This window comes from Platalea leucorodia (assembly GCF_965183815.1).
Source record: "Platalea leucorodia genome assembly, chromosome: 6".
In the NCBI taxonomy this organism is placed as follows: domain Eukaryota; kingdom Metazoa; phylum Chordata; class Aves; order Pelecaniformes; family Threskiornithidae; genus Platalea; species Platalea leucorodia.
This window is the reverse complement of record NC_138828.1, coordinates 28,288,006-28,431,298: the sequence shown is the minus strand read 5'-3', so window position 1 is coordinate 28,431,298 and position 143,293 is coordinate 28,288,006. Positions and strand designations below refer to the sequence as shown.

Below are 143,293 nucleotides of genomic sequence, written 5' to 3'. Positions count from 1 at the left end.
CTCAAAAGCCATCTAGTTGAATTATAGTGTTTTGGACTCGTTGTGGTACTTATTTTAAACAAGCAATGCCATTACCATTCCCTGCTTTCATGCTAAAAGACTTTTAGGGTTCCAACCCATGCATGGAATCTCAGGTAATTCAGAGACATTTCAATTCTATGACAGAAAACAAATTGCACCAAATTTAGAGGAACCACAAGTTCTTCAAACACGGTTTTGTAAAACTCTACAGTAATACCTCTTGCAGTGCTACGTCATATCCACAAATACGTAAAGAAACTAGGAAGAATGGCCAAAGAACTTTAGCAGGAACTTTATTCTATGAGGCACTTAAATTCAGTGTCATGTACAGTAAGCTCTAGTGAAAAACAAAACAAAAATACCACAAACAACTGGTAAAGAAAAAACATATAAAAGTACTTCCAGAGGAGAAATCACATTATAGTCCACAAGCATGGTAAATTTTAGGCTTTTAGCATGGTTTCCACTCCCTGTTCACAGATGCAATACTTTAATTTCCAGTCCTCTCCTCCTGTGGATTTCTGAGGCAGAATCAGGGCACCAGGAGAGCAAATCAAAATCTTTGACAGAGGACCTAATGCAAAAGTTAACCAAGGTCTGACAACTGGAGATAAGCAATGGAAGATGAGTACAGAGAACAAACCCCAAATAATTCAGACATCAGGTGATTTCAGCTTGTCGTGGTTTAACCTGCAGGCAGCTTAACACCACACAGCTGTTCGTTCACCCCCCCCCCCCCCAAGTGGGATGGGGGAGAGAATCGAAAAAAAGGTCAAACTTGTGGGCTGAGATAAAGACAATTTAATAGGGCAGAAAAGGAAGGGAAAATAATAATAATGATAAAAGAACATACAAAACAAGTGACGCACAATGCAATTGCTCACCGCCCACTGACCGATGCCCAGCCATTTCCTGAGCAGTGGCTGCACCCTGCCCTCTCCCCCCCAGCCAACTCCCCTGTTTTTTTTTTTTGTTCAGGATGACATCACATGGTATGGAATATCCCTTTGGCCAGTTTGGGTCAGCTGTCAGGGCAGTATGAGAAGCTGAAAACTCCTTGACTTAGTGTAAGCACTGCTCAGCAACAACTAAAACATCAGTGTGTTATCAACATCACTCTCATCCTAAATCCAAAACATAGCACTATACCAGCTACTAGGAAGAAAATGAACTCTATCCCAGCCGAAACCATGACAATATTACACAACACGAATGTTTTATTTGGAAAATAAACATTTGATTAATTTTTAAAATAACATAGCAACTACATTCCACCATTTTCTCAAATCAAAAGTATATCCTTAGGTTGCAAACTGTTCATTTTAGTGGTCAAGCCTTAAAAGGATCAACATATGTGATCTGAAAAGTGCTGCAGAAATAACATTGATAAAGAATCAGGTAGAAATATGTATTGCAGATGTATACCCTTGCTAAGGGTTTGGGGTTTTTTGTTTGGCTTTGTTTTTTTAAAAACAAGCCCATGGGACAGCATACATCCGAGAGAACTGAAGGCAACTGTACCAAAAGCATGAAAGTACAGGCTATTTAAGATGCCATATTAACACGCACAAAACGCTCTTTCCTGTTGGATCTATCAGATGCATCGACTGCTAGTAAACCTAAAATTTGACCTATATTCAAAATAATCCAAGAATTCAATACACCTCTTCTGTGCCTCTAATTGCCCCATTACGGAGTTTTCTTAAAAACTTTAAAATGGCACCAGTGTTTTACGATAGCATACCCTGAGCGGACATACACCAAAGGAAACTAATTTCAGTTTCCAAGCTTCTGGCGTAAAAGGGAAGAGAAGGAAGACTCGTTTCTTTTTCTACATTAGGAAGAATATCATAGCGCCTTTCAAACCAGTATATTCCTGTCAGTGTTTAATATATTACTGTCTGAAAAGCGTAAAGCTTTGTAACCAAACACTTGCTTCATTCCAGCTGAGTCTTTGACTTTATTCTACACCGTGAGATCTCAGTATCTTCTTTCAGAGATCTGTCTTATCCTCGTAACGACACATACACGCAGCTCTCTGGCTATCCAGGTATGGTTTACATCCTAAATGTATAACCGCATCAAACAACAGCTGAACAGTCGATTCACAAGCTGCAAGCAAAGAGGAATTCAGTTAAAATTACTCTTTGAATGGAAGATGAAAGTAACAGAAATTACTCTGGCAAACTGAGAATGATTTTAAGAAAGAAGCAATCTTCTCTGGGCACAGCAAATAGATTGTCAAATGAGAGACCGAACAAATACAGAATCATTTAAGTTGCGACTAAAGACTTTTCATATGCCAACCAAAAGGAACAAGAAAATTCATTGCACGTGCAATGTTATCAGTGTTAGAAACATCACTTAAGTCTTGGAAAGATGAAAGAGCTCTTCTACCCCCTCACTTCTTGCATCCCAATTTATGCAGAGGTTGCTGTCTTTAACAGCAGCTCAACAGAACTGAGCAAATACTCACCAGTTCTAACGCTAAACACTAACATGATGACTTCTTTGCAGCTACATGAATTTGAGAAGTTCAAACGTGGGCTTGTTCTAAAAACTGTCTGCTCTCAGTGGGACTACATACTGTAAAAGTGACATTGTCTAAGTTGAAAAGTGTGGTTATGTCATGTATTGATCACGTGCAGGCCAACAACCAGAAGGAGTATCGTATGTGCTGTTACTGAAAACCCTAAAATTTATTCACTAAGGGATAGCATTAACTAATTCCACTATAACAATGTATTATTCTAATATCTTACTTCATAAAAGGAAACAATTCAGTATTTTCCCACAGCTTACTAGCAATCGCACGTAGTAGACATTTAGAACTCACTGAGCAGAGCAGTGAATATTCAGCTATACTACAGTAAATGCAAGAATTATACGTGCATTTTGATCAAGTTGTCTTCCCATATTCATACTCCTAAACGGGAAGCATTAATTTTTCCCCTCAATGTTAGTTTTAACCCTGATCATTTTCTTACGCTGTGTCATTGCTCTGCTGTACTGGGCTGCACGACAGCAGGACAGAACAAGGCATCTTTCAGCAACAGCATCACCTTATGAAAATGTGGCATTACTGCACTGCACAAAGATTCTTTGCCCAATAAGCTCGGTTAGACTCAAAGAAAGGCTTTTTCACACTTACCCTGGACACTCTCTGAGATTCCAAGTGTTTTCTGCACATCTCTGCAAATTTTGGAGAGGCAGGACTGAAACTGCTCATCACAATCATTTTTTTTATTGCCGCAAGTATCATAGCATCTGTCGTGGTGATTGCAGCACTTTGTCATCGAAGGGATACCGATGTCAAACTGTAAAGAAAAAAAGCCCCCCCCACTCCATTGGTATTCCAGTTAAGAAAGATATAGCCTATGAATAGACTATAACAGTTAGTTAGAAATTAAAAAATAATGCAATCTATCCAGCTGTCATTCACTTATCTCTGTATTTTGCTGTTCACCCCTAGTAAGCTGTGGCGGTTGGACCCCAGCCAGCAGCCAAGCACCCACAGAGCTGCTTGCTCACCCCCTGCCCCGCTCCACAGAATGGAGGAGAGAACAGGAAGAGCAACAGCAAGAAAAAATTATGTCAACGATGAAAATGTTTATGCTATGTTCGCTTATAATACTAACATTTTCCATGTGTTTTTACCAAAGCCTGTGCCGGAGCTGATAAAAGTAGGGATGTTGTACATGGATGCTGTCTCATCCTTAGCATGGGAGAGGGAAAAAACTGCCCACATCGAGGAAAGTCGGTGTATGAAAGGCACACAAAGCAGCCCCAAAATGGAAATATTTACCTGAACTCCAAATAAAGGTGATCCACAACCATTTGGTGGTGAAGGTTTATATCCGTAGCGAGGAAGGGGCTTTGATCCTGAAAAAGGTAATTTATCATGCCTCAAATAGATTTTTTGCACAGAATTTTAGTACTGTCAAAACTCACCACAGGCATTTGTTGGGCTTAAGACATTACAATTTATATTCTTAACTGAAACATATGTTCAGGCACCTGAATTCAACAATTATTACCAAATTACAACTTAGGGGTACTAAGTATTTTCTTAAAAAGGGGGGACAAGACCCCTGAGCAAGCGTTAATGTTAGCTTCCCAAGTTAAAGGAAAAAAGAGCTTGAGTTGCAAAACTTGATGTGTCAGTTCGGTGTGCCATATGTAGGATGACATTAAAGAACACAGTATTTCAGAGTACTCTTCATTAATACTGCTATGCTTTACACACAAGCAACCGTAGTGCTCTAATTTTTTTAGCTTAACCTTTAAAATTAACTGGAATGAAACATCTTTTTTATTTCTACAACTGTAACATTAATAAAATTTAAATTATCGGGGATTGTTAAAGTCACGTCTCCCTGAACACTGACTAGTGCAGCAAGACAGGGAACTCTGCATCCCAAGCTAAGGAAGGTTGTGGAGCTAATTTGAAGCATGACCCTTCACCTTGTTTTGGTATTGGAAACAAACCGAGGCCACACGTGAAAGTAATGGAGAAGAAAAAACGCGTGTGGAAAGCGGCCGTTCTAGCACGGAGGGGGAGTGCCCCGGTGCCCCCGCGGGGACACGCAGGGTGCCGCCACCGCACTCCTTTCCAAATAAGCCAGCGCGGCGAGCTGGGGGTAAGGCGATTCAGCCCAGGGAGACCGGGGGACCTACGCCGGCCTCCCGTTTTGGGGCGCTCCCGACGCGCCGCTGAAAAGCCGGGCAAGGAACCCCTCTCCTGGGGCTGCCGCGGCTTCCCCTGCGGCTGCGCCCCGTTTCCCTGGGAGCGGCTGCGGGGACCGGCGGGAGCGCCGCCGCCGGCCGCCCGCCCTCGCAGCCCGGCCGGTCTGGCCTGAAGCGAGCCGCCCGGCGGCAGGGCAAGGATCGCCGCGGGCCCCGCCGCCCGCCCGCCTGCCTCACCGCCTCACCGTCGCTGCACTTGTACTGGCAGAGGCCGTCCTCGCCGCCCAGCAGGTCGAGCGCCGCGTTGAGGTACACGTCGATCTTGTGCACGCCGTTGCGGATGGTCTTCAGCGTCATCCGCCAGTCGGGGGTCTGCGGCGCCTCCTGGCACCGCGCCGGCCGCGGGCCCAGCCAGGCGCAGGCCAGCAGCAGCCGCAGCAGCAGCCGCAGCAGGGCGCGGGCCATGCCGAGCGGCGCCCCGCCGGGCGCCCGCTAAGCCCCCGCCGCCGGCCCGCTCCCGCAGCGCCCCGCCGCCGCCATCGCCCCGCGGCACCGCCCCCGCCCGCCCGGCGGGGAGGGGCCTGCTGCCGCCGCGCTGCCCCTCAGCAGCGGCCCTGCGGGACGGGGGGTCTCCACCGCCCGCGGGGGCCGCCGCCGGAGGGGAAGGGGGTCGTGAGCGAAAGTATGGCTGGAACGGGGCTGCGAGGCACTTCCTCGCGGCCAGAGCGCCTTTGCCCGGGCTCCCGCCGGCAGTCACCTGTCGGAGAGGGACTGCGGCGGCGTGGAGAGGGGAAGGCGGGGGGTGGCGCGGGGGGAGCCGGGCCGGGCCTTGGAGCCGGGCCGGGCCTTGGCCCCGGCCTGCGGGCGGGGGGCGCAGGGCAAAGCGCGGCCCAGCGGCCGCCCCCTCACAGCGCGGGCCGTTCCGGCGGGAGCAGCGCCGCCGCCCCGGCCGGCCCCGGTGCCCCTCCTTCCCGGGGGCCTCGTCCAAACCCGCCCCGACACACAGCGGGAGCGCAGCCGGCTGCCGGTTTGTGTGGCCCGGTGGCGCTGGCTGAGCAGGGCACGGGGAGGCACCGGCGCCATCGGATCATACGAAACCCCAGGACTCTTTTATTTGGAAAACCTTCATTTGATGACTCTGTTAGAAGTGGTGAACTTGGCGTTGCTAAATATGAAAGAGGCAGCAACGGCGTTTTGGAGGGAAGACACAAGGGCCGATTTTCTGGCCAGCCGTTGGGATTTGGGGGCTGAAGGGAAGGAAGGCGGGGCTCAGTGCCGCCGCGCCGGGGCTTGCTTAGTCTGGGGGCTCAGAGCAAACGGGAGGAGCGAGCCCGAACCCCGTCCTGCTCTCCTTCGCTGCAGGCTGGGCGAGAACTTGGGTTACACAGCTAGAAAAACGTGACCTTTTGGAAAGCACGCTCTTTTAGAAGCCAAAAAAAAAAAAAAAATATGCAGCAGGGAATATGTACTTCAGGTGTTAAAATTTGAACCTAATTTTCTGGTGATGTTCAATGTGAAGGAAACTGATCTAGTGACCTTTACACATGTGAGTGATTCAGTTTCAGGTAACATCATCAAATGCGCAAGACGGGGTTGTAAAAGAGGGCAAAATGAAAGTATATCTATTAAACATTAAAAGCCCCGTCTTGATTTGCTGAAAAGAAAAATCAGACAAAAATGAACTCGCTTGCTAAAACATCCTGTTTGTTTGTTTGTTTGTTTTAAATTATAAAATTTTAATTAATTTTCTATTTAAATTCTAGATGCTTCGCAGATGAGCTAAAGTGGAACCATGTGGAAATCGTTTTAATTTTTGTAATGAAAGCTCTGTTTTAAGACGTGTGGAGTCCCTCGGAACATAATAATATTGGGCTTTAGGACAAAGTTAACTGTAAAGAAGATGAGGAAATGGAAAGAAAACCAAGAGACTTCCAGATCAACAGGCAGAGCAGAAAGATACATGGTAAATATTCTACTGTTTGGGTTTTTTTTTTATTTCTTTTCAGCCTCAGCATTTAATATTGTTTGTAGTTAACTGAAGAAATAGGTGGGAAAAGTTCTTTACAGAAGCTAATTAAGTCAGACAACAGAGGGAGCTCTTTTTACACCTGTCCCTCTTTTCCCTATGATTACTTTACAAAGACCCTGATGCAGCAAAATAATTCCTGTGTAGGAATACACTTAAATGCTTTCCAAAATAGCAAGCCTTGTTGAGGGAGGGAGGTTAGAGAAGCAATTCATACCCTTGCTTTACTTATTGGCGATTGACAGTGTCTTTACACGACACATTCATGCTCATGTGGGTTTTTTACAAGACTGGAAGATGAAGAAAAGTCAATGAAAATGTAAAAATGTTGTCTGAAGCAGACTATGGTGAATTATAGAAAAAAACACCACCACCACAACCGTGTAGTGTGAACATATGCCATTTGTTCAACAGGATAATTAATTGAGAGGAATAAAGTAAAATAGATATTAAAAAAAAAATGTAAATTAGAATACAGTGAAGTATGTTCTAAAACTATCGAGCAGTTTGATAGAACTGACCAAGATGGTCCTGAAGCTATTTGACAGTTTTGTGTCGAGGATACCAATCCACAAACCAAACTCTAGTACTTTTAAAAAATTTTGTGCACAACTCTCACTGAATGTGAGACTTATGTATAGACTGACATTTTTCTTAGAGCAGGCACCATTATTGCTGTCTAAAAATGTGTAGCTTACTCAGTGGTCCTTTGGGCTGTGCTTCCTGATTATCACATGGGCAGCACTTCCTCACAAGGACTGGTGAAAGCAGAAGGATTTTCTGCTTAATCGTTCCAGTTTTGCTGATGGCCCCTTGTCTTCATCCAGTTCTGGGACAGTTAAGGCAGTAGCAAAACTCCCCCTGCCTGCACATTGCAGGATCAGGCCCTGGATGTTCCTTCTTGGCATTACTATTTCACGCTGCTGTATATTGGTGTAGGAAGCCGGTGCTAGTTTGAGAAGCTGGTGGGGGTTTTTTATGACTGAGAGTATTAATTTTTAACTTTAGATCTGTAACTTGGTTTTGTAGAATTAAGTCTATGTGTATAATATATAGACTTTTAATTGTCATATATTTATATTGTTATATAAATCGTGTGTATATATATGTGTGTGTGTGTATAAATATACATATACACACACACACACTGAGTAAAACCCTACTTCACGTTAAGAGTTTGTTGGATACCAGAAATATATATATATACATACACAGAGAACTTAAGATAGTAAAGATGCTTTTTATTTAAGTTGAAGATTCAAGTTTTAAAATTCCTTTCTTGTTTGTGACCAGCTGCGGTTAAATTAATAGAACTTAGAGCTACAAAAATTGCCCCAAGCTAGATGATCAGATGAGGTATACTAACTAGATAAAAATTGTCTGAGTTTGTAGCTGAAAAAAACTACCACCAGCATTGTTATTTGGGTAATTGTTGCATTACAGCAAATCTCACGATCATAGTCAATCTGTCAATTAATAGGTGGTCTGAAGTCTACTTTTGCAGTCAGCCTAAAGAATCAACTGCCAAGCAAGGCAGCATCCTGAGGGTTTCTAGTGACCTAGACCTTGAGATGATGGAAGTTCGTTAAAGTAGTCTGGTTGCTGTCCTTTCTGTGAAGTTCACATATTGCCAGTGCAGTCCTTTTCCAACCACTGCTTTCAGTATGGTTGTCCAGTTTAAATAAATAAACAACCGCAATTGAAATGCAATATGAAATGTGGAAAAAACACAAAGTAACAACAAGAAAACAGTATTTTAATTTCCCTGCTTTTATTAGAGACTTTTGCTGCGGAATCATGTGACTAAAATTCTTTTGCCACAGGCTTCTGCAAAATTGTGGTAATCATAGTGTGTTAAGAATTTTCAAAATATATTCTTGAAAGATTTGTACTAATTGTTGCTAAGTGACGGGGCTGCTGATTGTAAAAAAGGACTAGTGTTCATTTCTGCATGGGTGATAAGAAGGAAGTATTTAATTTTTCTGAGCTTCAGATATTATACCGTGAAATGAGACTCCTTGTCACGTGATGGCTAATCCAGTCATAATAGCTGGCGACTTTTGTGTAGACGCCAGGGTGACCAGCCTCCCCGCAGTTCTGACCCCAACTCACGATACCCCAGACATACGCCACATTCTCTGCATCAAAACAGACCAAGGGTCCTCCTGAATCACCTTTGCAACTGTCTATGGAGCCATCATAAGTACCTGAAGCAAAAGAAGAAATAAAAAGCAAAATTAAGTTCGTATACAAGCTAGCACACAAAACAGAGCTCAGGGGGTTTTTCAGGTCCATGTCGCTTCCTGACAGGTGTTTGCCTAATGGTCAAATTACTTCTCATTTCTTTTTAAGTGCAGGGCCTCTCTTTACATTTGTTGCTACCCCAAATTCTCCTCATTTGCTTTGGTGTCAGTGATGTGAGTCTTGTTTTACCCTGTGCAATGGAGAAGAATTCAGCCATTTTGCCTATTATATCATTAGAAGTAGGTCATAAAAAGTGAACAAAAGCGGGAGGAAAAGGTAAAAAGGTTTGTAGGCTGATTCCTATGGAAACGAAGCTATCATAATATGTGTATGCCTACGTGTCTGCCTTTGGTGTCCTCTCTACCCAATAATTCATTGGCCAGTTTCATCCGTACAGAGCTGTACGCAGAGGCAAAGGCCTCAAAATTATTTTCTCTACCAGCTTTATGAAAACGGGTGGGCAGGTACAAGAAGGAGAGCATGTGAATGCTGGGATGGGAGGGAGAGCAACTGTCTGTAAGTGCCTTCACAGCAAGGTCTCGGTCACGGTGTGGACTTTTTGCAACACCAGATAGCGGCCCTGAGGCACAAGCGTGTAGGATCCAGTGCTCTTTATAAGTTTTGGTGCCCACGGAACTAGTTGTTTGCAATTCAGCAAATATAGTGGTCATGAAAAAATGAATTAAGAGTGAAGGATGTGATATAAACAGAAACACTGCTACAGAGCTAGAATATGATTTGTGCTTTGTCCTGTATACTCAGTAAAAGTTTATTAATTTATAACACCCTTACTACGCTTTTCTGCTCGGTGGATTGACCTAGTACGAAGGAACCCATACTAAGCATGAGTCTCCAAGTTTTTAAAAATGTAACCTCTCTCTTGAATCTTTACGTTACTGAGAAAGAGTTTTGTGAACTTCTCAGAGTTGAAATTACTAATCCTATAAAACAAGATTTTATTGCCTTTACTCAGTTTAATTAATATTTGCTTGTATAACTAACTCCCGTGGATACTAGCCCCTAATTCCAAAGTTTGTATTTGCATTAGGGAGGGGAAGCTAACCCCAGGTACCCCTTTTCTGATGTTGTCCCATGCGATACTGTCTTTGTTCCCTCCTGGTAAAGTCTGATCGCTTGAAATACGTTGAAGATCAAGGAGATAAGTTATGGAACTTGCACAGTAGACAAACGCGGTATCTTATAGATGTCATGCTGAATTTATCACAAATGATCTGGCTTTTATATCTGGTTTTTATTTTTCTTGTTAAGTAGTTTGCTTAAATATTGCCTTTAGTTTTTGATTTAAAGAACAGTTGAAACTGCCCTGTAAGTTGAATACTCATTGCTCTCTTATCCACGTATTTGGTAATACCTTTCGTTACTTGAGAAGCAAAAAATGTGCATTCAAACCCCTTATTTTAGTAACAGGAGTGACAACCAGTTTCCTGGCCAGACTAATCTTAGTTTGAAAAGTTAATTGTATTTTTCCTGGGGTGCAGTGTGGTAGTAGCAAATGTCTAGGCAGATGAATAGTCACATTCTAGTCAACGGGACTACTAATGTGCTCTAAGACAGGCATTTGCTGAAATATGTTGCTGAATCAGAATCAAATATAGTAAAGGTAGGAGGTTCAGTGGCTTGTAAAGTGCTTGTGTATTTAGAAAACATAACTCAAATTGCATGCTGAAATTTGCCTACATAATCATAGAAACTTGTCATACTGTCATCTTAACTCTGTTTATAAACAGATATATAACGGTGGATGCATCTAGGCTCCAATGGCTAGCATTTTGCTAATGGTGATACTGTGGCAATCGGTTTATTGTCTTTCCCAAGGCTAAAAGATTCCCAGCCAGTATATCTGACCTTATAAACAGTGGGTTTGATGGTAGAGAAATTATAATAAGAAAATCGATGCTTGCCTGCACATGCCATTTTTTTAAAAAATCGTCCTGGATACAATTCAGAACAATTCTGAAATAAATTAACGTTGCCCCACTTGAGGATATATTGTTTGGTATAATCTAGAAAAGAAAAGAATAAACTTTTCTAAATTAAAAATGGTAAGTACATATTAGACACTTTTAATATCATAAATTGAAAGTTATATGTTTGCTTATCTCTACAATATAATCTTCAATATTATAAACCAGATACCTTAAACTGCCACTAACACCCCACACGAATTGCAGTACATTGGCCATATATTTCAAAATAAAAGCAGAGTGGTTTAATTGCAGTGTTAAATACAGTACTTTCATTTTGCAACATTTTCACCCTTTCCCTTTCCTTGTCTTCCTCAGTTTTTTCTTGTGTTTTCTATATCAAGGTTTTCAGACACTGAGAAACTTGTATATTGTTTTCTGTGAAATGGAGATGTGGCTCTGACCATCCTTGTTACCTTTTTTCCCCAATTCTACTCTGTCTTTTTGGGATGAGTGGACCAGATCTTGAAGATACAGGTTAACTATGTATTTACAAGGTTAAGGAGATTCTCTCTTTTGTTCTTTGTCCATTTGCTAGTAATTCCCAACTTTGCTCTTGCTTTATGGACTGCTACTGAGTACGGACAGGAGAAGCCTCACAACCAGTATGCTGTAGCTCCAGTGCCAGGCTGTAATCACAGTGATACGAAACAAATGCTTCCCAAATCTTTGAAAGCGTCATTACATTTGGCTTATCTGTCTCTGTGCAACATTCTCTGGGCTACATTCAAACACGGCTGAGACAAGATGTGCCGAGTTTCATAACTGTTGGCTGCAGCTCAGATCCCCTTGGGCAGGGGACAGAGGATGGGCTGTGACTATGGGCCACTCTGAGCTACTAGCCGCCACTTGTTCAATATTGTTACCAGGTCTCCACAGCTAATATAAATCTTAGATTGGCAAAAGGAACATTGCTTACTGTCAGGGTAGTTTTCAACCAGGGGTGTCCTCCAGGTCAATTTACTAAGTGGCTGAAACAGCAGAGGAAGCGGTACAGAAAAGAGAACCAACAGTGACAGCCGAATGCCGAACCACAGCCTACGTTTTCTGTACTCAGCCTCTTCCAAGTGCTTTGTGCGCAACTATTCTTTAGCCTTTTCAAAAGGAAAGCTCACCGCAATTAGAAAATGAGCGATACAAAGAAGCCGTTCTTGTCGTAAGCACTGAAGCAAATACCTTTCTCTAGTCCCCATCCAGAAACCTTGCATCTGTCACCAGCATGGAACATATGCTCTGACCAGGGGATACAGGCAGGTGTGCTGTACTTCAGGAAGCATTCTTCTCTGCCATAATCTTTCATCTCCAGCAGAGCAATGTCATTTTCGTAAGTTGACGCGTTATAATTTTCATGGATTATCACTTTTTTTACTTTGAAAGTATCTATCTCTCTGTCGTACAGTATTCTATCCAACAGTCCAACCCAGATACGGTACAGATTAACTCGACTTGCCCTGGAAAGAAAGAGTGAAATAAAATATGTTTTGGTACTTAACACAAGCACTGTACATTTCAACTAGCTGTAAACTTTTGCATTTTATCAAAGTTTTTCTAGAATAAAAATTCATATTATATACATATAGTTTCTTTCTGGACTTGATGTCCAGGTTTTTCTGAAGTATAGCAAATGCGAGGCAGGTGACACTTACTGCTGAGTACTGCAGCTAATACAGAAAACAATATTAAAGGCCAGCCTCTGCGTTTAGTGCTGTGACAACGAGAAAGCAGGCATTTATGCCTCTCCGATTTCAAGTGAAAGAACAGTGAGCAGATGTGGATGGGATGCTGGGACTGGCAGATATTCCCTGTCTGCTCTTGCTTGTTTTGGGGAATATATGACCCCAGGGACATTTTCAGGGAACAGATCCTGGACTTCCCCAAGGTAGAGACGGGGAAGAGAGGAGGTCCCTTGTATCTCCCTTTCAGGCAAAGTGGTTACAGTGAACCTTTCCTGCCTGCCTACTATCTGACTGAAGAATTCCATGTCTCTTCAAACTCATCATAACTTTTTCATCTTTCTATTCACTGCCAAAATATTCTACTTTCTCTGAATCTTCCCTGTTGTTAATATGGGTGAGTCAGTGTTTTAAATTGTTTTATTCTGTAGGCAAATAGGAATTAGCAAACACGTAGCTAAGAAGGGCAATAATATCCAAATCAATCTTTCTGCCTTGCAAGAAGAAAATAATTTCCCAGTTTGTTGTTTTTACCTGACACAGTGTGCAGCGGTCAGAACCCAACAGCCACCAATATAAACCCCTCCACAGTACACTGTTGCACCTTCACTGCCAGTTTCTGTAATTGCCACTTGCCAAGGGAATTCACCCTATTCAAACAACAAACACCCAAATAATGTGAAATCATAACAATTGTACTACTTCTAGTGCAAAAAGGGAAACACACTTCTTGGTATCACCTCATCTCCTTGACTATATCCAATTTGAAATAAAAAATCTGCTATCCAGAAACTGTGAATTGGGCTCCATCTGATATAAAGGATATATATTCTAAAATGCAGTAATTTCGTTCAGTCTTCTGACTTTGTGCGATGCCTCTTTCCCTCCAGCTTTCTGTCATGAAACCCCTTGTAGCCAGAGAAACAGATGTAGAATCTGACCTGGTATGATCAAGTATAGCATTTTCGACTGTATTCTGTTTTAAAGGTGGAAATTTAAATTCCATTTTGTCAGAATTGTTATTTCTAGCTATAGTATTAAGTATTTTGCTGAATCATTTTCAATGTGTACTTGTACTGTAATGATCGATTTTGCAACTCCATATTTTATTTTTAAATTGTGCTTCTCTTTACTTTTGTGCAGTGCCATACCACTACTGCTGCAAAACATGAAATTCGTGTTGTAGCTGATTTTGTTATTTCCGTACATTCTAATGGAAAGACAATAATGCCCATTTAAATTGATGCTGAATGAACTCCTAACTGGCAAGGTTTGGTTTTTTTTTTTTTTTTTTTTTTTTTTTACCTTTTTTGCAGTCTCTCCACCTACAATTCTTTTCCGTCGAGTTAATGTGTGATTTGTAAGACCGCAGTGTAGTTGGGGAAGACGTGTCTTTATCATTTTTCTCTCTTTAACAAAAAGGAAAAAATGTGTCTCAGAATTCAGGTATCCATTCTCTCTATTTGGAGACAGGTTTATCTTTATCTTGAAACCTTGAGTGCTGTGAATATGCCAGTAGCTGAAGTAGCAGGAAAGCAAAGACCAAAAATTTTGGCATCTGTTTTTGCTTTGAAAATTGCTTATGTCTTAGCATCACATTACTTCTCTTCGTTTTCCACTGCTGCTTGCATTCAGGCAAAGAATTTTAAAGCAGTTCACCTAGATTTGCTGAGAGTTTACCTCTACCAGTTGCCAAAACATGCAGGTGTGTGTCCTCAGCCAGGATGAATTATTATGGCATTCTTGAAATTAGTGGAAAGCGAAACAAGGAGTAAGCACCAGAGTGTCTATTACAACGTCCAAATATCTGAGCGTTCTGGATCTGGCCAGCTGGCTGGTAGCTAGGAAGCCACTAATAAGAGGGTATGCTGTTGTTTTTGGAGGGTTCGTTACACTTACCTTCATCCATACTGTGATTTTCAGCACCTTTGTCTTTGCCTGTAGTAGAATAAGAAAATACTAAAAATATTGGCAAACATTTAAATTTGTTCTATTACATGAATATATGTTTGTGTGCCAAAATTGTGGTACACATTTTAAGTACGTAATGGCACACCATTTCACATGGACAGCAATACTCTTTCAGCCTGGTGCCTGCTGTCTCCTTTCCTGCTAGACACTCTTTGGCTGCCTCAGCCTACAAATGACCTACATCCAGTAGATACTCATTCGTAACTACATGACATCGACTCTGCTTGCCATGCCTAGGGAGCCCTTCTGCAAAGAAACCCTGAAAAATGGCCTTTTTTGGGGTTTTGATCTCTAAAGTGATATCCCATTCTTCTCCACCAGGAAAAAACAGAAATTCCTCCTCCTGCCCCATCAACCTTTTGGAGCTTTCTAAAGCCCAAAGGAGCATTAGGTAACAGGATTTTTTTTATTTTTTTTTTTCAATTTAGATGATGCTGTTGTGTACTGTGTGCCTCCTTTAACAGGATAAGGGAGGGTATTCAACATAAGAGGTAAATTAAATGCTTCCTGAATCTTGTTTTTCAGCTTTTATTCAAACAAAATGCCCATTGAATTCAGTTCCTAAATGGACGTTGAGGATTGGGCCTGTTCTCATGTTACTGACAGTAATGTTTACATTTAGAGTTCAGTTTACCCTTACCAATTACCATTTACCAATAGTGTTTACTTTTGGCTTTAGACTTTGTCTCTTGTCAGAGCAGGGAAAAACATTCTCATTTCAAAACAAAACAAAATCTTTTGAACAGTGAGGGGAACAGCACAGAAGAATTATTGTATTGACAAACTAGTCAAATTCCTCATCTGTGAGGAAAATATTCCTGCCTGCCCTGTCCATGCTTTCCTCACAAGTAGGGGATACCAGTTCGATAGATGGCCACATAAGCAAAAGACATAATCTGCCTTAAGTCTCCTAAAACATCATCTGTTTCTTCCTTCCTCTAGTTTTCTTACTATTCTTTTCTAGAAGGAAAGGGAGGAAAATTATGTAACCTTTTCTTCCTACTATGCATAACATAACATTGGGAAGACTAATTCTTGCATGCATTTTGGGTTTGCTAATCTGCTGAATAATTTAATAATATGCTTTGTGTAGTCTCTAGTTAGTTATAATTGAGCAGAATGAAAGGAAAGAAACAAAAACATCGTTCAGAAGGAGACCTGCACAGAGAACTCGAGCTTCATCCTCTGCTGTGAGGCAGTCCACTTCTTTGTTACAGACATTCTTATTTGGAATACAGATATTTGACCGACAGTGGAAACTGTTGCCTCTGCACTCTGTAACACAGGAGAATGAAAAATGTTAATCACAGGATCATATGATTCAGCAACCTCACATACTTAGAGAGCTTTTTAAAATATAAACACAATATAATATCCATGTTATGGGGGACTTGGCTGTTCATAAAGAGGTCACAAAAGCAGGCTCTGTAAGCGTAAAACAAAATGAATACTTGGCTCTCCTCATTTTACAATCTTGACGTTTTCAGACTTAAAAAATGTGGATCTCTGTTACCAGTTCAGTACTGTACTTCTAGGCTTGGTATCGCTCCTTACCAGTTTCATCCACAACACATGCCCACACTCAACCTCAGCCAAAGGACCTCCAGTTTTGCCAGCGTCACTGATCATCTCGAATGAGGTATTTATGATGCTTGGGTCAAATTTCCCCCCGCAAAATCTGTCCAAGCTGGCTTTTGGTTGAATGAGCTAAATGCCTAAATGCAGGGTTAGGAATCAAGAGTCCTATTTTGAAGATACTGGATTTAATAACTTATTTCTTCTAAAATTCTTGATTATATGAAATGTTATTATAAACTTAAGAATGCCCTTCCTTTTAACTCTTGTGATCGCTTTGTATATTACCAAAAGCAAAGCAGTTCTTGAATTTATGGCAGGGGTTTTTGAGCTACTTTATAATCTCATGTCAGTCTACTATTTAAGGATACATGTCTTTAACAGAAAATAAGAAAGTTCTCTAAAAGTATCCAGATATCCCAATACGATTCAAAGACCACTGAACTCAGTTGAAATACTTCTTTTGATTCCAGGAATCATTGTTTTCAGCCCATACAGCTGAAACAGCACTATGTTGGTCAAGTGGAATCTGAATATATGAAGCCACAGGTATTTATTATTTTTTTCTAAAATGCCTGTGACTGTGTTTCCACAATTATCAGATTAAATTTACTGACAATTGTAAAACTACAAAATTAAGGTTATTTAGGGGTAGTGATGGGATTTGTAACCCACATTACTGTTTGGCACCTGAAACCCAACTTCTGAAAGTATTCTCCTGCATTCAGGTCATGCTAGATCCATTCCTTGTTTCTAATAAAAATTGTTACAGCTGGAATTGCAGATGCTGAAAGAATGACTGCTGATGAAGAAGCAATGTGACAGGAACTGTTCACAGATATTCTATGGATAATTTTGCATTAGTAATAAATTTAAGAGAGATCTTACTTTGGTTTAAAGATAGTTCAGATAGTTCATTGGAAAAACAGTGTCTTTGTTTAATTACTATTGATTTTTCCCAACTAAAAATACATTTTCATTCTAATAGAGCTCTTTTTTTTTGTATCAATGTTTAACAGCCTCCTAAATAATCTCATTGTATTTCCTCATCCTCTGAGGAAATCCACATTCTCAGAGATCACTTGCCTGCTTCAAAAAATTATATTATGCCTACTTTTTTTGCACTTGTGTATGCATAAACTATGGTTTGATTGCTTTAATGTAGTGACTTATTGGAAAAGAGACTTTAGCTGTTACATCAGTGTAAAAATTCTTTGGGGGTGGTTTTCTGCTGAAATGATTTTGAAACAGCTAAGAAAATTGTTACCTCTACAGCACAGTTCATCACTTAGGTCTCCACAGTCATTGATTCCATCACAGGTTTTATTCAGAGAAATGCACTTCTTGTTGACACAATGAAACTCACCATCTGAACAAGCTGTGCAGCACGATGAAAATGGAGTTAGTGTGGAAACGTCTATAGGTTCACAACTGCCCACAGAAATATTCTGCTTGCGCATTTTATTCTATCAGCAGTTTGGCCTATCAACAGTGGGCACTCTGGGGCCCAGGAATGTATATAGGAACCTTTTTTATTGTTTTAATCGCCTTCTCATCAAGTTTTCAATGTGACCACTTATTTTCCTCCTCCAACTTGCAGTAGCCTGGCAAAAGGGAACTTTATTTCTTCTAGACAAGGACAAATCCAGAAATGATGGGTTTGAACCCACTGTAAGTGATTCAAGTGATTAAGATGATGGATGTTCCCCCTCTAGAAGAAAGTCATCAAGAGTCTGTGAACTCCTACTTCTGTGGCATAAGAAAAACCTGAGACGATTCAAAGCTCTCCTTACCAGCAGCATCTCAGGCTGATGCTTATCAGTGCCAAAGAAAGCCCACTACAGAGCACAGAAAGCTGTTAGAAGGCAAAACAAGGACTTGATTCCCTTTATATCAGTGAGAAACTGAGGAGTCCCAAAACTCCCCAGAAGACATGAGCAGTTCCGCTATAGTCATGCTTGTCTGGCTACAGTGCTGCTAGTGTCCTGACTGATCTCCCTCATAGACAAAGCAGTGAGTAGAAGGCTGTCACCTGTCTCCTCACCAGTTAACTCGGGAGAGACAAGACTTGTGGGATCCGGTATACCTTGGGACCCTTGGAAGGGGTGGGGGAACAAACAGAACCATGGGTGATGTATATTTACTTGTGGGAAATATCTGTAAAAATACTTTAGGAGCAACAGTGATTTTCTAAATTCATAAACTCAAGACTGTCTTGACTCAAGACTGCCTCAGTTGTCTTAAAGTCTGCAAAAGGGTTATTTAAAAAAATCGAAAGGTTTCAGTGCAGGTTTGCTGTGGCTGAGAGTTCAGCAAACTAGGTCCTAATTATTTAAAATAAACTTAAAATGTAAGAACCCCAAATAGATAGAAAACTAAAAAACCTACTAACCTCTGAGATTTTCATAGCACTGGAGGATAACAAGTCCCTCATTGCTGTCTCTTGATTTCATCTCTATGTGACATTCAGCAAGACTTGTCTCTAGGCCCCTGCAAGTTATTTGCAGACAGTGCAATGAATTTAAGGCAGATTCTGTGATGCTGGAAGTGGCTTGGTAATATTCAGCACCTCTGTGAAGACACAAATAATAATAACAACAAATTATATCATTTCACAATGGATTGTCCACTGCTTTTATTGTTTAGAATTTATATGATTTTCCTCACTGTTAAAGAATTTTGGTCATGGCTAAGAAAAATGGAATCCTCTAGGGTTAAGTAGGAGATGTTTACTTTGGAAGAAAAAGTAAAATGAAGTGCTAATTTTTGCAGGTTGCTGCATAGAACTGTAACTCTATGACAGTCACTGTGTATCACGATGGATAGAAATGTCTCCGTATGTAGCAAAACTTGTAAGCTCAGATCTCTCTCTCTGTGTGGACACAGGTGAGCCATAATCTGGAAACAGTCCTGCATGGGGTCAAGTATCTTTGATGTCATCAAAACCAATGCACATTGAGGAAGCTCAGGTCACTGCAAGGCTGAGATTAATAAATTTTATCTCCCTTGGTTTTACCTGAGCAGTATCCTCCTAACAGTGTATGTGTCCCCTACCTTAAAGAAATATGGATCGAGTAAATAAATTAGTTATTTAGAGGCTTACAGTGGGACTCCAGGGCTGAATGCTCTGTCCTAGGACAAACCCTTCTCTGCTATCTAAAGAGATACTGATCAGGACTAGGAAATACTTGCTTCTCACCTAGAGGGGACAATTTAGGGCACTGCAATAGCGTTTTTAGTCTTCAGGTAGGGCTGGGGCGGCAGCCCTACCTGACTAAGTTAAATTAGTTGTGTATGTGTAAAATTATTATGTACAGGATATAGAGTTGACTCTTTATGAGGAGCTGAATGTGCAACTCAGGTCATCAGCGTGGTCGCAGGAAAAAGAACAAGCTCTGTGTGGCTTCAGCCATCCCTGGGGCTAAAGCAATCAATGGCTGCGGGGGCAACGGGTGAAGAAAAAAAAACGTGTTCTGGTTCTTGTTAGTCTGGCTGGTGCAAGTGGCGAAACAGAGCTGTTTTGCCCCGTTGTCAGCTAGCATAAGAAACTTTTCTCTGCATACAGGTTATTGCTCAGAGCTGCTTGGGGATGGTCCATCTATGCACTTTCCCTTACACAAACTTGAGAGAATATCCCTGCATTGGTCTCCAGTTTTATTTTAGAAGTAAAACAATTATGTTTTGTATAGTTGTAATCTGTAATAGAACATAGAAATTATGTTTTGGCTTTCACTCTCAGGTGTCAATTTAAGAAGCTTTATAAGAATAGTGTAGCCAATACGTCGTTCATGAGTTTTCTGTCTTAACTGTTGGCTGACTGACTGATGCTTATGGAAGCATCGCTACTTTTTCAGATCCCTTGCAGTTATCCAGAGATATATTCCCCAAACTTACGTACAATTCAAAGCCAAGGTGCTTGCAAGCCACGTTTGCTTCATTCATAGTCCACTCACTATCACATACAAAAATGTCATTGTTCTGATTCACAGGTTTTACTCGAAGCAAACTTGAATCTCCATGGCCCAGAGAGATTGAAAATGTTTCTAAAAAAAAGAGAAATAAAAAAAAAAAAATCCCCAAAGAAAATCATACTATATAGATGTATCTAGGGGAAAGACAGTATGGAAACAAATCAGGACTAATTTTGTATTGACAGCCAAAGTTCATATGGAAAGAACAGTAGATTGGGAATCAGAAGCTTCAGGTATTATTTCTGATTTTTCTGAGGATTGACACTGTGGCTTTGAGCCTGCCAGTTTTTCAAACTATACCAGTTTAAGGACGAATGAGGGTAGTGGTTCCTACTGCGTAAGAGTACCTGGAGGTCTACCGAGGAAAGGTTGCATCTTAGTATAATGACTTTCCTTAGTGGACTTTCAATAACCGCCAGTAACACTTCAGGTAAGATGGCCAGATCCTGCTTCTGTTACCTGCGTAGCAACACTTCTGCTGTTTACAGTGGAGCTAAGGTCCTCAGCTTAACTTGGTGAAGCCGTATAGAGAGCGCACCAGGAACACACGGAGGCTCTCCCATCCTTTTCAGTGGCATAGGCAGAATTGAATTTTGCCACCCTGAGGGTGATGGGCTGAGCTGCTGCTTCTGTGGGGAAAGGGAGGAAGGGTACTGGGACAGAGACTGGGCGGGAGAGCGCTGGGCCGGGCTTGGTGCTCCTGCTGCGTTCGGTGGAGGTGGGGCTGGAGGACAGGTAGGAACAGCAAGTGCTGCTGCTAGAAGAGGCCACCCGCCTGGTTAGCAGGAGCCATTTCTCCCTGCACTCAGATGGAGGTTGAGCTGACAAAGCAGCTGGGCGCAGCCTAAAAAGCAGGCGAGAACAAACGGCTGCTTGTCAGCGCACAAACCGTCACTGGTTTGCAGGGCCTTCTGTTTTGATGAAATCCACGGTGCGAAGATGGGCGAGGTCAACATGGCTTACATTCTCTCCATGCACTCCCAAACACGCCTCAGCATCTCGACTCCGTTCCTTGGACTCTCACTCCTGTGAGGACTGTCCCTCTCCAAAAGATACTCTCTCTGCTGATGCTCTCAGCAGGCCCCCTCCCGCTGTGCCTCCCGCCACAGTCACCACCCTGCTTGGAAACCTTTGAACTCTTTTCTGTGTCTATTTCTTCCCTTTCCACCTGATGATTTGAGCAACCTACCAGCAGCAGGGAGACCTGGGCCTGCCAATCCCTTTATTTTTATGAAAATCAACAGATACTGCCCATTTTCAATGACTTCTCATTTTCTGTTTCTGATGTTCTTACGAGCGCAAGGAAACGAACAGACTTTCTGAGCTGTAAATAGTAAGCATCTCCTTGGCCACAAATGACTGCTAAATTTTGGAAAAGGAGGTGTTAATACCTTCAGACATGCATTTTCCCTTGTGCAGGAACTTTGCTGCGGGATATCGACACTCATAGCTCTTTAGGTGACAGTAAGTATGGAAGAACTTTCCATTGGTAGAACAAACTGAAGAGCCATTCTTCGGGCACTGGTAAGGAAGCTTACAAAGGCATTTTCCCTCCACACATCGTTCCCATGGGTGACAAAAAACTTTCTGACAGGACTTGTGTGTGTACCGGTTGCTTAAGCATTCTCCTATGAGGTACGTGTCTTGCTCAGCTGGCTTGGCAGGCTCAACCAGCTGAAACTGGTTTTCTTCAGCATTAGATGCTGCATTCTGCAAGGCACAAAATAAAAAAAAAAGGAGTAAGACTAGGAACTGCACCAAGAGTTCTGCAGATCCCTTTACTGACCTCAAGAAAGCGTTCATTCATGAGCCTCTTCCTATCTTACAAGTACAAAGGTGCTAAATATAATTTATAGTGTTTATTCCCTTCTCTTTGGCCACCTCATCTTTCTCAGTTTTTCTGATTTTTTTTTTTTCTTTTTGGATCATTCACCTGGTGTGATCTTCACTCTTACCAGTCTCCCACAAACTTTATACTCTTTACTCTTCAAACATCAGCTGAAGTGCACAGCAGATTATAAACATTTTTTAAGCCAATGGTTTATAACACACCACAGCAACGGGACTGTAAGCAAATCAAAACATAAGGGGACTTAAACACCAGAAAAATAAAAAAAAATAGCAACTGTTTTTTTTCTGAGACTTTTTTATTGGCTTGGTTGGCTTTGGGTTTAAGTATCACCTGTAAATATTTATGAACTACTTAGAAGCAAATAAATCTAAAATTAATGATCTGTTTCACCATGCAACTGCTGAAGTAACAAGTATCTTCAAGAAATTTGAAAATTAAGTGCCCTTCCTTATCAACTCTTTTCCTGTATCTTGCACAGCAGTGGATTTGCCGTCTGGTTGCTGGTCATCACTGGACTGCAAGTACAGATTCTGACCCTCCGTCCGACTGCCGCTAGGTGAGTGACTCTGCACCTGCGCTTCTGCAGCGCGCTGGTGACTTTGTTGCTGGCCGAGTGCTTTTGCTTACCAAGATGCATGGGTAGGAAGAATGTTGAAACATGAAAAATATATATGGATGGACTTTGCATAAAAACGGGAGAGAAAAGTTAGTCCTCCAAAGTGATTTATCAGCTTTGACTGTGTCAACTGAATCAAGAGAGCTGAAGTTTAAAGTTCTCGTGAAGAAATCCTGGCCATAGTCGAGTCAGTGGGGATGTTGCTGGGGCAGAATTTAATCCAACAAAACCTCTTTTAACGGTTGTATAATCTTACTAAATTCTTCCTGCTGTTCTCAGGTCAGTAGAATCCAAACTGTGAGCCAGATCCGGCTTGGCCTAACTCCCATATTGTACTAGGCATTTCTCCTGAATGGGAACAAAAGGTGCTGATTTTTATCTAAGGGTTTCTCTAAAAGACTTGGGGCATGCTGAACGCTCAGCCCAGACGGGCTTTCTGGGACACTTCTGCCAGAAGAGATTCCGCAACAAGCCTTCAGGCAGTACGATACATGCCACGGTAGAAGACTATAATATCATTTCTCAAAAAAGGGGGACAGGGAAAATTGCAGCACCTTTCTGTGGTCAACCATGCTTGCAAATTGGGTTTAGGATAGGATCATGATTAAAATATTTTCCAGAAGCCTGTTAGCATAAACCCCAGATAGAATCAGCACATGAAAGAGAAATAGCAAGCTTCAAACATTCGAGCCAAGCTTAAACAAATGTATGAAACACAAATACTATGAAAGGAAACTTAAAAAAAATCAACTGGTTTTGCTTTTATAACAATAAATGGCTTTTAAACTGTTTTTTTTAAAATAAATTACTGCTACCACAATAAAATAAACTCTTACCTTTGATCCACAAAAACAAGGGAGAGACAAGAAAACCAAGAAAACTGGGACCACTCGCATGATGAAATTTTATCTCTCTTTGCTGAAAAATTCCTCTGGCTGGGATTCTTTTGAATGTCAGTTGTTAGATTTGTGTTTAATTTTTAACCGTTAGTAAAATATTTTCAAGTATGTTTAGAAATAAAGTACAGGAGCTTCAACTATTAACTGATAAATCTGATCTCTCCAAAAGGATCCCGCCTCAATTTAACTGGTTTTACTGTAAGTGCAAGATGAGATAACAAAAGTAAAGCCCTTGAAGTAAATGATTAAAAGGAAGCGCTTATTAAGGATACGCACTTCCTTTCTTTTGCCAGAGGAGACCGATCAAATCATCACGCCGGTTCTCCCGATCGTAGGCATTCATCTTTGCCAGATTATTGTAAAAGATAAATGTGTTTTTATGTAAGAGAGAGATGTGTCTTCATATATATGGAGAGAGAAACACCCCTATCTACGTGACGTCCGTTATACGCTCAGCTGGATGACAAGCTCCTATTGCGCGATTTGTGTAGAGAATTGTCAAGTATTCGACAAATGCTTGAAGCACTCTTCCGAAGGCCGGTGCCCAGGGAAGCCTCACCGCCAGCCAGCCGAAGCGGACCGCCGCTGCCCCCGCCGCCGTGCGGCCCCCCGCCGCGGCCAGGGGGTTGCCGGGCGCGGCACTCGCTCTCCCGCCCCGGCTCGGGGGCTGGCAGCACCCAGCGGGCACCGCAGCTGCCACAGCCCGCGCCCCGCGCTGCGGGCCCCGGGCGCCCCGGGCCCTCGGGGCACGGGCTGCGGGCGCAGAGGCGGGACCGGCAGCGCCGGACGCAGGCCGTGCCCCGCTGCCAGGCGGCTCCCTCCGGCAGCCCTCTCATGTACACGGGCAATCCGTACTTGCGAGCGGCGCGGGTCGCTGGCCCGCCGCCGGCCCCCCGAGCCAGCCGCTGCCCCGGCGGCCGCCGCCGCCCGCTTGGCGGGCCCGCAGCTGCGGCGCCCGGGAGGATCCCTTGCTTTGGGCTCCTTTTGCGACGGTGCCGCTCGGAGGTGCCGTTTCATTTACGGCAGGCAGCCTCGTTTCCGGCGGCGTGGGCGGTTGCCCGGTGGCGGAGCGCGCGGCTGACGCAAGCGGCCGGCGGCGGCGGCAGGGTCGGCGCGCACGTGGGGGTACGCCACGTGCGACGAGGTCGGGCTCGAGAGGCGCGTGGGGCACGCGGGAAGGGGGACGGAGCCGTTAGCGGCCGTTGGGCCCTTGGTCGCTCCTCAGCGCCCGGGGCCGCCGGCGGCCCTCCGGCCCCGCAGCCCTAAGGGCCGGCGGCAGCCCCGAGGGAGGGCCGCGCCGGGCGGCGGGCGGGGGCCGGGGGGCGCGGGGGAGGGCGGCCTTCGCGGGGGTCCCCGTAGCCGGGCTGTCGGCGGTGCCCCGTGGGCCCTGTGAGGTGCCTGGGAAAGGCGCCGAGTGTGTCCTCGCGTTGTGCCGCTGCTGCGCGGGGCTGGAGAGGGTGACGTTCAACCCTCATACGTGTGAGTGAAAAACACGCCGGCACTGCTAGTCACTTTTTACAGGCGGGCGTTGCAGTGGTTGGCATCTTAGGTGTAAACTTGATTTCTCATGTGCCTGCATGTTTTTAGTGAGGACCGAAACGCCTAGCCATTAAATTAACAAACAAAGCTGTCAGGAGACTTTAATCTCTACAGCAAATCAAATGTGAAACACCTTTTACATCTTAAACAACTGATTTTTGTCCGTAATTTAGGAGGTAACAGAGAATGTCTTTTCGTGGAAGAGGAGGTGGAGGAGGAAGAGGAGGTGGCTTCAACCGTGGAGGAGGTGGCGGTGACAGAGGTGGCTTTAACCGTGGTGGACGAGGTGGCTTTGGACGGGGAGGTGGACGAGGAGGCTTCAACAGAGGCGGATATGACCAGGGGCCTCCAGAAAGGGTAGTTTGTAAGTTACACGAAGAGATTATATTTGTTTAATTTAGAATGACTGCGCCAGATCTTTAGCTTGTTTGTTCTTTATTTCAGTATTGGGAGAGTTCATGCATCCGTGTGAAGATGACATTGTCTGTAAATGTAAAACAGAAGAAAACAAGGTGCCTTACTTTAACGCCCCGGTGTATTTGGATAATAAGGAACAGATTGGCAAAGTGGATGAAATCTTCGGACAGCTGAGAGATTTTGTATCCTTCAAAAGAATGTGTGACGTACAATATTTGGTTTTTAAAGGTTGATTGATTATTAAGTGGAATTTCTCTAGGATTTTAAAATAGTTCAAGGCTTGGCTACCAGTTAGATGTGAACAGTCACAAGTCTAGCTGCAGCTGTTGGTGTCAGGAGGTCCCTCATTCACATTAAGCACGTATCTTAAAGCTTTTTTAAATATGACAGAGTACCTTACATCAGACGGAGGTTTTCAGTCAGTACCAGTACCAGCAGGTGTCTTTTGGATCCATGGTGGTGTGAGATGTTACTTTTCTAGCTACCTGACCAAATTTTCTGGTATTGGCTACTCACCTATAACAGAGTTGGATCAAGGGTGTGAGGGTTTCTTTGTGCATTAGGGGACCTTGCTCATGCTCCAGCTTATTACTTAATTATAAAGATGAGTTTGTGCTAGAATGTCCTATTGCTCATTGTCCAGCTTATTAAGCTGCTGATAAAAGCGGCTTGTGCTAGGATGTCCTTTTGCAAAGCAAGTTTGTGGAGACAGAGGCGCTGGGTCCATTCTGTTGTCACTGCCAGATTGACAGAATCCGTGACAAAAGCGAGACAACTCAGGGAGTAATCCCATAACATGGCAGTAAGACTTACCCTGTGTTGCTTGGTTGAGCATCAGTAACTAGCTGCATGCATTTTCCTCTCCCACATTAAATGTGAAGTAAAATGTACAGGTTTAAATCACTGTCACACTCTGAATGTATTAACTTGCAGATTTACTTTTTGTATCAGAATTATTTGAATTTCAGAACCTTGTTTTCTTCCTACAATAACACGTTAAGAAAATATATTGCTGGATTTTGCAGGTCCTTGCTTCCCCATTTAATCTTGAGTTTTAATTAACCAGAGCTGGCCAGCAGCTCTTTTTGATCTTAGGAACGGCATACCAAAGTCCTTGCATACTGGAGAGCCAAAGGATTCGTACAAGACTGCACGTGGCGTTACAGAGGGTGTCTGCTGCTGCACTGGAGGATGAGGCTAGGCGTGTGGTTGGTTGGTCCAGCAGTCCCTGCTGGCTCTTACCTTTCCACAGCCGGGCGGTTGTACCACCCAGCAGCAGCAGCACTAGCAGAGCCCCTGCAGCCTGTAAATTGTTCCAGATAAGCCTTGAGGTCACCCTGGGGCTAAAGGGGTCTGCACTTGCTGTATGAATTTGTTTCTTTACAATTATGTTTTATGTACTCTTTCCACTGGTACGTTCTTCTTTATGCCTTGATACATGGAAGGAAAAAATTATTTTACCACAAAATACCATATTTGTAACTATGGAAAAAAAACTGAAAAAAAAAAAGAAATAGTTTCTCCTGATCTTCTAATTGCCATTTTTCATATGCGGTGATGATGTTTAGCTTCATTTATAAAATACTAATTTAGAAAATGTCTGAATGTGCCTTTTATATAATAATAAAAATCACAATTTCTAATGTTCTATTCCTGCTGTGTTCCTTAAAGAAACTAACAGTATTTTTCAGTGAAACTGTCTGAGAACATGAAAGCCTCTTCATTTAAAAAAATGCAAAAGGTTAGCCAATCTCAATAACAAAATTCTACTGTATGTCATCAGATAAATCTACTCTATGTCATCAGATAATAAAAGCTGTATTAAGTTTTTATTAACTTTAAAATCTAGTTGTCCTTTGTAAACATAAATGTTCCTTTCCTCTTTTCGCTTTTGTATCTGCCACTTTCTTCCTTCACCCCACCCCAGAAAAAAAGATGTAAGAAATGAACCTCATGCAAATATCATCTATATTGTAATAACTTCGTAACACTGTGATTTATTTCTTGCATGCTTGCTTTATATGGCTATTTGCAGAGGATAATTTGACATAAAGTGTTAAGACCAAATTGTGGATATTTGTCAAGGGAGATAGTAATGTGCTCTTTAGCCGTGGTATTTTCAAAGCCTAATGGAACTCTCTCCCTACAGTTTTACATTGATCCGGCAAAGCTGCTACCCCTTCAGAGATTTTTGCCAAGGCCACCTGGAGAAAAAGGTGCTCCCAGAGGAGGTGGTAGAGGAGGACGTGGAGGAGGAAGAGGTGGCGGTAGAGGTAAGATCCCAAGAATGGAAGCTGCAGAATGTTGGGGTTTTTTGGTTTGTGGGTTTGTTTTGTTTTGTACCCAAGGCGGCCTTTGGGTACTTGAATATCAACAGTTGTATTGCAAAGAAAAATGTTACGCATATTGCTGTTTGATGACTCAATGGAAGAGGCAGTGATGTCTTTCCAATGGCAAGAGCTAGGCTTCTGTAGGTAGCTAAATAACAGCTCCAAAGCACAGGGAGGAGAGTATGCTGATTTATAACAAAGACAGAAAGTGTGACTACTAAGCAAGCTTGTGGTAAAAGGTTGTAGATAATACACACTCAAAACTGTCAGTGAAAGCTGAATTTTTAGTATATTCTAAAAATCTAGTTTGGACAAAATACTTGAAATGCCGTGTTTGAGAGAGGGGTGAATGACCTGGTAGATCTCATCCTTGCTTGCTTTTTGAACATCGTCTGTGATGCACTCCTCAGTTAAAGCTGAAGTTAATTTTTTCTTACGTTGCAGTTCCTTGCTTCTTCTCCCTACCCTGCCCCTTTGCAGCGAGGCACAAGTGTTTCAAAGGGTTTTGTTTTGTTTGTTTTAATGCTCTGTTGAGTTGTAATTAATTAATAATTAATTAATAATTAATAGTTGTAATTAATTTTTTGCTCTCATGAAAGAAGTTTATCGTGGACTTCTGTTAGTGTCTTTAGTATTTTGGACATTGTATATCAGATCTTAAACAATACCTAAAATGCTGCAGATGGTCCCTAGAAGGGACAAGGTACTAGTAATTGACCGAGGAACATCCAGCAATTGACAGTTTCTGGTTTTTTGTTGTTGTTCTTTTCCGTTCGGAAGCTGTCAATGAAATAAGTTGTTACGCATAGCAAAGAATTTATATGCTCCTCAAAGTGTAATTTCTTTCCTATGTTTAGGAGGATTTGGAGGAGGAAGAGGTGGAGGAAGAGGAGGAGGATTCAGAGGAGGAAGAGGGGGAGGAGGAGGAGGATTCAGGGGAGGAAGAGGTGGTGGAGGAGGCTTTCGGGGTGAGTGTGCCGTTTTTACATTTCAGTAATAAGAATGGCTCCTGATTTCTAAAGCTTTTAAATACTAAGCAGAATGTTGTATGTGTTAATCTCTTATAGATGTTTATAGTTTTATGCAAAAAGTTTCTGTGCATCACGGTAGCTAGTTTAAACCGAAGCACAGTATTCTGCATTTTTTGATGCTTCTATTAGACCACACTAGTTTTTTGCATTCAAAAAGGACTGTGAAAACAGATAATGATGATAAATTATTTTATTCTTTCAACTCATTTAGTGTTATGTATATAATTTACTTGCTTTAAATGCATCTAAGATGTGAATTGTTCGGTGTATTTTTCTTCCCTCTTAAAATAGGAAGAGGATATTAAAAATGGAACCACGAATATCTCCCCACTGTCTTACCACATCATCTGCAGAAGTGAAGAACAAGGAAGAACTTCTGTAAAGGATCCTGAAAAAGTTCTTTTTATGAGGAACTTGAAGCTGTAAAGGGACGATTATTTTTACACTTAATGACTGTTGATCAACACGAGGAGAGCGTAGCCCCAGGCAAAGACTGCTCAGAATATACTTGAACTTTTTTAACTAAGCCAGGATTCAATGTTATTCTTAAACTGTTTTTTTTTATGACAAGTGACGTAGTCAATGCTTGACTTCATGTTGGAGTTTGGAGTAAACAGTCAATTGAAATGTTTTTTCAAGAAACCCTACGGGTTCACTACATGCACACTCGTCAGTATGAACCTGTTACCTATGTGTGACTGATCCCTTCGTTCTCAGCCTCTTTTTATATGGAATCTTCTGGGTTGCTCTAAAGTGGACATGTCGTTTAAACAACCCTTTGTGAACCTACAAACTAAACTTCAAAATTTTGTGTTGATAGAATTTTTTTATACATAATAACGTATAAAAGGAACGAAAGATAGCAAAGGATATTTTGTGGATTTTTCTGTATCAATCTTAATGAAAGGCAAAGGCATTAAGACATCTTCTTCTTAGAAGCTGCTATCTAACGAATAAGACAAGGTTAATACTATTCTTAAGTCACCTAATTGTGTCTAATTACACTGATATTAAAATTGCTAAGGGCTTTTAACTGCCCCCACTTCCCCCTTAGCCTGTTTCTCTTGAAGTTTTGGTGTCCTGGCACCACACCTCTGTGGTGCTCTGAGCTTGCATAGGGCTAAGATTAGATAGCCCATGATAGGGCTCCTCTGCACACAGTGCTTTCAGTTAAGTATCGCTTAAAAAAGGCATGAAAAAATCTGCACGAGTCTTTGGTCTCTTTAATTGGATGTATTATGAGGATGTGTTGAAAAGCTAGTAACTGTCTCTTCTTAAGGATGGAGGAGAACAGGGTGCCTCTCTACTCTTTAACTTTGGAAATAAAATAAGAATGGAAAAGTAGAATCATCCGGAGCCAGGAGTCTGTTCACAGACTCTCCTACCAGAAAGTATTTTGAACATCTTGTTCAATGTGGAAAGAAATACATTTCAGAATTGATCATACTGTTATATTTTTTAATTAAGGAATACAGTAACGGGCAAATGAGTTATACTAGCCTTCTGCTTAACTGAAAGAAACAGCCCATTTGTCAGCACCAGGATTGAACAGTTACTGGTCATTTTAACAAACGTGACTGTTAGTTCGAATAATCTCTGGAACAAAGCTTGAAACAAGGTAGCAAAACAAATGTTCAAGAACTCAAGTCTGAACAGATGCTGCATAGGATAATAGATAAAAATCTTCAGCTCAAAAAAAACACAAAGCATTGGAATTTCTGCTAGATCTGCTTTTGCGAGAAGAAACTGAGTCTGTTCAACCCCAGCACAACCAGGAATTGAGGGATACTGATTATTTTTCTGGTATTGCTGCAGACTTAACTTTAACCAGATCAGTTAAATCCAGACCTCTGAAAATGTTTAGACTTTTGTTGCTGTGTATTGCTAGGCCTAAGTGACTTAGGGCTCTGACTTGAGGCATTGCAGAATTGCCCTTTATCTAGACAAAATCCTATGCAAGTCATTGCATCTCTGGCACACCACATTGCAGTTGAGCAATACCAACCTGCAGTGAAGCTGAAATTGTCATTACTTTTGTCATATTTGTAATTACATCCTCTGCTGTGCTGTATTTCTTCACTGATGCCTCGGTGAAGATGTGGGTAGCTGACTTAGATCTTTCCTTATTCTTCTGTCTTTGGAAGACTAACATAACACTGTCCTCACTCTTGGACCCAAATTCGTGATCTGCTTTGCTATTCTCACTGCATGCTTTCAGGACATACTTTTTCCCAGGATATCAGAAGACTGTACTGCCATCACCTTTCAATTGCATGATGTGATAGCTGATGTTTCGAGTGCATGAAGTACCATCTTGCAGCCTAGGACAAGAAGCGTATGCTTTCAGTCTCACAGCAGATGGAGCAGTGAGTCAGCCTGAAGCCGTTGCAAGGCCAAAACAAAGACTTCTACTTCTGTGTGCAGAGAGGTTAAAGAACAATATCCATTGCAGCGCTAGAGGAAAGATCGGACTCTTGATTACGGGTAACTGGATTGCAGTCCCAGCTGAGAAATGCACGAGGAGCATTATGGCATGCCCTACGCATACAAACAATGTTGGATGGGATTAACACAAATATCCAGAGAAAATTTATAATCTTAGATCTTTGTGGAGGTTGTAGGACGTTCAGGTGCTGATAGAAGAACGTCCTTAGTAATTGGGTGTGAAATCAGCTGCCATATGAGAAGGCAGTGTTCGGGCATGTCTGCCGTGTGGTGATGCCTTTTTTTTTTTTTTTTTTTTTTTTTTTTCCCTTTTCCCTTCCCCATTCTGGGGAAATACTGTGTTTGGTTGTGGCAAGGCCCAGTCAGTCCCTGTTCTGCCTTGTCTTCTCTGTGCCATGGCATGATCCTGCCCTCCTAATGCAAGTAGTTTCTAACTGTAATAGATGAAAATTCAGTGTCTTAATTTTTTTAAGGCAACATGTCTTGTCTGCAGTCTAATGCTGCAGTGAACTAAAATACAGGTTCTCTAATTTTATATGTCACCTTCCTCTCTGTCTTGAACTTTTTATTCAAATCCTATCTGTGATTCTGTCACTGTGCTCCTGATCCTAGTAAGTGAAGTGTTTGAGTTTTATATAAGTGCTTACAGATATCCTAGGCTTGTTCTGGAGAGAATAGGAAAGGTGAGGTCACCAGCACCCTGACAGAAATAGGTATGTTGGCAGAAATGGGAAGTTACAAGTAGCTTTAGTGTCGGGGAAAAAAGTCACAGTGCAGTCTGAAGTGAAGGGGGTGGGGGGAAGTGGCAGTGGCAGTGTAGGCTCTCAAAGACAGTTCAGTGTTCCCTGGATTTCCCCTCACTGGCAGCCTTTGGGGCAAATGGCTGGGCCAGCTGAAGAACTTCTCACCTGCCACCCGCTCCAGCAGCGCAAAGGGGGTTGCTGGCCTGCAGTACTCCTCTGAAGTTCTGGAAGAAGGTAGGCTCCAGTGCACCCCACAGGGCTCAGCTTCTCATCCAGGAGACAGTGGTCGGGGTGTCACCTACCTGTCTCCTTGTCCACTTGTCACTGTCTGCACGTGCTCACTGTTGGCAGAGGCAGAGCATTCAACGACCTTGTCCCGTTTTCAAAATGTGGTGGCAAGTGAGTATGTTAGCCACTGCAATATTTGACCCGGACATAGGGTCTGGCTTTCAGCTGATTTTGAAAATGACAGCTGGTAAATCACTAGGATCAGATTGCTTAAAGGTATTTAGAAGACCTTGAGCCTTTTGTCCTTGCCACGCTAAAATTCTGGTTTTCTGTCTTTTCTGTGTGGGACCTAAATCCTTGCTAAACAGAGGGTAATACATGGAGGTGGATCGTAAAGCTGAAATTGTTATCCGTTGAGAATGGCCCCTGGATTCCTTCTTGGAGGGATGTTTTTTTCTCCCTGTGTTTGCTGTAGTTTCTGGGATAGGATGGTTCAATATAGTTCATAGATTTGCTGTGTTACTTTGACAGAGAGATTTGATGAAGTGCAGGAAATAATTGGGATATTTTAATGTATGTCTGCGGCACTGGCTGTGGTAGCACAGAAAGGATTCTCTCTAGCACTGGTGTGAAGTTACGGACGTTTGCCTGAAGCAATGCTGCTTAGTCACATGCATACTGGTGCAAAGTTATTTGCAGTTGTGCAAAGCATTGTCTTGGAAAGAAACGTTTTTGTCTTTTAAAAAAAGCATAGGTACTGCACGAAGTATGGAAAGTGAAAAGTTTTGTGGAGTTACATTTTTCAGGGCATTTTCTTCAGTCAGCTGAAAATCTCTTTAGTTTAGAGTCAAACTTTTCTAATCAACAGTTTAAATCTAGCAAGAGCCTCTGTGAAGGAGGAAAAAAAGGTAATTTATTAATTTGTTTTCCATTGGGTTTGAATCATTTGCATCTGTTTGTGAAAATAAGATTAAAGGGAAGTTCTGCCTTACAGAGCCCTCTAGTGGTGATGTGCCTAATAAATGGGGAAGGGTTTGGGTTTGGTTTTTTAGTGTGGTTACCACTGAAAATAGGAAAGAGGTTTTGTTTTAGTTTTGGTTTTGAAGTTTTAAATTTTTTTAATGCAAACGGTAAATTTTGCTACTCTCATCACTTGTGGGTTGAAATATCCTTTACATATAACTGAAAGCAACTTGTTAAACCCTGTAATGAGTTTTGCATTGCCCCCTATCTATACAGATACCTACAAATTGAAGAATGGACTTAGACAGAAATTGCGTTTTATTGCTGCTGATCTGGGACAAGTGAGAAGGAAGAGCATCACTTGAGGTTATAAAGTGTCCCTCTGACACTAGTAATATTGTCTGTTATTGGAGGATAAAAACAGCCTGAGGTTTTGGATTTTTTTTTTTTTTCTTATGCCAGTTTTAAAAAGCAATGTGGTAAGCCATATTTTATCTGGCTTAGGAACTGTGATTCCAACTTTCTGGATTATTTGTATACTTTAATATTTAATTCCTTGCTTTATCTTTTTGGCTTTGTTTTATGAACTGCAGTGTTGTAGAAAAAATACTTTTAGGTTAATGATAAGTAATGTCTGCCTTTAATTTTGACTTTTTTGTCTCAGTTCCTGTTGCTGTAAAATTAGCCAAATTTAAGAGAAGAGGAGAGAGAGACAACATGATGGTACATAGGATGGACTGCACATAGTAGAAACTTGCATTTTAACCAACAAGTACGTATAAAATCTGTATGGTCTCATTAACTGCTGCTCTAAGTCTGGAATCCTATCTGAATAAAAATAGTAATGCTTTGCTTTTCTGAGACATTCAGCATTGCAAGCTCTGACTTCTGTGGAAGCTTGCAAGATCTGAGATGCTTTTGAAAATCTTGCCAAAGTTTCAGGGGAGGAAAGCAAAGATATCGAATTATCACTATGCTTTTATCTTTCGAGGCAGGACTATGGGGCACTAGGGAAGTGGCTTCATTGCCAAACAGATCATCTTTCCTTTCAGAACCCTCCCACCCTGTTCCTGCCTAATCCTCTTCTGACAGGAAAAATACCATAATAATATAAGTACCCTGAGAACTGTAAGAGGGAGTGTAGATCTATGGCATTAAAAAAAAATGCTTGCTCCTGGAACTGTGACACATGATTGTCTGTAGTAGTGATGACTAAATGTTGTGACTGCACAAGTTTTATATCAAAATTTTCGCTATGTTTAGATTCAAATGGGTGAAAGATGCAGGATGTCTGTTTTGGAAAGCTGAGGAGCGGGGGGGAACTCTCTATGAGTGTTTAATGGGCTAGGGAAGGGAGAGCTCTTCAGGTATAATTCCTTTTTATGGGATGGCTATGTTCCTCAATACCGCCTGCGTCACTACACCCTTACTGCTGCTCAGAAGACACAGCCCTAGCCTGGGAGCCTGCTTGAGCTGCCTGTGAACCACGTACAACTGAAGAACCACTGGTTGCTCATCCTTGTCACTTTTATACCCAGTATGAATACAAAACTGGAGGAAAAACTGTATGAAGGGGAACTGGTGGAAAACACCTTCTCTGATTGCTTATACTGGTACTGCATATAAGCTCTTTGGGCAAGGGTTTATTGCAGCTAATATTTATGCAGGATTTTGTAAAAGGTCTTTACTTTGGTGTGCTGCTACCTCATCATTGAAGAGAAGAAAACATAGGCTGCTGCTGCTGAAGGCTTTGGAAAATGCCTAATAATTTTCTGCCCAGTAACATGCTTTGGAAAATTTGCCCGAAGTAACTTTACATGTATGTGTTTGTGAGAGAGAGGGTGTTCAGACTTGTAAGGTGTATTCAACAACCATTTTCTGCAGACCAGGCTATTTTAGAAATGTAGCAGTTGAGTTTTCTGAAAGTCGTGCTTCGCTTTAGAAAATACTCGACTGTGTTCTTCTTGTGTCTTGTGTTTGTGTCAGCTTGAGAGGTTAAATCAAACTAAGAATCTTGAAAAAGTAGGTCTTTAAGGATTTGAAGGGATGGACTTTACAGTAAGCGTATCCTGCTTTTTAAAGAAATTGACATTTACGTCTTTATGTTGTGCTGCAGTTTTGTGTGTTTGCTGTGATGAGGGGAATTAATTCCGAGCCAGGCTGATGACCGACTGACCTGAGCCAACTTTTGTTGAGGTTTCCGAAGCATTGCACAAGAGGTTTGAAGGAAAAAGTTTGAGGGCATGTGACAGTTAATCTCTTTAGCAGTAAGAATGAAGTTTAAGCATACTGTTGGAAATGTACTCAGTTCTGTGCTGCTCTTTGTTTTAATTAACAATATCTCCTGCATAGATTGGGAGTGTAAACTTCTTTGCACTTTAGTCCAATTAAATCATGCTTGGAGGCTGTCAATGGTGGGGGTAACTCCTCCCTACCCCCCTTTTTTTAATTGTTCAGTGAGTCTGTTGAATAATGAAAGAATTTGCCTGACAGGGTTTTGTAGTGTTTCGTCGTCTTGATGAATTATTGCAGAGGATAGACGACAGTCTCTTTTGTCCAAAATGCACTGGAATGACTCATCCAATTCCACAGAAAGGGACAACGAAGCTCATTCAGCCTTTACACAGACTGAGCACAACATAGTTGCAGCTTACTTAATAACAGCAGGTATGGGCATTGGCAAATTGTTGCATAACTTTTTAAAACACAACTGTAGATCTGAATGCTCATTTTGTATAGTAACAGCGGTGGTATTTAATTTTGTATTACGCAAATGTCTGATGGCTTTTCTCCAAAGTTTACTGACAAGTTAGCAATCAGCAGGCTGACTGAAGTGCGCAGGAACATCTGAAGCGTGCAGAACCATCTAAGTTTTCTGCTCTATATTTGACGGCAGCGTTGTGTCTCGAAAAATATATTTTGTTGATATGTAATTATAGAAGAGAGTGAGAGTTAATTTCTGCCAGCTTGCAAAAGAGATAAAAATAGGGCATAGCTGTCACATCTTGCATTTTTCTGTGATGTGCTCAAAGCTATCTTGAGATTTCTCCTGGGCCACATGTTCATAGTAATATATGTGTAGTCTGAGCATGTGAGCGGGTGTCTGTTAGGGGGATGTAAGGGGAAGGGTTGGAATGTGACTTGGAGGGAGGGATCTGGTCATTAATCAGAGAAGAGCAGACTCCAGTTGCAGCTGTATTTTTCACCAATGACACATGTTAGAAAAAGCATGCTGGAAGGCTTGACATCGTGTTCGTTCGTTGTGACTGCAATGGCCTTTGGCTAAACTTGAACGATTACGGTATTATTATTTTTTCCCCTTGAAAACTTTCTCATCGTTATAACCACAACTGCTTCAGTAATGTTTTGCTGAAGCATTGAGTGCTATAGTGATGAAATATCAATGTGACCAAAAACTGAAACCTACTGTGTTTAAAAATAGGCCTTCTATACCTGTATCATTGAAAATTATATCAGTTTATAAATACTTTATTCATAGGCTGTACCGTACATTTTCCATCTTATAATTAGCTTTTAAAATACTTTAAAATATTAACGTTCTTTAGGTTTATATGAAATAGTATTGCTGATGGTCACATTTTATTTAGTGTATCTGTTTGAAGTGGTGAGTATCAAATTGCTGGTTTGGTAAAGAGGTTATTTTTGAAAAGGCAATAATTTATTTCAGGTTTTTAGAGAAATTGGTAGAACAGCTACACAGATCAATAGACTTGTTAAGAAGCTGTAGAGAAGGATGATGGTCAAGTATTGGAAGGCTAGATACACTCTGCAGTACTACCACACTATTTGCAGGTAACTGGATCTATTAGGTGCTGCAAATATGTATGATACTTGTTATATTTTAATTAAAATTGATTACATTGTATTTAACAAGGTGGTCTTTTCAGATAGTTTGACCACCTGGTGTTAGGGATCAAAGCTATCATAGGTGATCAATGGGATTAGGCAGAATCAACCCAGGTCTGCTTTCTTAATCTTGCATGGAAATTAAATGTCTTTTTAAAAAAAAAAAAAAAGTTGGATTACTTTGTGGGTTTTTTTCTTCTTTTTTTTTTTTTTTTCTTCTTATAATTGGGGAAGTCTAGTAAATCTTTCACCTGCAGCTTGGACTTTGCTTTCTTAATGAGGAATGTTTTTGACAGTAAGGTCTATAACATCTTTGAAAGTATGATTGATTGCTTTGCAAATGCCTTACCACAGCAAGTCTCACATCTGGAAAATTCAAGCTGTGTTAATATGCAGATGTCTAAGAATAAGAGTGAAGTACAGCTACAATGTTCATCATTATGCTGCTTTTTTAAAGGTTTGAATGCTTCTCTCTTTTGCAAATAATTGCTTTGTTTTCTGAGAAGGAAGCAACTGTGAAGTATTGCACTCGACAGTGGTCAGTGTATTAATTTTAGTGATGACAACAGGGATACTCAGGCTGCAGGAAGCAATACTGTCTCATGGATAATCCTTCACCTTATAATGGTAAAATGTTCTGGTATCATTTTGAAATGCTAACTGGAAAAGTAAATTCCACGTTATACACGGATCTAACCTTCAGTGGTTTGATGCTACTACCCATGTGTCTTGCTTAACTCTGTTAGGGCTTGTGTTTGCATTTGGCCTGCCTTTAATTTTTGTTGCTTCCCTGGGAAGAAAGAAAACAAGAAATTCTTCTCTTGTTCAGGTCATGAGGTTTTTATCTTCATCTTCACAAAACTACAAGGTTTAATTAAAGAAATATGGGAATAGTTGTCTAACCCTAAGATGTTTCACAGGCCAAGTGGCAGCATACATGTGTTTTTTCTGAATCACATGAGTTCATCCCAGCTGATGGTTTCAGGTTACTGAAAGGCTTGGGCTTGGTCTGCACTCCCTGGCCTCTAAGAAATCATGGAATCACTCTAGGTTGGAAAAGACCTTTAAAATCATCGACTCCAACTGTAAACCTAACACTGCCAAGTCCACCACTAAATCATGTCCCTAAGCACCACACCTACCTGTCTTTTAAATACCTCCAGGGATGAGGACTCCACCACTTCCCTGGGCAGCCTGTTCCAGTGCCTGACAAACCTTTTGGTGAAGAAGTTTTTACTAATACCCTATCTAAACCTCCCCTGGCACAACCTGAGACCATTTCTTCTAGTCCTATTGCTTGTTACTTGGGAGAAGAGACTGACCCCTGCCTTGCTACAGCCTCCTTTCAGGTAGTTGTAGAGAGCAATAAGGTCTCCACTCAGCCTCCTTTTCTCCAGGCTAAACAACCCCAGTTCCCTCAGCTGCTCCTCATCAGACTTGTGTCTAGACCCTTCACCAGCTTCGTTGCCCTTCTAATGGGTACTGCTTAACTGCTGCCTGGAGAAACTTTGTTCTTCTACTTGACCTGATTCTCAGAAACAGGGAAGAGAGCATTTCTTGAATCTACATGTTTTTCTCATTTCATTCAAGATGGAATCCATCTTCTTTCTTACGTTTTGCTCCCCAGAACATTTTTTTTGGCTCTATTATTAATTTGTTGTAGTGGTGCTAAAATTTTTAATGACTATAGGCTAAGCAGTTCCCACTTTCTCTTCCCTGGTTTGGTTTGGTTCCCCCCCCCCTTAATTTTAAGATTGGGCTCTGAAGCACTAAATTTAAGTGTGTCTAGCAGGATCCTTCCTTCACCCTGAGGACAGGAGTTTACAGTCCTGTTGTATTTCTGATTTCATTCTTGGTAGCTGTAATATCTGTTAAAGCATGCCTCATAAGAAGCCTGTACTGTTTTATAAACTTGTAATTCTATCTTGCTTCCTCTCTCCCAAGAGATGACACACTACCTGTCAACAGGAGAGCTGACAGAACTGGCTCTGTGAGTGCTTTTGCTATGGTGTTGGTTTCAGATCCCCAGCTCCCTGCTTTTGTTCATTTTAGGGGCTCATAGCATCACAGTGTCATTCCTGAAATGTGGGAATATATGAATATGATAGCTGATGGCATCTATGTGGCTATGCACTTCCAACATCATCTGTAATGTAGTTTTTATGTACTAAGCAGGAGACTTGCACTTGAGAACAGGCATGTTTGGTGGTTTTAAAAAGAGAATGGAAAGAGAGAGAGCCAAGAATTAATTATAATTTTGCCTCATTTGAGTTTAAAATTACTGAGTCTGTTAAGAGAGTTTCTGTAACGTAGGAGATTGGTACTGATGAATAAAATGTTGCAGTGAAACTCCTTATGTGAGTTTCAGATATAATAAACAAGGTACCAATTTACATAATTGAAATGGAGAAACTCCATTTAAAAGCTGAAGAATTGGTGTTGTCCCTAGTGTCCGTTATCCTAAGTATCATCTTTGTTATATTTTTATGTATGTTATTATGATTGCACTGGCTTTCGTTCTGCCCTTTTTCATATCTGTCATGGTATTAGCGTAGCTCTTGCTGAGCATAATGGTTTAGATGGTACTTCTGATGTGTATTTGACTCCAGAAATGTCTGCCTCGGTTTGATGCCCTGAGATGTGTGCTGATATTTATGAATCTATGGATTGTGTTCCTGTGGACCGCCAATGGTGGAGTCCACAGGACTTTCCATGATTTGAAGGAATTTCCGTATCGATACCAGTTGATCTGATCTGATCTGAATTCTCTCAGTGCCAGGAGGCACACAAGGCGCGAACATCGTTCTTCCACTTCGATCGGTCTGCGGCTGCATGCTCTGGAGTCCCGAGGGCCACAGCGCAGTCTTCTGTTGGTTTTTTCCTCAAGACATGACCGATCCAGTTCCATCTCCTCCTCCTCACTTCATTACTGATCTTCTCCATCTCCGAGTTGATGCTTGTCGTTTCTGCAACTTTTTTTTTTTTTTTTTTTTTTTTTTTTTCCTCCGGGAGGAGGTAGTTGGCCTCCTGCCCAACCCCCATGACTTGGAGGGCCAGTGGTTTTTCTGTCAGGGTGGCCTTCCCTTAGGCTGCGTTGGTTCGCGGCACCTTCTTCAATTTTATCCGGTGCACCCTCCAGAGAGGGATCCCCTATCCACCACCCAGGGGACGCGCCTTCTAGCCGTGCAGCCCCAGCCGAAGGGATATACCAGTTGAAGTCTTCAAAATTTAACTGTAGAGCTGAAGTGCTTGAAACTGATTCTTGCTCTCAGGTTCTCTAAACCTGCTGATTTGAGGTTATTGTTTGAACTGCAGCATGTTTGTAGTCTGACTGTAAATCGATGTTAGAAATTTTTAACTCTGTGCTGTGGCATTGACAGTGACGGAGATGGAAGAACATTGTATAATACTTAAAAACTTTATTGCCCTTTCCACAGAGGCATGTCAGCAAAAGCTAAGCTGTGTGTGTCAGGTTTTTCATGGAGCCAATAGAGGAGCAGAAATCCCATCAGCGAAGGTGATGGATTGCCAAGGGACTGGAGCAGGATGGGCAGTGACTGTGAAAGAAGATGGGTCTGCTTTTGGAAGTCCACATTCAGTATGACAGCCATTCACTCAAGCTCCTTACAGAATTATACCTCTGATCTGTGATGATGAAAACTATAGTGCTTTGATAAATACGTGAAACTTTTTTCATTAAAAAAAAAAAAAAAAATTCTGAGGGGCATTTCCATGGATAGTGTGTTGTTAGACTTTTACCAAAATAACATTCTGCTATGCACTTGAAATTTAAGGTGCCCAGGCTATACAAATGTTTCTAAGTTCAGGATTTGGTTCAGTGATACTGTAACAGCTATGCCAGACTAGGGAATCTATGAACAACTTACAAATTCCTGTTATTATTTACAAGTGTTTTTTTTTTTTTTTTTTTTAGTGGCTGTGTTTGCTTGAGCATGTTGGAATTCTCTGTTTTATTCATGAGGGCTGTGAGTCTGCTGAGGTGCAAAGGGGAGTTTTTAACCTTATTAGCTGTTTATTAATAGCTTATGTTAATAGTGGGTTAGGAAAAGTTTAGAGGATGGGAATTTGCTCTGGATATCTCTGCAACAGGCTAGAGTCTGATGAGAATAAAACCACAACAAAAAAGCCCCTGTTTTGTGGGAGTGCCGTGTAAACTCGCTCCCAGAGCGATGCAGTAGGATTTGGCTAGAAAGGAGGAATAGCAGGAGAAAAGGAGGATCTGGAGGTTTTAATATAGGTCACCAGGATTAGAAGAAGCTTGCTGATGCACAGGGTCCTGAAGAGTGTCCTGGGCACCTCGAAGAACTTTAAGTCCAAAGCAAATTTCAGATGGATTGGACATGAAGAGAGTAGAATGCACAGTTTAGCTTTAGTACTGTATTTCTTTATTACAATTCTTTGTCTACTGGCCATTTCTTGTATCGTCTAAAATAGACTTCAGACACATTTTGAGTCAAGCCAGACCAAAGAGGTTTAAAAATACGCAGGTTAGCGAGGCAGGAGCCGGTTCAGTCCAGAGCTGGACTTTTACCATGGCTATGACACAGCCCTAGAGCTTGTCAGGTGGAGGAAATAGCTCTGGCGCAGGCCCAGCCATGCCACTGTGGCAGGCTGCGCAGATTGTCCAGGCTGCTTGACAAGGCTTAGAAAATACAATTTGCAGCAACCTGAGCCAACTCTGATGCTTGCAAAGAATTGGGACCTCATGAACACAGAGGGGAGTTAGTCTGGCTAGGATAGTGGTAGCAAAGTCAAAGCTTCTATATTCCTTTTGCCTAGGATTATTGTCTGAATGCACAATGGAAACTCTCTGCTGAGAAAGGAGGATCTCAGCTGGTGGCAGGGGCTTTCTGCTAGATCAGGTGTATCATAAGCCCTACTTTTTTTTTGCCAGTCACCAACCTGCACTCTTTTTTGCCATGGTAGACAGCACTGTACTCGGTGGCTGGAGTGTTTGAATTGTAATCCTAGATGCTTTTGAATTTCTGCTGTGCTTGTTGTCTTTGCATCAGAAGTCCCAGGTTCAGCAAAACACTCCACTTTTGGCCCTTACTGAATCCAAGTGAAAGTAACCTAATTGGAAAAGCTTTTCTCTCCTTTTCAGGTGTCTATCCTCGTTGCAAAATTGAGCTTGACTGAAAATAAAACTTGCTTAGGGCTTAGGTGTTAACAATAGGCTGCATTTTCTTCTGTATGTGTATTACTGGCTGGTGTGTATCTTTTGTAAATTTTCCCTTTTTCTGTTTTTACAGGAGTGATAAGCATTTTCAGTAACATTGTTGTGTTAGGCATCTTTGTTAAGTACAAAGAGCTTCGGACAGCAACCAATGCAATTATTATCAACTTGGCTTTTACTGACATTGGTGTTAGTGGCATTGGTTACCCCATGTCTGCTGCCTCAGACCTGCATGGAAGCTGGAAATTTGGATATACGGGATGCCAGGTATTGCAATTTGGTCAGAGAGAAAGTTTTGAGCACTTAAAAGCAAACTGAGAAATAAGTAGTAGCTCTACCTGATACTCATTCTTTTATGAGATAAAATGGAGATGCAAAACTTGACTCTAAACCTGAAGCTGATGTTCTGTAGTGTCAACAATTTCTGGATATAGGATTTCATGTGAATTTCATTCTGAACTTATATTTATAATCTGAAAACATTAAAGCATAACTTTATCAACTAGAGATTTTAAAATAGCTTTAAGAAGGCTTAGGAAATGAAATCCCCAAATGAAGAAGGTTATAGTAGCACATGCACATTTGATGACTTATTGGATAGTTAAAAGGCTTTGGATGTGGCTACTGTTTTGATGATGAGCTTGACAGATCTTAATGAGTTCTGCTTGGCAAATAAATGTTCTTTTGGATGAGACTATTAGGATATCCAAAATGAAGGCCCGCAAGGTTATTGGTCTCCATTAAAGATTTAGCCTAGTTTTAATAGCTGTCTATTTTTAAAAATGGACTGACTGTAGAATTATACTTCCATAGCAGAGAGATGGTGCCCTTTGCTCACTGTGTACTGTGATTTAAATCTACTTTTTTAAAAGACTGTTGGGATTAAGTGCCCAGGAAAATGAGTAGTAATGAGAAGGCGTATGCTGAAAATGTGACTCAAGGAAAATATTAGCAACACTATACATTCTGGACCTTTATATAATGGATGTTTATAACAGTCTGACATCACTTGCCTCAGTACACAGTTATTTCAAGCTCAAAATTCAGTCACTGTTTGACAGGAAGCCTCACCTTTGACATCTTTGTATCTAGACTGACTTGTAGTGGATTGAAGTTGATGTGAAATCTCTCTACCAATGCTTCAGGAGTTAAGATCACTTGAAGCACAACTCATGTCAACCTAAACCAAATGAATCCTGTGAACTGAGATGGCTGAATGTCATGTGGTTCTGTTATAACCACTGGTGGCATGCAGTCTGGCACAGGGCTCTGTATTGCTGGGGTGCCAGTAGTAACACAGCCCTCCCAGTCATCCTTCCTGGTCAGGCTGCCCATGGGATGACTGGGCAGATGCATTTGGAGCATGTTGGCATTGCAGCATGTGTCACTCTGTGCAGTAGATCTGACACGTGTAAAAATGGGGGCTGATGGAGAAAATCAGTGTACCAGATCTGTGCAATAAGTGTAGTTATACAACAGAGGAAAGAGAGACAATTCAGTACCTCACATTTGCTAAAGCCATGGTTTTTTTGATGAATCAAATGCGCTTCAGGTTTCTTTAACTTATATTGAAAACATGAATTAACACCCCCCCACCCCCCCCTCCAAACTCTTTATCTCTGAATCTCAAAATTTACTGATTGAAGTATGGTGTTTGTTTGCTTTTTAGACTACTGTCTTTAGGATTTCTGTGTGCACACAAGCTGGTTGCTTTTGCTATGTTTAATTTTAAATGAGCCAGCTCCAAGTTGCCTGCATTGAATTCATTCCTTCAGTACCTTGCTTATGGAAGAGAACACTGGCTGGATGTAGTGTATTGTAGTGCCTTCAATTCAGTCCACAAATTTATGTTTGTACCTTTGAAAGATTTCTCAGAAAATGTTTTGTTTGTTTGTTTGTTTTAATTTCAGATCTATGCTGCCTTAAATATCTTTTTTGGGATGGCAAGTATTGGTTTGCTCACTGTTGTTGCAGTTGACCGTTACCTGACAATCTGCAGGCCTGATATAGGTACTGTACTTATGGTCAAAAATCATTCACTGTTGAATCTATGAAATAAGAGTCTAATTGTATTGTTTTCTTATGAATGATTCCATAATTTCAATGCTGGATATAATTTGAATTTAGGGCATGATCCTACAGTACTTGGTTAAGTTAGTTATCTAGTCGGCATGGATGGTACTGCTTGTGAAAGTGAAAATTTCATGATGAGGCTGTTAGTCTGTTTATAAGTTGTGTTTTCATGGCTGTTTCCAGTCTTTAGACGGCCACATCCTCATACAGATGCACATGAAAAGCCTCTAGTTGTGGGAGGCTTTGACCTCTGTCACGCGCATGTGTGCCTCTAGTGTTGTGTTAACACTGTACTGGATGTTTCTCTCTGCAATCTGTTACAGCTGTATTGTAACAGTTAATTCCTCCCCCTGCAATCACGCAAAGATGTACTTGAATGCACTGTTGCATAATAAACTTTTTGGCATAGAGTTAGGATCAAGTATTGCCTGTGTGCTCGGAGCTGGAATGGGTGATGGTGTTGATGAAGTGGCGTTTACGGCTGGAAAGCTTGAGATGTCGTTCAGCAGTATGAAACAGGTATGCTACAGTGTTCGGGAGTGTAGGCCTTGGAAAGGATTGTTATTAACCTGGTATGTGCTTGCTGGAAGCCACTTGTCATTCAAGTTCAACACTGGAAAGAAGCAAAAGATGACAACAGTTTGTGATTGTATGTGCTTGGCCACAGGAAGAAGAATGACTGCCCGTAGCTATGCCGCTCTAATCCTTGCTGCTTGGATAAATGCAGTCTTTTGGGCTTCCATGCCTACTGTAGGCTGGGCTAGCTACGCTCCGGATCCGACTGGAGCAACATGCACAGTAAATTGGAGGAAAAATGATGTGTAAGATTCCCCTTCACCCTTTCTTTTAAATGTGTTGTCTTATTGAAGGCTAAGATTATTTAATTCACCACTATATGAGCATAATTTCTTCTTTCTGAAGTATGAAGCCTAATTTATAAAAATAATTTTAAAACAATGGAAATAATATAGAGCAAGTGTAGAAAAAACATAGGAATTGAGCCATGCTTGAAAACTGCAAGACTTGTAGTTGCTAATAAAAAAAATAAAGCTAAAGAAAATTTTCCTAATTCTTTCAAAGCTTGTTTTAAAGTTTCATAATCTAATCAAAATATCAAATTCTTTAGTAGCTTTTCCTGGATGGCTATTTGTAAGTTACTGTGTTTTGTTTTTCTGTCTTATCAGGTCCTTTGTTTCCTACACAATGAGTGTAATTGCTGTTAATTTTATTGTACCCTTAACAGTCATGTTTTACTGTTATTACAATGTTTCCCGAACAATGAAACGATACGCCAGCAGTAACTGCCTGGAGAGCATCAACATAGATTGGTCTGACCAAGTAGATGTGACGAAGGTATGGTCAATGAGGGCATGTTTTGTTTTAAGCATGTTCTTTTGAGTTAAAGTCTCGGGGGCAAAGGAACAGTGCAGCCTTTTAAGCATTTCTGTTTTCTACATTCCCCCTTTTCCTTTCGTACTAAATATTAACTGAAATTTAGCCTTGGTGAAAACTCTTGTCTTGACTTAAAGCACTAGGTTCTTTACTTTGAGGCTAATACTCTTTCCACATGAATAGCTACGTTGAAGGCTGGGAGTAACGTGAATTTTCCTTGCCTCTGCCCTCTGTCATTACATAGAAATGTACCTCAGAGGTGTCCTAGGAGGACTTTCACTCTTTGTGTCTGCAGAGTCGTTAGGCTGTCTGCTAGGTTCACAGGTGTATCTGGTCTGAAATGGATTGGTCAACTCTGATTTGAACTCATGGCCTAGAAATGAAAGTGTGTTTCCAAGCTCCCAAGCTGTGGGATTCCGATCCCTTGTTCTTTTCAGTGTGTTGAGCTTATCTCTTTCTTATGTAAACAGTAGCAAATGTGAGTTATGGCATAAAATGATATATTCTGCCTGGAAGGTTGACATTCTTTTAATGTATAAAGGTCCTTGAGAAAGCTTGAAGTTCACTAGCTCCTTTGATTTTGTGTAAAGATATGATTTATGGTTGGGCATGATTAAAAAAGTGAGAGACAATTGGACAGAAGACTATGTACCTATGCTTTTGAATTACTTATCAATGCAAACTTAACATTCCTTGGAAAACTTTTCCATTGCTAAATTCTGAAAAATGGTATTTTTACCTAAAAATAATTTGAGCATTTTGCTCTTCTGAAGAACTTTCAGAATGCTTGAAAATGAGGATTCAGTTATAAATTTAGACTGACATTTGTGAAGAAAATACATTTTTCCTATTTTGCAGTTGAAGACGCTGAGTTCTATTTAAAAAGAAAAAAAGGAAAAAGAAAAAGATTGAAGCTTTGGAGTTAAGCAGTATCCTTTAGAACTGGACTGCTTTCTTTTTCACAAATTAGCATCTTCTAAACTTTCTACGAACCAAACAAACTTGTAAACAAAAGGGTTTGTTCTTTACATTATTCCAAATAGGTACTGTGTTTGTTTTTAAATAGGAATCTTCTGTGGAGAGGGTCACTGCTTGTTTATTGGTTATGCTCTAGAACAGCTCATACAAAGCAGCCGTTTACTTCTTGTTTCTCATTTTGTTCATCACTGAAAGACTGAATAAGGATATAGGTAAACAACACTAGGGAATCCTGTACATACAAAGAGCCCTGCAGTTTTGTTTGGTTTCCTGGTGATTTGTTTTGTCCTCTTGATTAATTTGAGATTTCCATTCCAGTTTCCATTACTGACTCATGTCCTGACAAAAGCCAGAAAAGTATGTCCCGATTGATTCCTCTCCTACCCTCCCACTACCCCCAGTTTGTCGCTGTTCAGTTCCAGCTGTGGTGTGGTGTGTTCTGGGGTGTGAGCCCCAACATGCTCAGGTTGTTCTCTCTGACAGGCAGGCAGAGAAGACATGAATGCTCAGACATCTCCTCGGTATGATGCTTGCACACGGCCATCATGCTCCATGACGGAAGATTATACATAATGAAATAACAGCATGCCAAAACACGTGGCAGTGTGATGTGCTAATAAATCCCCAAAGTGAGATTTCATTATAACCTGTCAAAATTTGTCAGGTGTGCTTGTTTACATGTTGTTATTTGGTCCTGGGTAGCTCTATTTGCACACAGGTGCATGTGATTTTGAAGTTAGGTTGTGAGGTCTTCATTTTCAGTTAATACTGGTTATGTGTTTCTTCCTCATGTTTTACAGATGTCTGTTGTGATGATTGTAATGTTCTTGGTGGCATGGTCTCCATATTCTATTGTGTGTTTATGGTCTTCCTTTGGAGACCCAAAGAAAATTTCTCCTGCAATGGCCATCATAGCTCCTCTATTCGCAAAATCTTCCACATTCTATAATCCCTGCATTTATGTCATTGCAAACAAAAAGTAAGTGTTCCTAATGTACTACCAGTCTACTTCATGCTTTTCACTATCATCTAACTATAGAAGGATCATCTGTGAAATATGACAAACTGATTAGAAAAGAGATCAAAGGTTAAGCCACTGTTGATGTACCAAAGATGAACTTTTGGACAGGAAAGTCTAAGAGAAATAGTTTTGATCATCATCAGAACATACTGAATTGATAAAGATTTTTGAGAACACATTAACAAAGCTTTTGTAAGACAGTTTTGAAAGTCCCTTTGTGGTTTCTCAAAGGGACTCATGGAATTTGGGTTGAATCATAGAAACATAGAATGCTTTGGGATGGAAGGGACCTTTAAAGGCCATCTAGTCCAACCCCCCTACAACTGGCAGGGACATTTACAACTAGATCAGGTTGCTCAGGGCCCCATCTAGCCTGTCCTTGAATGTTTCCAAGGGTGGGGCATCTACTATCTCTACCCATTGCAGTGTTTCACCACCCTCATCATGAAAAATTTTTTCCTTGTGTTCAGTCTATGTCTATCCTCCTTTAGTTTAAAACCATTACGCCTTGTACTGTCGCAGCAGGCCTTGCTAAAAAGTCTGCCCCCATCTTTCTTGTAGGCCCCCTTTAAGTACTGAAAGGCTGCAATAAGGTCTCCTTGCAGCCTTCTCTTCTCCAGGCTGAGCAACCCCAGCTCTTTCAGCCTTTCCTCACAGCAGAGGTGTCCCATCCCTCTGATCGTTTTTGTGGCCTCCTCTGGACCCGCTCCAACAGGTCCATGTCCTTCCTGTGCTGAGGACCCCAGAGCTGGACGCAGTACTCCAGTTTTATCAGCAGTAGACTGGTTTTAATGACTGTGGCCAAAATGTGTGGTGGCTTAGTGACGTGTAACTTCTGTAGATTTCCTTGCTTGATTTGGGATGTGTCGTATTCTGACGGATTAGGATGGATTGACACTTTTTGTTAAAATAAATAAGCTAAACCTGTTCTTCTCTTTTGAGCGAGCCTATCAAATGCTCTAACCAAGCCAGTGCCTCTGACTGAGAACTGGGTTTTGCAAAGAGACATCCCTCCTTTCTCTACTACCAACCTAGAAGCAGAGCCTGTGATCTCTGTCTAGGTGAACTTATCTGATCCTGCTGAGTCAAGGAAAAACCATCTTGTTTCTCCCCATTCTGTAAGTTCATCTTTGTCATGGCTATACCCTGTCCTGGAATAAGCAAAAGCTGCTGTGACCCCTGTTGTAGAAGAAACACTGAACTTAACTGAGTTATTCCTGTACACAGAAGTGAAAAAGACTTCAGGTCCTTTTGAATTCCAAATACACCATTTGTTATTAATTAAGTTTTACTAACATTGAAAGCCGTTGTCATACTTAAGGCCAGCTTACCTAGGTTTTCTTTGTATCTGGTTCTCCAGCTAACGATCTTTCTGCTTTCCCTTTCTTGTCCTTTGCAGGTTTCGGAGGGCAATCCTGGCAATGGTGCGATGTCAGACAAGACAAGAGATAACTATAAACAATGCCTTGCCCATGAGTGTATCTCAGAGTGCACTGACGTCGTAGAACTCATGTCATCTGCCTGCATAATTTACATGGAAAGGAATGAAATCTGGGTTAATGTTAATTAATCTTTTGGAAGATTAATCTTTTGGAATAATAATCTGCCCCAGCCAGCCAGCTGTTTTCTGTTAATCACAGTAATCTTTTTAGATAGGTTAAGAAGACAAAAAGACAAACCACTAAGACTTTAGTTTTTGAGAGTAAGGTTTATTGGCCCAATATATCTGTCCCAAACAAAAAAGGCTAGTGAATTGGTCACCGTGACACTTACAGGGTTGGACAAGGTGACACAGGGGCAGGGAGAGACTGAAGCAGGAAGTGCTTAGGTTCAGTAACATAGATTTTGCACCTGTAATTCCTTTCATGAATTACTTTCCCTCAACTTCCCTTGCAAGTTTTCCAGGCTTTAAATGTTCTGGATTCTCCCTGTGTGAATATATTTCTATACCAAGTGTCCACGTTGATAAGCTTTACAAAGTTCTGTTTCTGTGAATGTGTTAAGATACCAAAATATCTAGCCAAACCCTATAGAACCTGTTATCAGCTTTTAGGATTTTGAAGGAGTTTCAGGATATTTAATGTATTTTTAATGTTTTGGCTCACACAACCAAATGAATTTGTAGGACAGACATCTTTTGTTTTAGTAGTAGTACATTTCTAGTGCTTGTGACTGCACAGCAAATCCTGAAAATGAGACAAAATGCACCCTAAAGCTTGACACTTGGGAGGCGCATAAAACTGAGTAAATATTTATGGTCATTTCTCATCATTTCTAAGTCAATCTCGTGGTTATATAGGTCTGTTGTGTAATTTTCAAAAAATACCTTTGGTGATGTGAGCAATGGATTTATTCAGGATGGAAAAGATAACTGTGTATAGATATATTTATGAATGGTAGTATATGCACTCTTGATGATTCTCAGATTTTGAGAATAAATATCTTCTATTATTCCGTATGCATGCATCTGAAGTTTGGCTTTGCAGTGTGTAACTTTTTAAAAATATACGTGTTTTTTGAGAAAAACCTGTTTTTACGGGATTTTTTAAAAGCTCTAGAATCTAGGCTTCCTATTAATTTGTAATTTTTAGTATTAAAAGAAAATGCCATGCAATATCCTCATGCTGTGCTAGATTTCCTTCAGGAACCTTGGAACACTTTATGGACAGTAACTAATGCATTGCCTCTTAGAAGGAGCAAGAGATATTTTATTATATACTGACCCTACAAGATAGATATTAAAATAGCCTTGAAACATGCTGGATATGATTTGAAACAAAGTGTGTTCTTCTGACAGAGTAAAGAATGAGCTGGTTTAACTGATCCCTTTCAGGATACATTTGAAGGTTAAGCAACTACAGATCTCAGCTAATCTGATGTAATCTGCTGTTACTAAATGGATGTCTACATTCACATTCGTAGCACACTGCACATGAGTGCCTAGGAATAAAGTTTTCAAATTTTTTCATGTCAGTTCTGCTGGGAGGAGGCCATGTATCTGTTTATTTACTTCTACCTCCTAATGAGATTTTTTGAAGAAGTGCATGGGTTTTGTCCTTCACAATGCACTTGCATTTACCATGGCAGAAGCGATGGCACTGGAACAAGGTATATATTTTATTATTTGTTATACAAGGGAATTTATAAGGAAAAGGGTTGAAGAAATTGGAAATAACATTCTCATACATGGCAAATTAGTTCTAGCATAGTTGAAATAAAGGCGTGTTTTATACTAGTGTTAAATGGCTAGCTGTGTTCCTGAATAGGAGCAGATGGTCATTATGGCTTTGCACTTAGCAAATAGCTACTCTAAATCTTCAGGTTTTGCAGAAGTCAATTTCTTTCCTTTCTGTTTCTACAGACTAGTTGTCTACTGTAAGGTGATTCTGGTTTAAATAAATACAGTAGTTTCTTCTTTTTTAATCTGCAGGAAAATCATATTATTTTTGGTAATAAAGAGGTTAATTTGAAATTTGATGATCTGGGTATTGTCATGTCAATTTTGCAAGATACTGTTTGTCTTTGCTACTTATTGTCACAACATATCTAGTATAAAGCTGCATGAAGAGGAAATAAAATAGAGGAAGAATATAGAGAAAAGGCAGAGAAAATTAAAGATGGGCTTATTGAGGGGAGGGGAATCTTCAAGCTAATATGTGCAAACAATGTACCCCAAAGAAATGGAAACGTACTGATTCTTGAAAATGCTGAGAAATCCCATTTCACTGAAATCAATGGGAGCAGAAAGTTCTTAGCACCTCTAAAAAGCAGGTTGTTTCTGCGTAGACACCAGAAAGAGGGCTAGAAAGCTCTCCTTTAGAGAAATATGCGCACATTTTCAATGTTCAGTCTATTCTGAAGGGTAAATATAGACAAATACTTTGAATCTTCATCATGCAGAAAAATTAGAAATTAATAATGCAGTATTCTGAATTTCCGTAAAACTGATGGCATGCAGTTCCCACTTGACATACATGCATGTATTATTCCTTAGACAATGGCTTCTGTTCTTCAGTTGTCAACAGAATGATGGACAGAAGATGGTGCTTACATGCTTTAGAATAAAGCAAATCTAGATTTCATGCAAAAGTATCGTTGCTATTTTGTATTCTTTTTCTCTTTAGATAATTGACATTTGTCTTCTCAATTTTTAAATACAGGGGACTGTTCTTGATTTCACATTCTTTATTCTGCTAATAGTGTTGCAGAATGTAATAGCATTTGCATTGAAATCTGAAATACAAATTTCTGATAAAGAAATGCCAATATCTCTTTCCTTTTTTGTTTTTTTCTTGGTAGGTCTGTGCTCTGTAATGATCCTGACATGTATGAGATCCCTGTGAATGTTCCTGTGGATACTGTAAAACTTCGTATAGAGAAAACTGTCATACGAAGGATTCCAACTGAAGCCTTTTACTACCTAGTAGATCTCAAATACCTGTGGGTGACTTACAACTGTGTAGCCAACATTGATATTAGCAGTTTCTATAACTTAAAACAACTGCATGAGCTACGGCTGGATGGTAATCTGCTCTCGACTTTCCCTTGGGAATCGCTGGCAGAGATGCCCAACCTACGGACTCTTGATTTACACAACAATAAAGTGACCAGCATTCCCGCTGATGCTGGCCGGTACCTGAGAAACCTCACCTACCTGGACATATCCAGCAACAAGCTAACCACCTTGCCCTCAGACTTAATGGACATTTGGCCCCCCTTCTCAGAAGCTGTCTTGTCCAAGAATACAGACATTCTGGCGACCCAGAGAGTCATTTTGGGTATGTTAAACAGCCGGTTTCATTCCTTATTAAAATGTACCTAAATGTCAAGTTGCAAATGAGAGCAGGCAGGGGACCAGCCTGGGATTCAGGAGAGTGGGTTTTATCCAGGTCAGTCTTCTGGTTTGCTCTGTGATTATTTATTTATTTATTTATTTTGCTAGTGACAGAAAACTATAAAATTAAGATAGTGACCTCCATTTATGTTGTTATCTCAAGGTTATAAAGCTGAAGTAAAATCTACAAGATTCTGGTCTATGGGAATACAGGCCATATGGAGTATTCAGTATCCATATAAATGCAGGACTTCCAAAAACTGTGTTTCTGATGACGTTTCCCTCATCACTGTTTGTGGTTGCAACTGCACGCATGTCCATTTGCAACTGTTTTTTCTGCTGTCTGTTAAGCCAACCAAGTAGCTGGAGTTGATGCTCATATGAAGCCTGTCCTGACACACAGTGCGGCAGATAGCATTGGTGGCTCAAAAGAGAGCAACTCTGCTCTCCCCATGACTCCTGTTGACCTTGTGTTGCTCTAAAGCTGACTGATTATCCTGAAGCTTTTCCCAATTTACATGTCAAATATGAGAGAGAGAATAGGAATCTGATCCCTGCAACTTCACAGTACTTTTTAGAGTATTTAAGGTAAGTATTTAAGAATAGTTTGGCCAGACTGATTTTTCTCATCATTTTATTCCATCTCACTAGTGTACCATCACATCAGTTCTGTTCATGGCTTTTTTCTTTATCTTACACTTTCTCTCCACTTCCTAGTCTTGCAGGTGACCCCTTTCTCTTCAGTAGTCTCAGAACATGGCTGGAACAGCTCTGTCAATAGTGTTCTCTTCTATTGCTGTTTATGTATAAGCACGTTTTGACATTTTTGTAGTGTAGTGTAGCAGGTGGAAGGAAAGAAAACGAGCTGTCTCTCTCTACTGCAGTAGTTCTATACCACTGATAAAGATCTGCCCTGCATGGTACTGCCCGGTATTTCCAATTTCTTGATCTAAATCCCCACTATTCAGTGTTCATTTGTTCAGCTGCTTTGTTTCACAGCAGAAGCTGCAATTTGAAACTCTTATTTAGATGAGATTGTGTGTAAGTAAGTAACTTAATAGATGCAAGTAGGCTGAACGAGTTCCTCACATGCATGGTAACTGTAGGTTTGCAGCGTTAATAGGATCTTCATTTATTCAGGATTAAAAAAAAAAAAAAGAACAAGCTGTAAAAGTCAGTCCAGCTCAGTACCCCTTTCCCTGTCCCCACACTGAAGGCTACAGGAGGCAGTAAAGTAGGAGCTGACTGTGCTAGATCTAATCCTCCTGATGATCTCATGTGGGAATCCCAGAGGTTATTTGGTTTCCTTGTCTTACATAGCCCTCATCACTTAAAAAACAAAGCAAAAGAAACAAACAAACAAAACAACCCAAAAAACAAACACCAAAAAAACCCAAACCCACACACACTCCTCTCCTCCCCTTCCCCCTGGCAACCATCTGCAGGCTTTGTTGGTGCAGGCACTTTGCCAGGCTCCTCTAGTCCTGGCAAACCCTCTGGTGCCAGCATTGAGTTCTCTAGAGATTTGGGATGTGACCTTTGGATCATTTTCATTTATGAACAACTGGGTTTGAACACAGATCTCCAGAGGGGAATGCACACTGGGTTCAGACAGACCTTGCTTCTCTTTTTTTTTTTAACGTTACGTGCTGAGGGAGGCTCTGTGCAGTCATTCTAGATTTGGATCTGAGAATGCAAAATGCCAGGTAGTACTTTCATTGTGTTGTGTTCAGTAAATCTACCTTAGGTAAGCTGTGAATAATTAGCTGAATTTTCTTTCATTGACATCATAGCCTTCCGATGAGTATCTCCCAGTGCAGACAGACAGTGCTTGCTATATAAGAGAGTCTATAGTGAATAAGAAAACGCCCCTTCCTCTGAAGATTATTTAAAAGAAGGTAGACGCAGTGCTCGAGGACATGGTTTAGTGGTGGACTTAGTAGTGATAGGTTAACGGTTGGACTCGATGATCTTAAGGGTCTTTTCCAACCTTAATGAGCCTATGATTCTATTCTATGACTCTATGATTAGAAAGCGCAGTGCTCTTTATGTCACGGGTTGTTTTGACAAGCTTACTTAGTCTCCACTAAGTGTTAGTTTTATTATCTATATTACTGGAGCTGGCAAAGTTGTAGTTATGCCAGTCATGCTCACTGCCAGAGGCTCATCCTTAGGTTGCTGTTCATGGACTGTTACAAAGCAGTTGTTTTTCAGGAATGAATGGTTGATAGAAACTATGAGGCTAAAAAGATGACCCAGGAGTTGAGATGTCTCTATAATGCTCCAACCATAGGAGATGTTGTCTTAGAAGGACAGGAGCAAGATGTGCTCTGTGGGATTGCTTCCTCTCTGACACCACTCCTGTTTCTACTGGAACTGCTGGAGCCTGGGGGAGGAGAAACCTATCTATGGGATCATAGATACTCTCCTCCTCCTCTGAGGTGGTGATAAGGATCACAGAGGTATGTGAACAGGAAGGGTTTCAAAAAGGCCTCTAGCCTGCTGGGATGCAGATCCAGATGAACTGAACCATTCTGGTTAAGTCTGTGCTGTTCTTAAAGCCTGTGGCCAGACCATTCCAGAGCCTTCTATGGTAACCTCTTCCAGTGCTTATCTATCAGGATAGTGAGAAAGTTTCTCTTAATATCTAACCTCAATCTCCCTTACTGCAAACTAAGCTGATTACCTCTTGTCCTACATGAGATGGACATACAGAAAACCTAATTACCGTCTCTAATAGTAACCTCTCATACATTTTCCTTCCCTGTTTGTTGCCTTGACTAATCACACCATTTCTTTCACCAGTTTCTTAAACACTGAGGGTTTTTTTTTTTTTTTTTTTTCATTTTCTACCATAGTTACTGGTTCCATTTGGACTCTTTTGGGTTTTAAAAAAAAGGTTTATCTTAAAATGTGATGCCCACAATTGTACGCTTTAGTGCTCAAGAGTGTCCTATGTGCTCCAGCTGTTCTCTGTGGGAGCATTCAGCCTGACCTATGTGCCTACATGGAATGGTAACTGCAGCCAGAGCTCTGCTAGAAGCTGGAACCCAGAGCAAATAAATGCTGTTTTTGTCTAGTCAGGAAAACAGCAGTCAGATTCTACTTAGTGTAAGCAATTATGGCTTGAGCTGGCTTCTCTCCTAGTTCTGGCAAAACAAGATTGTCACTTGTATTTAATTAACGAGATCAGCAACAGCAAAGCCCCAAACTCAAATGTTTGTGCATATGTATTTTTTAACATCAGGAGGCAATTTTATCTTCAGTGTCTTGACTGAGCATCAAGGAAGCTGCATGTAAGAGAAAGTTCAGGTTCCCCATGTTTACTTCAAGAACTCTTGGAGGAGCCATGGACTACTTTTGCCAGGGGACTGGCAGGTTAGCATCTCCTTATTCCAATTCATAATCTCTGTACTTAGGGGTTTGGGTTTTTTTACTACCTCCCACCGTATGATGTTCCTCTATGTGGACACTATGCTAAATGAAAGAGGGTCAGGGAATGATTCCTGGCCCTCTGGCCAAGTGGCTCACTCTGGCTCTTACCCACACAGTTTAGGGCCAGTTCTCTTTAAAGCTGACTGGCTGTTCCACACGTCATAAGATTTAGCCCTTGGTCTTCTGTGGACTCTACAGGATGCTGCAGTGACTCTAAAATGTAACTGTGTGGGTGGGGGTGTTTTTTCTTCAGTTCAAACTGCCTGAAGTAATGTGAGCATTGTATTGCAACCCATAGAATTGTGCTTTTGTAATACAAAATAGCAAGGGTATGTTGTATGCCTGATGGGCTTATAGGCATGCAGGATACTTTGGAGGTGCAAAGCCTGCTGCACTTACGTTGGGGGCAGGAACAGGATAGAGAGCACCGTCCTTGTTGTGGTCTCATCAATAAGCCTTTCAGGGAGTAATCCCTGGAGTGCGAACTATCCCTGGAGTCACGTCTGGCTTTGTCTTGGAGAGTGCCCTTTGGAACAGTTCAAAGCAAAGCTGTGGAGTGAGCTGACAATTAAGCAGTGGAAATAATCGAGGGACCAGTGTGTGAGGTCATCTGGCCCTCTCTTGGTTACCTCTGGAGCTATAGCCAAATACTTTGATCCAAATCACAGCTAAGTTTCAGCATTGGCTACAGAGATTGAAATTTCTGGTGTGACCGATGGCAGTAGCATTTTCCGTATGGAAAAATCACATCTAGTGAGTCACTGGGAGGAACAGAGGAATCCAGGATTTGATAGAGTGGCAGTTAGATGAGGTCTTGCCTCTGCTGCATGTAGAGGTGCCAAAAACTTGAAAAGCTGCAGGTCCATCAGGGTCCCAGCTGTTAGGCCGGGCCATTGAGTAGATGCTGCTTTTCCTGAAACTACTCCTCAGCAATTAGTGTGTGAATATTTCCATCGGCCCCAAACTTGAATATTTCACATACTGCCATTTTACAGCAACTGAAAAGCAGTGTATTGTACAAGTTATGGTCTGAGACTGGTTACTGATTTACAAAGGAAATTTTGCTCATAGCTATTTCGAATGCTAAAGTCCATATTGACACAGCATGGGGAAACCCTGCTTACTGACAAGACTGCAAAAATGTGCACGCACAGACACATGTATACGTATATTTGCCATTGTACACGCAAGCATACATATAAATGTGTGAGAGTAAATTTAAAATATGATAAATCTAGAATAAAGAAAGAAAGGTTTTTAGAGCAATTTATAATCCATATTTAATGTTAAAATATACTGCGTTGGTATATTGCAATGCATAAATATTTATCAACGTTTTTTTTGCCTTGGTTAGTATTTCTTTCTCAGGTCAACAAGCTGCCTTAATATTTCTACAAAAGAATCCACAGTTTATAAAGACTTGGTGTTCCATCAGATACACATGCCATTGGAGACTTATCATTATTTTTATTTTCTCTTCTTAGGAAATTATTTTCCTGAGGGGATTCCATCTCATTCCTTTATTAAAGCTCCCCATTTTTTCCAATTTCTTAATTTTTTTTCCTTTTTTTTAACATTTTCTTTATTCTTTCATGTGTTTGTTCTTGCTTTTACCATCTTGTAAACACAAGCTTTTAAATTTCAGAATACCCTTTGTAGTTTGGAAACTAGGTTTACGTTCCCATTTCTGTTCTCTTCAATAGCTAACTGAAGTATAATCAAATTCAGTGTTTTATCCTTCCTTCCAACTCAATAGTGCTTTCATCTTTTAATTTTGGGAATTCACATGACTTGATGACTTACAATGGCTGTGTAAGTTTACTAAAAATAATGTGAATACTGTCAGATATTGGCAAGACACAGACAAATAGAAGGGATGAGCCGTGGAGGCAAGGAGAGAAATCCTGTAGCTGTATATATTATATGTATTTATGTAAGTCCTGCTTCTTTAGCCAGTTCCACTGGGAAGCATGATGGATGGGGGAGATGAAGCAACTAACTGAAATAACTCTTTCTTTGCAGTAAAGCACAGAAGTACAGAGTCTTCTTGGACTACAGCTTTCTTCTGAAGCTGAAAGCAGGCCTTCAGAATGATCTGAGATGGTCAAACCTGTGTCCCAGACTGGACTAAACAACCATCCAGTCTAAGGACTATCCATCTTTGCTTCATCATCCCTTCTATTTTGTCAATTTCTGATACTTATTGTAACACATTTGGGTCTTCTTTGGGACACTGGGAAAATATGAAAGCCATGTATTTGTATATATTAGGAAAAATTTCTTCACCAAAAGGGTTACCAAGCACTGGAACAGGCTGCCCAGGGAAGTGGTTGAGTCCCCATCCCTGGAGGTGTTTAAAAGACGGGTAGATGTGCCGCTTAGGGACATGGTTTAGTGGTGGACTTGGCAGTGTTAGGTTTACGGTTGGACTTGATGATCTTAAAGGTCTTTTGCAGCCTAAATGATCCTATGATTCTATTTGAAAGGCCTTTGAGCGCTGCTAGTAATATTAGAAACAATAATAAAACCCATCCTTTCCTGCAGTAAAGCTTGTAGGATGCAGAAAGGTCGCAGAAGAAATATTTTCAGTAGTGTTCAATGTAAGGGAGAATCTGCTGCCTGTTGTATGGAATGGGAGCCCTACTGATGCTGCAAATCTGTCCTGATTAACGCTGTGGACCCAGAGTTCCTGCCCCGCCACCTGCTTGTAGCACGGCTGCCTCATGCTTCTCTCCTCTAGATAGCACAGAGGCCATGCTGGGAGTTCACATGCATTTTAGCAGCATTTGTTATGGAGGAACTCTGGCAGTTGAGGCCTTGTTTCAAGGGGATCCTGTCTCCCCTCTTATAGCTTAGGGGAATTTAATTTTCAAATGCTCATATAGTTTCCTTCCTGACATAGTGAGGAAAAGTGACCCCTTATAAAAAAGTGAGAATGAAAAAAAAACCCAAATCAGGAATATTGTCTCTAACTCTGTAACTACAAACTAAAGCTTGCCTAATTTAAAAGATGAGCACAAATAGTTACACACATGTGCTTGATTGGGCAGAATTTTTATGAGCACAGTTGTTGTGCCCAGACATATGGAAAACATTTGGGTGGTATCTCTTTTGCTTGTGAATATATGTGTGAAGTTCACAGGAAAAATTTTTATATTTTGGAGATTATTTTTTCTTTTTTTGTTTAAAGAAAAGCAATTGCTGATACACTTTCCTTGATTTCTCCTTTTCCGTCCCAGCTGGCAATAAGTAGTGAATAGATGTAAAATCTCTTATGTCTGGAAGGGGTGAAATTGGATTGTGATGTCAAAGTCATGGAATCTCTTCAGGTCAAGTCATGTTTTAAAGAGCGGGGATTAATTGGGGTTTACCACAGTTTGAACCAATCGCTGCCGTTGTGCTTAAAATAACCTAATCTTGGTTGGATGATAAAAGAAAGCAGTAGTTAATTATTCATGTATTCTTTCATCTATAGGTTTGTTCCAGAACAAAATTCAGAATTTTTCCATTAGGTATTTTGATAATCCCTAAAAATACACACTGAACAATATAAGCAGGTGTTTCAGGTTTCTTTTAATTTTGCTTTAATTAACATGACTTGTCTGTTGCACTAATCAGTAAATTCAATAGTGAGGGGTTCTTGAATACCATCCCTCATTTCAGACTGTAAGTTCTGTTTATTGTTAATACTCAAAATAAATTGAAAAGGTATGCCCAAAAGTATAAGTCAAATGAGAAGATATTTGCACTTATGAGTGATATGCTGTGTGGTGTTTTACCTGGTGAAGCCACTGTTGCTCTATGAAGGTCAACGTAGCAGAGTAATCAATACCAGCTGAGGATTTAGACTCTCATTCCTCAGAAATGGCTGCTCTCTTTCACCATAAGTTCACCAAGAGGGAGAAGCCTCTCATTCAAAGACTTTGGAATTAAGAAGCAAATGTTATAGCCTCTAACAGAAGAGGAAAGATAGCATTCTTGTGTGCCATCATAAAAATATTGTAGCCATCAGCTTTTTTCAGGGTCCTTCCCATTTTCTACTCTTCTGCTATACTTTTTGAATGTGTTTCAGACGTTGTCCTAAATTGAAGCCAGATTTCAAAGAATATTTGTGTAGTTCAGAGCCAGATAAGAATTTTATTGGCCTAAAGCTTTGTCTCCTTAGCCTTTATCCTTTTTTCAAGGGGCAGAGATGTTGTAAGCTCTAAACCCTTAAATCATCATGTTCTCTGCAAGCATTGAAAACAGGGTCTGAGAAGATCGAACTGTAAGAGCCCAAAGAAGTACTAAGAGCAGAAGAGAGTGACAGGATGCAATAGCCCTGAGAAGCTATCTTTCCAGAAGGCACAGGCAGGTGAAAATCTATCATCAGTCTTAAGACATCTTTTCAAAGTGTTTTCTCCTAGATAAATAGCAAAGTTAAGCAAAGGTAGCGCCAGTACATTACTATGCTCCTGTAAACTTTTGTGAAGAAAAAGTTTAGCTTAATAAACATTTATACTGTTCTTCCTCACTGCAAAAACTCCCCCACCAATCAGCCAAACAAAAACGACAAATTAAAAGAGAAAAGATTAACTCAGAATGAGTCCATGGTTCTCCTTGATTGTACTTAGTGGTAGTCATGTGTCATACTGTAATCACAATATCCATATATTGTATTGCCTGAGAACATTTTTTTTTTTTTTTTTTCTTTCCCCTCTTCCCTCTCTGCTTCAGGTTTGCAGGACAACCCATGGTTTTGTGACTGTCGCATTTCAAAGCTAATTGAATTTTCCAAAATTGTGGACAACTCAGTTGTACTTCTTGATCCATTGGTTTCATGTAGTGGACCTGAGAGCCTGGCAGGAATCTTGTTCCAGAGGGCTGAGTTAGAGCAGTGTCTTAAACCATCCGTGATGACGTCGGCGACAAAAATCACTTCCCCGCTGGGAAGCAACGTTCTGCTACGCTGCGATGCGACTGGGTACCCAACACCACAGCTTACTTGGACGAGGTCAGACAATATACCAGTGAACTATACAGGTATAATTGCTCTTTTATAGGAAATGCAAGAACCTGAAATTGTTGGGTTGCTTGTGCTTTGAGATCATTATAATGAGTAACAATGGAGTGGGTATTGCACCAAGCTGGCAATTGTATCTATCTGTGCAACAGCTTTTAGGAAATTCTTTGTCTAGGTCTTGGTCTGAACAGGTCCAAGAGACTGTTCTGATTCTGGATGTGGTCTGTAATAAGAACAATGTGTGTGGAGGGGGGAAATGGATAAAACAGGGGAAGGATAATGGAAAATGGAGGCTGGGATAGTTGGGCCCTAACTCAGAAGCTGAAAAGTAGAAAGGAGAATTCGTTACTGGAATCTCTGTTTCTGTTCAAAATGTTCATGTTAAAAAAGCTAGTGAGGCCATAACTGAGCCACTTAAATCTCAGCGTTGTAAACACAGGATTTTCCAAAATCATGTTTTCTATGTTTTTTGCAAATGTTTATTGTTTATTTGCAACACCCATCTTGAACACTGAAGAGGCTGTGATTGTCTGATTTCATTCTAGCTGCTATGATAGATATTTATGCAGTAACTTAAATATAAAAAATGTTTCTTACTAATGCCAAGTAGTTCCAGTTATCTTAAATTGCAGGTCTGAAGAAGGTAAGATATTTCAGTACTTTGGACTATTAAGACAAAAGTAATTTCCAAAAATGTTTTAAATGACTAGTGTGTTCAGTGTCACTTGAAGTCAGTGAGACTTGTATTTCCTAGTCACTTAGCAGCTTTAAGACATTTGATTTCTCTTTATATGGTTTTGTTTTACTTAGTGAAACTGCAAATTATATTGTAATTCCTCCAGACATTCAATTCCATTTTGACCCAAGCTGAGCACTTTTCTGCAATAATATAATATGGCAGGGAGTTCCGTAGTTTGTGTGGGGCTTGATTTGGGTTTGGGGGTTTTGTTTGTTTGGTTGTTTGTTTGTTTTTAAAGTTTAATACACGTGATTCCTCCTGGCAGAAATAACTTAAGGGAAGAAGTAGTCTAACAATGTTTACTTTCTCTTTAGATGCCTTTTATAATGTTTTACTCTTTGCATTTTCCTGTAGTAATTCAAGAAACACCTGGAGAGGGTGTCAGATGGTCCATAATAAGCTTGACAGGGATTTCGTACAAGGACGCAGGAGAATACAGATGTAAAGCCAAGAACTTAGCAGGAATGTCAGAAGCTGCTGTCACTGTCACAGTGGTTGGTGTAGTTACTACAACAGTGTCACCACAGAAGTATGGAAGGAAGCAAGAGGCAGAGAGACAGAATACCACTCAGGAGGAATCCAAGCAGGAACCTGAGAGGACAACCACACCTCTTCCCACCACACCAACTACCACAGCACTGGTTAGCACTGAAAGATCAACAAGCGTCAGGTTTACTGACAAGAAGCAACCCAGGCCTGTGTTCGATGGAAAGAAAAATTCAAAGGCAGTGACAAATGGCAACAAAAAGCAGACTGGGGAGATAAGCAAGAAAGGTGAGGCGACAAAGCAGACTGGGGAGATAAGCAAGAAAGGTGAGGAGACTTCACTGAATACAGCAGGTATGGCTGAGCAAAATGTTACTGTAAAGAACCTAAGAGTGATCAGTGAAACTGATGAAAGAGTGACCTTAACTTGGAAAACTGTCAATGCCACAAGCAACTCTGCAGTGACTGTGTTATACTCAAAGTATGGTGAGAAAGATATGTTGCCTCTGAGCACTGATTCTAGCAAAAACAAAGTCACAATTGATGGTTTGCAACCCAGTACTCAATATATGGCATGTGTCTCACCCAAAGGAGTGCCACCTACAAAAGAGCAGTGCATTATTTTCTCCACTGATAGGTTAAACGATGAAAGCAACTCTCAGTTTTCTATTCTGATATTGGCCAGCAGTGCGGGATGTGTGGTTGTTTTACCTTTGATATTTTTCTTACTCTACAAAGTTTTAAAACTTCGTGTGAAACCGAAAACTGCAAAGGAAGCTGATCTTGCAAAAGAGACCTATGTGAAATTTGAAACACTATCTCTGAAGCCTCGGACAGTGAATGCAGGAGAGCAGCGCTGGGCACGAAGGTACACAGATGAGTCAGAAAGACTTCTCCTTTGTTCTAGGTCAAGCATGGATTCTCAAATGACCTTCAAAAGTGAGGGCTCTAGGTCTGAGTATCTGTGTTGAACGTGGTTGAGGGTGGAGGAGACGGCATGTACAATAGGTAAAATTAATCCAAAATGATCATACTGCATCTAGAAGCAGGTTGGTGCTAGCTGGTGGTCAGAATATATTACCTGATGTAATGCAGTCTACTGGATGGTAGGGTGGTGGGTGGGCGGGAAAATAGAAGAAAAATGTTGCCTGTTTATTTTCTTTTTTATGTTTGTGACTTTGGATGTGAAGGAATGATGTTCTTCAAAAGATAAATACAGCATGAAATGGTTGCCTGGTTAAAGATCTTCTATTTTTTGTTTTCATTAAAGTATCATTCTGTTTTCTCTTCTCTCGTTTTACTGTATGATGTGCTAGTTGCATGTATCAAACATTAATCACAACTTTCATAAAAACTACGTACTTTTTAATAGGAAAACAGTTTAAACTACATCTATTAAGGCCAAGACTTTATTTGAAAATACAAGTTTTCTTTTGACATCAGCTTGTGCTTTGAGATGTCATACAACTCTGTACAGTATCTTAGGCTGGAAGTGATCTCAGGCCAATCAAGACTGAAGCTAGGTGGCCACAGCTTATGGACTCTTGAGAGGTGCAATACACATCATGTTGTCATTTTGCAGAGGCTATGGCAAAGGAGCTTCTTTAGTATTCTGAAGCTCAGGTAAGATATCATTATGAGTAACTCTGTGAGAGATACTAGATATTAATAATGTTAATTTACACCAAATGATCTTATTGTAAAATCTCAGCCTTAGAATTTACTTGGATGCATATGTCTATATACCTCAATTTCAGAAATCTCTGTACAGAAAATTTTGTGGTATGGTGTAATACAACACACATTCTCGTATACCTATATATTACATAGATATTGCACAATATTATGTACTACACTGTAGTAATATAATACATTTTGAGATACAGTAAGAGGAGGTCTTGTCCTCAGGTCATCTTGGATGTGTAATGAAGCTCAATGAGTATAGTGAAAGTTAATTGTGAGCATGCTTCACAGTGTTTAAAAAAAAATCAGGTATTCATATTAATAGTAACGATGAATGCAGAATTGCCTATTAATGATAATAATGAATTGTCTATTCTGAGGCTGCTTTTTTATTGCCTGAAGTAAATAACAGAGCTTTTATTGTTTTAGGTTCAGATATTATGGTTGGGAGTATGTATGAATTGAGAACCACAGTTTTTCCTAAAAATTACAACTACATTGTTTTCTTGGACCTTTCTATGCCTGTTTGTTTTGCTAGGAAACTGGGAATCTTCTCTTTACAGAGGGCAAAATATTACTCAAAGCTACAAACCAAAGCTTAGTTAGTTAACTTTAAAATTGTGGCATTTCTTGGTGTCGCTAGTGTAGGATTAAATTTTGCCTGCTGGAATGGTAGAGAGCTTATCTTGTAAGGCATAGCTTGGCGAGAGGAAAACGCTTTGTCAGAAAACCTCCAACATAAAATCATGGCAGAAAATGAACACATTGAAAAATCTCCATAGCATCTTCATGATGGTGCTCAATGGTCAGGAAATAATAGAATGAGTATTTGAGACCATGGGAGCTGTAGTAAGGAAGCAGGTGAGATGTTCAAAAGTGCAAAATTAGCTTACCTGCATATGCATTTAGAATTAACCTTGATGTTCCTTTCTGTGTTACTAGTATGTGTGCTTATAAAGTGATCTTTTTCCATGGATAATTTTGATTGCAGTGAAAATGTTTTTAGTTTTCTGAGTGGAATATTTTTACTTTGGCAGTTTTTTTGAAATTTGGCATTTTTTAGGGAAAGCAGATCCTTTTTGTGTCAAAACCAAGGTTCATCTGACAAGTAGTTTATGATAAACTAAATTTATCTGAGGTGTTACAATATTTGCCTTCTATTTTCCATATAGATAGCATAGCCAGTAGTCGTTGCTGAAGGTATTTCCAATTAAAAACACCCTGTTTGTCATTAATGAGACCAATTTTTTCAACATCTATTTTTTAATTCGTGGCGAATATTTGATTTTAGGTTTCAAGGTTTTGCAAGAAACTTGAATCTAACTCTGGAGTTCAAAAATGCTGTCACCTGACTTGTAGATGATACATCGATATATTGGACTGAGGTGGTGCAAAACTCATTTGAGAGAGCTCACTTGCAAATGTGAAACCTTTTGGTTTGACTAATCCTTGTGGAATTAGCGTGTCCTACATTTAGAAATTAATCTCTATGACCACGTGTGCTCTCAGTATATCAAAGATGGAATGTATTATAAAGGGCATGTTCTTTCAAGAAAACATGAGATACATTATTTTTCCCACAGTTCTTGAGACAACAGTTATATAACCTGAACACGCTTCTGTACCTCATGTCAAAACAGCAAATTTGCTGGGAAATTTCAATAGGAATTTGATACAAAGGCCAGATCACACTATAAAGACACGTGGCCTGCATCACCCAGGATTGGTTTAATTAAAGAGCTGAAGAAATGCTTCTGGTAATAGATGCAAATTTTTATACTGTAAATTGTTAATGATAGAATCATTATGAGATAGATTTTTGTCACCCATAATCAATTTGTACAATATATTCTGAAATGCAATACTGAAGCAATTGTCACTATGAACAGTGATGACTGTGCTTGCCTGGTAGGAGAATTTGGAGAGGATTTAACCAATGTTTATGCATCGCCTTTCATATATTTTGCACTTTGTTAGCTCAATTCATCCTGCATTTCACCAAAAAGGTTAGACTTCTTTTTATATTACCTACAATGGATGTGTCAAAATTGGATGGTTAATGAAATAACTGAGTAATGCGAGCTGAATTCCAAATAGGTCTCATTTTTACTTAAAGCTTTAGTGGGCCTCAGCACTTGTCATAGTTAACCACAATCCTGGCTTCAATGTGCACTTACTAAGCCAAACTTTAGGCATCCATGCATCTATTTTAGTCCTTGCCATTCCTCACAGTGGACTTTGTATTCCTTGCACTATCATCAGATTCTCCTACTTTTCTCAGGCAGGGGATTAAGAGAGAAAACTCTTTCGTGTGTACCATGAAGACGTCTGTAATAGCAAAAATGTTCAGACTTGGGCTATATTTAAGAGGCTAAACAAAGGAAATTTTAAACTCGTTACCTTTTTAAAGACGTAATTAAAATAGAAGTTGTTTTGATGTGAAAATAAAAGATTGTTTTTATACATGACCGTGTGTTTACCTGACCCTTTCATCTTTGTTTATAGCTTTAGACAATATGTGATGAGTGTAGCTGTGGGGACAAGAGGAAATCTGAGAAGAAATGAGAGAAAATACAAAAAGAAGGCTGAGAAACAATGGAAGGGTAATATCCTAGAGAATGCTGGGACTGCGTGCCACAAAGTCTTTTGCTTGCAATTCTGCTATGTACATGGCAAGGGTGCTGGGGTGTCTGCAGACAAGTAGCTATAAAAGGATGGATGAAGATACTGCCAGCTCATTGCAATGAGTGGAGCTCTATACATGCCCAATTTCAATGAAGTGGGGGCAGCTATAAAATTGGAGAGTGGAACAAAGGCACTAGGGGAATTTGAAGAATGTACTTGAAGCTGGTCTTAAAGCCTGCCTGTGTCCCAGTGGAAGTTGTGAGAGCTTTTTGAAGAACATTGCCTGTAAACTGAAAAGGGGCGAGTGAGTGGCTTATGCATTTATTGCAAGAAAGAGGGGTATGCATCAGTAGCAATTCTGAGTGAATCCGAGACATAATATACCACAATAGTCCATCATGATCTATGATTTTCTTTTAAGAACAACCAATTTGTTAGATTTGTGGCTGGGAGGTAGACCAACTTGAATTTCCTTCATGAGCACAGATGAGAGTTCAAAATGAACCTTTTTTTAATTACCTAACTGGGTGTAGACTGGAAACATGCCTTCTCTCACAGAATTCATTGCATTATTCTAGGTGTTACAGTCAGCCACAGAAGCTCCAGGCTAGCACTGTCACTTTCCTTTGTTGAAAATTAGAAGTTTTCAATAGAATAGGTGCTTTCTGTTTTCTTTTTAAATCACTGAGAAAATTTTCCTCTGAATTTCAGAAGATCAAAATTCACATCAGACTGGAGGCATGATTAATGTGTCATTTTTATAAACTATTTTTTATACATCTGAAAGGCTCCCTTGCTAAACGGTGGCAAAATCAAGCTGAAATATCAGTCTGAAACAGCCTATAGCAAGGAGAGAATTTTTTTACAAAGCTGTGTACATTATTCATCAGTGGTCAGGATGGGAATCTTTTCAATCAGTAAGGCAGAAAGCAACTATGAACAAAATGATACCATCTTTTCCAAGAACTAAGTAAAAAAGATGCACTTCTTTTCGAGTTTCTATTTTTTATGAAATAACATCCTAACCTTGTGTTTAGAAAAGAATGTGAAATCGCTCCAATTATTGCAGCAAGTTCAGTAGCACCTGCCAGGTAAGTATTTTAAATATATTTGGTCTAACTTAAGGTGTGGTATTTTTGAAAGACACTTGATTGGCTTAAGAGTGTTATGAAAGGAGTTGACTGTACAAACAACTATAACTTTGATCTCTCATAATAGTGGAATAATTTACCCACAATGTGTGAATTACTACATTTTGGAGGAGATACTCTGACAAGAAAATACTTTATTCTAAAACATGATGAGTAATCAAATGTTGGGCACATCTTTTTAAGGAGTTGTCGAAGGAATTTGGTAGTGGTGTGGGGTTTTTGTTTTGGTTTGTTTTTTTATGGAACTAAGGTGACTGAGAGAGGACTCGGTGAAATACTTCATGTCCAGAGAAAGCTAAAATGGAATGTGTTTTCTCCTTCTCTTTTAATACAGGAGAAAGGAGCTTTATGTATGTGTGTATTGAGGGCAGGACTAGAGTATTTCAGTGTTGCCTCAGACAGAGTTCAAATAGTTTCTTCTGAGGCCTCTGGTACAGGCTGCTGGTACTTGAGACATGCTTCTGGACTAGATGGCAAGTAAGAACAATCCAAAATGACAATTACTAGTAGATTCGGTGCAACTATAATTTAAATTCAATGGGTTGCTTGTTCAGTCAACTGAACAAGAGCTCTGTTTATATATTTTTAGTCTTTTCATTCGTTTAGACATACCCTTGTAGGAAACCTTTAGAGCCCTCAAACAGCTGTTTCTCTAATCCTTCAAAAAGTAAATTCATAAACAAATCTCCAGATCGTGTTCTTGCTTAACTCTTTCTTACTTATTCTTTCCAGTTTAATATTATTTTGGAAAACAGGAACAAAACAATATGTATAGTCTGCTTTGTAATATTTTCCAGTCTTTAAAACAATTACACCTTTGTCAAAGAAAAAGGAAATTAAGTCCAATACCCATAAGTACCTTTTTTTGTAAGAACCTGATTTGATTAATGACGCTGAAGTCTAATGCCGTGGGCTGATCGGATCGACTTCTGAGTCATGTGTCTTGAATTTTATGCTGCTAAGATTTGGCCAAACGTTTGAGCCTCCAAAAATAACTCATACCAATTATATTTTTTGTTTCATAGCCCAGTGCCTTGTGTTTAAGATCATGTGGAAGTAAATCACAGAGGGAGACAGAGGACAATATAAGAGTATGGTAAGCAGCCAGTTATGGAGCATGGCACATTAAATTCAGAATAATATTACTTTCTCTTCTAATGTTACTTTTCTCTTTTCTTTGTCTTTTGAATTTTATCCTTACTTGATTTGGGATAGAGGCTTCTTCTGTGTTAGACTAATCCTGCAGTGTACTGCTAGCTTCAGATTACACATGAATGACATTACCAGTGGATATTTTTCCAGAGCATGCTCTTGGATCTTGAGCAACTTGTTCTGGTTTCTTACTGATTGGTTTAAAAAGAAAAATACTTGGTATTTCTTATTCTCTAGCATGAAAGTGACATGGTGGAGTGATTTCCTTCCTGCCGAAGCAGGAGTGTGGAAACAGGTATCAGCACTCCTGCTTGTTCTGGGACTCAAAACTTCATAGCTGAGGATCACTTACACCTTGCAATTGTAGTGTTTGCTGTCATGTCTGCATTACATCAATATCCACAAAACACTCAGTTCCTGGAGTTCTGTGCCAATCATTCTGAGTTCAGCCTAAAATCTGTGCATAATATTTTTTTAGTAGAAAATTGCCTCAAATTATTTCTCAATATCAGGAAAGAATCTCTCTAGAGTGGCAGAGGCACATTTTCATGCACAAAAGTGCTGCTTATTTGTTCCTTAGCTTGCTTGAGCATTGTTTACTCTTTGACAGAGGAGCAGACATTCCCTTTGGATAGGGTAATCAGCAGCAGAAACAATGGAAGCCACGTTTTTCACAAGCCAGAAAAATAACGGTCTTTGTTCTGGTCAGGCACAATGATTGAATAGACATTATGTCCAATATCTGTATGAGCTATTTCTTCGAAACTGTAACAGGGACTTTATGAGGAGAGGTAACTAATAAAGTTCCTTGTTTATTGATAGAAAAAAGCGACATTTTCTTGTGTCTTTAACAATGATTTAGCTCTGGCGATTGCCTGAATGTGAATTGGTACAGACAAAAGTTCAGCCTGTCACAAGATGACTAAGTTTTCAGTTTCTTACTACTGAAGATTCACACAGAAATGAAGTCTGAATCAAATGATATGAGAGAAAAAATGGTGATTCTTAAAGCTCATTGACCTTCATAAAGCAATTAGAAGAATGATCATGAAAATTCCTTTAATGGTTGATCAGCCGAAAATTATGCCATAAAAAAGGAATGATGGTTAAACAATTGTTCTTTTTTTAATAAAAGACTGAAAAGGCCCAGAATCAGCAGATGGACATTTGGAAAGGCGCTCAGTACAAGCAGAACACACAAATGGTAGTTTGGTGGCTGGGACATGAAACAAGGGTTTTTAGTATAATTATTTATGTGCAAGTCTGCCTTGGAAGTGAGCATTACATTGGCAGCCTGATCAAACACAGATTCTAAACAAGCAAAAAGGCTGTGGTGAGGGGGAATGCATGAGTAGCAAAGAAGAAATTCCTACAGGAAACACAGAATTAAGATTAAGTAAAGAATAAAAAGACCCTGCTGAAGAGTACTCAGTTCCTTGAGTGGAAAGACCTCATTCACCAATCTTTCGGCTTACAAAGTCACAGGCAAGAACTGCAAGGAGGAAGAATAGTGAGAATTCACCAGTTCCAATAATTGAACCCAGGAAAGATCTTCAGTAGAGTTAAGAGAAGTCTCCTCTGGAGGACAAAAGACTGTATTCTTGTACATGATTTGTTCATTATATTTAATATTAATTCAGCAGTTGAGGTAACTGCTTTGTAACAAGACTTGTGGAAGGGGAAACTCTAGACTTAGGCTGAGGGATAGAAAAAGATTGGCTTTCTGAGTCTCCCGAGGCTACCTAGGCAAGGAGCCATGTGATTGACACCTTTGCCATCAAAGGAGTCTAACTGAACTGCAAAAATGAGATGGACCACATGTTAAGTGGGAAAAGATAGGACAGTATTTGATGGCAACTGCCAGGTACAAAGATAGCTGGAGTGAACTTGGACAGCACTGCCGGAATGATTTTCAGTCTTACTGAGAAGAATACTGAAACAGAAGAGAGAAATAAACTATGAAGATGATGTACTTTTATAGGATCTTTTATAGTCAAAATATATCCTTGCATATCTTTCTGATCCTTCGCAGTTATGGGAAATTCTGGGCAGAATGAACTGACAAAACTTTAACTATAGGAAGCCCATTACAGTACAAATAACCTGTGATTCATCAAAAGGGCAGGGGGACAGGCCTGGAGGAAGTTGAAGTCAAATGTCACCACCTAAAAATATATCTGAAATGATGAGGTTTCTTCCTCTGATGAATATTTGGAGTAAATTCCACAAAAGGTCATGCTCTTTGTGAACTGTGTGATGCCGACCTTGAGTGGTCTGGGGATAAAACATAGGAATGGGTTCTGAAAAGATGCTCTAAATAACTTATTGACCACATCCTGGGAACTGGCATTTGACGATGTTTCTAAGCCCACAGCCATTTCAGCAAATGCCAGTAGCTCAAGGCTTAGTGGAGTGGTACTCCAGTTACGGTGAGATGAATCCTGTCACACGTTGTTTCAGGCAGCTTTGAGACACCAAGAATAAGTATGCACAAATAGCGAGAGTGTCTGGCGAGAGGTTGGGCCATGGGAGAGATTCAGAAGATGTTTCCACATCTTGATAATTTCAGCAATGTGACAGGTAGATCGGAAGCCACTTGCGGAATTGCTAAAATAGTAATAGTAAGACAAAGTGCCCCTTACTAATGTGCCTATCTCAAAAAAATACTATACCAGGAAAGTCTCTAAGGATGACTGACTGTCTGTTAAGGAGACCATAGATGACTGAGATTTTTCAGCATGATAAAAGAGCCTGTGAAGATGCAACTGAATGGCCTCCTTTCATCACTGTACAAACCTGGTGCGTATAAGTAACCACTGACGACCACAGACAAACGAAAGCTATCCGTGTTTTTTTGAGTTGGCCTCACTAGCCATCAGGGACCTGTGTTCTGCCTTGCACTTTTGTGCAAGAGGGGCGAGCTTTTTGTTTATGTGCAGCAGTTTCATAGCAGTTCCACCATCCTTAAAGGTCAGCAGTTTGAGAAACAGCCCTGCCAGCTGCTGTAAAGTTGCCAGTCGCAGAGCTTAACATACCCACTGCCGAAGTAATGAGGCTGCAGAAAGGTAAAGTGACTGCCATTTACAATGTAGCATAGCATTTCCTTCTTTGGTGTTGGCTGATGGCTTTTTCGAGTTCTGTGGAAATGCTGCTTCTCAGTAACTCCAATTCAGCTGGTCACAGAAGAGCAATTGCTTTGGGTTCAGCACTCCAATCTCAAGAGTATTACTTCACGCCCTAACCCCTTTGCCTGAGTGCTGATTGCCAAGAGCTTTGCAGCGTCAAAAAGACTTTGTTTTTTTCTTCTAAGCTGCTGAATATTGACCGCATTACTTCTAGGAATAGTCCAGTTGGTTAGTCAGGAGAAACCCTGACAACTTTGGAGGTAAATTTTCATCACAAATTGATCTGTATTAAACACGTGAAGCTAAGATATCGGACAGTCTTTTCCTGTCTGTGCATTTGTCTGGATTAAACAATATGCTTAATCTGATGGGTCCTGATAAAAACAGTGATGTGAAATATGAATGTTGTCTTATATTCATTGTGGGTGCAGCTGTAGCAAGAGTTCTCAAAAGCCATGCAGCAGTACAGGCAAACCATTCAGCCTTAAATACTTATAATGCTTTCCTCTTTTGAATTGTTCTGCACTTAATAGATTGTTCTTCATCTTATGACAAAAGCATTAGTAGTAGCTGAATACTTGATCCACAGAACACTATGACTTGAAGCATTTTTAATAACTGATAACTTCTGAAGCTATAATTGCTCTGTTGTGTAGGAAACAGGTGGCTGTTATTGGCAGTAGAGGAAAGGAATGTTGATGTCAATTGCTAGTTAACATTTGCTGCTGGAACCTCTAGTAGACTTGAAATTTAGAAAAGAAATGTCCGTTTCATGTGCATACGCAATGGCAACTTGTGTTTGGGACAGGTGTAAAAGTGTGTAGCATGAAAACCATGTCCTGAAGCCTTAATCAGATTGTCTTCTTATTTTGCCTTTTCTAAAATTTTAGAAAATATTAGTAAAAGTAATATTTTTCAATATTTCTCCTATTTCCAAGTATCAGACCTAGGTTAAATTAAGCAGGTTTAAAAAATACTTAAGTAGCTCCTGGAGAGCATATGATAGAGATATTCTCTTACCCAAGGACCTAATCTCTTTTGATTTCTGTGGGAGAAAAAAGAAATGTGCTTATTTAGAGCTGTGTTGACGATTAAGACAAGAATCTCTCCCTCCCATAAGTTAGGCCTAGTCCATTGTTTTTAATGCACTTAATGTGAGTTTGATGTTGACTTCAGTGAGCTCAGGATCAGTTTCTCCTTCATGTCTGAAAGCAAAGAGCTGTGACTCTGGGTATTTAATCCTGGAACGTGAAGATGAGCTTGTGATCCAGCAACATTTGAGCAGAGTCCCCACCCTTGGTCTGCGTGTTTTGCAGCAATGAGCGGCTATGAGCATTGAGAATGTATGCAGGAATGAGCGTCTTTCTTTGACTTCTAAGCCAACATACATAAGGTAGGTCCTTCTACAAGTCTCTCTGGAGATACACAGATGATATTAGAATTTTACTGTTTGGCCCAGATATTTTAGGTATTTTGGTTTCTTCTTATGACACATTCTGCCTTGCCTGTCAGCCCAGTTCTAAATACAGCAGTCAAACGCAAACGTGCAAATAGAGAGGTTTCTTTAGCATTGGGAAACACATGCAAACACTCAGAATAGATTTCCCATGCCACTCTCCCCTTACTCGAGTCTTGTTTCATTTTGGAAAACTGGGCACCTATGGGTAATTTTCAAAGCACTACCCAAGAGGTGAACCAAATCCTCTCCCACGGGCATTGCTGAGAAGGATTTGGGTACTCCCTTTTATAATTTTGTCCTAATGCCCAGTTGACCTTAACTGCAACAGGCTTGCAATATTATACAGAATGGCCCTGAAGTACTCTAGTTTTTAATAAAGATGCTATAATAGTTTGGGTTCGATCTGATAGATGGTGATTTTGGGTTAGCTACTGTGTTTGTTATTATTGTGGTTTTAGTTTGGTAACTTGTGAAGTGGCTTGAGAGTGTGAAGCATTTTTTTATAAGGCAGTGAGTCTCAGAAATGCTCTCATGACTTTAAGCTAGCTGGTGTATTCCTACCGATGTCGTATGTTAGTTCTAGTAAAGTCATGCAAGGCTTCTGTCTATTTTATCTCACAGCACTAATAGGAATTTTATTATAGTAAACTTAGTTTGCACTTAGAGAAATAAAAGTTTCTACAATATAGTGTAATGATTTTTGGTAGAAATGAAGCATAAACATTAACATATCTCCTTTGAAGGAAGTGTATCTTTACTGTGCTTTTCTGTACAGAAGTAAACTTATATTGCATTCTGAGAGTAACAAATGTTATTTAAGTTTTCAGTGCTTTGCAACACCACTTGGCAAGAAGATTGTTTTTTATTTCTGATGCAACTAATGTACAAACCCAAATTAGTTTTCTCTTTTTCCTTCTATTTTGTGGCCTAATTTGTTCTCTTTATGTGATCTTAGCAGTAATAAATTAACAATTAATTTTCAATTTTGAATACTACCTTACATACAGGAATCTCAGTGCACTTTATAGCAGCTATTAAATTAAGTAACCCTCCTTCATGCAAAAAGGGGGAAGTATTGGTCCCTTTTATTATAAAAAGGTGAACAGTGAGGTGCACAGGCCTTGCACAGTACACCAAGATCATGCAGAAAGCCTGTGGCAGGGATGTAGATGGAATGAAGGAATCTTTTAATACACTGTGCATATGGTTATAGCAGCCACAGAATTTGTCTGTGCATCCGTAGACATTTTAATTTGCAAAGTCTAACTGTGCCTGATTTCACTGTTGCTTTTACTGGTTTTTCAGACGACAGCCTAGTGTAAGGCAAAGGCAACACCACCCAATACATACTGGCAACTCTAAAGGAGGCAGCTATATCTTTCAGGAATCTGTTCATTCACTCTTCAGCTAGGCAGACATTGCTCATTGTCGTGCAGCCAAGTAGACATTTTGTAAGAATGTATGTGACTGTTAATGACCACTTTGCTTGCTGTTTGTTTGTTGGTTATGCAATCACTCATATGCTTTTCTGTTACAAAATGATTTTCCCTGGTCCTTAATGTTTAACCCAGTGCTTAGTACTTGCTTGATCAGTACCTGAGACCAAGCCCTTGTTACGTTGTTTCATTTTCTTCAAAAACACCATGGGAATAATACTATTTCTGATTTCTACAGGTAATCTCAGGGGATTCCTGTAGTGCAGTAGTGTTTTACAGGGCTCCAGGGGCAAAGGGACTACTGCAAAGAACTGTTTCTCCCCTTTCTGAAATCACCACTGTCACTTGAGTCTGAACTGGAGCCTCTGTATTCACACTCCCACCAGCAATATAGGATCTGTCTGAAGCTTTGGAGTATGCAGAACCATTATCTAAAAGTTAAATATAATGTGGGCTATTGCTTGTACTTAGTATGCCTGCCTTTCTTCCCACTGCTCTTTTCTCCCTGTCGCTGTCTAGATGGAGAATTGTCAGCTGTGGCCTCAAGCAGGGTGTGTTTGGTAGCTGCAGGATTTGGATGCCAAGTTCTGGGATATCATTCTCCCAGTGGCATTTGGGTCTGCGATAGGCGCTGGCATTGCACTGCCTGCAGCTGTGAGGCTCTCTCTGAGGTGGTGTCGGGTCAAGCTGCCTCCTTCATGGCAGAGCCTCTTGCTAATCACTTGCCACTTTCTGTACCAACGGCTTCCTGATATGGTATAAAAAATCCACATGCAGGACTCTTATGGCCACTGCAGGTAGGGTCTGACAATCATATATTGTTTTTCTTTAGATCTGTACTGCGCCTGTAAAATTATCTCACCCAGTAAATGCCATCTCATCAAAAACTTGTGCTTCCAGCGCAAGCTTACTTTCAGCAGGCTCTAGGCAAATTCTTCAGGAGATTTTCAATGCTCAAATATTTATTAATTAGGACATATTTGCTTCTGGAGATCTCTTGAATCTGTTCTACGAATTGTAGGGAAATGAACATCTGCAGGAGTTAGCAATGTATTTTATTACACCTGCTCTTGATTGCCCACCAATTCACTGACGAAGCCCTCTGGCACCAGCTACATGGCCACATACAGGAAAATGTTAAATTTCCGCGAAGAGAATGTGGCTTGCAGCGTGCTCAGGAAGTTATCGCCTCCTTCAGAGCGTTTGAGTCTGGCAGCACTGGGAGCATCTTGCAGTCTGCTCGCAGTACCAGGCACTGACAACATCTCTGGTAATTCCAGTCTCTTGAGTCATCTCAGGTGCTTTTACTGTGGAAAGCTAACTATAACAATGCCTGTTTCTACTTCTACTCCTATTTATTGTCCATCTTGTTTAATTCTGCCTTTGAGATGCGATACACAGATGTAAGCTTATGCAGGTGTGCATTTGTGTAGGTGTGCCGAACTGGTGTAATAGATGTACCAGGTGAAATGGGGTTAATCTGACAAATTGAATTAGATTGGTAAATGCAGTGATTCTGTTCCACATAGACAGTGAGGCAGCTCTAAAACAAAAACTTAAAGTGTTCCCTGGTGTTTATTTTCTGAAGAGCATCATGGTCACAAGAAGAATGAACCATCTGAAAAGGTCTGTAATGAGGAGACAAAAGTTGACTGGAAAAGTCATTTTAATTATTCATCTTCCCAGCCCAGAACTCATAGGATAAAAAGAGTAAAAGTAGCAATACCTGTGATAGATGGACTCCAAATAAGAACCTACAGACTGATATTTAAAATCCTGATCTGTTACTGGTATCAGTGGAAATGATGAGTGCTCAGCACCTCTGAAAATCAGTGAAATCAGATTTGAGCCAGTGCCTTTGTTCCGAGAGATCTGTTAGGGTGGCTGTTCTAGTACGCGCACTAGAGATCATTTTGCTGTGGGTGAAACAGAGCCATCCCTGGGACAGAAACACAGCAAAAAACCTTGGGGAAGAAACATTTTTTGACCTTAATAGTGAAGTAATGCCATACCTGTTACTAAGATCCTTTCTTAAATGTTCTCACGTAGCAAGCTGCATAGACCTTATTCAAATGACTTGCTTTATCTTCAGCTTTATGTCCACTTCAGAGAGCCAAATGACTGTTTCAGCATGCTATTTTAGCTAGTCCTTTATGCCTGCTAACATAGAGGCCTAATGTAATCATCTAACATTGATAAATGTCATAAGTCAGTAATGTGCTATGTGGCTTCCCCAGAATGTTTTGCTCTTGTTCTGACTGTCTGGATACGAGAGAGAGCATATTTAACTTTCTTTCTCGATCCTCCTGTGGATTCCAGTGTAGTCTAGCTGATTAAATAAGTATTCACTACAACAACTTGTGAAAGGTGCCTGTCAAAATGTTAAATGTAAAACTACTTTAAAAAGATAATATTGGTTATAATTAACAGTATGGTTTTAGCATAGATTTTTTTTTGTCTTTTTCTTTTCCTTAAGATCAGATTGCAGTAGAAGAAATTGTAACCTTAGAAGAAAAGGCATGGGACTCAAACTACTAAAAAAAAATCCAGTGGGTATTTGTCGTAATTGCTGCTGTGAAACAAATTGAGACAACTGGAAAGACATTACCTACAATAGCACTTGGATTTCATAAAGCTTTCATGATTTAAAGTGCCGCTCTTTAATTAACTTTACTAACAAATTAAATTACAACATCCTGCCAGCCAAATATCATCTCCAAATTGTTGAAGGGAACAATGAGTGACAAGCTTGAGGACAAAACCAGAATGGCCGTCATACCTCAGAAGGAGATTTCAGGCATTGCTGGCTTTTAGAGATCACTGGAATATGCCACTCTCTCACACTCTGCCTTCCCCTGCTCTGTCTGACAGGCAATTTAGTATTGCATAATGTCCCTTTTGTCAGAATTATTCATGATGCAGGCTCAACCTGCTGAAATGATGTTAGCAGTACTGAATCAAACACTGTCATGTCAGAGAAAGTATGATCAGAGTCAGCCATTCCCACATTGACCCTGAGATCAGGCTTCAGTAAGTAGGTGTGAGGCATGGCTTACAGAAATGTTGTGTATTTTTCCTGAAGGCTATCAGAAATCCCCAGGATCATCGTAAAAGTTGCTTGTGTCAATCAGCTACTGCTCTGGTAGCAATACCTTTTCTAACAGAATGACATGTACATGAGCATGTTGACCCAGGGGCTGGCAGATTCCCTGAGGCCATCGGGGAGGATCTGGAAGCTGTTTTGTGGGATCTGAGTGTTCCTCACTGCTCTGTGCTATTTGAACTAGAGATAGCCACTCCACATTTCCTATGCTATTTCAGTGAGCTCTTGCATTTAATCATTAACCTGCGTTGGCAGTAATTTGGGTTGCGATGACTATAAAATATCACTTTAACCAGATTAGAATATGCGTAAGGCCAGAAATGAACTTTCAGAGGCTGACAGGGAAAGAAGTCGAAGTGCTGACAAGCTAGTGTAATGTGTAGCAAGCAAGAATAAAAACCGATATATGATTTAAACAATGTGCTAATTAATGCAATATAGATACTGAAAGCCCTGGGAAACTGAGGGAGGGCTCTGTTTCCTTCACAGTTTAGAAACAGCCAGAACATACTGTCCTTGGACTAGATAACAGCAGCTCTTTGCCAAGGTAGAGGAGAAGACCCTCTCCATTTGAATTGCTAGCTGGTCTTTACCATTTGGCAAAGAAAGCCTTCCAAAGCTAGCCGAGATAGCAGGAAGTCCAAAAGAAAGGAATAAAATGTTTATTTGTTGTTAGTTCATCAGTTTCTTGAGTCAGCAGGTCAAATTAAACTAAGTCAGTTCTTTGCATTTGATGTACTGGGACAGGTAATTTTAAGATCACTTGGACTGATTCTGTGGTGAGCCCTACAAATGAGACTACTGTGCTATTTTAGTCTAATTTATTGTATGAGTGCTAGACTAAGATAAATTGCTCTACTTAATACCTGTAGGTGAGCAGAATAGTTTGTTTTGTAGAAACACGTTTGAACAACTTCTTAAATGCTGAACGACTTTCGCTGTGAAGGTATTATTGTGTGCGGTATGCTGAACCACTTGGTGAAAAATGGTATGTTTGAAAAGTTTAGGTGTGGTACAGCCTCATGCATTTCATACTTTATTGAGAACTTTCTGGTTTGGTCTAAGGGGAGGTGATCGGTTTTATTCACTTTCAAGTAACTTATTTACATCCTTAGGCCTAGATCATATTGTATCGTATTGTGGGTCTGGGAGTTAGTTCTGGGCTGAGCTATATCTGGTTTCTGAGGGTAAAAAGAAATTAATTCCACTATTAAGAGATTTTTCTTCCTCTTCTTATACCATTCCTATAGTTCTAGGACGGTAAAATTAATGACTTTGTTAACCACTCTTTACCTGACTGCAGTGAAGGGATCTCTTCTTCCAGAAAAGGTCATTGTGGTATTGGCATGTCAGACAGTTCTGTCTTCACTTTTACTTTAGAGAAAAAAAGAGAACTTCTGGGACATGCCTTTGATGGTGTTTTGAGTAAAGGCAAAAAGAGGAAATGGAGCGGGGAGGAGGGGGACGATTGAAGGAGATGTTCAGAAAAAGCAATGTGTGTAAATGAGAGACTAAAAGAATGTGAGTAAGACAGAAATTGCTTCTGGGTTTTAAGAGGAAAGGGAGAGGTTATTCATTTTGTTTCCTTCAGTGAGTTTGTCTGAGTCTGCCCTGGAAGAGGTCAGGGCTGTGCTGGGACGGCCACCCTCACGGTCTAGCAAACACTCTGCTGGTGGTTGCTCACAACGAAGTGACACATTCCTTTTGAGCTGTTTAGGTTGCATGCTCCCAGCTTGAACACTGAAGAAAATTGTGTCAGGAGGAACCAATGGCTGCAGAATTAGTAGAAGAGGTTCACATGGAACGTACCATAGTTCTGGGCAGGATCCTGTAATCCTAGATGGGGATGGCATTATACTGTGCTTTCACGTTGGTTGCCCTTTTGTATTCCAGGGGACTATTTGGAGAAGCAAATGCTGTTTGGCATGAGTCTGGCCCTGCATAATTTACATTACTGTTACTGTATTTTATAGCATGCAGAATAGAGACTTGGTTCTGAACAGAGTATAGGGAAATGTGGCTGCCATTTGCCAGTCCGGATTTAATCAGTTGCGTTAGCTGTAGCAGTGAAGATTGAGCGAGCAGAATGTGCCTACACACAGGCAGAAACATCACAAAACAGTTGCTTTTAATGGAGAGTGGCCCAATTTATAATCAGGTTTCATGCTGCTTATTTTCTGACAGTGCGAGTCTGGACTCTTATCGATTCAGACAAATATGGGGGGGGGGGGTGAAATTCCCAGAGACAGAACTCATACAGCTGTAGGTTACTGTCTGCTGCTGCTGCTGTATCCAGCTGTTGTATTAGTATTTATTCTAGCACAACACTGCAGAAAGCAAACAAACAAACAAACAAGCAAACAAAAAAAAAAAGGAAAGAAAAAAGCGACAGAACCGGAACACCTTACAGTAGTTAGCTCAACAAAGCCTGGTGCAGGCAACCATTTAAACACCTGTTTAAATCTCAACACATTCAAAATTCAGCAAATCACTTATGCTTGTGCTCTAGAGCTTTGGTGGTCTGGGCCGAAGGACTGGGAAAAAGGACATTTTTTTAATACTGGAAGAATTATGAGCTTGATACACCTGGAATTTCTCTAGTTTATATACCTCAGCAAAACAGGTGTAAAAGAGCACTGCGTCAGAACAGAATGACTGCAACATGTGTGAGAGATGCAGACTCAGAACACATTGCCTCGGTCTCTGACAGCAGGTATTTTCCTGGAAGTGCAGAAGGGCCAAATTCAGACCTGAGAGAGGTGGTTGCACTTCTTTGAAATCAGAATTACAAACACATACCCTAGATCTGAACTTGACCTTAAGCCAATTTGCATTTCCAGTTGAAATATATCAGAGAAGCCAGAGGAATTTTTTTTCCCCCTTTTTGCATGAAACATTTTGATGACAAAGTTTGTTTCTGGCAGTAAAACACATGACAATATTAAAATGAATGCAACTAATCATGATTGCCCAGGCATGGTATAAACCTGCCTACAATCTCTGAGAAACAAAACTTAGCTGGCATGCCGCAGGTACTTCTCAAGCAGGAGGGGCTGCTTTTCTAAATAGACTGTATTTATTACGGTGGCTGGGTATCTGCATTCTGGCTCAGTTCCCTGTAGTAAGGAACTGACCACATTACTATTTGCAAACACAGGGTTCACTCAAGTGGTACTAAAAAGAGAAGAGGTGGGGCAAGCAGAGCTTTAAAAAGAAAAGAGGAGTCCGTCCAAATTTGTATGTAAAAAGCAACTGCGTTTTGGAGAAGGACGGTACCTGGAGATCTCGCTCCCTGTACTCCTCTGAGGGCTGTGCTGAACAGTTCCAAATTTGCTGCTTTTTAAGATTTAAACAGCAGCTTTGCTTGTTGTGAGGAAATTTGCAGTGATCCTTGCGAGCATTGCTTTTAAGCCGGGTTAAATTTGTGGCAAGAGTGTTAGGCATTTCATACTTGGCTTCCAAAAAAGAAAAAAAAAAAAAGAAACGAAAGACAGAGAGAGAAAAACCCCCGACGTGTGTGGGGAAATCTCCCAGGAATTTCTTCAAGGTTGTAGTCAGACACAGTAAGGGCTAAAGTGACAAGAAAAGCAAGGCAAAGATAAAACTTGGTATTGTGATAAGATGTCTGAGTGTAAAGTGGAAGATTGCAGAAACCTTTTGGGATTACACATGCTCATCTTGTCCTGGATATGACTGAATACAAGCTAGTTTTTTTCTAGTGACAGCTCAAAAAACCCTCAAGATTATGTTTCTCTTCTTTGTTGCTTTTTTGCCAGTGGTTTTTAAAATTGGTTTTGTCAGCCTCTCAGCTCTGCAGCACTGGAACTGTCCTAATGGATACAGATTAAAGACTGAAAATTCTGCTTGTATAGGTAAGTTGCTGACCATTCACAGATTAAGAAAATTGCATTTGTATTCTCTTAATCAAGCTTTATAATTTTCAAAGAGTTTTTTTACAGATTGCTTGTGTGTTGTACTGGCAGAATTGATAAATCAGCTTCTCGATATCTTTTGCTTCTCATAATGAACAGAACTCATTTTATTTAGTTTGTTTTTCAGAAATCAGTCGCTTGTCTGTCAGTTTAACTGTCAGAAAGCAGGATAAACTTTGATATGATCATTAAGAGATCTAAACTGTTCCCTAGTTACCAAAATTCCTTGCCATAGCTTTAGTGTCTCTGTATTTTCAGTACATGTGCTTGCACATGTACTGAATGCATACTGAATGCATGTATACTGCATGCATACAGATGCATGCACATATTCATGCTTCTGTATATGTAAAATTTGTGTATAGAGGTATTTTTGTATTTCTATACGCATATGGAAAGATTACTTTAATGATTATATATTAGCATATACTTAGATGTGGGCTAGATAACTTTAAAAACTACTCTTTCTATATTTATTGGTGCATGTGGATACGTGTGCTTATATTTAATAAGACGTCTCATACAATACATGAATTGCAAGTGTGTTTGATACTGTAGTACTAAAGTCTGGGTGAAATGTATGACACTAATATTGGTATAATCACCTCCAGTGGTTTGGAACATGTAAAATGTGGGTTCCTATTTTTTACAAAGTGTAAGACAAAGAATGACACAATCCTTCTCCCTACCCTGCTACCTAAGTCCAATTTTTTTAGAAAGCCAGATCCAATGAAGTCATGGGCTTTGCAGTAAGGACATGAGGAAACGCTCTGTAAGGATTCAAGCACAGACCTAATACTTGGAGTTAATGCTTTTGCTTTAGCTTGCTTGGGCTTCAGAGGCTCTGACTCAGTTCTTGACATGATTCCAGTGATTTAATAACAGGTGCCTCTTCTGTGCATTCTGCCAAGAAATACCATCTTGTAAGCAGAAAATACAAGTATGCATGTTAAATGCTCTTCTATTGAAAGAGAAGGAGCTAGGCATTTTTTGTGTACAAATGATAAACCTGACTGAAGGTTTATCTGAGAGCCAAACACATGTAGGGTGCTTGTGTACTGATGCTTGAATACAAATGAGAAGCATATTTCTGAAATGAATCTCCATACTGCCACCTCTTACTATGCTTCTCTTCACATTGTGGAGCACTCTCAAAGTCCACAAACTGGACTCCCTTTAGGCCAACCTAAACCAGAAGGTGTTCTTGTAAGGAGAGCATCTATCCTCTCCGCTGTTGATAGCCATTCAGTCCATGGGGCCAGGCTAGACCTGGTTCTCCATAGCCTCAACCTGAAATATATGCAGTGTGTATGTCATATCCTCAGCAACTGTTGCAGTTTACACAGCCTCTCCTATAGGTCCACACTATTTCCTAATATGTACATATCTTCTACAAGCTAATTAGGATGTACATTAGTTATGACTTCTACATTACTGGGTTGCCCAATTAAGAGCTCGCATATAACAGGAGAATCCTACTGACATGAAGTCAATTGCTTTGCTATTGTTTAATGAGTCAAAATGCACTCTAAATATTGACATTCAAAAGCCTGCAAAGATGTATCTTTTATTTCAGTTGACATATTTTGCACATTGACGTACATTGCTCTTCCATTAATGGAGACGTAACCTGCCCTGCATTATGTCTTTTCTGTTGAAAATTAGGTATATTCAGCTGCTGTATGAATGGGGGAACTCTAGGTAAAGCATCAAAACAGAATGGCTGGTAGCTGAGCAAACGCTGGAGGAAATAGTAACAGAAGTCTTTTGCGTAAGAGCTAACGTTACTATGACATACTCTGAGCAATTCCACATAACATAGAATAAATGAAACATGAGATGTGCTAGGGTAAATTTTTAATTAGAGACCACTGGATTACAGGGAATTAAGCAAAGGTGAAATTTTGACATGAAATGTAAGACTGAAGGATGCTTTGGTGGAATGAATTTCCCCTGTTCTTTCCTCTGTGTGCTGGATACACAAGTCATGTTCTGACCAGAAGACCGGATGTATGATATTCTAGTTCATTAAGTATGTGAGATAGAGGGTGCAGTGGAAGCAACTGGTAGGAAGCTGGAGGCAGGCTTTGAAGGTAATGGCGGGGATAAAAGTGGTGAGTGGGAGACATGACTCATACCACTGAGCTGTGAACAATGACAGCAAGCTGAACTGTGGCTTGGCGGCCGTTCTTGGTGAGCTGTAATAAATATACCAATTGTAAAATGTTCTTTATCGTCTGTGACCGTGGTGGCATCCTGCCAGCCGTAAGGACTACCCTGAATTGAGAAGGTGTCTGCTCTCTGTTAGTGAACTGTTACAAGCAACACTTACTGGAAAGCGTGTAGGCTTTTCTAGATTTGTTTTCCATACTGCCACTACAGATGAAGGTCTAGGTCGTGCTCTTCTTACATTGCTAAATAGCTCACTTCTTAATTAGTTCCTTTTATTTCTAGGGATATTCAAAGATCAAAGACCTTCTCATCCTGTGGAAGGATAATGAAATCTAACCCTAAATGTCTCACATAATTTTATACAGTTATTTTAAGAGAGATTATTTGAATCCTGACTTGGTATGCCAAGAGAGGAGAGGCCTTTCAGAGGGGCTGTGTGTCCCACAACAGCAAGGTTTATAAGAAGAGCGAAAGTATGGGAGAACAGATCATGAGGTCAGAATGAGGCTGGTCTGGTGAACGAACATATCAATTTATCGGCAAGTTATGGTAGAATTGGAAGCATTTCTGCAATTTTTGGCATTGCCATCTTGATTTAATCATTTATTAATTAAGCTGATGTCAGGTCTGGGGACTCAGTTACCTTTAAATAACTCATCTTTCTTAGACACCAGTGAAAATATAGAACCTTCTACCTCTAAAGAAGAATGGTCTGGGCTACACAGGAGATATTATTCCTACAGGATAAAAACATGTGCATAGTTGGTCCTGGGAGAGCTTTGATTTTAACATACTAAACCATGTAAGCATACATGGTACACCAGGGGATGGGCCTTATGCCTGTTGGAATCAGTTGCCTGTGCCCTCCTGAAGTACTGCTTTAACAAGACTATTTTTTATCCTCTCATGGTATATAGATGCTTTCCCCCCTTGAGACCAAAAAGTTTCCCACATGGCACTGTTTATCTGAAGAAACCCCTAGAGCAGCCCCTTGCATTATCAATTTTAGACTAGATACTAGTGCCTGTTAGTCTTGGGCTATCCTAGGTAAATATATTATGTTGTGGATATTGCAAGACTCGAGGTGTACTTTGGCTTCAGGACTGACTTTGAATACTCACTTTGTAAGTTTTAAAAGTGAAGGAAGATAGTTATTTAAAACAAACAAACAAACAGAATATTGTAAAAAAGGTTTTGAAGAAGGCAAAATGCAACGCATATTATTGAAGTTTTACCTAATTGTAGGCTCTTAAATTCTGCACATCTCTACTAACTTCTGACATTAACTGATCAGACCTTGTCACTTCTTCAGGGCTAACATGCTGCACATTCCTACAGAGCTACAGCCTGCAATTGAAGGTGACAACTGCAGCTATCTAGGTCAGCTCTTTTGGTCAAATGCTTCTTTCTGTGTCTCAAGCTTTCCTCTTTTCTTTTTTACTGTTCACCACTCTCCTGCCATGGAGCACTGGTGATGCAGAATATTAAGTTATTGCTCTTTGTATTACATATTTAAATTCACCTTAATTAGCTAAATCCTGGCTTCACTTTTCTGCATACAGCCTTCTGAAGACACACTGTAAGAACTTCTTACGTTGTATTCTGAGAAATATGAAATGCCAGAACCTTACTAATTCACAGCTATCCTTTCTTTGCAAGCATCGCATAAGGAGCAGTAAGAGCCAATGAAATGGGAAACTGTGTTGTCTACCCCTGTCATGACATAGGGATAAACCTGTTGAGACCCCACTGTATCCCTCTGTATTTCAGAAGAGCTGCAATCAAGGCGTGCTTGTTGCCTTGTTTTCAGTAGCTGTCTTCCAGCTAGCTCACTTCGTATTATACTGCCTTGGGGAAAGATGCTTGAAAACATTGTTACCAAATAGTAGTCAGGAATTCTTGAACATGTGTCTGAACCCACAGACCAATTCACACGAAGATTCCCATTGAATTCTCTGGAAATTGGATCCAGCTGATTGTGGACAAATACTAGCTTTAGCTGTAAAAACTTAGATCAAAATAGGAAGGAGGCGAATACGTTACAAGAAATGACAGAAATGGCGTCACGCATCACATGAAGCTTAATCCTGAAGAGGGCTAAGGGGCAGACTCCAGAACCAATGGCTAATACTGCAAGACTCATCATTGTTTTGCTCGGTGGAAAATAGCAGGTATTAATTTTGTGTTCTGTTTTAAACAAAACCGACTACTTTCTAGTATCTAATTTGAAATCTGATTTTAAAGGGAGCTGGATGACAGTATTTGCTGATGCCTTTCAAAGAGGGCCAGATGATAGCCTCAAGAACTTCATCTTTGAAAGGCAAGCCAATAACAGTATGTTGAAAGTTGCATGATCCGGGAAGTAGAGGTCCATTTTGTGGTTACTAATTTACACATAGAATTTATTTCAAAGACAAAATCAAAATATATTTTTTTTCCATTCTAGTGCCCAAACCCTTGAGATCTGAGTCCAGAAAGGTAGAAAACTAAAGATATTGTAGTCCCTTGAGATCTTTTTTGCTATTTCTCTTCAAGATGTCTACAAGTGGTTTCTGAATTTTATTTCAATTCTAAATTTGATTCTACTTTATATTTGATTAAATCACGATTGCTTTTGCTGTCATATCTCTGATATGATCCCCGCTGTGGCTCTGGACTGGAAGAGTCCAGGAGTTGATAACCACCTTGTTGTATTCACATTGTATTTCTACAATGTGATATTCTATATTCACATAGTATTTGAGCACTTCACAGCCTCTATCCTCTCAAAAATTGTGAGTGATCAGGTTGTACTTTAAACCTCATTTAAAATTAGAGAGAGAAGATACTGAGCTGTGCCTCATCTATTTTATTGTGACCTGCTGATAGATGGAGCATCTTTTTCCATTTCTGGCTATCTTCTGTTCTTTGAGCTGTATGCTGTAAGCTGTATGCTTTTAACAAAATAGGTAAAAGGGATGGGCTGACTTCTTTGTAACCCAGATGAAATTTCATGTTCAACCTTGTTGAAAAGATTATGGTGGTGGCTAGATATAGCGGATTGAATTAATCCCCAGTCCAACTCCACAGGAACCAAATTTGAGTGAGGTTATTTGAGTGTGTGTATCTGCACATGTATATTTTATGTATATAATGTATGTATTTGGGACCATAATAAAACACAAGTTCTGGCTCACTGTGGTTTCTCTGTATCCCTGCCAGGCATACTAATGCTTCACCTTCTGCAATCAGAGCATTTCTCAGGACTCTCAATAAAGTAGCATATTTGTATGCAAAGTCATTGAGAGCTGCCAACATCATGATGACATGATTCATCGTTTTTGCTGATTCTCAAGGCATTTTTTGCATAAAGAAGCCTTTGAGAACTGAGCAGAACCTCATTCTTCCTTTCAGGGCTGGCTGTCAGGGCACTGCAGACAGCTTTTGTGTTCACTAAGCCGATTTCTTTCACAGGGTAAAGTTCCCACTGGGGGATGTGGTTGCCAGGACACGTAAAACAGCTACAGCAGGATGCAACTCTGCACTTTGCTTTGGCACTAAGAGTGCAGGTGAAGGCACTGCTGGTTACGCCTGATGGGTGGTTTTATGATCGAGTTCTCCTAAACATTAAGAAACAGCCTTTTTTGTTGTTGTTTTGTGGTTTTTTTTTCTACTTTAAGCAAAGGAGAGAGCACGTTAAGCATAGGACCCTCTCCCATTGTTAGCGCCGTAAAAGCTGAATGTTCACAGCGCTGCGGCGTGTTTTACAATAGCACTGTGTCTGTTGGCGCTTCCTGTTTACTGCTGGAAGGGGCATTCTCCAGTGGCCGAGCCGCCTGTCGCCGCTGCACCCCTTGTCTTTTATTGCGTGGTTATTCTTCCACTATAGCCTTTCTTCAGCCTTTCTTCTCCTTTAACAACCTATATCTGAGAAATAGAAACAGCATGCCAATATAGTCTGACCACTGCTATATACAGAAGTAAAATTATTTTCCCACTGTCATTCATTTCTCCTGTGTTTATATGTGTTGTGATTTGAATTTTCTTGCCCAGTAACAAGCTAAGAGGTCAACTTTCTGTTCAGTATGAACACAAGTCCTTTTCAGAGTAAGCAGTCTTCTAGATACAATCTGTAGGTCAGGCCTATCTTTCTTATTCTTATTTAATGTGCTCTTTATTGTGACTGAATAATAGTTCTTTCATCAGTGTTTCACATTGCTTAGTCAAATGACCTCTGTCTTTAGCAATCTTACATCTACACTGTTGCCTTTATCACCCATACTTGTGATTTCCTTAGAGAAATAACATCAGGTTTATTTAACAAGCCACTACTGTCATAGAAATATATTGACTAACATGAACTGCGTTATAGCCTTTATCAACAGACTCTTGCACCTGCTTTTGTACTGGTGACTAGATCGGATTAACCATCTGGCTTAGTCAGCCAGTTACTCCATTTGAAAACCAGTGCATCAGGGAGAGATACAAACAGCGTTCGTGCCTGCAGACTCCTTCCCGTCTCTGCTAATACTGACAGCAGCTGTGACAATGAGCTGAGGTCACCAAAGCCCTCCCGTATGGGTTAAGAGCCCTTTAGTTTTAGTGACTCCTGGCAGTGTTAGGCAGGAGTAGCTAGTTTTAAACTGGCAACCTGGAGCTCTTGGTTTCTGTAGCCCATTAACAAACTTCTAAGCCAGTCAAACCTTTCTAGAGGGGATTTGGAGGAGTTACTCCTTTAATGCTGTGGAGAATGGCATGTACATCCCTAGTACGTGTGGGAAAATATGCTCCTGAAAGCTGATTGTTTGAAGAAGATTGTGGGTTAGAATTAGTGTGCTTTGTGGAATTAAGATGCTGAAAATACTTCTGCTTTACCTTCGTAATCTGTTCAACAGAAATCAGTTGCATGTGCTCTGATTACATTTCATACGTTGTCAAATTTATTCATCTGCTGTATGGAACATAACGTTGTGGGAAAACTCTGAAAACAATATGGAAACATTCCCTGATCTGTATAGACATGTTACGTGGCTGTAAAGCATTGACATTCTTTTTGAATAACTTTGATACCTAACACAGAAGAAACCCCTAAACACTTCTGCAGCACATTTTTAAAGCAGTTAAAGGAGACAGTTTCCCAGACCCATGGGATATCGGAGATCTGGTTGCTTAGCTATCCCTAGGTTACTGAGAGAGAGAAATTCTTTCAAAGTGCTGGTGTGAGTTGGTTAAGTTGTAGTTCCTTGTAGTTGTCATGAGGTGCCATTTCTGACCTTCTTTGAACAAGAGGAATCCTCACCTAACACTCACAGACCTCCTGAAGCACTGTGATAATTTGCACTTGATTCCCATGATCATCTAAGATAAGTTATCCAAGGAGAAGCTCTTCTTCCATTGCCCTAAATTCTTGATCGGGAATACAGAAAAAAAAAAATTGTTGTGAGCTATACTTGGAATAACTCAATACATATATGTAGTTTTGTTTATGAATCGATGTTCTTTAGTGACTTAATCAAATGTGTCTCTAAAATAATTTGTGTTGATTCCTTTTTCCCTGCATGTGCAAAGTCAGATGATAAAAGCCAGAACAAAAGCCACTGACATCAAATAGATCTTGGGCAGGGAAAAAGCTGCTTCTTAGAGCAACCCTCACAGTGGTTATACAAGAAATATGCCAGGGTATGGTACTGCCAGATGTCAAGCACCTTGGGAGGTTACTATCAGATGCATTTGCTTTCAGTAGGAACTGAAGTTTACTTGCATTTTCTGAGACAGTCATCCATGGTACTGCCAAAGGGGTTAATTTCTTTCTCCCTTAGTGTAAAACATGCTCCTCAGTGGTGACCTTTTTTTGAAAAGTAAAGTCCTTAATTTAGGACTTAATTAATAGTTACTGCCTCAAGTCATGATAAAACACCACAAATACATGAAATATCTTTTATTTCCTAAAGGCTCTAGCCTAATCTACCAGTTAAAAGCCAAGTTTCTGATTAGTTTGCTTGTTGCCTTGGTTTGGGCTTGTTGCTGTCAGAATATAGTGGGGGTTTTAGTGTTTTGTATGTATTTTTGAGAGTTGACTCAAACTAAAATGAGCTCAATGTGGAACTCAGTGCTGTGGCAGTCTGTTTGTTGCTGTGCTGTTTTGCGAAGTTTGTTAATTTGTTGGCAAAATTATTACTTTGGAAGCAGCTGCAGGCAGCATTTGTATAGCAAATGATAATGCAAATCACAGAAATGGAGTACGAGACAAGTCTGCTCCCTGTGTTTGAGCAATCAGAGACCAGAGTGCTCAGACACTAGGGAGAATGCTAATTTCCCTGGACAGTTTTCTGAAAAAAAAAAAAAAAAAAAAAAAAAAAATCAGTATGCATGTGACAATGGACAAAACAATAATTCTGAAACCAATGCATGAAGCAATACAGCCATCCTCCCCTCCTTTTTTAATGATGGGATATTAAATTTTGTGACCAATTTATTATCAGATAACTATGTTAAGGGTATTCTTTCTCTTTGCTCTTTGCTGCTTTTGCTAGCTGAATTTTCCTGATCTGTTCAAAAACATGTTTCAGATATCGACGAATGCCTTGAAGGTGGTTTGGGAACCTGTGGCCAAACCTGTATCAATGTTCCAGGGTCCTACATCTGCTCCTGTTTGCCCGGCTACACTTTGGATATTGACAAACGATCTTGCTATGTGAATGGTAAGGTCATTTTCTCTTTTAATGACTAAAAAAGAGCTTTAGAGATTTAGTTAGGATTATTTTTTGAAGTGAACCACGCCCGGCTGGTCCCTACTGGACAGCGACTGGGGTGCTCTGGTTCACTGATTGACAAACTGCCCTACTGCATGGGTAAGTGGCAAGGCCAAAAGTGGGTGCCACAGAAGAGTGATGGCGAACAATGGAAAGTGTGGTGGTAGGAAGATGAATGAACATATGAAAATAAACAAATAAAAGTAAACAATGACTTCCTGTTTAGTAGACATACTCTCTCTTTGTGCTCGGAACTGTAAGCTCTCTTATCCTGTCCTTACTACTTCGAGGAAAACATGGCAGTACACAAGATTTTGCTGCCTTTGCCTCTTTCAGCGTGTTGGTGTTGATGTCTTTCCAGTGTGTTTAGATTCTAGGGACAGTGCTGTGAAATCATAAGCAGGAAGCCCTTATTTTTGGTTTGGCCCATTGTTGGTTTCTTAATAAACATGAGTGCTACTGTGAATTCTTTCTCTTCCTTGCTCTGTCCTGAGCGTATAAATTGATTTTTGAATGTGTAAAATGCATTTAAATTTTATAAGTTTGTAGCCCTTCTAAGAGGAAAATATCCACAGTTATGGCCTTTGAATAACCTTCATTTTGTCTTCAACTGATGCTACCCAGGGAAAAAAATCTAGTTGGATTTTATTGGTTGGTTTAACCCTGTATTGCATCTAGAATATGAGGTGGGAGCGCTCTGAAGTTCACCTCTCACCTCTCCACCTTGGTTTCCTGAATGTCTGGTTTTGGTTCCTGTCTGGGATATGCTACAGCCCCCTTCTGACCCAGGAGCTCAGGTTTCCTTTTTCTGACAAATGTTTGCCTGGGACTCTGGCTAATGCAGAGATGGCATGTGACAGGGCATGTTTCTGACCCAAGAAGTAGGAGATGTACTTGAGTCCCTGTGCATGTAGCCTTTGGGACCATGAACATAACCAAAAGTCTTCTGTGCAGCTCCCAAATTGGCACCAACATGATTACTCAGGCAGCTCCTAGAATCATCGTTACTGACAGCAACATGTGACTTACAAAGACCCAGGCTGGATTTTTTTGTAGTCCTGCCTAAACATCTCTAGCCCCGTAAATGGAATTTTTTTTTTTTAATCAAATATTTTGTAAACTCTTCACTTCTGAACTGAAGAGAAGTGAAACCAAACATGTTACCTCATAGTGATTGATATATCCGCACAGGTACCTTTCAAAGAACAATCCTACCTTAATATTGGAGGACTTCAACTTTTTTTAACGTTATTACTAACATTCATAGCACCAGTAGAAAGCAAGTGATGGTTCAGGAGCTACTGTGATGGATAAGGAACCCTTATGCTAGGTATAAACCCTTCTGTAGGGGCTACACCAAGTGAAATGCCCTCATGTTTTAAAGACAGGAAGCTCTTTGATACAGGTGTTGTTTACCTGTTCATTAAACCCCTGATAAAATTAAGTCCCAAATCTGACTGGTGCCTCTGCAATCAAAGTCAGATTTGTTCAATCCCTGTTCCATTTACAGCTCTCATTCATGGGCGCCTGATAGGAAATTCAGAGAGTGGAAAGGACAAAACCAAAGTATATAAATGTTCTTGGTCAACTAATTGGGAAAAATGCAGGCAGTACAGCTGTCAAATTCCTGAGATAAATTAACCTTGCTACACTTCACCGTTCATTTACCATTTACGTAAAGCAAGTCTTCATAGTTTAAATATTCTCACATGGGGTTGCTCAGTGCAAATAGCAGCAGAAAAAGGGAGTCGCTAAAATCCTAGAAGCAGCTGTTATAACTGGGTGATAGCTTGAAAACTTGCGATACAAAAAAGTCTGTTAGTGTAGAAACAGTGTTGATCATCTTCCTTGTGAACAGAAGAAAATTACATCTTGGGTGCTTGTCAGAACTTTCTGCCTAACTTGCTCTTCACTTGCAGAAATCAAAATTGGTCTCGTTCCTTTGCTGTGAAAGGGGTTGAATCAAACAACATTACAACCATGATGAAGGTAGAGCATCTGGCTAAAATTTGCAGAAGTGATGTCTGTTGAGTTTATATCCTCAGGTTTCATGCTAACAGTAAAGATATTTAGATAAAAGGTTGCAAAACTTGTCAATAAAGGCAGTTTAATTTTCAAAAGTACATGTGCAAGAAAAGTGATGATAGTGCTTCTTTGATGACATTCTGCATTGCAGAAGTCACTCTGTCACTCTGCATTGCAGGAAGATCAATTCAACAAGCGATCAGACAGGCTTGAAAGCTGTCATTCTGTTGGATCTATATCAATAATTGCATTTCAAAGTCACTTGGTTAGAGCATTACTTGTTTGCCAGGATCTGTTGTTTCAGGCAACCATGTTATAAATCCCCACCATTACCACCACAACAGGCTTTCTTCTTTGAATGTTGTTTTAGTGGTAAATTAAAGACTAGGCTGTATATCCCCATTTTAATCAGAAAAAAACCCCCAAACAACGTTTCTTTTTAAAATGAAGACTAAAATGTGACTGGTTTCCTCTGCTACACACTTGATAGACAGCCATAATATCCAAATTGCCTAAATGAAAACCATTGTGGTTTGGAAATGCAGTTAAGTTTCCTTGGGCAATCTTAACCCCGCCCTATGGTGATACCCTAAAATAACAAAGAGGACTTGATAAAACTGGGTTAGTGTAATCCGCAGCCCCAACTGTTATGTCCTACTAATTGTACTTCCATACTTATGACCTGGTTTTAAGGCTGCATTAATGCTATTTGGACCAGCCTATTTGCTCATCACTTTCAACCTTAATAGGATTTCTAGAGTTTGGGGCATAACTGTAATGCCTTTCATTTTAACATATTTTATGTTAAGTTACTGATACGCTCTTATCCTTTACTCAGTATGAATACAGTTTTTGTCTGGGAGGACTTGTTGCTGTTGAGCTGTAGGATTTTTAAGTACAGGTCTTTTGGTTTCCTTCAGCCCTCTGCATCACAAGAAACCTCCACATTCTCTAGCTTCTTCCTTTGCCCTGTCTTGGGATCTTCAGTTCCCCTGTTTGGATAGTTAAAGTGAGACTCCAGACCACCTCTCTGTGATAAATTCTTGCTATAGCACAGTAGTTGGAAGCGGTCTTCAACTTGGAGACGCATCCATGGCATAATTCTTCCAACCTCTGTTGGCATGCATGCAATGGTTCTTCTGAACTCTGACTAGGCTGTAGGATTTGGGATTAGTGGTAACAACCACCGCAATCTCAGTTTCATGACTCAGGATTTTGACCTAACTTTCAGCATTAAATGTGAAAGTACCATTACATTTATATCTTACTGGGTTTCTGTGGTATGCCTGGAAAGGTATCATTAAAATATGAGAGAGATGGTTAGGTCCTGAACTGTCTCTTTGGCTAGTATAATACCGATGAGAACTTAACGCAGCAAAAATGCAATGCTTATCTATTAATTGGTCTCTTTTTGTTTTCTCCACACCAGACCCTGCAGCATTCCTACTTTTTAGCCATGGAAATGCCATCTTTAGAATTGACACTGAAGGGACCAATCATGAAAGATTGGTAGCTGATACTGGTCAGTCAACGCTTCTGGATTTTCATTATGCAGAAGAAAAAGTGTATTGGGTAGACTCTGAAAGGCGACTGCTTCAAAGAATTCACCTGAATGGCACAAAACGAGAGGTGAAGCAATCAGTTCTCTGGAATTCTCCAAGTTAACGGGCATAAAACCCTCCATGGAAACCACCTGCTCTTTAGATACAATTCTGCCTTTCCTGTTCATTGATTAGCACTTCAGATTTATTAAATAGTTTTTGCTGTCATAATAGTTATTGTCCTGAGTCTAGGCTATTTTACCGGTGTTCACAGTACGTTTAGTATTTTCTGTAGATCAAATGAAGGGGAGTTAAAAATGAAGGAAAGGATATTCAGACAAACTAAAGCTTTGAAGACAATAATGTTTCTATCAGTTTTAAATTAATCTCTGGCATTATGGAAGTTTGTCTTCCAGATTACTGTAACTCAAAGTGGCACAAATGGTATGAGAAGAATGTGCTTGAATTCCTACTCATTTTTTCTCAAACCTTTTATTGGTTTCTATGGTTGCACAAATGCTTCTTTTAGCACTTCATCCTTTGTTCAGAAAAAGCTGTGCAGTTCATTGCATCTGGCTGATTAAGAAGGGCAGACAGGCTGTTGTGGCTGAACTTTAATGCTGTGAGAGCCTTCTTTTGTTTGAGAGAGATTGCCAGTGTTCCTGTACCCGTGTGGAGTCTTCACTGATGTATTTTACACTGATTTTTAAGGATCAGGGTCCAGCAACATTGTGTTAGGAAGTCTTCCATCTGTAACAGCACAGATTGGGGTGCTTCATAGTGTGCCAAATGCGAGAAGTTGTAGCTAAAAGATTAATCCAGTGTATTTCACATGAAGAACAGTTTCCCCTTTTGCAGGGGATCACTCAGTTCAGAAGGGGTTTGGGTAACTACAAATATCAAATTAAAGTGATTAAAGAATAAGAAAGAGAAATATCTACAGGTCTGAGAGAAAGTGAAGCAGGCAAATAAATGAAATGGGAAACTTTAGTCTGGCACTCTATTCCCTATATTCAAAGTCAAGTTTAGGGTAATCATTAGGATGCTTCTTGTTGTCAACTTTTTTTTTTTGTTTGCAGAGACTATGTTACATAGAAAAAGGCATTTCAGGATTTGCTATTGACTGGATAAATCAAGACATTCTCTGGGCCAATAGACAGAAAGCAACCATAGAAGCAACAGACATGAATGGGAAAAAACGCCGAGTTCTTTTAAGAGATGCTGGTCGTCCCACAAGCATTACCATTGATGCTGAGCAAAGGTAATTTTAACTAGGTTAGTAATTTCATTGAAATGGACTCAAAATATGCAAAGTACTATGATTGTGGTTTATAGGCTGCTGGGCTAGTCTGTGCACAGTGTGTTATCTATAGTTCAATACCTCCTTGAACTTTGACAAAAGAGGATAAAAGATTAATAAGCATATAAGAGATAAATAGAGAAGTGCGTGAGAAAAGCCCACCAAAGGCTAATGCAGAATCTATAACTCTTGGTCATCAGGGAAAATCTTGCTAGTGAGGAAAGCTGAGGGAAAAGAGGCATTGCTGGTCCTTTCTCAAAGACAGCAAAGTTTCAGGGCAGCAGAAAGCAGGATTGGAGCAGCAAGGGGAATGATTCCTGCAAATGCTGGGAGTCTGTTGTTCTCCAAACCTGGCATGCTTAGAATATAAATTGGTATGTTTTCTGAAAAAAGGTCTAAACTTACAGTTTTGCTCCTGTTTCCCTTGTCTCTTTGTCAGTTGCTCTGAATATTGCTTTTTAATCTACTGTTTCTACTTTGTGTCACTAGTAGTTTGGCCTTCATAAAGATGCTTCTTTCAGCTTCAAGCCATTTACACTGACAACCATGCTCACGTAAGAGATTTGGCCTCCTCAAGAGTTATCAATATGAATTGTCACAGTGGTCTTTCCGTGCTAATTTCTCTTTACGCATAAACCTCTTCCATTAAAGTTGCAAAAATAAAAGCTTGAGGAGACTTTGAGATGCTTCTGTTTTGTACAGCAAAAGCATGTTTTTGTTGCCATTTTTGATTTGCAGTAAAGTTGCTCAGCAGTGTGTGAAACTACTCTAATATTACACCTTATATGTCCTTTCCTAGGACATTTATACATAAACCAATCTTCTGATGCTAGTAGCATTGTTAGTATTCTTTGGAGTCTTGTCATTTGGGTAGGATTTAAAGGCCTGAACATCAGCCTATATGTTTTTTTTTTTTTTCTGATTTGCTTTTGAATGCAGTATTTACCAATCTTGGAAATATTCACAAGTCCTCAAACCCACTGTCAAATGCCATCAAAACACATGTTACAAATGGCATTATAGGGATATATTTGCTGAACTTATGTGAAAGTTTGGGGAGACTCAAGTGCGTATATTCACCTAGGTGTGATTTGCCATGCATAAAAGCTGTACTCATGTGCTTACAGGGAAGCCAATAAGCCAGTAAGAAACTGTAAAGAAAGTAGACTCCAAGAAGGCTAGCATCATTTTTATGCCCTATGGCAATTCACTTGTATGAAAACTCTGAGGGGTCTATTTTTAATGGGAAGTGAATTAAAACCCTCAGCATGTTTACGTGTGCAGGCATAAACATGAGCTAAATCTGATATTAACAATGTCTTCCTTCAAATATGTGCAACTGTTAAGTAACGAAGGTCAATGTGATACCCTAATAATAGAGTTTTTCTCAAAAGATATTAGCAGTGGAAGGATTATTTTAGTAGTAATAATATAACTATTGCTGTCAGATTGATTTAATTTTTTTTAAGGTGTTCAGAAATGCTGAAAAATAAAGATTAAGATTAAAGAGAAATAGAGGGCAAATACAGTAAAGGCTGGCAATTACTCAAGCTGGTTTCTAATCTTCATTTTTATTCTGTCTTGCAGTTTGTTCATATCATATCCTGTTCATACACTGATTTGCAAAAGTTGTGCATGGAGACTATAATCACCTTTGTTTCTTAGTTTCCTTATGTGTAAAAAGTGAATCCTAGCATTCGTCCAAACTTCCAGAGTATTGATATTTCTTAAATAACAGGCGCAATAGAAATGCAAGTAGATATTAATAAAGTGTTTAAAAATGGCAGCATAAAATTGGGCTATCCTTCTGGAAACATGTTTTCACCTATACATTAATAACCTATGATAACTGTAGACTATGTAACAGCGAGGAAAATCTGTGAGGCAGGGACTGATTCTTCCTAGTGGTTTAGTATAGTCCCTTGCCAGTGAGATCTAATCCATTTTGGGGGCTTTAACAAATGGTTAACATAAACAGTAAAGCTGGCTTTATGCTACATTGTTTTGAACATATACATTCTGCAATTTTATGAAGACAAGGCAGAATGATGATGCTTCTTGGAATTTTTGTGCATAAGAAACACAAGCAAAGAATCTAAACCCAAACATTAAAAAATAAAATATACATGGATGGGGGATAACTTGCTATTTTGGAAGAACTGTTGTTAATCTTAGTCACATCAGTAAATCTGGGTTCTGATCCATGAATAACTTGACATATAAGTAGCTCCAGTGCATAACTGTTTTGAGTATTGCAGCTGTATTTGACTGTGTCTTAATTTAATGACAGCATAGTCTGGCTGCTATAACCAGCAGGAAGGTAGAAAGAAATGAGAACAATAATAGAAATGGTATTTTTAAATTAAGCACTTAAGTGATCAACTAGAATTTCTGGAGATAGATTCCTCCCCAGAGGCAGAGGGCAATGCGGATCTGCCTCAAAGATGTGCCTTTCCCCAATTTGCGGGAGTTCCCTGTAGATTTGAGAGGTTATTCCAGTTTCCTTCTCTGACTGCATGGCTGAACAAAGGAGACAGACAGACAATAGTGCCTCGTGGTTAAGCTGGGCTGATTCCTGCTTGACCTACATGAGAGAAATTTCTAGTATCTCATTGCTTCCTGAACAGAGTCATACAGTCTCTGATAGAAACATATTTACTAAAATAAGAAAACAACTGTAACAAAACTTTAGTGGTAATATTGTTTCTGTTAAGCAGACAACGCTTTGTTGTCAAAAATTATTTCCATTCTCTATAGAACTAAGTTAAGGTGAGATGTCTGCGGGGCTTTCCTGAAATAGGTGAGTATGTATTAAGGAATTCCCTTGCTTTAGTGTTAGTTTTGGTTCTGAAAGCGCTGTGGTAAGACTGAAAAATTCTGTATACAGGAGCAACTAAACAAGGAGTGTGTAGCAGTGATGCAATCTTGCAAATGTGGGGTTTGTGGGTTTTGGGGTTTTGTTTGTTTGTTTGTTTGTTTTTCCAAAATATGCCTCTCTTGCCTGCAGGCTATTATTTTGGTCTTCAGATGGTACAGTTTCCAGCATACACCGGGTGTCCCTCAGCGGAAGTGATGTGAGAAATGTTTTAAGAACCACAGAAAAAATAAAGGCCATCTCACTAGATTTGGTTGACACAAGGCTCTACTGGATCCAGCATGACCACGGGAAAGAGGTTTCGCATATTGGATCATGCAACTATGATGGCAGAGCTGTTCATTTGCTCAAAAATGCTGTCCGGTGAGTTTTCCTGAGCTTGTCAGAAATAACACACTCATTTCCTGGGGATGCAGTTAAGCGCTCTTCCTCAGTCTCCCTTTTATTCTGTCTGTTCATAACACAATAAGGAGTATAAAGTGTAATGCAAATGGTCTGTAACTAAATTTAAAACTACTGATAGGAAAATGGAAAAAAATCACCATTGTAAGGATAATACTGCCACTCAGTACTCTCCGTCTTCCAAGCTTTTAGCAAATGATAACTACTTAATCCTCAGAAATCCTCTCTGAGTGTTTATGAGTGGCCTTTTTCTGCAGATAGAGAAGTCAAAACCAAAGAGATTAAATTATTTGTCCAAGGTCACAGTGGGTGAGCTCAGGTGTCTGAGCTGTGCTCAAGAGACTGAGCTAGATCAGGTCTTTCCTATCCTCCTCTAAGCCTGTTGTCCTCCTCAGCTGCTGGGTGGGGAGGCGCGTATAACCCCTTGTGGTCAGGCACTCCAGCAAGCATCAGCAGATGTGGTGAAGACTGTCCTACGCAAGAGACTTGTTCCCCTCTGCTCTCCAGTGCCAGGACTAAGCGTGGCTGAGGGGACTGTTGGACTCATGTGCTTCTGGGTGCCTTTAATATCTGGCCTTCATCCTTTGCAGTGGTACACATGCTCCACAGTGGGCATGTTTTCGGTGAGGTACTCAGGAAAAGGTTACCGTATATCACTGCAGTTTCTGCCAGTATGGCTGGATCAGCATATGTGTAATAGGGATTGCCAACTGCAAAATGAGAAAAATACATGGTTTCACTGGCCTGCTGATTTAAATATGCAGCACACCATTTGCATATGATGAACACAAAGCTGGTTTCTCCCTACATTGCCAGCTGTCACATTGGATTTTTCCTTACCTTTTTCCCCTTTCTCCCTCGAGTCAGCTCGTGTTCACTAGGGCATCAACACTTTCTCTTCGAGCCTGGATGATATGGGTTCTACTTTTTCCACCTAGAATTTGTGCTGGAAAGTGGAGGCCAAAAATCTCTCTTTCAGTATTTTTTCTGTTTTCCCTCTTATTTAAAATTGGGCCTTTTTGTTGTTCCTGCTGGCTGCTATAATTGACCAGCAAATGGAAACCAAATTCCTGTGACAGGGGAAGCAACAAGATGGATTTTACAAATACCCTACTCCTACCCCTCCATCTCCACCCTGATTTCCTGGGACAGTCAGAAGCATCAGAGCAGGCACTGGGAAATGGGGGAGCTTATCTGGCCTACATCCTTCAACAAAGCAAGTGTTCCTTTTAATTGCTAGGTTCACCAGAAGCAGGGTGATACCTAGGCTTTCTCTGTCAATTGAGTCAGTCCTGAACAACAGCTCATATAACCTGTGAGAAATGCAGATTATCCATTTTGTATCTATTTCTTGCAAATCTGCAGGATTCTGGGTGCTGGATTTTTTGGTCATGTCTCTGACACCTCATCTGATTCTCATATATATATAAGATTATATAAGATATATATAAGAATACAAAGAAAGGTTATTTACAGTAAATGTGACTGAACTAGATGCTCAGAAAATGTGTAAGTGAGTATATATACAGGGATCAGGTAATGTGCCACTTTGTGTTTTCTTCTCGTTGTGGTAGACATCAATTGCTTGGTATGTCTCTCTTTGCTGAGCACCTGTACTATTCAGAGTTGAAATCTGGTATGATATGGAGAGCCAACAAGTATACTGGAAAAGTTGTAGTCACAATTAGCCTGAAGCCATCATTTTTTCCACCAGTGGAGATAAAAGTGGTGCATCCCTTTAGACAGCCAGGTGCAAGAACAGATTCTCAGGATTTCGGTAAGTAAACTGTAATGATACAGTTGTACGTGTGAGAATAATAATGTCATACACTCTGATTTTTCACAGTAATAATTTTCTTCAGCAAAATTCCAGGCCTCAGTGAAGTCAAGGAAAAAGCTTCCTTTGACTTCAGGGATCCACAATTCCACTTGGTGTGTGTAACTCCAGCTGGAGTATCAGGCTGGAAGTGCGCTGAGCATGAACTGCTCCTTTCATTAATCTGAATACACATACAGATAAATGTGATTTTCTCCTTCTCTTCCCTTTGTCTATACAGAGATGTTTTTATACTTTCCTGCTAAATGCACAAAGCATACAGCTTTTTAATCCTCTGTGTAGATTATCTTCATCAAATGTCTGCTTCCTTCTGGAAGTTTTATTCTAATGTGCATCTAAACACCTCTGATTATTATGGCACTGAAGGATTTTAAGTGCATAGTATGTCCTACAAGTGATACTGTGGATGGATTAAGAGTCAGCCTGTTTTAGACAGACTTGAAGCTGCCATAATAACTATGAAATAAGAGCCTTGGGTCTCTTTAATTTATATCAGTTGCAGTCTACAGTATGAGGTGGTCATGTCACTGCCTTTCACTGTGGATCAGAAAATGAAGGTAGTTGACTATGGATAGCTCACTCTCCTTGAAGATTCCTGCTGAGGCACTAGGAAGCAGGGGGGTGTCCAGGGGAAATAATGTCTTGTTCTCTGATCTCTGGAAAGCAGACATAGAGTATTCTTGCTTTAATGAAATAGCGTTTTTCACCAGTTTTGCTTGGATACAAACAACTGAGCAAACAGCAGAGGCATTTGTGTGTCAAGCAATGGTTGCAGAACTCGCAAGGGAAGATGGCCATGGGTTCCCAGAGGTATAGGTGGTATGAAGTCATGAGGAGAAACTAGTGTTTGTTTGTATAAGCAAAAAATGAAACTGTAAATATCTCTCTTGAACGATTTCTAAATATCTACTATAAAATAGGCTTTGTCTTTCTTCATGCCAACCAACTGCTTTATACGGTACCATGCTGTCTCTCCTTCCTGAAGTGTGGTCTGAGTGGGAAAATCAAAATCTTCCAGGGAACTTTCTCCTTCAAATGCTTTGTTTGCAGTGCAAAGAACTGTTGAGATACAGAAGAGAAAGTGTTCCTGGAAATCAAGCTTATACTTGTAAACACAGGGAGCCTCCATTCAGAGACAATACCTGTTCTGTGCTTCCTTCGAGGAAAACGTTGTCCTGGCAAATGGAAGCACTTTTTTCAACTGGTACGCTTGGTGCTCTCATACAGGGTAACTAGGGAAGGATACGTTTGTGGTGCAGATAGTGGCATGTCCACACATCTCAGGGTTGTTACAATGAGATTTGGAAGGTCTCATGAGGCCTCCTTTGGTGTCTGTCACCATGTCTGCATACACATGAAGATGGAGAAGAAGAAACAATGACCAAGAAAGGTAGTTGGTGATAGTGGTCTCTTGAACCTCAGAGGCCGCTTTCCAGTGTTTCTCTTTCCACTGGAAAGAGGATTTCCTCACCTTTGTTAATAAATAAACTACTAGTGTTTTTAAATGCCTTGCAGTATATACCCCTATATTTCCACCATGTTTAGTAAATTTTTTATATGACAGTAAGTGTTGTCAGAAGTAGGCCTTTTTTTTAATTCCAAATACCTTGCAAAAATGTCTGTGAAGTGATGGAGTAGAAAGAAGCTTAACAGGCTGAATCCAGATGAACCTTTTGGGCTTTGCATGTACGTTGCTTGGCTTATCCAGTGCAAGAACTGGGATGAAAGGAGGACTAATGAGCCTGGAGTACAAATGAGATTTATAGCTGATCTTACAACAGAGAAACCTGGAGATAAAAGCATGCCTAGACTAATTGGATGCTCTGTACAAGCTAAGAAAGCGTATGTTGCAATGTAGTGTCAGCTGTGAATTATCAGGCCTTCTTTAAAGCAGATAGCAAGTGAGTTCCTTCAGATGAAAAGGGAACTGATGAGAAGTGCTCAACTGACATGATTTGATTTTTTACTGGAATTTGGATTATTTACTTCACTACTTAAATTCCTCATGTCCCCTCTTCCCCTTCTCTTTCAAAAGACTTTCCTGGGTTGGTCAGGGCCAATAAGTATAGAGAGGAGCATTAATTCAGCTACAGGTTTGCTATAACCCCCACACAACAACTTTAGTACAGCAGTATCTGGAAGATGGACTCTAATTTACCTCAACTCTCTTTGACAGCTAATCCTAGATTTGATGACAGTATGTGTATTTATATATGCCTGGTGGAATGTTCTTCACACTTCTATTAATGGCTCATAAAATATCTTAATTACCTTAAAGTCTCAAAGACTGCCTCTGGAATTTTTTTAAAGTATTTTCTCTGACAGATTAATGATATTCAGCACACTCGGGATATTTTTTTGGAGGAATTATATTGTGTTTCTTTCCAGTGTAAGATACCAGCATCAGGCTATTATCTGAGAACATCCATTTCCATTTAAGAGAGGTGATGGGAGGGGAAAAAAAACCCCAAACCCTAACAAACTAGAAAGTATGGTTCATAGTGGTTGTTCTTCCAGAAAAGATTACCTTAAAAACTTTGTGATTCATAATTTAGTCACCATTCACTTTAAGTTTTGAAATGTGATTTTTTTTTTTTTTTTACATATTGATTTGGCAATATCGAGTTTGAATAATTACGCAGTTAAAAAAGAGTATCTTCTTGAGATTGCCCAGATGGCAGAATTATTGCTTCTGTTATTTCTTCTGTAATTCCTGAGCATCTTAGGTCTCATTAGACCAATAATGGTACAAGCAAGGGGCAAAATAACAGCAAAAGTGATAATCATAAGACGCTGCCTTGAATGCTGTCTTGTTTCTGTTTTGTATTGTTTTGTGATTGCATGTACTTGCACTTTTGTCATTCTAATGAGTTTTGAAGATTAGACACCCCACTACTGTATGTTCCTGATTCAATTGCAGTAGGGACAAAGATTAAGGGTCCAATTCAAAACTAATTCTACAAAAAGAGAGGCTCAGCTAAAACTGTGTAAAATTCGGGTCTCTGAAAAGCTAACATGCTTAATAACATAGATGATATCCATCTAGTCATCCATTCATCATTTTTCATTTAGTGATACAACTTTTGTTAGAGAAGAATTAATCAGTTTGATGCAAATAAGTGCAATGTTGAAGATTGCAGCCAAGCTGACGTCTCTGTCTGGGAAATTATTTCAGTCTTTTATAGAAGTGATTTGTCATTCCACCAAATGGCCAGCATTTTCTCTGTTGTGGCTAGCAGAAGACTAAATGTCAAACTTAAATATTATGCTGCTTACCATCTCTTGGAATTTAGAAAGTGAATTAGAAATAGCACAAGAAAATTGTTCACATACAAATTTCTTTGCCTGTATGAGCCCATGAATGTTACGCAGACAGCACGGGGCAAAGACAGTGTTGTGTGGGGGTGGCTGCATACCCATATTCAGTAGCAGCGGTTCAGCTATTCTTAGCTTGGGAAAGGGGCAAGCAACCCCAGAAGAAGATTAGGAAGATTAAAACAAAAATAATAGTTTCGGAGACAAAAATAAAACCATGAGTGTTACATACCTGTGAAAGCACCAGCTCTAAAAGATAGCTGAGCACAGACACAAGACTCTGCAAATCTTTCCCATGAAACAAGATACTTGAATACCTGTTTGCCTTTTTTTGTGAAGCCGGAGAAGTAGGAAGACTTCTGAGGATCAGTTGGGTACTTTTTTCTGCTTCCTTTGAAGGAACGTTGAGCATATCTTGTTGGACATCAGAAACATTCCGAGTTTTGAATCTGATTTGCAACACTTGTATTTCTCATACTCAGAAACCAGGATCCACTCCAGTATAAAGATTCTCTAGACTTTTTGTCCAAATGAAACGTATGGTCATTATGATCTGTCCAGCTGTTTTTTTTTTTTTTGTTAAATGATGTGAGACTCGAGCAGTGCTTTGTGCTAATAGTTTCCAGTCTTTGGATGCTCTCTCTCTTTTAAAAATCTATCTTCTCTCTCTTTTTGTGTGTGTGCTCTCTCTCTGTCGCTCTCTTCTTTCTGAGTGTTTTACAGAGCCTGGTATAATACCGTGCAGGACTGGCGGCATATGAAGCCTGCTACACAGGCTTTTCCCTCTCTTAGTCACTATAGGTATGCACCCAAACCAAACCATCCGCTACTTCAGGCTCTCTAGATCTGCTTGTGCTGACACAGAGCTAGAAATGATCGTTTGCACAGATGTACTACTCTTAGTCTCCTGAGTACTTTCATTTTTATAGCGACTCTTTGGCCTGATTTTACCAATAGAAAAATAATAGAAGTTATTTTCTATTAATAAGAAGTTCCTTGGGTTGAGCAAGTAGCTGTTGAGAAGACACATCACTGAGCATCTTTGCTCAAAATAGTTTCTCCTTGAAGGTTGATACGGTAAGAACTCCATTGCATTTACACTATATTTGTTCTTCCAGAAAAAGGAACCTGTGATTTTAACAAAGAAAAGTGCAGAAGAAGAATCTGCAGGCCAGACTCAAGGACTCATCGGTGTAAATGTTCTAGTGGCTTTATTTTAAGTCGAAATAAACAGTTTTGTGAAGGTAATACATGAATCTCCCATCAGCTTTTTTCCATCAGACGAAAAAATTCTTCTGTTCTTTTACTTCACTCATATCTTGACTATGAAAAAACACTCTGAGGTCTTAAAAATTCCAGTTCTGCCATTTCAGTTTTGTCTACTTTCAGGTTCTGAAATAGTCTAAAAGGAGACCTATGAAAATCTCACAAATGTTATTCTTGCAAGAAATCTTGGTCTTAGCCTGAGTAGTTAAAGGAGCTTCAGATAAGTAGACATGATTACGGGTGCTTATTTAATTTTTAAATAAAAATTAAAACAGATATATCACCAAAGGTGAAACATTGAAAAATCCTGCAACAAGATGGCTGTCTTAAGTCCCGCTTTCAAAAGAGACACAAATCATTAACATGCTTCTAAATGTTTTTATCTGGATTGTTTTAATAAAAATCGAGCATTATTATTAATAATACTTAATATATCACTTTTAGAAGCATCTTTTTCACTACATGACCAGATTTGAGAAGACAAAGTCATCAAAATTCCTAGCTTACAGGATTTACAGACCTGCCTGAGCAGCAGCCATCCAGTTCTCAGGAAATTCACCAGGACTGCTTTCTGAATTTCAACTTCTAAACCACCTCTGTGTTTTGAGAATTTTACTTAAGTCGTGTTGGAGCCAGCTTTTTTTAAAGAAGTTTTGTCTGAAGAAAGTGTCTACTGTAAATTTTTTGGGTGCACACAGAATTTAACTGGCTCTGGAATCTGTATGGCAAGGCATACTTTTGAAAGTCCTCTGGGCACCTGTGTTGGACACATGCAGCCTGAGTAGGTTTTGCTAGAAGGTTTTTAAAGCTTGTTTGAATAGGATCTGCAAACTTGCTTTTTTATCATTTATTAGGACCAAGATGTTTTTGTAAAATGAATGGGAAAAAGAGGTACTTCTTGAAGACTGTTAGTTTGTTTCATTAATCTAATTCCCTGACACGGGTTCATGACGTTATTCTGACACAGCAAGTGCTTCTTTTGGCAGATATTAATGAATGTGGCTTTTGGAATCATGGCTGTACTTTGGGCTGTGTGAACATCCCAGGTTCCTATTACTGCACCTGCCCGAGAGGTTTTGGTCTGCTGCCTGATAGGAAAACATGTCATGGTAAGTAGCAGTAATACATAAACACCTCCAGTATGATACTGGAGAGTCCTCATTTAACACAGGAACTGCTGCAAGTTTTGTGTGTTGAATTGCTCGCTTCCAATCCCTTATTATGTAAGTAGGATCAGCTTAAACTGAGTGAACCAAATTCAGATATCATGTTTAAGGAAGTGTAAGTTACACGTCAGTAATCAAGTGTGAGCCTCTTCAGGAGCAAAAAAAAAAAAAAAAGAGTCAGGTCTCTAGAGAGACCTCTTTGCTCAGATTAGGCTCTGTGGCACATTCCAGGTGGATAAGCAGTTATAGCTTTTTAAATGTGGTCTCTGAATTTGGCTCACTCTGCCTAACCTGCATAACAATTTGCACAGTCTCTGAATGAGCAGCTTACAGCATTATCTTTTTTCTTTTCAGATCAGGGTTGATAGCATTGCTAATGTGCATGAAATTAATGAAATTAAATGCATGTACATCTGTTTACAATGAATAAGACACACAGAAGTACTCATAAATTTGTTTATTCTGGGGGACCACTGGACTTCTGTTTATTTTTTTTTTCTTTTATCAATTAAATTGTGTATAAGAAGTATGCCTGAGAGATCTATGTAACTTAGGTACGTAAACCAGGAAGCTCTGTAAAGCTGAATAAATGTGAATAAACTAAATGAAAAAAACACAGACAATTCGAGGGGAAAACCAAAGATCTGTCTGTCAATAAGCTTCAAGGACCATATTTTAGTCATAGTAAGAGTCAGAGGTGAAGGTTTTTGTTGTCCCTTTGTGCAGCATTGTGTATATCAGCCTACAAATGAATTAAGCCTTTCTAAAGTAAGTCTAGAACATAAAATGTGAAATGCATCCAAGTTTTGAGGTCTTGGGATATTCGCAGTCACTTTTCTATTTCATAATGAAGTGAAACTTAGGGATGAGCAAAGGTTCCTTCTCCCTTGTTTCCATGGAAATAAAACATTGGTATATGCCCCAAGTAGAAGTGCCAATGCACACCAATGAGTTCAGTCTGGGTCATAGCAGGATCAGGACCTAGAGTATATTAAATATCACTACTAGAGAGTAACAGAGTCTAACAGACTCTAGCATTCAGTCTGTCTATGTTAGACCTCCAAGAGTCACTTCTCCCTCTCTGTTAAGAGGGAGCTAGGAGTAGGATTCAGTGACCCAAATGTGGGGGTCCAGGGTGTGCGTGACAGCTGCAGAAGGCAGCCAGATGTGACAGAAGACCTATGGGAGTCCTGCAGCCAGAGGCTATTGGGAGGTGGGATATCCTTTTGTGTGCAAAACAACACTTAGACACTGTGCAACTCAATCCTACTCTGGATGACTAGCTTGAACTATATGCCTACATTCTGAGTGACTCAAATTAGGTAGAAAATAATGTTTTTCTAACACAGGCTAGGGATGCAGCATGGACAGTATAACTCCTTAACTACTGCAGCACAAGGCAGATATGTCACCATCTACGCAACTTGAGAGAGAGACAGATGCAAGGTGAGAAGTCCACATGCTGATCAGACATTTTGATGCTTTGTCCTCCAAGTACTGTATGAAGCTCTTAATCTAAAGCCACCCACAAGCTCTCGTCAGAAAGAAACACAAGATCAGTTTCTTGACCCTCTTCACTGTGCTTAAGGGGTTAGAACAATCCAGTCCAGAGCGCAGTTGCCCTGGAGAAGCAATATTTGCAACAGCTATGCTCCATTTAAGCCAGTGTGTGCAGCTGATTCAAAGAAGCAGCTGTGGGAAGCTTGCATTAGTTCCAGTCTTCCAGCGGGTGTTCCCGTATCGCACTAGAATTGGCATAGAGAGATGCAGCACTGCAATACAGAAGGTGGAAGGAGGATATCCTGTGAAATTGCATTAAAGAAATACTCAAAAAAACATTGGCACTCCAACAATTATAATGGAAAGTAAAGGAAAGCTATTGCCACGTTCTCAGATGATTTTGCCCCTACAGCTTCTAAAACTGCCACTAAGGAATATAGCTTTATTTCTGGAGGGTTCATCTCCTGTTTTCATTGATCTGTTACCCTTGGAGTAGTAGGAAAGTAGGTTTTCCTCATTCTCTTTGTGTGTTATACTTATTATTACAGTATAACTTCCTTGTAGTTTTCAAAACTTGATCTATTTTTGATGAAATGTAAAAAAGAAAGTTTTCTAAATTATTTCTATTTTGATAACACGTCTTCATACATTTTGGAAAATTTAAAGCTGATCAGTATAATGGCTTCAGGACCCAGAAATTTTGGCTTTCTTCTTCGCTATAATTAGGAGAGGGTGAGGAAAAAAGTTTGGAAAAAAACAAAACAAGCCAAAAAAAAACCCCAGAAAGACCACAGAAATGTACTCTCAACATCACACTTTTATTTTTTTCTTTTTTCTTTCTTTTTTTGTTTTTCTTTTTCTTTTGCTATTTAAGAAAGTGTTAACATCTCTTTTGTGGGGCTTAGTAAAAATTTTTATCATAATTTAAGATGTTTTTTCCTTTTTAAATTGCTGTAGAGCTAATTTCCTGTACAAGTAATGACACCGAATGTAGCCATGGTTGCCTTCAAACATCTAAAGGGCCTGTTTGCTTTTGTCCTGAAGGATCTGTACTCAAAGTGGATGGCAAAGCATGCACGGGTAAGCAACATTTCTTCTAGCTGTAGTGACTGCCAAACTCTCTTTGTTCTTGGCACTGAGACCCAGAAGTGAATGATGGCATTTTACACTCATTTTGCACAGCTGTAAATGATTGTACAAGATAGGAGGCAATGGAATGTCAGGCGCTTTGAGTGCTGAGATGAGCAATATTCACCTTAATTTTTAAATAGATGTTTCTTAGCAGCGATATCCAATGTTTGCAGGCCAAATTCTTTTGTTGTCAGCACAGATCAAGGCACCTCCCAGATTTTTGTTGCAGGAGACATCTAAAATTTTTATTTGAGGGGAAATATAGGTACAAAATTAGGGTTTGAGTGAAATCTGAAGGTGACTTTATAGATATCATGCAACCCAGGTTCAGAGTCACTCTAGCTTACAACAACTTCATCTAATTACCCACACATGGATTTTTGGCAGTCAGAATATTTGAAGCTGCTACACCCACTAATCTGTCATTCCCCATTCCAGCAAGCTTTCCAAATTCAGGGGACTGTAGCTTTTCAACTGTATCTTTTCAGTCTTAGGGGTCAAGATATCTCCATTAATGCCAGCCTTACACCTTGAAAAATCCCCTTCCCCTTTTACATCCCTTACACACTGTGGATTGTACTGTATACATAGATTCAGTCAGTGTTGCTGTTTTGCTGGGGACACTCCACTGAGTAAGCTCAGGTTGGCATTAAGGCTATAACCATTGTACAGCCCCAAGAAGAAAGAATAGTTTCTTTTTGTGTGAAATCTTGGTTTGTTGTATTAGAAAGTATCAATTCACCATCCTAGCCTAATTAACTTCTGGGGGTAGAATGGCATTAATTTGCGGTTTCTTTGCATGGAGTGCAAAGTCTGAGAAAATTTGTTACTCTTTTGTAGATGGGATGAGATTTGCATGGGAGAAAGAGTTCTCTGAAATAGTGAACACATGGAAGCCCTCTTCATATATCCCACCCCCCTTCTTGCGTTGTGAATTTTCAGGAAAAACTCTGGAAGAAGTTACTACTAATTTGCTTTCACTTCACTGGACTTCTGCTTTCAGCAGGAGGCCTTCCAGTAAATCCATCAGTCACTGAGATGCTTTGCACTGTAGAAATCCTAAGCAGAGTAAATTGTTCTCTTGATTATACCTTTGATTTTGTTGTCTTTTTTTCTTAGAATGGCAAAGTTAAATTTTTCAAATGCTCTGTTTAAGGTTGTACATCTCCAGATAACGGTGGCTGTAGTCAGATATGTTCTTCTTTAAGCCCATCCTCCTGGGAGTGTGCTTGTTTTCCTGGATATAAGCTTCAGCGAGACAGAAAGCACTGCACTGCTATAGGTTGGTATCTTGGTATGCCTGCATTTTTCTGTCAATAAAAGCAAAAACATTTGAGAGTCCTTTAAAGTGGATTGCATAACTGGGATCCATTTTTGCACTGATTTTTGGTTACTTTGTGAAACTTGGGAAGTATTAGTTGTTTGGAAAACTAACCTATTTTGGAAATATACCAGAACAAGCACCCGTATATGGTTCAGTCTCCCTCACAGAAGGTTCAGTCTCCCTCACAGAAGATTCAGTCTATTATCCAGCTTCTGCATTTCACTCTGGGCTCCTGTACCATGGAGGTCTATCTGCAGTATTCAGGTTTTTGTGCCTTCATATAAATGTGGGTGTAGTTTCTGCCCAGTGTTACAGAATTGGGGTTGAGGTGTCTACATTTGGAGAACAGGGCAGGGAATGGCCTGTTGATGGACCTTCCCTACAAGGGTATATCTCTCCCACTGGCCCCGGGAAGCCCAGATATTTGATGTGATGTTTGGATTCCAGGCCCTTCTGTTTCTTCTGAGAAAAGGGCAGACCCTGGTGAGCAGCAAGGTATAAGCAATTGCATGAGAGAGAGGAGGAAAGAGAAGTTTGTGATTTGTTTCAGTAATAAGGGAGAAGCTTTATTTTTTGGAGGACAGCATTTTTCTTGCTTTTACTGTGAAAGGCTTCTCATGCGTAAAAGTCAAGTGTTCTGGCATATATGGTGCTGCTGTGAAATGCAGAGGGAAGATTGTCTTGAGGCTAAGTCACTCAGTGTGAAATGCAGCGGGGCTAGTGACTGCCTTTATCACAAATTTTGAGGCTGATCTCGGGCAAGGCACTGATGCTGAAAACCTATATGCATGTTTATCTTTGATTTCTGAGGCAAGAGGAATGTAGGACAAGGGCCTTAATTTCTTTGTGCTTCTGTTCCTCATTTTGTCTTCTACTGTTACTTACTTACAATGTTAGCTAGGTACTGATGCAGGCTAGAGATCACTTTGAACCTAGTGGAATTAACATACGTGCAAATTTTCATCAACAGGTCCTAAGCCATTTTTGTTATTTGCAAATGGCCAAGACATCCGCCAGATCAGTTTTGATGGAACAGATTATGCAAGTTTACTTGACTGGCAGATGGGAATAGTCTTAGCACTGGACTTTGACCCAGTGGAAAATAAGGTAAGGCATTAAAAATGAGAGGATTTTGAAGTGTTGCAAGGACAAATGGATTGGGCTTTCATGTGCCTTAACCTTTCTGCTGTCAGTGATCCAGATTACACGCTGTGCTCCTCGTTGTTCTGTTGCCTGTCCAGGAGCACAACTGGTACAGAATGCCAAACACTAGTTGAAGAGTTTCATCCTTTACTTACCAATTGAATGTGCTTTGTATATTGACATGGCTAATTCACAGAGAATTTGGATTTCTAAATTCAATTCAGGCATGATTTCAAAGAACTTTTGTGTGATTGACAGTTTTCTCCCTTAAGATTTCAGTACTGTTTTCTGGAAATATATTGTCGTTTTTTTTTTTTTTCACTGGGTAGCTGTAAAAGCAACAGTATCTTTTTTTCTGTGCAGCTACATCCCATGATCCCTACTAAGTGCAGGAGTAATCTTAACATGAGTTACTTCGCATGTCCTGATACTATTGAACAAAACTGCTGAACACTCGCTGGGTTTATTGCTCTTACAAAATATATTCCTCACGTTACAAGATATTGCTGTTGGAAACGGGAGTCTTCTCTGCATAAAGAGCTGTTTGTCTGTGTGGCCGCATCCCGGTGCCCTGCTCCTTGCCTGCAAAGCTGGGAAGAATAGGAGTTCAGCTGTGCTTTGCTAAACCTTCTGTGGCAGATAGATAGTTATTTTTTCCCATGGTGAGACTTATTTGCACTGTAAAAGTGTTACAGAAAGATACTGGATGGTACAGTGAAAGCTGATGAGGAGCTCAGTTAAGTTGCTGGAAACAACTCAAGGCCTGGACAGACACAGCTAAACAAATGTGAATGTTACCAGATCTGCGTTACAGGAGGATCATTTCAGGCCCTGCTGGAACATCGCCACTTGCTCCTGAAATAGGGCCCTGCTGGGGAACTAGCAGTTGTTCTGTGCTGTGCCGAATGTAAATCAGCTGTGCCGGTGACACTGGGTGTGCGCTCTTGTTCCACTTCTGTAGGGAGCTCTGCACGACGGTGGGTCGGCAGTGCGGAGGTGAGGTGATGTGCAGCGGGCCAGCCAGGCTGCAGCAGTCTGGTCCTGGTCGCACAGAGCTGAGGTGCAAGGTAAATTAGCTCAGCATCGCTCTGTGCTCCCATGGTAATTGAATTAGCTGGTTTAATGCTAGAGGCCTCCCTCCTGCTTTGTTTGGCCTCATGGTTAGCATCACAACAAAGTTATTTGTTTTATTGCTTCCATTTGCAAAGAAAGTCTCAGCACTGCTTTGTATATAGTTCTGCCATACAGTGTTTGGCTCCCTCTGGATATCAAATACAAGACGATTTTTTTCCTCATCCTTGGAAAACACAAACCTAGTTGTTTCCCCACCAGTGGAGAACTTTTATTTTGACCAAAAACTGAGAAGTCCCTTCTGGAAATTTTAAAGCCTTACAGAATAGGCACCTGGTAAAAAAAAAAAAAAAAAAAAAAAAAAAAAAAAGAAGGAGGCTGAAAATGAAAAAAAATAGAAGCAAATTATAGAACTCCTTTTCCCTTCCCAGCTCCTTGACACACATACACTACTACTCTCTTCTCCCCACTCCCCCCCTTTTTAAAATGAGCAGCGAGTGAAATGATAACATGCTTCTTTTTGCCTGCTCCTACTTTTGCTTCCTCAGCTGTGCCTCATGTGAGGTAGCTGCTCGCTGAAACAAAATAACAGGATATTCAGAGGGCTGTATATAGGGCAACCAGGATTTACAGCTAAGCACAAGCTGCCTGTAGAAGTCATCCTGGTTGAAGGATAAGTGCCTTTTTATTTGATCAGGGATCACAGGTTACCTGTGCAGCTTTTTGTGAATAAGCAGTTCAGGGAACTTTCAAGATGATAAAGTTATTTTAGAAGTGGAACTATTAGACAGGGGAAATAGAGCAGAAAGTGAGATGGAAACTAATAACACCTCATCTGTTATTTCTTCACAGATTTACTTTGCCCACACTGCCTTGAAATGGATAGAACGAGCTAATCTGGATGGCTCAAATCGTGAAAAAGTTATTCATGAAGCTATAGATATACCCGAAGGCCTTGCTGTGGACTGGATTAACCGAAAATTGTATTGGACAGACAAAGGGTATATGCTCCACAGTGCATTTATGTTGAAGCATGCCATAAAATATTTGGAATAAATGACTGGTGATACAGAAATAGCTGAGATATCACTCTAAATTCAGTAACGCTTCACATTCTGTTTGGGTAGCTGTAATCTCAAGTATATACAGTTGGAAGGTTCTTTAAAACTGAAATGCTGGAAGATCACTTCAAGTCTGCTGTTGTATTTCTATCTTTGTCTTTCCAAGAAGCAAGGGTTTGGACACAGCTGCAAGGAATCTAAAGCATGTACTGCATGTATACGTGTCTGTATGTGCACATGCACGTGTGAATATATATATATGTGTGTGTATACTCATTTATATACATACACTGCATGTGTGTATATATAGGTATATCTTTATATATATATAAAAATAATGAGTATTACTGCACTGAGTACATCTTGGACAGAAGTCAGCATTGTTGACAGCTAGAATCAGGCCCCTTTAAGCTAAAGGAGAGTCTTTGTCTCTGATAAAAGATGAATGGCCACTGGCAAACTTGATAACTTCACATTTCAGCTGATGCCTGACCTTACATGCAGAGAGAAACAAAATCGACCTGTGGTGAAAAGGCAGTGTCAGATCAGAACACATAATGAAGACTCCTTGAAGAGTGGTCATGATGTTTCAGTATGACCCATATTTTATTAGTCATTAAAAATGGTTTTGAACATACAGATCACCCTCCTTCTCTCTTTTAAATATGCTGCTAGTCCACTTCCTTGCTATTAGGCACAATCTTGTCTACACGATTGTGCTCCTGTACAAATATGCCAGTGTTTCTTGTGAAATGAGAAATTGTGGTGCTCGTCTCCATAAGACAAGATTCAAGGGTGAAGCTGTGAATTTGTATCTGCCACATCCTTCTTACTCACTGCATTTACCTGCTTGTATTCCACATTTGCACGAATATATTTCTCCTTCCGTCTTTGTGTGACCTTTCTTTGCAGGTTCAGGTAGGCATGGAAGGCTGTAGGCTTGCTTTCAGGTGGAGGCTGATATTTGTTTGGCAAGGTGAAGTTTGCAGCAATAAGTACAGTTTTCTGGAAAAAAATCAGATTGGTAGACTGGCAACATAGATTCTATACTTGACTCTGCCATAGGTTTTAGGAGTGATCATAAGGACCTTAACTTCATATTTTCCTGTAAAATAGATATAATATGTGAATTGCTTTCATTTCTGGATGAAAAATGCTATATAAAAGTACTATTTTAAAAAAATTCTTTATACATTTGATAATGCCATTCAGTTAGAAGCTGCTTTTCCTCCTGACTCCCTTTAAAGCTAACATTCATCTATTAGTGATCATCCTTCCAACTCATTATTTGCCCAAAAAAGGAGAACTTCATGTCTCCTGCAGAGCAGCAGGTATTCTATCATCATGCCCTGGACCAGATAATGAGGCTGTAACATGAACTACTTGTTGACAAAACAACTAGACATCCCACATCAGCAAGATTATTTCTTGTCATTTTAAAGTTATTTATTACAGTTTTGTGCTAAACTAAAGCAATGCAAAAACTTGGTACATTCTGCCTGAGAAGGTAATTAAAAGACAGCAGGGAGGACCTAACAGTGCCATGTGTGTTGCAGGAAGGCATGCATTGAAAGGAGCAATCTGAATGGAATGCAAAGAAAAATGATCATCTGGGAGGATATCTCCCAGCCCCGAGGGATTGCCATTCACCCATTTGCTAAGTAAGTTGTGATAAACCTGGTTAATTGTGTAATACTTGGGGAGGCTTTTTAAAAATGAGCATGCCAGCCTTGCCTTTTTGGCAGTCAAAAAGTGCATTAGTCTCATGTTAGCACAGTCATTGCCCTGCAGAGTTGTGTGAACTGCAATGTTTTATTGCTGGGTTTCTTTTGTGGACTGGGACATGTTCATTTCTCATATAGCTTTAAAAAAATACCAAAAGCATTAAAGATATTGTATGCAGTTTAAACTAAAGAAAAGCACAAGTGACTGAAGTCACCCTGACAGTTGTAAGCAACACACTACAAACTTTGAGGGTTCCATATCTATTAGTGGGAAAAAGGTAGTCGCTTTTAAACAGTGGTGCTTACAAAGGATTTTTTTGGCCATGTTTCAGTTTCTGAGGAAACTAAACCAAATCTACTGTTGTGGAGATGCGTTGATTTAAATGCACCTTATATCTTCTTATTCGGTGCTGAGATGATAAAGGAGTTTTGAATGTTTAAACTATTGATTAAATTCTGGCCATTTTAATCAATGGCAAAGCCCCATGGATTTCAGTCAATATGCCTGAAGTAGGATGGTTTTAAATCTGTTGATTTTTTTGTGGTTTTTTTTTTTTGATGCTCATATCCTGCTGTAACTAAGTACTGATGAATGAAGCCAAGTTGGGGAGGGTGTTTTGTTAGCTTCACTCTGTACATAAAAGACCTGAAAGAATCTTTCAGTAGAGGTTGAACATTATAGAGACGTTTTGCAGGAAAACTTTTAAGAATAAGCAGGTTCAGGGAGATTGTTTATTGGAATTATTGGTAGAGGCAAGGGCTACAAGGTGAAAGGGAGGAGGAAACATCACTAAAACCTTCCTTATTAGAAAGTTAATGGTGAAAGGAGGAACAGACATTATTGCAATGTCCATAATTGTAAAGTCAGTATTAAAGAGAGATCTGAGACACAATTAAGACTATTGAAAATACTGATCCCTCCATTGGCTACAGCAAAACTGATCATGTAAATAAAGCTAAATGAATCTGTGAGTTATCTCAGTAAACCTGACAAAGGCAGCTGATGCCTGGGAAGACTGGAGTCCAAACTTCAGAAGTAATTTGTGGGTTTGGCTATCTCCATTTTAAGTGGCCATCTTGCACTTTCTGTTCTTTGAAAAGCAGTAAGCACTCAGTGAGTAACACTCAGGACTCAAGAGAGAGACCCTGAGAATCATGATTTTATTAAAAGAAGAAAAGAGGCTGGGCTTGACACTGGTTTATTTTTTAAAAACAAAATAACCTGAGGACTCTTTCTTGCTTTCCATGGGTGGTGGGTATTCTTCGTTTCATTTGTGAATTGCTGCACCCTTGTTTAGACAAGAGGCTGGCTAATGCATCGTCTTCTGTTGTCTGAGTTTGCTAAACCGCTATCATTAGTCACGTGGAAAATGCAAAAAGCAGATATGAAGACCTGGCAGTTAGCATAGGCAGGAGGAGTTGTTTTTCAAAGGTTTTGTGCCAACGAAGAGAGTGGGGATTCTGCATAAGTCCCAGTGTAATCACCTGGAGTCTTATGGCAAGTGTGAAAAGATCAGCAGCCAATATATTTGCCTGAAGCGTGCACTTTTTCTCACGTGCCTCAGGCCTGTATTGCTTTGATCTGATCTTTCTGCTTTAAAAGAACTCCATGGAGAGGAGGACAAACATTTACTTACTGACTTCCTGTATGCATTTTGTTTTCTAAAGGAGATTATTCTGGACTGACATGGGGGCCAATCCTCGGATTGACAGCTCTTCCTTAGAAGGCATCGATCGCCAGGTTATAGCCAGCGCTGGTCTGGTGTGGCCCAGTGGAATAGCTCTCGACTACTTAGCTGACAAGGTGTACTGGTGTGATGCTAAGCAGTCGGTGGTTGAGAGCGCAAACCTGGATGGTTCTGGTCGTCGAATTCTTGCACAGAACGATGTAGGTGAGGCTTTGGGGTTGATAATTACCTACTGCTGCTTGTCAATGTGCTTGTGTATCTGCCTATGTGCATGTGAATTACCAGCCAGCGGCTGTGCTGGATATCCCATACAACTCTGTGTTGAGGTTAATGGCATCACTTCATTCTTCATTCTGTTAGCCAGATGACTTTTATTCATTTTAGCAAAAGAACACCTTTCTATCACTCTCTGCTTTTACTAATCAGCCACTTTGCATTGTACAGAGAACTTCTCTGCCTTCACAGAAAAATGAAAAGAAGAAAAATGCTCAAAATGTGGTTTGCTTGTTCCATGCATGGCTGCTTAGTGTAATTCAGGTTTTGCTGTGTTTATTACAGCAGTGAGTTATACTGATGTAAGCTGGAGGAGAATTAATCTTGGCCATTAAGGTCCTTGAGCAAAGAACCTGCATCTGCACAGTGTTGAACATTGAGATGGTTCTAAATGCACAATAGACACTGAATGGAAAAATGATTTATGCAATATGCTGGTAGTTGTTATGGCTGAGATTTCTATTGTTTGACGCGTAACTGTGTTATCCTGGAGCAAGAGAACAGAAATATTAGCAATGAGGAACTGATGTTGTACCACATCTAAAGTAAAGCATGTGTTTAAGAATCTCGTACATAGCAAATTAGTTTCTGGAGAGGACAATTTCCTTTGTGCATGATAGCTCTCTGGGGACCATTTTGAAGGTGTGCATATAAAACATGGGCAGAATGAGGACTCTTGGCTCAATACCATGACTGCTATGGGTAAAGACTTTATGGTGACTCTGTTAAGCAGCTGTCGTTCTAGCCTGCGCTCTGGGAAGCCTTGTGTTCATCTCCTAAGCCACATGCCCTCCCACTTATTTGAAGGCGAGCAGAGTGAGGTGTTGGGGGAAGCAGTGTTCTCCAGTTCATAAGACATCAAAAGGCCCTGAGCAAGTGACTTCCCAGCATTCCTCTCTTTTCCCCTGCTGTAGATATTCTGCTGTGTGCTCCACCTTGCAAGTGAACTGCAAAGGAGGACCTGGAAGCCTGTTGAAAGTTTCACTTTGTTTCTCCACAAGGAATGAGACAGTGTCTCACAGTGGGAGAAAACAGAGAAGGAGAGCTAGAAGCGCTGGAGAAACACAGGGTATGGGAAAGGATACTGGCTTGGAGCAGTGATATGGCTGTTTGGAGGTGGGAGAAAAGGACATCAGCACCTGTATGGAAAGAAGTGAAAAAGATGAAGTGCAGACCTGTAGGGGTATGAATTTAGAGAGGCAGAGAGATTTGGTATCCTGCTGTTTTGCTAATGCTGTTAGTGAGACCAGAACTCAGCTTCTGTTCTTGGACAGCTGTACACTGAGGGACGGGGAAGGTGGCATCTCTTCATAGGCACTCTGCTGTAACATGAATTTTTATTACAGCAGCTCCCTCTAGTGCCGCTGTACTGGGAATTCATTCAGTATAGGTGCATGCAAAACAGGTAAAATTATTTCTGCTCTTCTGCTAACACCATTTTCAGCTGTAAGTAAAACAGCCTGTAAGCACCTGCCCAAGGCAGTGAACAACACAACCATTCCTTTTGTTTATGCAATGGGTCGGGTTTGCACTGTTGTGGAAAGGGTTCATGTGATTATTCATTTTTCTGTTCCTGCTATCTCCATTGGTGATACTACACTTCTATTTTTATCCCTAATGTATTTATAAGTTCAGAGGTTAAGGAATTGCTGGTCAAAGTGGGGTGGTGTTTGTTGATAGTGCAAGCTATAGATCCTAAAATTGTGAGTAAATGTTTGGATAGGGACAGTATCTAGATCTTGGGCTAGTTGCTCAAATTTCATGGAAAGAAAAACTAAGAACCACGCCCAGCGATTAAGCATGGTTCAGTGGAGGTAGCAAAGTGCTAACAGAATAACAATATGCTCTTCAACTTAACACTTAAGAACACTTAGTGTCTTAGAATTTTTCTTATGCAGGAGTGTGTTTTTTCAGTTTATTTGTGATGCATATTTAAGGTATACCGACATATACTCCTTCTCTAAGGTTCTAATTTATCTGTTCTTTTCTTTGCTTGTTTGCTTGGCTTTATTTTTTTTTATTATTATTATTTTTTATTTTTTAAACTAATACCTTTTGGGATCCCAATTTCATTACTGAAATTAAGCATCACCTAGTTGAGGTCTACATCAAAAACCAAAACCACAGATCATAAAATCACGTGCCTACAAAACATACCTTTCAGAGGGGCTCAGACTGCAGTGGTACAAAGTGAGGTGCCTATTCAGACTGTGAGTAAGGACCAAGACAAAGCAAACCTGCTTCAGCCAGGAGGCACCCACTCTGAAACCAGGTGGACATCCATGGAAGAACAGTATGTGTTCTCACCTTCCATTGCAAAAAGCTTGCCCAAAGGCTATTTTGAAAGCAGGAGATTTCTACATGTATAGAAAGAATACATAGTGCCATATGGACTAATGACAATTTTCTGTCATGACAGAGATATTAAAAAGAGTCAGAATCATTTTCAAAGATCTTTATAAGTATGTCTGCCCTTATATACAAAAGTGTCCTTTGGATTCTGAATTGCTGAGCTTCTCTCTGGAAGTCAGACTAGGGACCTGAGTTTTCCTAGTGCAGATAATGTTGTGCTACTCAGGAAAAATTGCTCTACTCTGAACTTGGGGTGGGATTTCTCTCACCTACTGTTAGTCATGTAAGTGTTAGGTGCCTGGTCTAAGCTGATGTCTAGGTTCCTGTTGTGATCAGTGAAAAGAGAGGAAGCTACCTGGATGTTCTGTTGCATCCTGTGGTTTGTGCTAGCTGTGACTGTTAGTTAGCTGGCTAACAGACAGTGACTAACTAGTCACAGCCTACTGCTACTAGTTGGCTGAAGGGAGGAAAATTAATTCCCCTCTTGAATTTTGCACTGTGATGAATTGGCTAGTGAATGTCTGTGCATGTTTATATGTACTTGTGGACCACTGTATTGCACTTGTGTGTACTTTTGGCACTTGCAGAGACCACACGCTGGCTTTGGGGTCCTACCATGAGTCAGTGGCTATAGTGTCTGTAGTTCCCAGGCTGTCCTGTGCCAGTACACTTATGTAGGATGACACATGCTGCAAGCTCCTCTCCTCCCTGTTATGTGAAGACTGCAAAAGGAGCTGTGTACCTCAGCAGCTCTGTGCTGGGCCATTTACTGGCAGAGGAGGGAGGCAGTCCACTTCTGAAAGGCTGGTCCCAATGCTGCTTCAAGAAATGATGTCTGAGGTAGAAGCATCTTGTGAACTTGATCTGGTTGGAGGTCACCAGCAGTACAGAGACTGTACTGAGCCAGGCAAGTGCCATAGCCTCCTCTGCTAAGAGCATAAGTAACATGTGCCCATGGTCCACCATTCATGGACGCTTATCCCTCCCTACTGGACATCAAAGTGGAAAAGTGGCTATGGCTATGCCACTGTGTTAGAAGTAGACCCGTATGCAGATACTGCTTTTGTTTACATGGCTCTTGTGTATATGTTCTACATATGTGGAAATGAGAAATCTAATTTCTTTGTAGGCCACCCTTTTGATGTAGCAGTGTTTGAGGATCACCTTTGGTTTTCTGACTGGGCTAGGCCATCACTAATGAGGGTGGACAAGAAGACCGGCCAAAACAGGGTACGTCTTCGAGGCAGCATGCTGAGACCCTCATCAATGGTTGTAGTTCATCCTTTGGCGAAACCAGGTATACTGCAAAAATTAAGCAGTCATTCCCTTCCAGCCTCCTCTTGTTCACTGATATCAGTAGAATAGATGTCCTTGGGGAGAGGATTATCTTCTCAGAAATAGGCTCTTTAAAAGGCCTTGCATAGTCAGACTGGCATTTATTGAAACATCATCTGGGCATGTGTCCCAGGAATGTTAACAGATTTTGCATATTTATGATCCTGCCTAAGAACAGATGCTGATCAATTGCCATGAGGCTACCATAGTCTTCTAATTCCTATTTATCCTAGTTTATTAGCACCCCTCACACAAGCAAATAATAACAAATGACATGGAGAAAGATTTTGTAAGATTTATTAGTTTTGGATCAAATAATTTGATTTTCTGTTGGGAACAATCTCCCTGTAAGCAGGAAAAAGTAATTCAATAGACGAGGATTGAGAGAAGGTAATCACAGGTTCCCTATGCCCTTGCGATGTTCTTTCAGGGAATGTTAGGACTCTAAATATTAAGGGAGAAATAATAAAGGAAATAAAAAAAAAGTGATACATTTATTAGATAAGATGGTATGCGAATCTGCTTTCCTACCAGAGTCTAGGTGATAATATAAATGTTTTACTATATGCATCTGGTTTTAATTAAAAAAACAAATGTTCTAGTTTTTGTCAGTCCTTATTCTTTTTCCAACTGCTTCAACTCTGCACAGCTAAAAGGAGGTGTTGACTGAAGAAGCAGCTTGTTAAGTTGCCTGTTTTTCTGCATTAGGGGCAAATCCTTGCCTTTATGAGAATGGAGGCTGTGATCAGATCTGTGAAAACAATTTTGGAGTTGCCCATTGCATGTGCCATCCAGGATTTGGGAAAACTCAAGATGGAAAAGCCTGTCATGCTCTGGATGCTTCCAACACAACAGCAGGTACAATCTTCCAGTTCTAAAAAAGACTGTCCTCAAACCCTTGAGGATCCTGACAGATAGCATTGGAAAATATTCACTTTGCTCTAGATAATGAATGATGGTTTCTCTGAAGAATGAAAACACTGGGGTGTTGTCCTGGGACAACAACATGTTGTCTGACGATTGTAGTTTTTCTCCTGGCTTATTAGCAGTAAGATCTGTGCAGTGCTGACAAGTATTGTGAGCAATGAATTTCATTCCTTGTCTTTTGTATTTGAGAAACCCACCAGTGAGTGGTTTTAGGAATAATCTGAGGCCAGAAACAGGCTAGTCTGGGATGGTAGTGATGTTTATTTTAAAAGGAAACCACCGTGATTACTGGAAAGTAGACAAGTGATAGAAAATAAAAAAGTTAGTTAGTAAATTTAAATAGTCTGTGTTACTTTTTTCTTGTCTTTTTCAGGAAGCGTCTCTGTGCACAAGGAGGTAGCGCCGATGCCAACACCAGAGACCTTGCTCCAGAGCACACAAAGCAGTGGGATATTCAAGGATATGGACAGTGGCGAAAAGCAGAAAATCGGCATTTTGTTGGTGGCTGAAATCATGGTATCAGGTAGAGTCTGATGATTGTCTTCCTTCTATTTACTGCGAGGCTCTGAACAGGTTTATAGAACAAAAAAAATCATAGGCCTTAAAGGAAGAAAGGCTCAATGTCAAGACTGGTGGCATTCATGCTCTTAACTCTCTTACAAGAAGATGGGTCTATGCAATTATGCCAGGTAGGACTGCTTTTTTGTTTGTTTGCCTCCATGTTCCTTTGCTATGTCAACATGATCTTAAGGGTCTTTTCCAACCTTAACAATTCTATGATTCTATGATTCTATGAAAACTTGATAATATTATCCAGGTCTAGAGAACAAACATTTCTAATTTGGGGCACTTGTGAAAGTCTCTCCCTTTGATTTTGTAAGTATATTAAGTTCCTCTGAAAAAAATTGCAGTAAAATCATTGAATTCTACGCATGTTCAATGGCACTAGATCATTAAATTTTACAATAGGTTTTGCATACAATATTCAGAAATCCTGATACTAAATGACATTTCAGCTCCATCTAGACAAAGACAACAGCCCTAATGATTTTATTGGCTTGTCATCATCAATGCTGGAGAGCTATGTTTCAAACTTTGACTGTATGTTCTGGTTTTCTTGTTAGGTTTTTGGTTGGTTGGTTGGTGGAGTTTTTTTATATACAGTACCTCCTTTGATCTGTCCAAATGCATCTAGTGGTTTTTTTGGTTTTGTTTATGCTATAGATCAAGATGACTGCACTGCACTAGAATGTGATGTCAATGCACAGTGTGTTTTGCTGGAAGATGGTGCTATGTGCCAGTGTTTGAAAGGATTTACCAGGAAGGGAAAATCATGCTATGGTAATAAAAGATATTAATACAACCTTCTGGAAAACTGTAGATTGGGGGGAGAGGAAGAAAATCTGTCTTTTCTCATATTGGCAGCTCTGCTGTGTGAGCCGTCACAGAAAGGTCAATGGTATTGCTTGTTTTGAAAGGGATGATGAGCAGAGAGCATGTGAGATGAAATGGCTAATTATCACATGTCTTATTTTCCCCTGAGTCATGAGTGTTAATCCTATTAATATTAACAAGCAATAATGGGGATAACAAGAATAAAAGCATAATGTATTTATTTGTAAAAATTGCCTAATTATAAAAGCTCGGTCCATAGACATGATAGTTGATGTATAATTTAGAAGTATGTATTAAGGAATCTCAAAAAATTAGTATTCCTGATGTAATGTTTATACAAAAGCGCTGCTCTTATTTCTTTCTAGCACTAGAAAGAGACTCTAACAATCAGACAACACATTGCTCAGAGTGGTCTTTAAGTTTTTGGACTTGCATACAAGATAAATGGAAACACTTTGTTCTCTGATAAAGGCCAAGACAGGAAGGCCTTAGTAACAGAACAATTTACCATTGTACGTGAAGACTCACAGGAGTCTATGTTGCTATGGAAAGGAAAAAAAACCATTGAAAGCTGAAATGGGTATAATTTTTTTTTCATTGCCGTACGTTTTTTTTAAGCTTATGTGTTCTTTCTCAAAAAAAGTTTCTCTCTGAGTAGGGTTTAAGAATATAAGGCTAGTTTTGCATAGGATCGTTCCCTCCAAATGGGATTTGTTTTGAAGCAAGTGGTATTTGTGGAACCTCTAGGTCTCCAGGTGAAAGTAGCTGGTTGACTGTCTTAGGCTCTTTAGAACATTCCCATCAAATTTCATACCAAGAAAAGACCACAAAGCCCTTCTCCTTCCATTTGCTTCAGATGCACAAATGACAGGTGACAGCATAGTCTGAGGGAGATCCATGATGTAGACATTTCTTTTTATTGATCTACCTGATGGTTTCGTGACCCATGTGTCCCGTCTCCTTGTTTTGTCTTACAGATGTTGATGAGTGTGCTGTAAATAAGGACCGCTGTAATCGAAATGTGTCGGTCTGTATCAATACAGAAGGGGGCTACGTCTGTAAATGCCTGGAGGGCTACACGGGAGATGGAGTCCATTGCTATGGTACAAGCATGTGTGAGGGCTGTGCTGTGTCTGGAAGGCTGGGGCTGGATGAATGAGCAAGAGACATGTCTTATGGTTTGGGCTAGCCTTGCATCAAGCTGTGAAGCTGTCAAATGAGCTGTTCTGGTTCGTTTTGAAAAATCTGGTAGGGGCATGGATCCTAACAGTGGCTCCCCCCAACAGTTAACATTTATTATTTCTTCCTTTTTGATTCTTTCCTTCCCATTTGAAGTGTGGCAACCTCAGCAACTGATCAATATGCAAAGCCTGTACTTGTCAGTGGATACGTCCTCTCAGTGTTTGCACTCTTTTTAGTAGTTACAGCAGGAGAGAGAGGAAGAGTGAAGGGGAGGAGGGAAGTGGAGGTGAAGCAGTAGAGCTTTATTGGAAATCGTTGCCATGAATATAAACGAAAGCAGGTATTGAGTGTGTCATAATACTCATCAAATAATTCCAAGTCTGTTTAATAGGCATGAGGTTCAAGGTGTTGACACTGACAACTTGAGTACATTTAGAGTCCTGTTAATAATCAGACCCACTGATTTTCCCATCCAGCTCTAATGCCAGGTCTTTAGTTCATTCCCTACATTTCTTAATTTTTTAATCCATTTTAGCAGTAAATATGAAGGAACAGGAAGCTCCCCCCCGACCCTATATTTGACTAGCACACTGTTTGTTCAGAGCTTTATGACAGTCTTGGCTTCTCTTTCGTCCTTTTCTTCTTCCATTCTCCTTTATAGCCTAATTCAAAGTCCATTAAATTTGACCCAATTCTTACATAGTCTTTACTGGACTTTGGTTCTTTGACACAGATAAGGATGACTGAAAATTAAGAACAATATCATTATTATGGGCAGGGTGTGGAAAGAATCAGAGGCAGAAGGTTCGAGAAGGCACTCTGCCTACAGTGGTCAGAGATCGAGAGCTCATGTCTTTGAGGATGTTTGGAAGTGCAGACAAAAGTGACAAGCTCCTCTTGCTGTCCCAGCACCACCTGCAAGGCACGTCCCCAGGCAGCCCTGGGCTCTCACTCTCTGTGGTATGGTTGCTCAGCTAGAATGATTATGGTACCTACCACTCTTATTGAAAACCAGTCCATTATCTTCCTGAAGTCTTTTAAGTCCAGAAGATGGTAAGATATATTTTCACAGCATTTTATAAATGATGCAATGTTGTTATGATGTAAACAGAATTGAAACTAATTTTGTGTTTGATGACTTGAAATGTACTATAAAAAACAGAAACTGGCAAGTAAGTGATTTTGTACTTCAGTGTTAGACACCTGCATGCATGCACAGTGTCCAGAAATGTGTCAGTACCTCCAGAGATGGCACAAGATGCGTTCATGTTGTGTTGTTGAAGTCACGTTTCTTGGAATATGCTGCAACAGGTTTTTTTTCCCTGTATTTTTGCTTTTAAAAGTGCTCTGAATTTTCTATACTATTTTGGGCCAGATCCTGTTAATTTTACTGTAGAAAAAGTCCCAGTGGTTTAAGGAATAATTTCACGCAAATTGGGATGGCAGATCTGTGATTTTGTTTCCCCAAAACAGAGCTGGCACATGTATTGTGCTGACAGTTCAAAAAATGAATCAGAGGCTCCCAAACCTGGTATGTGAACCCTTTCAAAGTTCCCACCCCTGAGGAGGGTGCTTAGGCACTTAGCACTACGCGGGTCCCAGGCTGGCAGGAGCTGCTGCTGTGGGCTGTGCTAGTGAAGGTGTGGAGGCAGGCTGAGGGTGTGCAGCAGGGTGTGGGTGAGAGGTATATATGAGCCTAACGCAGGCTCTGAGCCTGGAATCTCTTGTAATCAGGGAGCCTCTTCATAGTAATTCAGAGGCACGCTTTATTTAAGTGTTTGCACAAACTGGATGAACCTGTAGGTTTCTAGACCCTTTCCTTCTGTCTAAACTTTTTGTCTAGTCTGGACCAGGCGGGTGGTACAGGGGTGGGCAACTCCCCGCTCCCAAACCCTTCTGCTGTCTTAATGCAAGAATGCCAACTGACAGTACTCTGGTACTCATCCGGGTTGCAAGCTATGGCTAGCAATGCCAGGAGAATATATGTAGTACAAATAAGTCTTCTCTTCAACTCTACTGTACTCATTACATTTCATGGGGAAGCCTTTCCTTCTTTCTCCTTTTGGAGAGCTTCTGCAGCAGCGTAGCATGCTCTGAGAGGCTGGGGAGGCTGTGATTACTTGGCATAGAAAGTATGCTGGTTGCTTTTCCATTACATTTTCCATGAAGGAATGTTTGCAGAGGGAAGGTCTTTGATTTTTTTTTTTTTTTCCCCACTGCGAGGAGACTGCAATGCTACAACTGCTGCCCTTTTAACTTATGCTCTGAGGCGTTTCGTTCTTCTAACTGCAGACTGTTTGGGTGACAGATATTGATGAGTGCAAGATGGGGTCCCACACCTGTGGAGAGAACATAACCTGCATAAATACAGAAGGAAACTTCACTTGCTCGTGTGCTGATGATGCTTCTGGAACTGGCATCGGTTGCAGTGAGTAAATGGAGCAAGCAATTAAAATGAAGTCGTCCTTAACTAAGAACTGTGCTCTTGGACAAATTGTTATACCTGGAAATTAAGGAAACCCCGTATAGTGATATACTGGGCAGCTTGTGGATCCATTTAGCATTGCTTTAGGAGGCTGTTTTGAGGTGGGCTAAGGAGACCAGATCCGAGTTTAGTTTGGAAATATCTACATTAAGGTTCAATGCTAATTTTTACTGTCTAAATGTAATGACACATCTATTTAATGGCCTTTACAATCAACGGCAGAAGTAAATGCTCCTTGGAGGTAATATTTTTGGAGGTGACTTCAGTCTGTGGCATCTTTCAAACTCTCTGTGCCTTCTTTCCCTCTGCAGAAGGATAGTACAAGAACTGCACATAATTTAAGCCCCATTTAATTCTTCAGAATAAGCTAGTCTTTCAGATCCAGTGGCTAATTTTTCAAAAGGGCTCTGAAACTCTTTAGAAAATCTGGTTACCAATTTAATAAAGGGATCTGCTGAAGGTTCAGCACTAGTGACTATCTGACCCTCATTTCAGTGCCTCAATGTGACAGCAGCATTCTCTGAAAATGCGGAGCTGAGTGATTCATTCATTGTCTTACTCTGTCAGCCCTCTTCATCGAGGTGAATTTTACTCCAGATCAAGTGACTGTCTGATGATGGAGAGACACTGTGTGATTGTCATAGATCTGTTTCTGCAGAAAAGCAGAAGGAAATTATGGCTTTTTTAAGTAGAACACCTATCAGGATCCTCACTCCCTTTTCAGTTACTTAAGCTTTCAGTAGTTTCAGGTGTCACTCAGGAAATGATGATTTTAAATGATGCATGACTTGGAAGTAATGTCTTCTAGGTCCCTCAGCTGTAAATCTGATCACATGTCTTCATGTGTGTTAACACACTGTTTTAGTTCTTTGCCTAATAAGCTCTTTTACCAAGCTGAAATTTTCTTTGCAGAATGCAGTCACACCTGGGGCTCACTAAAATCACTCATCCCTTTCCGTTCAGGCTCTTTGCCATGGCAGTTCCCCTGCAAATGAAATTTTAAAAAACAAATGTCATTGAAGGTCATGTTGCAATAAAACTGGTGTGAGTCATAACACTGATCCCATAAATGTATGAGAGCGATTAGGCGCATTTGTGCTAAGCCGTACTGCTAGAAATTCTTTGCCATGTAGATGTTTGGTTCTGACCTATAGATTTGCTGTAGCATCAAAGTAGGCAAGAAAGTGCTCCTTTTCTGTAAGGGCATGTCTGCGCTGTAGGTCATGCTGTGCAGAGGTATTAGAGCTACCTTTAAAACTAGCTAGTTTGGATATCTATGTAGGTGGCAGTGTGTGCGATTCAGAGTAGGCTACAGAACCCTTTGAAGAATTGAGTCAATAGAGTTCCCTGCTTCCCCAGTGATGCTGTTGCCTGTACCTGAGCTAGCTTGAAACAATAAAAAATGTGATCTGCAGTCAGACACAGATGCAATCAACTGGATGGCAGCAGAGCAGCAACAATCTGCATAAGAACAACAAGTTGCATGTGATAACTTCTCAGTCTGAGATCCAAGTGCATGAAATACATGTGAAATACACGTGAAGTCACCCTTCACCTGTACATCTGACTCCGGTACTTTATGCATGGTAGAGATTTACCATACCCTAAAGCCGCATAAGTTGCAAAAATCATTTAAGTGTAAGTAAGCAGACAGCCAGTGCAGTTTTTCTTCAGAGCTGTACTCACACATCTAAATAGACAGAACGCAGCCAATCTCTGTGGGTCCTTCATTGAAAATCTAGAATCAAGCATGTTTAGTATTTTGATCTAAAGTTCTGTGTGGCTAAATTTAATAATCAACATAAGCAAACAGGTAAAACACAAGTAACTGGTCAAAATTAGAGATTTTTACCTACTTTCCTATCTTGAATTTCTGGAACTCTTTTGTAAGATCACGTTGCCAGTGTGGCCAAAAGTTTGAGATGTCCTCGTGAAATCCTGTGTTTTAGAATCTACTGTGTCCCCCACTGTTGTCAGCAATGAATACTCTACACACCCTGTGCAAGATGATTCCATGGGATGCCCTCCTTCATACGAGTCATACTGCCTCCATGGTGGAGTGTGCAACTATGTTTCTGATCTACAAGACTATGCCTGCAAGTGAGTACAGAAATTTGTATTGTCTGTGCTGATGAATGGTATCCTTAGGGCTCAGTTGAGTGGAGACAGTGAAATGTTTGTCCATAAATTATCTGTTCATCACTCATGCTAGCTATTGTTATTAGACTCTGCTCTTTTCTGTAAGTGATCACCGTAAGTTTCTGTAAGTGGTCACTCCTTTCACACCCATTGCAATTAATAGTGGGATCAGATTTGTTCCCTAAGCACTTGATTCTTTGCTTTGGAAATGAGAGATAAGTTGTTAAATGACTTCATGCTCATGGCTTTATGAAAGAGGTCCTTACTGTCTCTCCTGTACGTATCATGCTGACTTGTACCTCCCTGTCGGCCTTGCTGTTCATGTGTAGCACTGACTGGGATGGAAGAGGACACCTCTGTCTTGTCTTCTCTGATTGGGACCAGGGAGAAGTTTTCTGGTGTCAGCATCTTCCCTTACAGTTTGAAGAGTCTTGGTCCTTGGCAGAAAGGGTACAACATGATGGTCTTCTTAAAAACAGGGAGAGTAGCAATGAGACCTCAAAAACGAGACCTCCTTCCTCCTGTCGATATTTTTGTGAAGGCTAGTTCCTGGTTCCCCAAATACAGTTACTGATAAAAGCAAAAAGAATCTTATATTTCCGGAAGTCAGCCTTGGCCTGCCCAATGTGACAGCCTAGTCCCATGGAGTAATCATTTCTTCAAAATCATTAGTGCTGGAGTTTAATTGTGTAACTTGATTATATTTGAATCTGTGTTATATCTTTCTTCAAAATCAAGCATAAAAGTGTTTAGAGCAGGACAAATCCATTGTCTGGATGCTGTTCCATAGTAGGCAAATTTGCCTCTGTGTCTCAGTAACTCGGGTGGCCCTGGTATAACCCTGGAGTAAGGAGAGCAAGCTTTGCGCTGAAGGGTTTCTTTGACCCACCATTCCCCCAGATCTTCCTTGTACTGCACTGCAGGAAGCTCTGTATCAGACCATTCCTGCAAGCAATGTCAAATCCTAGGCTTTCTTATTTCTAAATTGAGTGGTCTCCCCTGCCCACAGACCTCTGTACCTGCAGGAATATGAAAAGAATGTATCTCATGTACATACATGGGAATAAAGTAGATGCCTTGTGCCATGGATTTCCTAAGCTCAGCAAAGCCATTACAGGAGATGGACTCATGGTTATCTCTGGTATTTGTTATGAATTTTTAGTGTAAAATTTAGAGGCATTGAAAACTCTGTTTTCACCTCATTGATTTTCTCTTACTGAAACTGAAGAGTCTACAACTGCAGAACTTTCAAATTGGATCACATCTTTTTTTCTTTTGTTTGTTAGGTGTTAGTGCATAATAAGAATCCAAATGTATGTATTCTTCAGTGCTGGAAGTGGAAGCTGTTTAAAAAATTAAGGAGAACCGTGCTTAGCGGTATTCTTGGGGGCCAGGGTTTGTGTGTGGACCTTGCTGAATTCTCACATTGCTGAATTCTCACTAGATGGCAGCATTCATTCATGTAGGCTGTAATATGTTAACTACCAAAACGGAGTGATGGAAAAATGTTATCTAGCAAAAATATCTAGCAAAAATCACATACCAAATGTGATTTGTATTTTAATTAATAAAAGCTCTTACACTAGGAATTAGATCTTCCAGCTTGTTTGGAATTTATTGTGATCTTACATTAAAAAATTAGAATTTTTCTGCCTTCCAACATACATGTATTCTAATCTGTGACAGAATGAGAGTGCTTGTGCCTGATTTAATAATGAATGCTGATATAATTTTTTCAGGACATTAGGTAAAAGCTTCTGCAGGTCAAATTCTGCTTCTTTTGCTCGTTTGACCAGCTCTTTTAACTTAAGTAAAACTAGGCCAATAAGAATTGTGAGAAGGATTTGAGCCTATGTTGCTGACAGATTGTTATGAATTGAGTAGACTTTTCAATTTTTTATGTTTATTATTTCCTTTTTTATGTCTCTCACCTTGGGCAGTAAAACTAGGCTGAGATTCTTTTTAATGTATTTCTCACTTTCTAGTAATTTTGATTTGAGGATTTCATGCACTGATAAGACATTTCTATGTTGGGTTTTACAGTGGTAAAAACAAACAAATAAACAAAACCTGCCTACAGAAGAAGCTTGTATTAAAATTAAATTATGAAGATATTTCTAACCCATACAAAGTTTTTTTTTTGAACACTTAACTAATCTTTTATTTTAAAGTAAGGATTCAGATTAAAATTTGATTCCCTTAACCAAACCACTCTGAAAATACAAGTAGGTCCTATATAGACTATTCCAAAGAAAAGGAAACTTGCTGCTGGAAACAGTTAAATGGAAAATCTTAGGGAAACACTAATCACACAGCAGGATTTAAGAGAAAATTATTTTTTCTATTCTTTACCCATTAGAATTTAGAAATTATGATCTCACTGTATAATTCTATAGCTTTACAGTAAAGCAAGTCTCTTTCTTAATATTGAATTATACAGGTTTTGACAGCCGTTCCTTTAAAGTCATTTTGTCTTCACCACTACTAAATTCAAGCAGGTATTTCTGTAGTGGTTGCCAATCCTGAATCAATATGCAAGGTGACTGAAGTGATGATCTGGGGTTTTTCCTCCACCGCCAGTTACAAAGTGTGCTCACTTCCTTTTGGCAGCTGTGTGACGGGCTACGTCGGGGAGCGGTGCCAGTTCAGTGATCTGGAGTGGTGGGAGCAGCAGCACGCCGAGCGGGTGAAGATGCGGAACATCACCATTGCAGTGTGTGTAGCAGTGCTGGTCCTCCTGCTCCTGCTGGGGTCCCTGGCCGCCTACTGCCACAGGTAGCACTTCCAAACACGTGCTGTGAACGTGCAGCACAGGGACCGAGGTGCTGCTGACTTTCACAGAGGGCTCATGGTGAAGAACATGAGCTATTCCTCAGCTGGTGGAAATCGCCAAATCATCCTTGCTACTCTTTTGCTTTTCAGTAATTGGATCTATGAATAATTCAGAACTCTCATTGGTGTTAGTGAGTGACGTGTCTGGGGGGAAGAAGAGTAGACTTTACTAGGTTTGACAAGGAGCCATAATTTGTACGGATGAGAGAGTTCGGGAGCATGCTATTTACTTCTTCCTTGGTTTCCCGTAAGAGCTCTAGATGTCTGAAACGTGCATGGTAGGGTTTGGCTCTTCTCTGCTAGCTATCCCATTAGTTTGGTTTTGCTTCCCTTTCAGTGTAGAGTGACACCTGGAAGTTTCCTTGCCATTGAGAAAAGCAGCATACTAACCTTCCAGCAGCAAACCGCCACAGTGATGCCTCCAGCAATGAATGTGAAAGCAGTTTTCCTGGCAATAGAAAGGGTAAAATCAGGGATGTGAGCCTAAAGCATATCTGTTGTAAAAGTACTCCCTGGCATTTTCCATGTCTGTAATGCATTGTGCAGGTTTGGGATTCTTCTCGTGGTAAAAAGAATCCCTACAGTCACTATTTAAGAACCCAGTCTGATGTGAAATTAAATGTCATCGATGTCCCTTGGACTGGAAAATATTTGGCATTTAATAAGTTAGAGTCTTTTGGCTATGACCTTGGCAGATAACTGTTCTCAGAGGCTCTTGTTTAAACGCATATTTATATTAAAAATAAACAACCAAAAAGCCAGATAGCAGCCAAATAAAGAGTCTCATGCTGCATACTGTTCTGCCCTCTGTGTGCAGGGGTTTTGTTTGTGGTTTAGGTTAATTTTAAAATTAGACTCTCCTAGGCATAAAAAATTAAGCTACCAAAAAAGTTAACTATAGAAACTAATATTTTCCATTCTTATTTAATGGTTCCTAGTGTATTTAGTCCATAAAAGTAGAGAAGCTCCCACGTTTCTTATTTTCTATTAACTAATGGTAGAGGTCCAGAATTAAAGCTAAGCGCAGCCTGGTTTATTCTCGTGACCTGGCATTCAGAAGCTAAACAGTGGAATGATACATACAGAATAGACAAATTGTGAGATTCTTATATTTCCCATATATGTCATACAAACTGTCATGAAAAATAGCCAGAATATGGCTGGGTTTAAGGTGTGAAGATATTCGTTCTCTTCCCTTCCTCTCTCTTTTGTCATTTCTCCCTTATTTACCTTTCTTCCTTGCCAAATGCTTTTGATCAATGTAACTATTTACCTCAACAACAAGTTTTCAATTACGTACTTGACTGAATTTGTACTGCAGTTATTACTAGCCTAACTAGATCAAAATGAAACCACTGACCTAAAATCCCTATTTAACTGGAGTCTGGAAACCAGTATTTGGGTTGAAATTGCTATACTGCTTTTTCATATAATCTACTGTATTTTGAAATATACCGATTAAGTCTGTAATAGTCCTGTTCCTTCCCCTGTAAAATGGAGACGCCTATCTCCTTTTAATTGGAGGAAATGAAGTTGGAGGTCTACACCTGCCAATTTGAAAAATGTGTGAACTGGAAGCCAAGAATACCAAAGTATTGTGTTGGTTTGTTCAATGACTGTAGTCTGCTGAAGAGCATCACCCAAAATCCCTCCACCTCAATTGGCCAAGGCCATGCAAAAATTGACAGTAGGACAGGGATTAGGATTGAGAAATTCTTGGCCTCTTGCCCATGCTCAGTCAACTAGATTTCACTGCCTCGCCTGCTTGTGCACAGTTACATACGAAGACTCCTGTGCCAGCCAAGTCCATCTGGCATCTGTTACTCTGCATGCTGTAAAGTAAGATGTAGAATTAGTGATCCTCGTGAGTAGGGCATCCTGCTGAGAGCCGTGCCTGCATGTGAGCTCTGTGCAATGGATTTTATAACTCTTGAATAACAGGCTTGAGTTTTGTCAGCACTATGAGCTGCAATGCAGAACAGGCACATCCAGGTGGCAAAACATGAACAGCAGCCTTTCCACACAGTCAGGAAAAGTCAAAATGGACTAATTTAGCTTATTTCTCAGCATTCAGCTCTGTGGATATACCCTCAGATCTGACACCTATTTGATTTCGTATTCGCAGTCCCAGTCTTATCCTCTACTGGAGACAATTACTTTTTTTTTTAATGTTTGACTACACAGGAACATGTTATAGAGAATATGGGGAGAAAATCCATGGTGGAGACAGGTCTGTCTTGTTTCTAGCAAAAAGCAAATTTTATTTACATTATATTTTCATGAAGGGAGAAACATATGATAAGTATGGCAGATGCACTTTCCCAGTTAGCATATGAATGCGATGTAGAAATAAAAGGAAAATTCCTATTTTCTTTGGTACATGTCTATTATTCATTTAAAATAGATGAAGTAAAAGGATGTTATAAATTGAGATTTCCAGAATTTGAAGAGTGTAACATTAATTTTGTTAGCTCATGTCTAGGAGGAGAAAAAACTTGTACGTATAGTCAGTAAAGATGTACTGATCTGGATCTCAAGCAGTGTAAATGAGCTCTTTTTCTTATGACTGTGTTTTCTATGTTGGGGCCTATATGGGCTTTTAATACTGCCTTATAAGTGATTGCTGTTTAACTGCAAAAATAACAATCTTTGAATTTATGGAACTAGCCACCTAAAGCTGATTATTCGTATACTTTTCCAACTCCAGGTTGTACTCTTAGCTTTTTTCCCCCTTAAGCTAATTCTATTGGTCATGCTTTTTCCTGGAAATGTCTTAGTTTCAAGCTTTTTGAGGCTTTCAGTTTGTTTATTTCATAGTAATTTCTGAAATTGTTGTTTTTCATAAATGATGCAGATGAATGCAGAAGCGACTTTCATAATTGTAACTATCAATGGTGTAGTAAAATACAGTCAGATTTTTATTTCTGAGCTTCACCTACAAATGCTGTTTATTGTATTGGCTGAAACCTAAATCTTTATACAAGGAATGTATTATAAATAGAATAAAATAAGAAAATGGAAAGGGTAGTTAAAATTATGAGACCTATTGTTTTTTCTAATGAATTACCCTTTACAGATGGCACATCAGAGCAAACATTTGTTCACTTCTTACTGACTTCTGTTGCTGACAAGCTGTTTGTTTTAACCACTGTGCAGCATTTGACAGTAATACACCCTTTCAAACCAATGAAAGAAAACAAAATATATGTACTTTCTGTAAATACCTATAGAATAATGTGTGAAAGGAAGCAGCATCTCTTCCTCCAAAAGCAAAATAATTTGTTTCAGCTTTTCTTCTGTTGCAGAAGTCAAAACTTGTATAAGAAGAATCTCTATGCAGAAGCGATAAGAGATGCCAGCAGCCGTGCTGACAATGAGAACGTGACACCTACTAGCAACAAGTCTCAGGTAACAATATTAATGTGGAGTGGAGAGGGGAGCAGGAAGGATCAAAGAGTCTTAGGGATCCACTTGAGATTATTCATCAAATAATTCACATCTTAAATATATTAAATAACTGCTAGAGTCATCAAGTGCTTTGCTGTGAACCCTAGTTCATCTTACCTCATTGTTATGCCTCAAAGTTCACAGCTGCCTGGATGTATTGCAACCATTAGCCAGTGTTATTGTTAGCTTTGAACACAACAGTTGGGGAACTGTGTTCTAAATTAAGGAAATGGCAATGTGATGACATGGCATATCACAGAGTTATTTTCACAGGAAAGTATGCCCTCCGTAAAAAAGGCTTCTTGGAAGCCAAGTATTGTGTGTGCTACATGAGATGCTGAACTTTATTTTGGGGGTTGATGAAATTAAATGGCTTTGTATTAGAGGCTGCTGCCTTGTAAAGAAAAACAACTAGGATGTTATCGGACAGTTTGCGAGGGAATATAAAATACCGATTTTGCACTGGTGTAGGTAGAAATGCCATCATGATCCGGTTGTACTGGCCTGTTTCTGTTGTCATATTTGAAGTTGCATCAGAGAATTTGGCCCCATAAGATCTGATCTAAGGACCTGATTCTCACTGGCATTAAAATGACATTACACTGCTGGGTGATAGCAATTGAAACTTGAAGTCAGCAGAAGTGACATAATTGGCATCTTTGCACTCCCTCTCCCAAGCCTCACAAATGAGCAGTAGCACTGTGGGCTACAAAAGGACTGAATTTCATGACCTCTTTACGGTTACTGTGGACCCATCATCCAGTCCCCATGCAAAGTCCTACATTAGGATTATTAATGCTGTGTAAATCAACAGCACCCGATTTTGTTGTTCTTGCCCATCTAGATTAACATAGAGGATAACGAGCTTTTACGCTATCATACATATCAAATGCTAGGTATTGTGATACTGAAACTATACCTATAAATAGTCCAAGTGTCATTCACTTTTTCCTTTACTTCTGTTCTGCCAGGTGAGGCTACATTTAGCTAAGGGTATGCCTGGGTATTTTTTCACATTCATATTAGAGTTCCATAAGCCAGGCTAGGTTTGTCCTAGGGATACGTAAGCCTTGGTAAACTTCTGCACATGCCTGGATTTTGATGCTATTCTGAGACTTCTCATCCAGCAAGTGTGTTCTGCTTAGCACAGTCAGACATTTTGCAGAACTGTGTGTAGCTGAATCTCCTCTGGGGGTCTGTCACATGTGGGTTAGCAGCTGTAAGCCTACAGATTTTACGTAAATGAACTGATGCCTAAATAGTCACACCTGCTACATCTGTATATCCGCATAAATCCACCAATTATCCACCTGGACCACTGAATCTGTCAGTCCTTCTGTTGGAACATCTTATTTAGAGACACTTTCTCTTCTTCCCTGTCTCTGCTCTTTAAATATCCCCCTTTTACTGGGTTTCCCTATTTCCCTCTATACTATTTCAGCACAGTGCTTCACATTGCTTTCCTGTACCCCTGTTTTCTCTGTTTTCCCCCTGGTCTTTTCAGCATATTCCCCCAGAGTGTCCCGTCTTCTGCTTCCGAGGTGTCCCTTCCACTGTCACCGTGGGACAATGGAATTGCACACCCCTGGTGGTGCCGACAGCCAGAAAGGGAGGCTCGCTTCCTTCCCTGTGGCTAGCAGGGTTTACTGCTGTCTGGTTGTGGGTCTCTCTAATACTTTAAAAGTGGCCCTCAGTACTATGGAGAGGCTTGATTTTCATGTGCTTTTGTTCTTGCATCTAGAAAGGTTGATTTGCAAGGCAAGAGAATGGTAGTCCTTTACTAGACTGGGACTGCACACTTTCCAAAGAAAGGCCGGTGCTGTCATCAACTCAAATGTTTAATTATCTGCAGGGGAAGGGTCATCCCAGAAGCCAGGATGACCTTTTTCCCCCTGCTGTGGTTGGAGTGTGTGGCCCTTCTAGTTTGCCTCTTGGGTTTCAGAAAACCGGCTCATTTTATATTAATTTGGGCTCTGTATATTTTGTGCATATTGTATGTATTTGCAGTTTGTGGTTGTTAAGGAGTGTAACAGTTCTCTGGAGACTAAAGTGGTTGATCTAATTGAGTGTGAGACAACAGATCCTCATCCTGCCTGTCCTTCAGAATATGGTGAGTAGGATTTCCTTCCTTATTAGATCTCTCCTCACTTTTGTACCAGCAGGAGCAGCAACTGATAGAAGAGACAGAGAAATCAAAATTACATTTCTGACCTGTTTATAGCTTCTGTGCACAGCAGAAGCCATGTTTGTATTGCTGTGAAGAGACCATTCAGTCCTTCACTTTGCAGATTATTCATGAGAAATTACACTACAACACTGCTTTCATACTCATAAGAAGCCAGGTGCTTCTCATGATAGTAATGATATCGTATTTTTGCATTTATATAGAACTTCACAGGTTTGCTTCATAGCAAGTGAGTTATGCCCATCATACTGATGGGGAATGTATATCCATGGAAAGATATACTTTGACAGTCCTTATTCATTCAGGCAGGATAACTGACATGGTGTGAGGGGTCCAGGTCTCCCCAGAAACCTTTTGCCCTGCAGCAGCAACTGCAGTTCTGCTTTTTGTGTTAAACAAGGTGTTTGCTTGGGGAGTGTTTGGTGCTTAAACAAAGATGAGATGAATGAAAGAGATGTGCTTCCCATCCCTGGTGCAAAGGCAGCAGGCAGCACAGGAGCACACAATGGGCTTCCGTGGCTGCAGGTTACCAGCTGGACCACTCTCAGTTTCAGGAAATGCTGCCATATAGATGGCAACTGAATCTCCTAATTGCTCAGATGGTGAGAAATGATGGTGAAAGACTGATATCCTTAACAACTTGCCTTATTTGCAATATATATTTCCTAACTGCAGAAGTTACTAGAGAAGCCAGTTTGCATTGGTCGTTTAGAAATATGCAAAGACAAATGTTTGAGGATACTCGAATGTGCAGGTATCTTGCAAGATTTTCAAAATTGCCGATCCTGTCCTTAGACATATGTTGAGAAGTCACTTTATTCATCAGTAGAAAATATGCCTCGCGTTTATTTGGTTGGATTTATATTGTGAACATGTGTAGAACTGTATCGTCCAGTGAAGGAAGCCTGATGTTTCCCATTAGGAGGCTCTGTTTTCAGTTATAGTTTTATCAGATGCAGCTATTGGAACAGAAATTTCTCATGACAGGTGTCTGATTTTTTCCTAGTTGAAAATTTTAGCAAAAGTGGTTCAACCATTTTACATGACAAGACTGGTAAACAATCTGATGTCTTTTCTAACATGTTAAAGAAAGTTGTTATACCATCCAGTGAATAATTCTAAGATCTTTTGACTTTGGAGCAGGGGCTTTAATTTTGCCAGGCAGGTGGTCTTCCTGTCATGGGCATGCATTTTCCCGTTCTTGTATATTAAAACAAAACTATGAAATTTGCCTAGGACAAGTCATTTCTTAAAATCTGAAGCAAGTTCTTGACTTTGCCTCTTTTTTTGTTCTTTTGACATGAATTAGTTTTGTAATTTTCTGAATTCAATTCTGTGCTTCCTTTCATAGCTTTGCTCTCTCAAAGCTGCTATTAGCTTTCTTCTAACTTAGTTATTGTGAAGCTTCTCAGATGGCTTTCAGTAATACATATCCATTTTCTCCAGTGGAAAAACAGCCTATAACATATGACAAAACAGCAGAGACTTTGGGAGAAGAGGAGAAAGAAGGCGGCTGTCGACAAGAGGTTCCTGCTGGTGAGAAATCACATCAGCCCATGGGAGCAGCAAAGGGCCCTCCCCAGGCTCCCTGGAGCATCCACCCCAAGCCCCTGCTGGAAAGGGAGCCCTGCGAGCATGCCCCAGCCAGCCTGCTGATGCAGCCGGACTAGAAGCAGCCTGCGTTTGAATGGGAAAAGGAGAAAGGATGAAGTCAGTAGCAAATGGGAACTCATGAAACACTGAAGCAACCCTCATTTTTTTTGTTAAAATCTGCTTTAGAAAAAAACACAAATCAAAACTGAACAGAGAAGTCCTTGCCACTCCTTCCCTGTCATCTCTGCTTGGAAGAATTACTGTGAGCAATGTATTAACAATGAGTACTCTAGAAGTATCACTTTAAGGGTCACTGCTGCTAACTTCATTAACTGCCTGCTAAAAGGACACTGAGGGGAAAACAGACAAGTAGGTGATTTGTCAGAGATAAGTATTTCCTAATGGAGTCTATTGCAAGTAGTGGTCTTTACACATACACACACAGAGTCCAGAAAACTGCCTAGAAAATGGGCCACAAGCACAACTGCAGAGAAACTGGAATGGAAGATGATGCACAAAAATGAGTTAAAAACAAATTGTTTTATTAAAATATTGCTCATGGACACTTTAAGCCTCTCCCCAGCACTGCTGTCAGGCCAGTGTCACTTCTTGGACTTCACCAGAGATATTCTTGTATCTGCTGCTGTAAGTGAGCACCACATGGGGTCTTGCATTTCTCAGGTTTGGTGGGCTGGAGGATTGTTTGTGAGCATATGGTACTAATGGTGGTCACGTCTATTAAGTGAGAGGTAACATTTGAGGGGAAAGGTGATTCTTCCATTAAATTTTCCAGTCTACGCTGGTCCTTCAAAGTATTACAGGATTGTTTCTAGACTGAGGCAGTGGGCCTGACTCTGCTTTCAGCCCTGCGAGGAAGCATGTGCTGGAGCTGTCCTTGCCTCACAGAAGCGTGGCTGGCAGCAAAACCTGGTCCATTATATAGGACTTAGTGTGGGGAAAGAAGTCCAGCCAGTTGCTGCTTCAGAAGAACAGGAGGAGTGGGACAAACAAAAAACCACCTCAGTTTGGACTGACTTCCACATAACTGATTTGTGCTGCCTGATAAAATCCGTGGGATCAATTGGAAAACAACACCATTTTTTCTTGTAACTGGCTTTCTAACAGCTACGGTTCTCTTCCAGTTATTTACTAAGAACTAACTTGCTTATAAAGCTCTGTTGTATAGAGAGTTGTAGCTTAGTTGTTTATCATCTCAAGTGATTTTCACCACTTGTCTTGACTCCCTAAGGCTGTTTTCAGAAGGTTTTGGAAGATATCTGGAAATTAACTATATTACTAATAAAATTTTAATTGTAGGGGATCTCTCAGTCCTCTGTCTTTGAAGCCTACTACTATAACTATCAGACACCTTCTTTAAACTCTGCTACAGTGTCCACCACTAGTGTTCCTTGTAATTCATTAGCTGGATAATAATGGCAAATGTTATTATATGTGTGCTTACCATCTTGCTTTTTGGTTTTCTAGAATCCTGCCAGGAAGGTATGGGATGTTGTCATTTGGTTACCAGGTCTGTAGGCCAATGATGGGAAGAGTATTGAAAGGCTCCTAACTCTTGTCCAAAACAATTACACACTTCAGTAACTTTGCAGAGTCAGTTCTGATTTATGTTGGTGTAAACAGTAGGAACATTGAGCCCAAGGTGTCTGAATTACAATAAATATAATGCTCTGTTGTATAGAGAGTTGTCACTTACTTGTTTATCTTCTAAAGTGATTTTTGCTAGTGGTTTTGAATTGCTGAATCTGTCTTCTAATCACATCAGTTCTGAATTCAGAATAAACTTGTAAACTAGGGATTTCCAGAGGCTAGTTGGAACCGGTAGCAACAAAGACACATTCTCATGTGTGAATGGCAACAAAGGTGCTTCCATGGAAAGAGAAGTGATTGAGGAGAGTTGGCATACTAAACTGTGTTCAGGAGAGGGCAGCCACTGGGTTGAACCATTAGTATTTGGTAGATTTTATTTTAAGTTCATTATAGTTTAATTTCATTGACATTGTTAAAAGCAACTAGTTTGGATTCCCTGGTCTTTCACAGTTCATCATTGATCCTGTGTATTTTGATGGGAAGAGAGTCCAGCTATAAAGGCCCTGACTCAGTAAAACATTTTATTTCCAAGAAAGCTAGACAATAAAAGGACTTTGATCCCTGCACTTTGATTATCTCTGGTGAAATATGTTTGTGTGCTTAAAATCAAAGTGTTGTGTTGAATGACAGCAACGTTTAGTTGGAAGTTTCCCCACTCAAAGGAAACAGAGATTTGTAACTTTCAACGTTCTCTAAACAAAGGTGTTTCGGTCTCCTTACAAATTAGTTTCATATTCTAGTCCGTGTTTTGTTTACTTTGCTTTCATTCAGTCTAAGGATCTAATTCTAAATTTGATAGTGTACTTTACAGAATAAGATAGGAAAATCGAGCTGATGTGGTTTTGTAATTAGGGTGTTTTGAGTTTTAAATGTTTCCTAAACTCAGCTCTAAACTCAAAATAATCTTTAGTGTAAAACCTTGAGATGATATTTCAACACAAATATAATATATTTGGTTTATTTGTATGTTTATAAAGCTATTGATTTATAAAATAAAATAAAAAAAGATCCCTGGTGTCCCTCTCATTTTAAAAGAAGTGAATGCACAATTCTGGTTTCAGTTAACCCATGTCGTGTTTCTTGATAGCCCCATTGGTTTCATACAGCTGCAGTGTGTAATGTGTTGATGCAGCATGTCCATGGGTTTTTCTTTCACCGCTCAAAGAATCTATACTAATGAGGATTATCTGCTGCAGCTCACAGGTAGATCCCAGCTTGAATACGGTAAGTTTTTATTTATTATTTTAGTTATGCATTCCCATAAACCAGTAGAAGCCATATACTACTTTTTGTGCACATTTAAATGGCTCTGTTATGGATGTTGCTACTTGTTTGTCTAGAAATATTATCCATGGCTTCACAATATGTTTTCAAACTGGTGTCCAAGATTTTATACTCAGGCTTTACATACAGATCAGTTGAAGTCAAAAGGTTGAATCCTGGAGGATCCTCAGGTTTTTTTGGCTAAACTTTTTTTGGGTATACAAAAAAAACCCCCAAAAACTTTTAAAATTATTATACTTTCTGGGTATGCAGCTAACTTTGTATTTGACATTTCAATTCTCTAAAGCCATATTTTCATCGTAAACAAGTGAGGAATGATTCATGCTCATTCATAATGAACATAGGCAATGCAATGGTTCCTAGTCATAGAAATGCATGACACATCTCATTTTAAGTCCCTTTTGCAGTCACCTGCAGCTTTGCAGAAGTTTATCTGTTCAGGCAAAAATTTTCCATCCCGGTAATCTCTTTCAGGATGAAAATATTTCTAAAAAAATTCTAGGAAAAAAGTAAAAAATTATTCAGAATGGGATTAGGGGAAGCCTCTGCCCTGTTAACATATACTGTGTTTTTGTCTTATTGGGAGTCATTTTATCTCTTGTTATTTCAGGGTGATGCCTACGCTGTTCACTTAGTCTTCAGGACACACTTTGGTGTTATTGCTTCGCTCCCTGATAACTTGCCATCTTTATCTCTGTGCCTGTGAAAAGGAAAGATGTTAGTGGCATTAGAAGCCTCCCCCAGAGCCCCAGGAATGCACCCCAAACACAATCTGCAAGGGTGATAGCCTAAGTTGGCTCACGTTCCTCTGATCTTTTATTGAGACTGCTGTTTAATGCCAGTTTTGATGTGGACCAGGAACAGCCAACTTTGTGAAGACCATTCATCATGGGATTAACTTTCAGGCACTCCTCAGTACTGAGGTGGACTAGATTCAGACCAGTGAAAAGCTTTCGTCCCTTCTAACCAGCCTTAGGGGCCCTCAATATCCTGCAATTTCAAGGCTTTGGAACTTGCTTTTTGAGGCAACTGCTGCAATAATCATCTATAAAGATGCAGAAGCCCTCTTGTATTGGGAC

General features: G+C 40.1%; 6 protein-coding genes across 9 annotated transcripts in view; 4 read left to right on the top strand and 2 right to left on the bottom strand.

Moving 5' to 3' along the window:
• PLA2G12A (phospholipase A2 group XIIA) overlaps window positions 1-5,233 on the bottom strand; it is a 5,986-nt gene extending 753 nt beyond the window's left edge. Inside the window, exons 1-4 of one of the 2 annotated variants that reach the window (XM_082315764.1) lie at window positions 4,953-5,233; window positions 3,827-3,903; window positions 3,173-3,338; window positions 305-2,133 (exon numbers count right to left, since the gene is read on the bottom strand). In XM_082315764.1, coding sequence (XP_082171890.1) covers window positions 2,015-2,133; window positions 3,173-3,338; window positions 3,827-3,903; window positions 4,953-5,172 — 582 coding nt within the window. In that variant the 5' untranslated portion in view covers window positions 5,173-5,233 and the 3' untranslated portion in view covers window positions 305-2,014. Of the gene's footprint in view, window positions 1-304; window positions 2,134-3,172; window positions 3,339-3,826; window positions 3,904-4,952 lie in introns of those variants that run through there. The other variant, XM_082315765.1, reaches the window with a different exon arrangement.
• A 3,330-nt stretch (window positions 5,234-8,563) lies between these two features.
• On the bottom strand, window positions 8,564-24,100 carry CFI (complement factor I). Of its 2 annotated transcripts, XM_082315317.1 has the most exons (12): window positions 23,457-24,100; window positions 21,544-21,862; window positions 20,080-20,224; window positions 18,574-18,752; window positions 17,449-17,559; window positions 15,765-15,881; window positions 14,535-14,573; window positions 13,941-14,044; window positions 13,170-13,285; window positions 12,139-12,413; window positions 10,900-11,001; window positions 8,564-8,940 (listed from the first exon to the last, which is right to left on the bottom strand). In XM_082315317.1, exons 1-12 carry the CDS (start codon window positions 23,514-23,516, stop codon window positions 8,723-8,725), a joined length of 1,785 nt encoding a protein of 594 aa, XP_082171443.1. In that variant the 5' UTR covers window positions 23,517-24,100; the 3' UTR covers window positions 8,564-8,722. The 2 variants fall into 2 exon arrangements, with proteins under 2 accessions (XP_082171443.1, XP_082171442.1); XM_082315316.1 differs by lacking the exon at window positions 10,900-11,001.
• Window positions 24,101-24,569: 469 nt separating this feature from the next.
• On the top strand, window positions 24,570-30,990 carry GAR1 (GAR1 ribonucleoprotein). Of its 2 annotated transcripts, none has more exons than XM_082315002.1 (7): window positions 24,570-24,663; window positions 25,232-25,422; window positions 25,503-25,657; window positions 27,157-27,216; window positions 27,625-27,748; window positions 28,663-28,773; window positions 29,128-30,990. In XM_082315002.1, exons 2-7 carry the CDS (start codon window positions 25,245-25,247, stop codon window positions 29,139-29,141), a joined length of 642 nt encoding a protein of 213 aa, XP_082171128.1. In that variant the 5' UTR covers window positions 24,570-24,663; window positions 25,232-25,244; the 3' UTR covers window positions 29,142-30,990. The 2 variants fall into 2 exon arrangements, with proteins under 2 accessions (XP_082171128.1, XP_082171129.1); XM_082315003.1 differs by having other exon boundaries at window positions 24,592-24,644.
• A 4,520-nt stretch (window positions 30,991-35,510) lies between these two features.
• Window positions 35,511-49,248, top strand: RRH (retinal pigment epithelium-derived rhodopsin homolog; the record flags this gene model as incomplete). Its single annotated transcript, XM_082314978.1, has 7 exons — window positions 35,511-35,882; window positions 42,356-42,546; window positions 44,190-44,289; window positions 45,020-45,173; window positions 45,537-45,705; window positions 47,523-47,701; window positions 49,143-49,248. The coding sequence occupies exons 1-7, from the start codon at window positions 35,777-35,779 to the stop codon at window positions 49,246-49,248; spliced, it is 1,005 nt and encodes a 334-aa protein (XP_082171104.1). The 5' UTR covers window positions 35,511-35,776.
• A 1,487-nt stretch (window positions 49,249-50,735) lies between these two features.
• Window positions 50,736-63,210, top strand: LRIT3 (leucine rich repeat, Ig-like and transmembrane domains 3; the record flags this gene model as incomplete). The annotated part of the gene is made up of 4 exons (XM_082315477.1): window positions 50,736-50,851; window positions 52,043-52,521; window positions 60,729-61,034; window positions 62,108-63,210. 4 exons carry the CDS (start codon window positions 50,736-50,738, stop codon window positions 63,208-63,210), a joined length of 2,004 nt encoding a protein of 667 aa, XP_082171603.1.
• Window positions 63,211-81,376: 18,166 nt separating this feature from the next.
• On the top strand, window positions 81,377-139,399 carry EGF (epidermal growth factor; the record flags this gene model as incomplete). Its single annotated transcript, XM_082315763.1, has 25 exons — window positions 81,377-81,845; window positions 90,626-90,757; window positions 94,263-94,462; window positions 95,454-95,635; window positions 98,682-98,912; window positions 100,526-100,728; window positions 105,222-105,347; window positions 106,356-106,478; window positions 108,993-109,115; window positions 110,323-110,448; window positions 111,461-111,597; window positions 113,557-113,705; window positions 115,322-115,426; window positions 117,158-117,381; window positions 120,932-121,099; window positions 121,846-121,995; window positions 122,438-122,587; window positions 123,289-123,405; window positions 124,437-124,562; window positions 126,950-127,069; window positions 129,076-129,226; window positions 131,876-132,040; window positions 135,403-135,505; window positions 137,552-137,654; window positions 139,176-139,399. The coding sequence occupies exons 1-25, from the start codon at window positions 81,719-81,721 to the stop codon at window positions 139,397-139,399; spliced, it is 3,765 nt and encodes a 1,254-aa protein (XP_082171889.1). The 5' UTR covers window positions 81,377-81,718.
• Window positions 139,400-143,293: the final 3,894 nt, after the last annotated feature.

Coding starts and splice junctions, on each gene's coding strand:
- GAR1 (XM_082315002.1), top strand. CDS start 25,245: ATGTCTTTTCGTGGAAGAGGAGGTGGAGGAGGAAGAGGAGGTGGCTTC. Junction 25,423..25,502: donor GCCTCCAGAAAGGGTAGTTT/GTAAGTTACACG, acceptor TCTTTATTTCAG/TATTGGGAGAGTTCATGCAT. Junction 27,749..28,662: donor AGGAAGAGGTGGCGGTAGAG/GTAAGATCCCAA, acceptor TCCTATGTTTAG/GAGGATTTGGAGGAGGAAGA.
- CFI (XM_082315317.1), bottom strand. CDS start 23,516: ATGCGAGTGGTCCCAGTTTTCTTGGTTTTCTTGTCTCTCCCTTGTTTT. Junction 14,574..15,764: donor AGCTCGAGTTCTCTGTGCAG/GTCTCCTTCTGA, acceptor ATTCTACTACAG/GCAAAGACAAAGGTGCTGAA. Junction 11,002..12,138: donor TGGATGGGGACTAGAGAAAG/GTATTTGCTTCA, acceptor TTTCTTTTCTAG/ATTATACCAAACAATATATC.